Here is a 124,464-nt window from a genome sequence, read left to right as displayed (position 1 = left end):
GCATTTCTGAAAAGCGTATATACAAGTTTCTTATCGCTCCAGTAGATCTGCAGGTGTTTGCTTTCAGGGCGTGAGCAGGTTGGCGTGGAAAGGCAAGGCTTTCTTCAATCCCTGCCCTGAGACAAATAACAAAATGGGTCACGGAGCAGTGCTTTCCCCCGGGGATGGATACCTGGCTCGCTATCAGGTCCGCCCGAGTCATTTCCCCAACCATGAAGGGTGGAAACAACACGATACAGTGACGTGTCTGCCTTCCCTAAAGGCCTTTGGCCTCACACGCTGATGGCGGTGATGGTGATGTGTGTGTAGGGGTCTGAGGGACCCTTTCAAGGAGCACAGTCCGTGCTCATCATCCTCATCCCGATCTCGCTGCCCTGCCGTGCGCTGCTGATAACTCCTCAGGATGAAAGCTGGCTCCATCTGTCTCTTCCATTTCACAGGGCTCAGCGCTAACTCTCCTGACGTGCAGACCATCTTTGGTATGAATCTCTCTCTCTTATCACAGCCTGAGGAGACACAGCCACGGGCTCTCCTTAGAGTGGGGGGTTATTTTTACCTCTCCTCAGAGTCCCCTGGACTCCAAGTAAAGTGTCCGAACTATAAAAGGACGGAGTGTTGACTGTTGTCCTGGGACTTCTCGATTTATAGAGATTCCTCCAGTCCTGAAGTGCAGGTCTGCGTGTGGGGGTCACTCGCGGGTGTCCACAGATGCTTTTTACAAATGTGCGTACGACTAAAACTGTCTCCTCCCTGGGATCCTCAGCTTTTCCAGAGGAGGAGGGGCACTAAGGCCATGTATAGAGGTATATAGCTATATAGAGATATACTGCGCCTGTTCACGTGCATCATTCCAACTTGCTTTGGTACAAATCAGCTCCGCTTTATCCTAAGGAGACAGAACAGGTCCCCACAGGGAAGCGTGGCTGGCTGCTACCCCGAGGGTGCTTCAAAGGCTGGATTTCACAGCCCTCACGTTTTTCTCTAGTTCTCTCCATCACTTTCCACTGCTCTCTTTCTGTCTGTCTCTTTGCAAGAGTTTCTTTGGTTTTAATTTACAGTGTCATTCCTGTCTGCCCAGAAGCTGGCGGCTCAAATACAAGGCTTGTACTCTGCGTATAGGAGCGAGAGTGCAGCCTCTTGGCTTGCCAGAGCAGGAATATCACAGCTAGCAGGGCCCCCAGACTCTGCTGTGGATTTCCTCTGCAAGCTCGGGCAGGTCCCCTGCCTCTCCTCTGCTCGGTGTTCCTCTCTGCAACAGCACGTTCCTCTGCAGGAGCCAACGCCGCGGTGGTGGCAAGGGCAAACGTGACCCCGGAGTGAGCGTGCAGCAAGCAGCGTCCTTTCTCACCCTGTCACCGTGGTCCTTTAACAGCTTAAAACACAGATAGTACATTAAAAGCACGAGCTGCCCAGATTCTCCCTAATGGAAGCTGTAGAAATACCACAGACAGAAGCTAAAATCTAATCTTGCATCTATAAACAGCTTATGTTGCTTTTTATGAGCATTTGAATCAAGCAGTGGGAATTGGAAGCAGCTGTTACTCAGTCGCTGCACAGAAACCAGCGAGTGGCAGCTGAAGTCAACCACATCGGAGCAAAACGCCTTCAATTTCTACTCAAAGTCATGGAGCGAGAACATTGGAATAAGGAACAAATCAAAGAAAAGCGTTTTCTGCTCCCAGGTGTTCTGCTGATGGGAGGGCTGAGTTTTCTGTCATGAATTATTCACTTCTAATGATGCTATGATGATTTTTTTTGCAGGTAGGAAGAGGGAGAGAGCCACCAGCTTGCATCGCACAGCCCCCAGAGAGCTCCGGGCTGTGAACGCGCCGTCTGCCTGGAGAGGCACCGTCCAGGGAGCCCTGTCCTGGCTGGGCTCCGTCCCAGGCGGGACGCTACCTGCACCCCAGGGCCCCGCCATCCCGTGCCGTGAGGGTGGAGGTGCGCCCTGGCCCAGAAATACCCATCGCTTCCCCGTTTGCCTTCCCCCTGGAAACCACCCTTCAAAACTAGACTTTTGGATCTGTCAATGATATAGAAAAAAGAACGTTTTTAATGTTTTCTCTGACGTTTTTGGTTTTTTAAAGGGCCTCTGGCCTTTTTTGGCTGGGACAGGCAGCGCGTTGATGAAGGAGAGGTGCCTGCTGGTCTCTCCCGTGACGGGAACAGTGGCAGGGCCAAGCAGGTCCCTCTTTGCTCCATGGTGCAGTTCAGCCTGGACCTGGAGGGAATGCTCCTGGGGCAGCATGTTGTAGGGTGGGTGGGCTACAGGTGCAGAAAAGGGCTGGCTTTAGGGCAGAGAGGAGGTGAAGAACCTCCCAAGAACAGGGGGATCTGTTGGATGCAACCTGTCCCTCCTGCTCACTTTGCTCCAGGCCTACCTACCTCCATCAGCAAGGCATGGCCAGACTGCAGCCCTGGCCCACGCTGAGGGTGGGGTGATGAACAAAGACCCTCACCCCCAAGTCTGAACTCCTCCCTCACATCTAGCAGTCATAAAACCTGCCTTTTTCCCCTCTCTGTCAGATCGTCCTGCCATCTCCAATTGCTGGTGGAGACCGAGGGGTCTCCTCCATCCACCGCTTCAGTGAGTAGTCCAAAGCCAAAGCAGAGATACCATTTAAGGGAGGAAGAAACCAAATTTAATGAGCCAAATGTCACAGGAAAAACCTGAAAAGAATAACTTCAGGTTTAAAACCAAGTTGCAGATGTCTCATTGTATACCGAGGCTTAGGCACACGTGTGGAGGCCAACTCTTCATGTGAAAAATCTCTGCAGATGTGCGACATCCAGGGAGGAAGGGACATGGATGGAGGAATCTCGCTGTTCGTGGTGCTCGGGTGGGTTCAAACATTTCCGAGAGCCTGGGAGACAAGCAGGAGGGGGCTTAACGCAAGGAATCTTTAAGACGAGAGTGCTCCTTCTCAGATGAACCCAAAATGTCAGTAGCTGCAATTCCACACCATCCAAAAAAAAGTGTTTCATGCAAATAATTTTGTGTAAAATTAAATCTCCCCGGCAGTTTGCCACCTAACCACCTATATTGCTGAGCTGATGAACAGGAACTGGAGAGAAATGGATTAAAAACAAGATTAAAAGGGTGCTGAACATTCAAAGTTCAGACTTCTGTTTGCCTCCATTTTAACCTTCTGATGTTTAAAGAGATTTGTAGAGGGCAAAAAAAGGAGATTTTTAAATGTTTAATTTGTGTATTTAGCAGTATCTGAAGGTCATTTTTCTTTTTTTTTTTCTTTCCCTGTTGCCTTTCACACAGCTACAGAGAGGAAAAATGTTTAAGAAAAGCGAGATAACAAAACCATACGAAGCTGGCAGAGGAGAGTCAGGCCAGCTCTTAGTAATTTGGATTTTCTTTTAAATTGAATAGATTTCCGAGGGATAGCTCACCCTAAAAGAAACCTGTTTCTCTTTTCATCAGACAGACTTAGAGGAACACAAAAAGCTTAACACGCATCAATGGTACATTTTCCATATTCTTTCTAATGTTAATGGGAATGTTGATATTTCTTAAGTATTAACACAGTGGTATAGAAATTTCCTCGCTAGGCACTTAGCATTTTCTTAGCGCCAAGTAATTCACTGCTGCAAGTTTTTAAATATGTATTTCCACCAGCCGCTGTTTGATGACCACCTGAGCTCCTGGTGGGTTAGAAAATGTACCGCCATAAACCACACCAACCTCTTTCTTTCCGAGCAGAGAATCGACACAATTAACCAGACCACGACTGACAGCTGTCCCGATAAATTTTAAATGGCACAAGTTATAAATGAGGTTCGTTATCATGAACGCAGCTTTTTGTGCTTTCAGAGCTGGGATTATTCCTGTGGCATTAGTCCACTGCAGGGCTGCTTGTGGGGTTTGGGTTTTGGTTCCTCTGCCCCTGGCTGTTATATGCAAGATTTCCAATTTCAGAGTAAGCAGCAGGAGACCCCGATAAACTCACCTGAAGTTTCTTCTTTCAGCCAGACATGATGTGCTTGACAAAAGCTGAGGAGAAAATGAGAAATGAAAGCGTGAGAGGTCAAAGCATGCTGTGAGCTGTGGCGGGGCGGGCAGAGAGGCAGCGGGGGTACCCCCAGCCCGGGGCCCCCCAGGAATGAAGGGGACGTGCTCTGCCAGGACGGGGATTTCTCCTTCTGTTCCCACCTTTCTCATGCCATCCCAAACCTGGTTAGAGTGATACCAAACCCCTCTTGGAGACGAACCGGTACCACTATCCCCAGTTTTCTGAGGCCAAGGGAAATGGGTACCCTCGTTTCCTCAATGAGCTCCAATTTTAGAGGTTCCCGGATTTAACCACTCCCTATGCCAGATTTTCACCCTCTTGGAGCCGTGAGCGATCTGGGTCTCCAAATGTTCCCAACCAGCCTCTGCTGTGAAAGATGCTGGCTTTGTTTATTTTTGATAGCTTACAACAAAACAGTGCCAAAACTGGGGATAAAACAGTCCTGAAACCCTCGGAAACGTGCTGTCTTCAGCTGCTTTTACTGGAAATCACTGACACAACCGCCTTGTTCCCACCCCAGCTAACATGTCTCGCAGCTCTCCTAGGAGAGGCTTTGGAGGGTGGTCCATATCTCTCTCTCAGTGATCACCAATGTCCTCACAGAGGACACATTTTGCACCCTAAGACAAGATGACCATGTCTGGGACAGCCCCAACGGGCATCTCTTGCTCCTACCTTCATAGTTGATACAGCCATTGGCATCTTCTTGCCCTGCCATGAGCTGCTCCACCTCGCTTTCTGTCATCTTCTCCCCTGGAGGAGGAGGATGGAGAGGTGAGGGGAAGGGTTCTCAGCCCACCAGGACCCTCCTGTCCTTCTTCCAGAGAGCCAAAGCCACCAGAAGAAGGAGAAGGGGATTAAAAAGGAGCTGTGCACCCCTACAGACTGGGGAACGCTGCTGGGAGATTGTGTGGAGAGGACCAAGCTGCATGGGTTGTCTGGTAATTGAGGATTTTATGGACTCTCCATCTCACCTGAATCACTCATGAAGCTGTGGCATAAGATGGAAAAGGCCACATATTCAGGAGCCATTCACTCCTGCAAAAGCCTACGAGCAGCAGAATAAAAAGGATCTCTCCAACGTGTGAGACCAGCAAACTAACCCAAGGCATTTGCCCAGAAAGAGCTTGGGGGTGGCCTGTGTCCTGCTCCCCGCCCAGGGCCAGCCCGTACCCAGCGTGACCAGCACATGGCGCAGCTCAGCCCCCATCACCATGCCGTTGCCCTCCTTGTCGAAGACACGCAGCCCTTCCACAAAGTCCTCGAAGGTGCCCTGCTCCTTGTTGCGGGTGAAGTGCTGCAGGATGGGGAGGAAGGTCTCGAAGTCCAGCATCTTTGTGTTCATTTCTGGAAGGGGAGGAGGAGATGGGGCCAGAGATTAACTTCATTGAGTTGAAGTCAGCCTCTGAGGACCTCCTGCTTAACCTTCCTGGTCTCATTTCCATCTGAGTACAGGGGAGAAACCCCACAAAGTGGTGGGACTATCAGTATATTATACTTGAGATGGGAAGATCCGATCCATATGAGGAATAAAGTATTATCTGGGGACTGCACACGGCCTGCCGATATCAACCAAAAATTAAAACCAGCAGGTAGGTCCTCTGCCACCAAGGCAACGTGGCTGCACTGGGACTGGTCAGGTTACACCAGTTTGCACCAGCTCAGGATATGGTCTGCTAAGCATCAATTGCCACCATCCCCAGCTGAGGGCAACCTATCCCTTACATCAGCCATGGCACGGGGAGGGGGAGTGAAGGAATTTGGGGGGAATGAAGCCTCTCTGCGCCATTTCCTTCCCAATTCCTTCATCTTGCAGGGCTGTTCCTACAGGGGACGTAATACTTCATTTGCTGCCAGGGAGCACAGGGATTGCTTGTCCCACCCTGTCCCTGCTGCCCTTTTTTGTTTGCTGTCACCTTCTGGCTTGGGCTTGCCCAGCACCTTCAGGACCTCCGCGTTGGTGGGGTTGTGACCGAGCGCCCGCAGGACATCCCCGCACTGCGCGTAGGTGATCTGCATGGCTCCCGTCGGCGTCCGGTCAAACAGGCCGAAAGCTTCTTTGAACTCTGCGGGGAAGAAGAGCTTGGATGTCCTCTGCCATGCTGGCCCCATTTCGCACCCCGCTGGGAGCGAGTCCTGCCTGGCAGGCAGGGAAGGGATGGACACGTGTGGTGGGTGCCCTCTGCACCCGTCGCCGCTGCCCAGGGCAGGCAGACCTGCACTAGCCTAAGCAACGAGCCGCTGAAGCTTGCCAGACTCCTTCAACGAGTCGCTCAGCTTCTCGAGCAGGTTTTGCCACCTATGCGGAGCTGGCTGGCTGAATCCTGCTGGGATTCCTGCACCACCTTGTGCTGGCAGCACCGGCTGCAGGTGCGGGCTGCTGTTTCGGCTGCAGAACATCCCCTTTGCTCTTCCCCTTTTCGACTCGGGCCTCCTGAGGACCCCACAACTGTCCCACTGCCCTCCCATGACACCTGCAACACCCCGTCCGCTCTGCTGGCATCCCCCCAGCCCCAGCCAGGCAGACACAGCGCAGCATTGCTGTGGAGGGGTGGCACTGGGGAAGGGCGACCACGTCCACCCCAGCCTTGCAGACCACATGTCATGCCAAGCCCACTTGGAAGGACATGGGAGATTCGTTTCCAAGCTTGCTCCCGTAAATTATCATGCCATTAAGCATTACATTTTACCTGGAGGAAGGAGGCCTAAATTAGGAACAATTAAGGATCTCTTTCCTTCTGTGTGTGATGCTTTTCAGCTTCCTGACCTGCTGCTGGATTCTCTCTTTAATCCCGATGTTGGCTATATGGACAACCATACTCCTGTGGCTGCTCAGAGCCTGGTCTCTGCCTCTTGTTTCAACCCAGAAGATCTTCTCCACTACAACGGGCTCCTCACTGGTGTCAAGGTGCAAAATGTGGGAAACCAGTCCTCCAGGAACCCCCCCAAGTCCTTACCCTCTTCCTCCACAGGCGAGCCAAGGACCCTGAGGCCGGCGGCTGGCACCTGCCTCTCCAGCTGCTCCACGCAGGCAGCGAGATGGTGGTTTTCCTGCAGCGGATGCTCCACACACTTCTGGATTTCATCCTGCTGCCTCCAGGCCAGCAAGTCCACCTGAGCAGTTGACTGGCCCAAGTGGGTAATCAGCCTTTCCAGCCTGTCCATGTGAAGGATCAGAGCTGTGAGTTTCTTGTCCATGGCGCTAATGAATTCCAGGTTCTGGTCCATCTTCTTCATGATGTCCAGCAATAGCTCGCTCAAAGCAGAGCTGCTGCTCTTCCTACTGTTGGGTGGGATGAAACGATCGCAGTCGCCATGCGGAGATGGAGATGTCATGGTCTGGTAGGCATTGCCTTGGGTTTGGTGGGAATCCTTGCCCAGGGCTTTGGGTTTGATCCATTTTCTACTTGGCATCTTTATAGCTTCCGCTGAGCCTCACCATCCCCTGGACCTGTGCCTGTGATCTCCATGCCGTGTCCCTGTAGTCCTGTCCACGGTCGCCCCAGCACCTCAGGGTGAACTCACAATGGCTCCCTCTCGCAGGTGAGGTCCCTCCGCCTGGTTCCGGGGGGATCCAGGGAGCGACAGCACCGCCTGCGAGTCCCTGGGCCAAGAGGCACCGCTACGAGGGACCTCAGCGATGTCCGCTCCTGGCTCCCTGGAGCCGCGGGAGCACGTCGCGTGCTCTGGGATGTCGCTGCAGGTTAAATCCAAATATCTTCGCATTTTAACTTGCTCACATTTCCACTGGCTCTCTTTTTGCCTTTCACAAGCTGGTTTGGGGGCCGAGTCTGCAGGATACTGGGTCTCCTCCTCCCAGTATTCCCACCAGGATCTGCACTCGGATCTTATCCCTTCCCTAGTCTGTACAGAGGCATTAAAACTGCCCATGGAGAGATGAGAAATCCCAATCCCAGCTCAGCCCCTCGGCATGGGGCTGTCCCTGCACTGCCAGAGGCTGCTCCTCCCATGCGAATCCCAGACTTTGAACCAGGCTGCATCTCTCACCATGAATGGAAAAATACCTTTTCCCTGCCAGGCTCTGAAGCTGGGATTATCCTCTTTGACTGGGGCACCCTCAGGGCAGAGCAAGAAGCCAGGATCCATTCATTGCTCCCGACAGCCCGGCATTGCAGTCCCAGCTAAATCCCTGCTCCTACTCCCCTCCGGCATTGCTCCCATCTCCATCTTTTCTCCTGCCTCCTCCCTTCCCACCAGCACTCTTTCCCATCTCCTTACCAGCCCGATACTGGTCAGAGACACGACTTTCTGATTTCTTATGTCCCTTCTACCTGCTAAGAAACCTCACGAGCCCGTCCTGAAGAACGAGCAGCATGTTGGGGGGGAATGGGGTACCTGGATCCTGCTGGGCTTTCCCCCAGGAGGGGGTTTGATGTGCGGGGCCTCGGCTCTCACGTCTGTTGCGAAAAACTACCTGGAAAAAGGACTCCCCATTTCTAATGCAATCTCTGGGAGAAGGTGAATCTGCACTTACCTTCGATCTGCTCTGCGGTGAATTCAATCTGTTGGGAGAAGAGAACAGAGCCGGGCATGAGGGCTGAGGTACTGCCGGGGGTAACGAAGGGGCTCTCCCCGGTGTTTGAACATCTCCCTCCCCAGGCTCCACGGCCTGCTCGGGGCGGGGACCATGTCCATGCTGTGTCCAGCCGTGCCGGGCCTGGGAGCGGTCCTGCCCTCGCTGCAGAGCCGAGATCCCTGCAGAAAGCGCGGCCGGCAGCAGCGCAGCGGGCAAGGGGTGGGCAGGCAGCGGGGATGCTCGGACCACAGTCAGGGCTGGTTTGCGTGGAAAGGATGTTATTTCAGGGCTTCGTCCCTAGTTCAAGTGATTAAACAGCCTCTGTGCTGAGCCTATTAACAACTCTCCTGCCACAGCTCTGGCTTAAAAATGTAACTATATCCTGGGGAATCACGGAAAAAGTGAGGTCCTGATGTAGAGACTTGGATAAAAGATGCTCTCACATGGAGGAGACAACACAGGGAGCAAAATACTTTAGGATGGAGACAGTGGGTGGTAGAAAAGCTTTTCAAAGCCGCTGAGGCCCCAGCACGGCGTCTCAGCCAGGAGCTGTGGGGCATTTGGCTCCACAGCCGGAGCTCGGGGCAGCAGCGTCCCAGCGCGAGGGCGAAGCAGGTTCCTCGGGTGAGCGCTGTGCAGGGCTGGAGGGGGGAAGGCTGAAACATCCCCCCAGCGAGGAGAGCATCACTCCCAGCCCGCTGCATCAATGCAATCTGATCATTTTCCCCTCCCAACCCTGGCGCTCAGCCTGGCAAATGCCATTTGCGCGGCGCGTTGCATCGCCCGTGCCTGGCAGATGACAGGCACAAAGAAAGACCGTGACGTCTTCATTCCTCACTCACCTTCACACTCTTGGGATCGAAGGCAGGCTCTCTGGGTGGCTCCGGGGCTGGAGCTGGTTTGCCTGCTTCCTTCTTCGGGTCGGGTTTCTTGAGCGGCATCGCGCTGGGTCTTTGCAAAGGTGCAGGGATGAGTCCTGCTGCCCAGCGAAGCAACCGAACGGAGGGATGAAAGGCAAAGCCTGCTCCTTCCCTTATATACGGAGCCCTGTCCGCACCCCGGAGGCGCAGGCCAGCTGCTGGAGCAACTGCTACTTACTATAAAAGGAAGAAAACTCAAACGAGAGGGGCCCCAACTTGACAATTGCCCATTGTCATCGGCTCCCGGAGCGGCGAAGCCACCAACCGCCCCCCCCCCCCCCCAGGCCACAAGAGGGGGGACATCTCCCCCTCCAGCACCTGCACCGGGTGGGCTGCATGGGGGCCGCTTGCTAAATGATCACTGAAAACCTAAACGCGAACGGCCCCGGGTGCCTGGCAAGAAAATAGCAACATGACGGCTGATAAACCTGACGCGATACCCACGGGAAAAGCGCGTCTGTTTTTAGGCAGGCCTGCAAGGGTGGATGCTGCAGAGCCCTTTTTAAGACTGGGATTTATGAAATGCTGGTTCAAAGGAGCTCAGTCCTCTCTGAACGATCCCCCCGGCCTCGTGCTCAGGGTCTGGTTTGCCCCAGTCTCTCCCCAGGGCTGAGCCCTGGAAAAGGCCGCACTGCAGGCGAGAAGCCGTGCTCACCTCCATCGGGATGGCTGATGCGGGTAATGCGAAGGAGGGCTAAAGCCAGGCATTTAATTCATCGGCTCAGGGTCTTTCACAGCCCCGCACCACTCGTCCCGTGCATCCCCAAAGCCTGCGGGGCAGAGCGGGCGATAGGGTCTCCGTTCGGCTCCTCCCCAGGCGCTGGGCAGGCTCCACTGCGGGCTGCTCCTCCTCTCACCCTCCTCTCCCAACTGTTTGAAGACGCACAGGAGGCAGAAGAAGTCATCAAGGTTCAGCATCCCAGAAAATGGGGCTTGAAGATTACACCGAGACATCCTAAACCATCAACTTAAATATAGCCAGATTGCAACAGGGCACAGGAGAAGGAAAACCCATCCCCAGTTTGCACTGGGGTCCCAGAGCTGGTATTTTGGTAACAGAAATAAATGGGCAAGAATGAATTACAACACACGAGAGCATCTTCTCTGCTGTGGAGATGCTGCCCAGCCTCATTTCTCCGGCCAGCGCTTGCTTCAGTTGGGCTGCAGGGACGGTTGCGAGCCGCTGGGTGGAACAGGATCCTCTGAGATGCTGTTAGTCCCGGTGCGAGAGCTACGAGGTCCTGGTGCTGGCCAGAGTCTGAGCCATTCTATTTGTATATTATAGATGTATGTATTTAAGTTTTGTTTATATATAGGCGTAGAAAATGCAGTTATATTTGTGTTTTCAGGTGGTTGAGTCAGGCCAGTTGAGGTCATGGTGTATCACAGCAACTCAGGCTTGGCATGACCGGGTAGGTCTAATCCTGCCGTTTCGGAGCTGCTGCAGGGCTAGGAGTGATGGGAACAGGGGCTGGCACCAGCTCAGCCCTGTGCCCAGAGCCCCCCCAGCCTCTTCCCTGCCGAAACGCCGCGGGAGCTGGAGGCTGAGCCGTCGCCAGCTGGGTTATGGGGGTCTTTGGGGAGGAGGCAGCAGCCGCAAACTGCTGGGAAATTTGCTGTCTGCCATCATCTCATGATTGCTAGCATGGATTCAGGGAGCTGAGGGGGCTGGGTGGGTGTCGTTTGCAATGATCGCTTTCCAGATCTCTCTATAATATAGCAAGTAATTTAGCAGAAAAAAACCTCACATCGTGTTTTGCTAACTGCAAACCCGGAGCTTGGGTCAGATTTCGCCTGCAGTGGAATCAAATTGCCCCTGCGCGTTGCTGCCTCCCCCTCAGCCAGCATCCATCCATCCAGGCATCCACCCGACTCCAAAATAACCTCACCTTAACTCCGTCCTCACTCCCGGCAGCTTCTGGGTCAGAAATCAGTACCCAGAAGAGCCTTCAGAAAACATTAATCCTGCAATTTAACTGCTTAGCCCTTCTCCTGTCCTACGTGCCCGTGCAGCACCCTGATGAGCAAGCGCGGGAGCTGCGGTGCTGCTCGGCAGAGTGATGCTGCCGGGCTGCTGCCGGCACCCACGCGATGGGCCGGGGTGGTGGCTAAATTGGGCCGGGGAGACGGGCAGCTGCCCAAGATGCCCCTAATCCCTTCTTGATTTACAGCTGATTGCCATGGCAGGGAAAGCAACCACGACGCTTGTTTTCCTGTCCGATTTAATCAGAGGGAGTAGCAGCACCTCCTGAACGCTGTCATTTGGATTCGCTTTGCTCTCTCAGCCGGCTGATATGCCTTCCCTTGCCGCAGGAGCCAAGCAAAAGTCTGACCTGCCTCCAAGCAGCCACAGGGGCTTGTGGTTGGGACGAGGACAAGCCGCTCTGCCAGGAAAACCCCGAGGGAGGCTCCGGGGGCTCTGCCCTGCGCAGGATTTTGCCCTCATGGAGGCAGCAATAGCTGCGCCCGGCCATGGATTACATGGGCTAGGGGGGAGGCCCGGGTTGGGAGACTGCTGTTCCCAAAGTTTGGCACTGGGCTTTTGAATTTCAGCCTCATCCGACTAATGACGACCTGCTCGGGGAACAAGGACTCCCCACTCTGTGCCCCTGTTTCTCCGGGGGGACGCCGGGGCTGCTGCGGGGACACAAGGTGTTCGAGCTGGCCGATTCAAGCCGGGCATCCGCACGATCCCGAAACACAGGGGCCAGCCCCGGGGCCTCCCTGCGGGGATGCGGGTGACAAGGGACCACTCTGATGGGGATGGTGGCAGCTGCGGTGGGACCAGCTCTGACCCGCCAGCCCTGCCGGTCCAGTTTTTCTCATTCACGGGCTGCATGAGGCACCCATCAGGGTGGAAACTCCCTACTGCCAGGGCTGTCCGTCTGTCCTGCCTGCTCCCTGCTGCCAGGACTGTCCGTCTGTCCAGCCTCCCTCCGCAGAAGGCTAAATGCAGTTGTGCAGCGAGGTCCTTTTGCAAAGCAAATGCATGAAGGCAGCAAGGTGCTCGTCCTAGTGGGGAGCAGGACCGATCCCGGCACATCTCCCCAAAACACGCCCCAGCCCCGAGAGAAGGAAAAGGGTTAAACTGGCATCTGCCTGAAAGACATCCCATCTCGGGAGCATCAGTGCCGAGGTGCTGCTCACGTGCGAGGTGATGCTCACGTGCTTGCACCCTCTGCCTCCCTACCTCCAGCCACCTCGCTGGGATTTTCCCCAGGGTCCTTCGGCTCCTTGGGACCGGTCAGGCTGGAGGGGACTGAGTAGCGCGGGGGCAGTGGGAGGATGCTCTGACAGCTGAAAAATGAGCCACCAGGCAGTGAGAGAAGTTTCTGAAAAGAGAAGAGGAATTTGCCTTGAATGAAGAGGATTTTAGCACCTAGGGCTAAGCCAATAAACCTCTGCCATCCCCATCCAAACGGGAATTGTTTGCATACGCTCCAGGAGCTGCTAAAAGCAGGCGAGACACGGAGACTGAATAGCAGCAAGGATGGTGGGGGGAGACCCCCCCCTGCCTAGTAAGCCTGCGAGCGGCTCCGTGTAGCACTGGGGGCAGTGCCCGCCGGGAGAGGGGACTCACCTCTGGGTGCTCCCCCAGCCCTGAGCACCCAGGGACGGGCTGTGCCCCTGCCGCCACCTCGCCTCGACAGGGACCGCAGCCGGGAAGGTGCTCACAGAAGATGCTCTGTCCTGCTGAACGCGCCAGCCCTCTCCATCACCTGCGGCCCGGGGCCGCCAGCAATTCGGCTGTCCCCAGGTGAAGGCTCTGCTTTCTCCAGCTCGTCGTCCCTGAGGTCCCCATCTGCGCGGCGCGGTGGGACCATGGAGGCATCCGTCCCCATGGGAGGCATCACGGCGGCTCTCCTCTGCTGCTGCCTCCTGAGCTCTGCAGGGGCTCTGGTAAGTCTGCGTGGCTGCGTGGGCTCCTCCAGTCCCTCTCCTGGCTTTAAATATTGCTAATTGTGCAACCTGCTCCGGCTGGGGGCCGCGTGCCCCCCGGCTGCACATCCCGCTCCGCAGAGCTGCCGGGTGGGAGAGGTTCTCCGCTCCCGCTAAAAGCTTTCCAGCAGCCACGGAGACACCGCGACATGATGGTTCTTCCATTTCTTGGACACGTCCAGGGCAGAGTTCGCTGCCTCAGAGGCACCGGGGGAACAGAAAGAGCGGGGCGATTTACGGTCAGTTCAGGCGAGGCTGGAGGGACGCGGCGAGGGCAGAGCTGGGCGCACCCAGCGCGTTTCCCAAAGCCGGGCCCCCACCCTGCTGAGGCACCCTAGGACCCCCACTCCTGCCCTACACCCGTCGCCAGCCCCCTGCCGCCCCCCCAGACCACTGCTCTTGGGAAGAGCGTGAATGGGAGTCCAGGGTCTCCTCCCTGGGGCAGGATTTGGCTGCGCTCACCTGTGGGCAGTCCAGGAGCCAACGCGAACCCCCCGCATCCCGGCTTCTTTTCACTTCCAAAGCTGTTTCCTCATCCCGGCTCCAAACTCCCTCGAGCATCTCGGCTCAAAATGTTCCAAAAGCTGTTTGCCCATGCGGTGCGACCGGGAGGCTACAGACGCCGCAGGCTGCACCCGTCTGCATCGCGCTGCTCCCGGTGCCGGGCGCCCGCTTGTTTGCAGAGCCCCGGCCGGCCACTCTAACCAGGGGCTGCCGGAGCTGGCTCTGAAGGGCTCGGTGTGGGCAACGGGGACATCCAGCACCGTTGGGGGGGTGGGCGAGGAGGAGCCAGGGCAGGAGCCTGACATGGCACTGATTTCTAGCACAGAAACGTTTCTCAATGGACCCTGGACGGGGGGGAAGCAGGGCTCGTGGTCAGCCTCAGCCTTGCAAGAGGGAAAAACGAGAGCAGGAAGGCGGGCAGCGCTTTTCTCTTCCCCACGTCGTTTGAATCTACCCAAAGCCGCACAAACCTGACTCGCCTGGGGAAGGCTGGGGGACCCCGTCCACGCCATCGCTGCTCCGTTAGCTTTGCACATCCATTCTCCATGCGTGCTCCTGTCTTCTCTGCCTGTCTCTTGCCTCAGCTTTGACTCTCATTTCTTGCCCCAAGGATGGTCCTGCTTGATGCTACGAGTCTGCGGGCGAGACCACCACGCTAGCAGGTTCAGCAAAGCGTTGGTTCCATGTCAGGAGATGATGTTCCCATAACAGCCCTTGAGCCTCTTGTGATTTTGGACTTGGTGTTAATGAGCTGGTTGGATTCAGGGCTTGGTGGCAGGGAGCAATGGGGTGTTCTGTGGCAGCAGAAGCGACGCGGGTCCTGCCCCGAGTGGGGAAGCGTTTGTGGGTGTCTCACCAACCGCCTTCAGGGTGCTGCTGGGACAGAGCAGCTTCGCTCCCAGCTCCTGGATCCCAGATCCCGGCTGCGGGGGGCTCGTATCACTGAGCAGGCGGTGGCGGCCCCCTGGGGACATGGAGATCACCAGGGTGGGTCGAGCTCTCCCAGGGAGGATTAATCTCTAAATTGTGAGCATGAAGAGGAGACCTGATCCGAGCTGCCGTCGGACACTGCTGGCCCAAGCCAAGCCACGTGGACGTGGGGGTTGCCACTTTGGCTTTTTCTTGGCAGGTGGACCCCGATGATGTTCTCACAAAAGAAGAGCAGATCTATCTCCTGGTGGAAGCTAAGGAGAAATGTCAGAGAGACATAAAAGCCCAACTGGAGAAGATCAAAGGTAGCGTCCCTCCCTTGGGTCAGCCAGCCCCGGGGGAGCTGGTTACGTTGTGGGAAATGCTTTCCCCTCCGATGGGAACGGGATGGGGCCAGGGAAACGTGCAGCTCCTGGCACCCTGGCTGCTCTGGGCGCAATTAGGCGCTAATTAAATCATCACCCTGATTAGCCAGCGCTGGCTGCCCTGTGCACGCTGCAAATGAGAGCAGGTGGAGGAGGTGGGACGCGATGGGACGTGTCCCTCCCCGGCCCCCCCGCTCTGCAGGCCAGCAGCGCGTGCGTGGCAGCGCGGTTTCCTTGCCCTGGGCCCGCGCACGCCTGGGGAAGCCGCAGGTTCCGACGTGGCCCTGTTTGGAGCCAAAGTGAGATGTCTTTGCTCGTTGGCCAGACACCAGCTGCCTTCCCGAGTGGGACGGGATTATCTGCTGGCCGAAGGGCTCCCCCAGCCAGGAGGTGTCGGTGCCCTGCCCCGACTACATCTACGACTTCAACCACAAAGGTAAGCGCTTGCACCCGGGCAGGGAGCGACCTCACCTCGGTGAAAATCCTCCAGCGAGCAGGGACGTGTCCAGGCTTCCCGCGGGTCCTGCCGCTGTCACAGCGCCTGTCGCCGTTCCCAGGTCATGCCTACAGGTACTGCAGCGCCTACGGGACCTGGGCCATGGCTCTCAGCATCAACAAGACCTGGGCCAATTACACCGAATGTGCTCTGCTCTTCTCCTCGGAGAGCCGGAGCCGCGAGAAGGTGACCTTGCTCACTGGAGGTGCTGGGAAAAGGGGTCAGGATGGGGACCGGGGAAGCGTGCAGCGAAGGCCAGGGGAATTGCCGGGAGCAGGGGGCTCTTCCCCCCCGCTCCCCAAACAAGCCCTGCTCCTCCCGTGCTCTCAGCCCAGAGGCCGGGGGCAGAGGGGGGAGGCCTGGGCTGCAGAGGGGTCGTGGAGCACAGCCCTTCTCTTCCAGGAGGTGTTTGACCGCCTGCACGTGATGTACACTGTCGGATACTCCATCTCCCTGGCCTCCCTCATCGTTGCCATCTGCATCCTCTCATACTTCAAGTAAGGAGGAGCTGAACCCCCATCCCTGGGTGGGGGAGAACCATCTTCTCCCCACCATCTGCTCGCACGACCCCCCTGAGGGGGAGCAGCCCCTTAGGGAACGGGAACCAGCCCCAAGCCCCAGCACAAACAGCAGTCCATTTCCCAAAGCCCCAAAACACCCCCAGTATGACCAGCTCCCCATCCACTCCACTCTGCTCTTGAAGGGGTTGATGCCCCACTTGCCCCCAGATCTGGCTTCTGTGCCCGCGGGAGGGCTGACATCTCGGAGCACACCTTCTCTGGCCCCCGCCCCGTTGCCTGAGCCCACGTGTGAGGAGCTTGCTGGGCAGCCGGGGCTGGGCTCCTGTCGCACCCCTTCTCCCTAGGCGCCTGCACTGCACACGCAACTACATCCACGTCCACCTCTTCACCTCCTTCATCTGCCGGGCGGTGAGCATCTTCGTGAAGGACATGGTGCTCTACTCGGGCACGCTGGCCAACGAGATGGAGAAGATGCGGGAGGACGACTTCAAGGCAGAAATGGGTCCCTCACCGGAACAACGGAGCCACCTGGCAAGTGGCGCGCTGAGACCGAAGGCAGGATCGGGGGAAAAGGGGATTTAGGAGCCCTGGTGCAAGAGGACGCGCTTGGGAGCCTCCCCGATCGGGGCTCTGCTGCTCAGGGGCGATGCAGCTGGGGAGGGAGGAAGGGCCACCTACAGCTCTGCCCAGCTTCTCCCCGTCCTGGTGCCACAGTAGAGATCAGAGGACATGGGCCTCGCAGTCTGCGCTCCGAGTGCCGGGCTACGGGAAATACCTCTCCTACGGGAAATACCGAGAGTATCTGCGCTGTGCCTGACACTGGAACATCCCAGGGGAGATGCAGCTCCCTGCAAGAGGAGGAACGCGAGCCATGCGTGGGGCACAGCCTGGGCTTTGCTGGCCAGAGAGCAAAAGCCACCAGGTTTTGCTTTCGGGGGACAGCCTGACACAGGCACCTCTCGGACTGTATATCCGCAGGTTGGCTGCAAGGTGGTGGTGACCCTCTTCCTCTATTTTCTGGCCACCAACCACTACTGGATCCTGGTGGAAGGCCTCTACCTGCACAGCCTGATCTTCATGGCCTTCCTCTCCAACAAGAGCTACCTGTGGGTCCTCATCATCATCGGCTGGGGTAAGCATGGACCCCAACCCAATGCTGTGGCCGCTGAGACCAGCTGGGAGCTGGGGCATCAGCCGTGGCTGAGCGGCACTGGGTGCCCAGATGAGGGCGGTGGGATGCAGACCAGCTGCCAGGAACTGATTTGGTCTGCCAACGTGATGCTTCATCCATGCTCCTCACCCTGGTTCCTGCCCCTCCAGGTCTCCCCGCTGTGTTTGTGTCTGTCTGGGCCAGCGTCAGGGCCTCCCTGGCGGATACAGAGTACGTAGGTCCACCTTCTCCGACAGTCCTTTGGGGAGGGAAAGACTGGTTGCAAATGTTAGCAAAGTATCTGTGGGCACCAGAACTTTTGTAAATGAAAATTTTTCAAAAAGAACAAGAGGATTGAACACACGTACAAGGCTTGTTCATAAAATTGCCAGTAATCCAAATCGATAGTGGTTTTGTTCTGCATTTGGGAGGAAGACAGATGCAGGTTTACACCATAAATTGATCAAAAACCAGTGCAAAGATGAATGCTAAAGGACACGTTCTAAAGTTAAGCATTTTAAAAGGAGAAAGGCAACCGAACGCACAGCAGGAGTTTTAGATGAGCCGGCCAAAGAGCCCTCAGGAGTATTGTTGCTAATTTAAAACTGATTTGCAACACCATGATGGTTATGAGTGCTTGTAGCATGGCTGCTGTTGGGTCAAGATTTACACGAGCTCCACAAAGGGATCTTGGTTGGGGGGTACGGGGAGCCATCGGCTGGCAATTTTCCTTACCAGTGATTCCAGGTTTCTCCAAGGTATTTCTTTACTGGTCTCTTCAGGTGCTGGGACCTCAGCGCAGGGAACATGAAATGGATTTATCAGGTCCCCATCTTGGCCGCCATCGTGGTAAGAAGCCCGTGGCTGAATCTCCCAATCCCTTTTGGGGAAATGGGATCGATAGAGACCCAGAGCCGTTCGCTTGTGGTCACTGGGGTTGTGTCCCCAGCCACCCCGGCACCCAGGGAGGGCCCACGTGATGCAGAGGGATCCAGGGGCACTGGTCCCTCCCCGCTGTGCCCACAGCGTCACCCCCACGTCCCTGCCTGCAGCTCACCCAGGAGTGCCTGTCCCCGTCCCGGGGGGCTGCTCGGGCAGACCCGAGGTCACTGCGGGCAACAAAACTGCAGCGGGTGTCTGTCGGCAGGTGAACTTCTTCCTCTTCCTCAACATCGTCCGGGTGCTGGCCTCCAAGCTCTGGGAGACGAACACGGGGAAGCTGGACCCCCGGCAGCAGTACAGGCAAGTGCCGGCAGCACATAACCATGCCCCGGCCCTGGTCTGGCTCATTTTCTGCCTGTTCAGCTGAGGCGGCTCCCCAGGGGGCTGTGAACAAAGAGCAGAGGCGCGGGAATGGCTGCAGGAGCGAGGGAGGGCAGCAGGACGATGGCAGCCAGCGCAATCCGTTGGATTGAAACAGCAGGCTCAGGAGTTCAAGCTCTGCCTGCTCCCTTCTCCGAGCAGTGCAATAGCTACACACAAACCAGCTGCAGCAGCGGCAGAAGCTGAAGCGACTGCCCTCTTTGCTAGGAGGCTTACCAGCATCTGCAAGGGGGCTGCAGGCTGGCTGGCAGGTCCCGGCTAACGGCTCGGAGCATTTCTCCTCTCAGGAAGCTGCTGAAGTCCACGCTGGTGCTGATGCCGCTTTTTGGAGTCCATTACGTGGTGTTCATGGCCATGCCCTACACCGAAGTCTCCGGGGTCCTGTGGCAGATCCAGATGCATTACGAGATGCTCTTCAACTCCTCTCAGGTACATCGATGCGGGGCCGCGGGCCCTGCACCGAACACCGAGCGATGCTCGTCCGGGGACGGGGGAGGCACACGTACAGCATCCTGCCTCAGGACTCAAACTCCACCTCTGTCTCTTTTGGCAGGGTTTCTTTGTGGCTTTTATCTACTGCTTTTGCAACGGGGAGGTAAGTTACAAGCGTGAGCAGCTGAGCTCCCTGTTCCAGCCCCTTTAGTGTCAGGGAAGTTAACCCGCAGCCCCTGGGCTGGGATAACCAGAGGAAAAAACTCAGATCCATCCCTCTCAGTAGGATTTGGAAAGGGAAAAAACCAGTAGGAGTGACAACCACGAGGAAGGGCAGGGAGCCTGTTTTGCTGTCTCTGGGCACCAGCAGCCAACTCCAATCTCTCCCTCAGGTGCAGGCAGAGATTAAGAAAGCCCATTTTCGGAGAAGCCTGGCGCTGGACTTCAAGCAGAAGGCGCGTACCACCAGCGCGGCGGGGAGCTGCTGCTACGGCGGGCTGGCCTCCCACGCCACCACGAGCTTCAGCGTGAGCCTCGCGGGGCGAGGGGCAGGGAGCACGCAGCAGCGGGGACTGCTGCTCCCTGCCCGCGCCAGCCTGCCGGGCTACGTCCCCAGCTCCTTCGCCTCGGATAACTTTTTGCCCTGTCCAAGCCAGGAGATGAGCCAGAAAGCCTGTGGGGAAAACACGGCGGACTTCACAGACCTGAATCAGCGTCACCCCAACCTAAACAATGAGCTGGAGACGATGCTATGAAGTGAACAGTGTCTCGTCCATCTGGACATCCAGCTGTGCCTGGAAAGACGCTGATCCTCACGCTTTGGGCTCCTTTTATGCTTGCATGGAGAGCCGGGGTGGGGGAGAGCAGCTGGACCACCACCGTTCCCTTTCCCTCACAGCCAGTGTGCAAAGGGACCACGGGCTCTCGCTCCTTCTACCTACCGGGCCCAAAAACGAGCAGCCAGTTCAAAACCTCATTTCCTTCCACACGCAAGCGATTGCTGTAAGCCATGTCTGTGCATGCAAAGCCTTGAATCCTCACCAGGAAACCATCCTCCAGGCTCAGTCCTACCTCGACAGTCTGGAAGGTGACTTCAGCTCCAGCGTGTATAAAGCCAATTCAGTGAGTCCCTAGTCCTGAAGCCTGACTCCTCTATTTAGCACCAATTCCTGCATGAGCGAAGAGCACCCACAGAGCTATTCTGCAGCTCACCCTGCCCTTACTCGCATCCCCGTGCAGCTCACAGGTACTGCGAAGCCCAGCACGCAACGCTCCGCCACAAACAGGGAGCGCGAGTCCCTGGGATCTGATGGGCTCGGGGAGGGAGGCCAAGCTTCGTGGCCTGGGAAGGGCGCAGCGAAGGCCTGGGTCCCCCAGGCTTTACAGCGCGGTTGTCCACGAACACGCAGACCACTGCATGCAAGAGCCTCGGCCCTGTCATCTTTTTGCAGGCTAAAAAGTGAATAAAGAGACAGTCTGTACGGCTTCCTTCTGTCCTCAAACTCCGTTACGGACTCAGTGGCGTTACGTGCAACGATCGGTTACTGGAGGACGGCAGAGGGTGTAAAGGGCTGGGAACCCGGGCTGCCCTCGCTCGCTGTCGGGGACAAGGCAGCCCTGACGCCCCCCTGCCCACTCTGCGACGTGCGCGCTGCCTGGGAAAGCTCATCACCCTGATGGGAAAAGACATTCCCGAGGAGCCCAGAGTTCACCCAAGCCACAGGGAGGGGGGAATCGCAGCGTTGTTGCGAGAGGGGGTACATATGCCACTTAAAATTGAACAGCTGCTTGGTGGTAGCGTGGAGAATTTTTTTCCTACCTGCTCTAATGAGACACATTCCCTCAAGGCAGTAATTTCATGATAAAGACAGTGACAGAGAACATGTAATTAATTCTGTGCATTCCCAGATCTTCCAGTGAAAAGCTAAGATAAAAAGTGAGTCACGAGGATTAGAAAGCACTGGAGGGCCAGGCAGCCAGGAGGCACGGCAGGGAAGGGCTGGGCTCCGGGACTCACAGTCCTTAAATGGTCCAGAAGATGGTGCAGAACCGGGAACATCCACACCATCTCCCATCCAAGAAAGCAAGCGCTGCACGAGGTGGAAGAGGGCTCTCCGCACAGCTGGGCGGTGGCGGAGTTTGCCCCGCTCTGGGGGACGAGGGGCAGGGGGGTGACGGATGTGCAGGCAGAGGCGGGAGCGGAATCCCGGGGTTACACGGTACAAACCAACCTGAGCTTCCTGCAATTGATTTGCTCAGCTGTGAGCTGTGCTCCGGCCTCTTGAGAAGAAAGCAGCACACCCTGCCACTGCAAGGAGAGAGATTCTCTTTCAGGGTAGTTGGCATGCTGCTCACACTGCTGCCTTGCTCTGCGGAGAAGGAATCAACCCTCTTATGTATCTAACACGGACCTGCGAACTGACATTTATAGCGCTCCGTCAGTGATCAATATTTACTCGCTCAAGTCTCAGGAGGCTCCTGGTAGCTGAGAGAGGGGTGAGGAATTTCAATAATCCTATCGAACCGCAGAGGGATGCGTTAAAAAGAAGGGGAGGAACCCAAGCGTAAGCGACATACAGGGCCGGTTCCCAGTGGCAGCGAGCTGAGATCCAGGAAGGGAGGGAGCAGATGGCAGCTTCAGACTATGGAGCTTTTTTTTTAGTTTGTTTTGAAACTCCAATCTTTAATTGTGCAGAGTGATAAACTTGAGGTGTGATAAGGAAAAGGGAACTCAACAGTTGCTCCTAACCCCCCCCCGCCACATCTGCCCTGGAATATCCTTGTCTTAACACTAAATACGCAGAGCTCAAACCAGCGCAGCGAGGTTTCTGCCTAGACCATGATTAGATAATTCAAGTGGAAGCTATTCTTAAAAAAATGCCAACAGATTAAAGCTAGTTAGTGAGGGGTCCCGAATAATCAAGTTGCTGTCTTAACCGAAACCAGTATGCATCCAAGTCAGATCACAAGACTGTTGCCGAGTTCTCTTCCCAGCTCTACCCATGACTCCACGAAAGGCTGGGATGAGCAACGTGCCCTGGGCTGTATCCGTCCCACTTGTAAAACGGATAAAAATCTATTCCCCAGGAGGCTTTGAAGCTAAAATAGGGTTTGCAGAACAGTTTGAGCTGAAAGATACTGAGGAAAACCACAGGAAGTCTTTTATCAACTACATCCACAACTGCTGGTGAGAGAAAGGGACGCAGTCAAATCTCCAGTCAGGCAAATCTCCACCCGAATGCCGGATCAGCCAAAGGAAGCAGTGGAGAATAAAAAGCACATGCTAGATATTTTTGTCCCAGTAATAAAACATTTACTAGAGCAAGCAAAAAGTAAATGCACAGCTGATAAAGAAAACATCACAATGTCACAAAACCCTGACAATTTCTGATACTTCTTTCAGTAGAAACAAGACAGAGGTGGGTGCTGACGTGTTTCAACAAAAGAGTTCTTCCTTACCTTTATGGCGCAAAAAAAAGAAAAAGTTAAAAAACGGGTAATACACACAACAAGTTAAAAACGGTCAAGCAAGATTTTACAGTTTTAACTACACGTGTCAAATATGGGGCGATATTTGAGCTTTTCCACTTCATCAATCGCTTTTCAGGTTCTCCCTAAAGGCTTCTGAGCAGCAGGTCCCTGAATTTCTGAATGAAGCCTCTTCCTTTCGCTACGCTTCGTGGGGCACACCAGCCTTTGATTGTTGTGGCGTATCTACATTTTTTTTCCCTTTTTTGTTTTTAATTTGAAGAAAGCACTCAACCCTCTCATAACAGAGGGTGCATAGGCACAGCAGAGAGACAAGTTTGCTATGCAGGCTTCCACCAAAATGAAGGTTATTAGGAAGGAAGAGGTTCTTTAAAAGAAAAAAAAATACCTGGGCAATGGGATTGGGATTGATGTACTGACCACAAACAAGTCAGGGAGTCCATCCTACACTACATGTGAATTTGTGGTTAGCTGGGCTGGAGAAGGATCTCTTGAACAGCTTAATAAGAAATAAAAAAAAAAAAAAAAGGAAAGAAAAATCAACTTGCTTCATCCCACCTTCAGCAACACAAATTGATACATTCTTAGTTGATGGGGAGAGATGTACGGCCAACCTGGAGGCCAAATAATTTGGGGATAAGAGAATATGTGAAAAGAAGAGATTGGGGAAGAACTCACCATACTGAACAAATTGCTGAAAGATTAATGTTTAACAGGTGGGTCCTGAGCATCTCTAGATGGACTGGTTTTTTTAAATGTGAACGCTGGTTAAGAAAAGACTACTTTATACTTCTATGGACAACAGTTTCTTAACGTTCCAAGGACGTGAAACAGCTTCTTTCTTGTCAAGAAGGTCTGTTTAAATCCAGCAGAGAGTCACTTGAGCACTGAATGTTTAAAAGCAGAACCCAGGGAGCTTTATCAAAATGATTTCTCTTTGACTAAGCATTGTGTGTACACGTCATTAGAGTGAATCTGTCCGCAGATGTACCGGCCCAGACTTGCACAGGGAGTTTTCATGGTCTCCTTCTCCTCCCCCAGCTGCTCAACAACCAGTTACCAAAAACCCCAAGAAATCCTCTGGAAAAAGACAACGCTACCTGTAGAGATTCCAGGCTGTGAAACACCAGCTTTTAACTGTCCCACCGGCTCTTCTTACGTTTTGGGGGCTCTGGGACAGCAAAACCATCTGTCTTGTTGTCTCGGCTGTTGGCATCCTTCCTGTTCTCACCATTCCTGTTCTCGTTGTTCCTACCTTCATTGCTATTCCTGCTATCACCATTATTGCGATTGCCACTGCCCACATCAGCAAAGTGCCGGCTTTCACTGTGGCGATGGTTGTCGCCGTGTCGGCCCTCTCCGTGGCGGTAAGCGTCACTGTGGCGACCACCTCCTTCTCCGTGGCGTTGCACATCATTGTAGCGACCACCACCCTCTCCACGGCGCGGGACCTCGTTGTGGCGACTGTTCCGGTTGTCATTGTATCGTTCCCTGACAACGCCGCCACCAACACCACCGCCGCCAACACCGCTGCTGCCACCGCCGCTGCCGCCGCTGCCAGCAGCAGCGGCGATGCCGGTGCTGCTGCTGCTGCCTTCTCGATTGTTGGTGCTGGCATTTGTGGGGTTGAAGCCCTGTACTCCGACACTTGGAAAGGTGGGAACGCTACTCAAATTACCCGTGCTTGTGAAGCCTGGAACACCCTTTGCTGCTGCGGTGGCTGCAATTGGGCTGTCAGGATTTGCAGCATTTTGCTGTGCTGAACTCGTTGGTACTGAGTTCAAGCTCCCGGCGCTGGTCCAGCCACTAGCACCAGCAGCGGAGCTACCAGTCTTTTGATTATTTAAGCTTGCAGCAACAAAGTGGCTCTTATACTGGGACTGCCGGAAAGAGACAAAGAAAAAAGAGAGCATGTTTGCCTCTACACTGCACCACGAAACATGCAGTCATCATGCACACACAACCCTGTCTTGAATTCTGGGGAGCCCCTAGGAAAAAGAGTTCCTATGAAAAGTCAGTCTTGGAGTGATTACATTCCTGCTGTGCTTATGAACACAGAATTAGTAACGGACATCTGCTACCAGACCACAGAAACAAGGGAACTCCTATATTATGGGGTTAATTTTTACACTGAAGAGAAAGGATTTCTCTGTTCCCCATTTCTTTTGATTACAATTACACTATTGCTGCTAAGCAACCTAAATAGGATCAAGCCTCGGAGCAAAATCCAGAAGGGAAAGACAGCAAAGAGGCAGCAGAAAACAAAGTTTGGCAAATTAACTTTGTGCAAACATGTTCAGTCCAGCCTGCATACTAATTCTTCCACTTTGGACTGCAACACTGAGTGTGCGCTCCAAGTGAACGAGACGTGGCCACAGCTACCAAACTCAACTTCCCTGAAGTCAACAGGGTTTCTGCATTCCCAGGGGAGGGGAAAAAAAAAAAAAATTGTCTTGAATCATCAGTAGTAAATTTTTACCATGTTGTGTCCTTTCCTCTTGAGTTAGAACTTGGAGTACAAGTGATCGAACCAACCTGAAAAGCTGCTTTCATTGCCGTAAGCCTGTCTCCCATTGCCCCAGTGGATGGCTTGTACGCCTCGTAGTTACTCATCACGCTGTTGTTGTTTCCATGGTCCTATGCAAAAAGACAAAAGACACTAGAGAGATTTATCCAACACAGACACTTTCAATCCAACTGTTCTCCAAATCTATCTTGACCCTGCACTCAGGAAATACATCTAAGGAGGACAACAAACTTCTGGAGAGCACTGAGCAGAACAGTTTGCCCCACAACCTTGAAGACAACAGAAAAGTAAAGATGCAGTAAGGCTTAATGACTCACATAACCGCATCTCCCAGCTCCTTACAGCACAAGCAAAAGCAAAATGCAATCAAATGGAGATTTTCACAGAGGTCATAGCCAAGACAAAGTGTGAACAAGACTTCAGCTGTGACTTTTGGAAAGATGCTGAACATGACGTGTTTTCAACACGTCTACAGTTAAACTCTGTCCCCATACACACTGGCAATGACCTGCTTTCCTAGCACGGAAATACCTTACTGAGTGTTCCCAACGCTGCAAGATTTTTTGCTGCCAAGAATCAGCCTGGAAATGGCTTTTCAAGTAATTTATATTAGCATTTATTTTGCATTGACAGTCTATTTTGGGAAGAATCTCCAAACCTTCTGGATCACTCTGGCCCTAAAGAAGGCAGCTCTTGACCAGGAGATAAGAGCACAGGACAGTTTCACTTGAGATATTTCTGATACTAACTCTGAAAGACTGTGAGTGATGAAAACCTTTCAAAGCAGAGGCTATACTCCAGTACTAAGAAGATTTTTTCAATTAAAGAGTAGTCAATACTAAATTTAAAAATTCCAAGGATCTGTAAACAACTTCTACTTACAGAATTTTCTGATCCCAGACCAGGACGTTCACGGTATCCTAAGCCACCACCACCAATATTCAGCTTCTTGCCTTTTCCTCCTTTGAAACGTGATTTCCGGAACCACGGATTCTGTAGAAAAGAAGGACAAATGCTTCTCAACACAGGGAATAAGAAGCTTCATAAATGCATGTAATGAGGCTCAGAAAAGAAGGACTTTGAGCATTTCAAAAGAAAAAATATAAATACATTGTTTCCCATTCAACAATACAGCTGTTGCAAGGGGATGGGATGTGACAAACTACAATGCTTTGAAAATAAGCTGTAGACAGTTCTGTCATGTGGGTCGGGAGGTTTTTGTTACAAATGCTTTTTATGAAAACTGATTTTTTGTCCTGAACTTTCATCCATGTTAAAGTCTTGGGGGGTTGCATTCTAATAAACCCAGGAATAAATGCAATCTCTAATGCCATTCACTTGGGAGTTCTGCACTTGCTCATACTTGGGTTTTATTGATTTAATCTACTGCCTGGCTAAGGAGAAATGAGGTTCTGTCACAGCAAAACTTCCTGCAACAAGCAGTGGCCTGGAAAGGGCAGTCCAAGCAGACCTCCTCCTGTTACTGGGCTTTTAAATAATGGTTGGATGCACCTCTTTTTGTGCCCTATAGTTTCTTCAAACCTGAAGAAACCAGTAAGCCAAGCCATTTAGCTTCTATACTCTCCTCTCAAAGGCAGCCTGTGGAGGTCTGCCTCACAAATTCTGTCCCTTCTGAAAATGCTGCCTCTGTACCTTGGAAAAAAATATTCACTTCTGGCAGCTAGTGCCCAAGCTGTTTGGCAACGCAGCCACAAGCATGCTAATCCATCTCTGAATTTGGGAATTACCAAAAAGCCTTTGCTCTCTCGCAGCTACATGGGCAGCAAAAGACAAGAACTTAAAGAGCTGACGAGTACAGTGGCGCAAGTACAATTGCTTCACCTATCCGTCATACCTATATATAGCAAGCCTGCCAGACAGCACTGCCGAGCAGGTATAATGATCAAGCAACAACCGTTTCACAGAGTAAATGTTCTTGTAATTATTTTCTAGTTTAGCTTTCAACTAAGCTCCAGTTCCCAGGTGCCTGCCACAAATGCATATCGAAAATCTGATTGTAATGAGATACTGGAGCTGGAGTGCTCTGCTGGCATCAGCCAGATTACAGCTTTAATTTCCTAGGCAGCGCCTGACCCCAAAATAGATTACATACTGCGTTACAAAATGTTCATGTCTTCATGGACTCTTTCACAGGCCATTAAAAACACTAGAAAGCCTACTTAAAAACAGTAAAGGTTGCCAAAAGGTCACTGCGAACACATGGTGGAGCCAGAAACAAGTCCCTGAGCTCCTGATTTTGTGCTAATCATGGAAGGAACCCTCCTCTACTCAAGGAGTTTTGCTTGTTCGTACCTGCATTGCTAGATCCAACAGCTCTTTGGAAACATGTTGATTAGCGCCTTCCAGATTTCTGACAAGATCACCAGCGAAGTTACTGTCTTTGGGAGTCAGCAGAGTGTAGGCAACTCCCTTCTCGCCTGCTCTGCCAGTACGACCAATTCTATGGGTGTGCGTATCTATGTCCCGAGCCACATCGTAATTGATCACAGTCTTAATGGAAGGAATATCTAACCCACGAGCTGTAAAAAAGAACAATATAGTGGTAAGCGTGATTCTCCTGAATGAACACAAAGGAATCCCATTCATACCAGCATATCACTTCATCGTGCTCCAGCATACGAAAGGAGTTTCCACAGGAACACACCCCAGTTAAGACACCCTTCATAGGCTAAAACTCTCTGTTATCTTAAGTGTAGCAATATCTTCTCCAAGAGTAGTGTAAGTTACACCGATCCCCAGGTTCACAGGACTGGAGATGGAAGAGATCTCTTGAAATGACTGTTATTCCAAGGAAGAGAGAGGGCTGTATTAAAGGACACTGAAATTCACTCTTTGTTCAGCTACACATCTGGGTACAAAAGCTGTTCTAGAGAAGGCTTCAAGTGTGTCCATTTCCTCTTCACTTAAGCATGCATAATGTGTCAGCTGATTAACAAATAGCAACTACTGCCTTAAGAAAGAGCTTATTTTCTTTCTGCATATGAAAAAATATCTGTCACCCTGTAACTTAAACACCATTAGAAGACTAAAAATCAAACCCCTTGCTAACACTGTGTACTTCTGAAAAAACATCTGGAGCACAGTGCCCAGCAGGTGTAGAAGCCAACCTTGTTGCCTTCCACTGACAGGTGTTAGCTGTTCTGCTGATATCCACAACTTCCATGAGCTGCCCTTTCTTAGAACGTCACATACCTGCCACATCAGTAGCTACCAGTATCGGGATCCCCTTTTTCTTAAATTCCGAAATGACTTTATTCCTCTCACTCTGGTCCATGTCACCATGAAGCAGCCCCAGATTATGATCCTCCTGCTTAAGGTTATTGGCCAGCTCTTCTGCATTTGCCTTCTTGGTGACAAACAGGAGAACGCTCCCAGAAGATGTGAACTCCACGAGGCGTCGAGTCAGCCAGTTCCATTTGCTAGGGCCAGAGGGGAAAATCTCCACAATTTGAGTAACGTCTTCATTTGCCTAAGGGGAGAAATAAGACAAACAATAAAGCAGGACAGAAAGGACAGTATAGCAAACACAGATCGCAGAATAAAACCAGGAATTTAAACTAAGCATGAGAATAAAAAGCGTAGAAGCAGGGAACCAAAATTCTCTTTTGAAAGAGGTTTCAGCTCTTGTCTAACTGCTGACCACTTCATCTTCACAGTGCAGAAAAGGATTCAATGAGCTACTCTCGCTAAACCTGAGAGACAAAGTGCAGTCTTTGACATGATGCAGTTTAGCACCTTACTGATCTAAAGATGGGTACCTGCAGTTTAGATGCTCTTGCCACGAATGCTATTAATATCTAAAATAGACTGTGCAAGAGCAGGGTCTGAGATGGAGGGGACGCTCATCAGTAAAAGTTATCCATATGCAGATCAGAGAAAGTACCCCTGTGTGTGTCCTCGGCGTCAGGAAGAGGGGAGGTATAAACAGAGTCCCTGTACACTCCGTACTGCAAGTAATAAAAGTGCACTGGAGCACACAGCCCTATCTGGAAGTTTCTCTGAAAGATTTAGTTTTCACACATTTAAATATTAACGATTTTAAGGATGATGCTCTCATAATAGAGTAATAATTTAGATCAAAGAAAAGAAACCATGTGATTGAGCTAGGAAAGCTGCTTCTTTTCTTAAGCAATGTTTAGGAAAAACATTTTCCCGCAAAGAATGGGCTTCAGGTAGCCATTTTTTTTTTTGTTATAAAAGGATACCTCACATTCCTGATTGAAAAAAATAAAAACTGCAGAGAACTGGTTAAAAGAAGAATGTTCTGAAGGCATCTTGTGAAACTTCTCAACCGTTTTCCTGTACTATAAGCAAAGTTTCTTCACAGCAAGTGTAACCTGCCCACTTCATTGACCAAATCCCTAGTCTGCTAATAGTTCAGCTGCTACTGTCACGCGAGTATAGAATCAACATTCCCACATAAACCATCTGGAACATTACAGTCTAAGTTTCAAATCCTTCATTGCAAAAGCTGTAATTTATTTATAGTTTCGAGACAAAACAAAAGGATATACCCATTGATCCAGCCTAATAATCATAAAAAAACCCCCCAACACCAAAAAACCAATCACTGTGTTAATGTTGTTTCACTCTTTGATGAAACCTTCCATCAGTACAAGAATATTTGTTGGCAGAAAGAAAGCTCAATAAAATTAAAAACCAAAACCTTACTATTTTTTGTTAAGCACAAAGTACTTACTCTTAAATATAAATGATGACTACTACAGTTTAACATAAATTTCAGACAACAGAAACAGAATGGTTCATTTCTCCAACTGTCTCAGAAGTAATGTGGAATTACCTCTCCGATGTCTCCTTGCACAACTCGAATCGGGTCGATCAGAATGTCTCGAGCCAATTTCTCAATCTTCTTACGGAAAGTGGCACTGAACAAAAGCGCTAAAAGAAAAACAGTATTTGCAGTCCTTGAAAAACTCCATTTTCTTTAACACTGCACAGATCTTGCGAATGAGGACCTGTACAACTGTACTAGACGTCAGGGATCTGAAGCTACAGTCTGTTTTACCGGTTCTAATGAAAATTATCAATCACGCTATTAGAATACCTCCAAGTGGAAACACATTTCATAGCATGTGAAACAAGATGTGGAACAGTAACTGGCACTGCTGTGAACGTTCTTTCATGGCAGCTTAGAACACAGGATCTCAAAGGATACGAATATTAATTCAGCTAATCATCTTTTCCCTGAGTAAAGTCTGGGGGGGGATTACAGACTGACGAACGAGTACGGGTATTTATCCACACTCACAAGTGCTCCCTCCCACCAGCCCGCACTGAGAATTAACACCAGTGGACTCTCGTGAAAGTCTCATTGCATGGCTGCGTGAAGAACAGGGAGCCCAAGCTCTGTTCCATGTTGGTAACTGGTAGCCCACCATACAGCCTCCTTCGACTCTCAGGGGTTTAGCTGGAAACGGGCTTATACTTACTCTGTCTGTCAGGACGTACGTGGCTTGCAATTGATCTGACCTGATATTCTGGAAAGGAGAGGGAAAATGTTCTAATCAACACCGTACGCTCATTATTTAGTAGAATAACTCAAAATGCAACTTCGTTGCTTTAGCAAATAACCATAGAATGAATGAGTGCCTCTCATTCAGTATTTAATGTTATACCGTGACTTCCAGGTGCTCTTTGCTGCACAGCAGAAGTTCGTTTGCTCTACAAAGAAACTTTTGGAAGTTCCTGCAGCAAAAACTTCCGCAAGGGAAGATCCTAGCTGAGTCTGCGCATACGCTGTACGTCTCACAAGCGTCTCCCTCCGTTTGCAGTATTATAGTACCGTCAGATCTCTGCTGTGTCCCATGATGCTTGAGCACATATTCAAAATCATCCAGATCGGAATGACCAAACCTCTTCCCATAAAGTAGAAAGTTCTTTTAACACCACTAGGTTGTACATACAGAAGCAAAGCACAGAAGTGACTTGCCCAAAAGTTATTCAGCAACTCTAAGATAAAAATCAGCGTTTTTGGACTTCAACAGGACTTTGCTGATCTCTTTATAGCAACAGATATTAGACCTTGAAATATGACTTTTGTCTATTAAGTATTTCCTTAATATATTTTCAAGTTCCTGAAGCTACAAGGGTTATAAACAGTCCTACTAAGCTGGGAACTAGACACCACTGTTTTCCAAAACAGTGACCTTTGTTCATTACATACCAAAACCCATATCAAACATTCTGTCAGCTTCATCAAACACAAGGTAAGTGACTCTTTGAAGGTTTGTAGCTTTCTTTTTCACATGATCAATTAAACGACCCTATTAAAAAAAAAAAAAAGCCAAGTTTTTAAAGCATATTTAAAAAAATGTCAATATATGCAACCTTCAAGCACTTAACTGCTTTTTATCCTCACTTACCAGAGACTTAGAACAGAAAACATCTCAAGGCTTCACTCTGGAAGTAAGTGTCAGTATTCGAGTCACAGAAACAGACTCCTGAAACTCTCATCAACTATACTTGACTAGCTGAATTTTAGGACTGGATTTTCAAGGTTAACAGTGCTGAGATCCTAAAATTCCCTAGTCTTCATTACAATTAAATGTTAACTGTGAACTGGCTATTTAATCCCATAATATTTCACGCAGGAGTTCTTCATGCTTTGTTTTCTTGCCTAGTACCCCAATAAACAGCCACAATAAAACTTCCTCCAACCATTAGTTGCTCAGTTTTGCCCAAGTTCGTAACTAGTTTTTGCAATAAGCAGTCAGTTGACAATGGTGCTCATTTAAATCACTGGTTCAGCATCAACACCCATCTGATTCGATGTTTCAGCCCTTCAGTATACTGCCCCAGGCTCTACACTGATTCAGTAAGATGGCAATCAAGTTCATGACATTCTGGGAATTTTCTTTATGAATTTAAGGCTCAGCAATCAGAAGCTGGTATTGATTCAAGCAGATCTTGCTTGCTACTCTGTCTTCTATTGGAAGGCATACCTAATCTCTCTCAATTTCTTTTGGGACACAAACAATCCCAGCATATTTGCTCTCAACATCTGATAACCTGTGAAGAACCTGGATTTCAGTGATCAGAGAACAAATTCTGCACCCCCAACGGTATTAAAAATCTGTCTCAGCTTCAGTTAAGCAACAAAAAAATTGTACTGTGTGCATACAGGTACTTACTGGTGTGCAGACAACTATCTCTGCCCCCTCCTGGAGGGCTTTGGCTTGCTCCCACATGCTTCCTCCTCCATACACAGCTACAGAGCGCAGATTATACGCCTTACCAAAGCGCTTACATTCAGAATGGATCTGAGAATTTTAAACAAAGAACATCACAGTTCACGTTAGACAGATCTGAGAAAATATACCTACCTTGGAAATACAGCCCAGCTTCCAAAATCCACTTTTAAGCTAATAACTTGATTAAATTATTCACAAATACTCAGGGCTGAATACTTCCATACTTGTGGATAATTTCCAATAATTTGAGAAACCTATTTAGGCATCCAACCGTAATTTAACTGCAGGCTCTATCCTTTTACACATACAATTTGTGGCAATGCATCCACAGTATTCTTAATACTTAGACATAATATGGGAGCACTGTGCAAAAATGTACAGTTTCAGATTTGTCACGATCCTTGAACACAAAGAGGTGTAAGAGAGAATTGTGAGCTTACATTGGAGGCCCGCTACTAATGCACAGAGTAGTTTTTTCAAATAGTTTACTGAGGTTCTCCGGTAATTTCTGCCCAGAATCTTGTCATCTTCTATAAGAAGACTATATAGCACATATATGCTTACTATATGCCTACCTGTTGGCAAAGCTCTCTGGTCGGGCATACAATCACTGCAATGGGACCATCCCCTGGTTCAAGCTCCTTTTGATCCATGATGTGAATCAACATTGGCCAGATGAAGGCTGCTGTCTTTCCGCTTCCAGTCTTAGCTATCCCAATCATATCTCTGCCACTTAGTGCAACTGGAACACCCTAAAAATAAGGAGATTCTAAACCCATATTATGCCTACCTTAGCATACTCTTGTGCTAGGTGTTACAGGAAAACTCAGAAAAGCACGTTACAGAGGACTCATAGCAACATATGTCAATGCTTACACAGTTTTATTGCCAAGTTCAGATCTGAACTGGTTTGTTTTAAGGGCTGGAAGCAATTATCATGTTATGACTGTTGGTGTCCTATATGAAATCAATATTTGGGCATAGTACAACATCCCAAGGATATATTTACATGTCCACAAACCTATCTTGTCCAGCTGTAAGAATGCTAAAAACAAATTCTCTGAGCCTACTCTTTCTGTAAACATTCCGAGTGCTGAAGTCCTCAGTTCATCTTTACTGTTGCTATAAGGATCTCTCAACCACAGCTTTTTAAAAATAGTATGGACTGAGGTCCTAATATACATCCCTTGGACACAGCACCATGTAATTTTTTATACTTCAAGAAAAGCATCTGAAGTGGTGTAGTTATAATCACATTAATAACCTTAATTACTTATGGTAATCAATCTACATATGCAGTAGAATCCCTTTTGCATACACGGCTCTCCAAGGAATGACCAGTTAAATGGTCCAGCTCATAGGGCATTTATTCCAACTGCCAAAAGAAATTAAAAAAAAATGCCTTGTTGCATAGCTCTTCTAGTTACAAGACATTCAGATATAAGCTGTTTAAAGGAATAAGGTTGTCAACGTATGGCTCTTTACTCAGCTACTGCTATGGTTATTTTTAATACAATTTCTAAAAAAAACAAACCCAACAAAACCCCCAAACTGTCATACATTTCTATAAGCAAGAGATGCCACTTGTATGTTCTTCAGTCTTCACCAAGAGAAAAATGAAGAAAAGAATATGAATATATTTACAGTGAAGAAAAGAATATGAATATATTTACAGTGGTCATTTAACAAGAAAAAAAGTGGGTAAACTTCTATATAAAAAATATCAAAGCTATTTTCCTAGAAAACTACAAATTATTCTTCTCCGTGACAGCTCTGTATAGGAAACTAGAATTGTATACACCCTCAGATGGACTAGGGACCTCCTCATGTGCTCTATTAGTTCTGTTTAGGTGCTAGAGAAGTAACAACACTCACCTGACATTGTATAGGAGTGGGCTGGGTGTACTCAGATTTCCTAATTTGATGCATAAGTTGCTCATCAAACCCAAAATGAGCAAAACTACTGCCAGGCCTTGGAGGAGCAGCACCAGAGACCTTAGAAACAGAAACGTATCTTTGTTCATGAACAGTAAGAGAAAAACAAAGAGCAATCTGTACAAAAATGAAAAAAGTGTCTCCCTCTGAAAACGGCTTTTTATTTTTTCAATAGACCTAAGTTTAACGAGGTGCAAATTCCAGATGCGTTGTGTAAATAGGACTTTCAGGTATAAAAACTTAGATAAACTGCCAATCAACATAAGCTACTAAACATCGTATCTACCTCTTTGTAGAATTGGTCTCCTTCTCCCCCAAATAATTCCCTTCATAGAAAGGCACCACACTAACACGTCACAAATGGCAAAGAACTAATTCTTGCATGTAATATTTCGAGTTTCAATTAGTCAAAGTGCAACCATGCAACTGGCAATCTTGGCTGCCCACTTTGACAAGTCCAGAGAAGACTTTCAAGAACTGCTGAGGAAAACCAAGCTCCCTTAAATCAAAGTCACTGAATGTATCCAAGAGGCTTGGTATTCAAAAGCTGGAGCTTCCTGTGAAAATCTTCATGAAAACTACTAAGACAGTCCAAAAAAATGGGAGTGAGAAGATCCTAGGAGGACAGTTTTGTGACCAGCTTACCCGGAGATTTAGCTTATGCCGTAACTCCACCACTTGCTGCGGGGTGAGACTGGTGATCTCCTCATGCTCATCATAGAAATTTTTCTCAAACGGTGGATATTCAATCTGCAAGGGTAATTATTCAGTTAGTCCAGGACTCAAGATTCTCTCTCTGTACACTTAGTTTTGGAGGGGAAGGGTCCTTTTGAGAACATTATTTTCATATGAAGTCATCTGAAGGATCTTCAGTATGACTCAAGTGGCACAGCACTGAAATATTACCAGCCAACATTGATGTCCAGGGACAGAACCATATTTCAATCTACTTCTTAGCACCTGCCTTCTAGAATGCCTGAGACAGAACAGAATGGAATAAGCTTCCTACCTCTGAATGGTCAATAGGTGGAAGAGGATCAATGATTTTTTTGGACGGTGCAATTGGATTCCCATCACTATCGTACTCCAGGTTATCCTCTTCCTCTTCTTGGACCACACCAGCAGTCGGGTTTTCAGCCATGTAGCGAAAATAAGCTTCCTGCAGCAAAACATATCAGTAAAATCACATACAATAGGATGCAAAAATGCTACTACCTTTGTTTAAATGATGTATATGCTAGACGGCTGTTTGCTTTCACACCCGCCATTGAGGGAAAAAAAAAGTCCACTAGAACTGGTTCTTCTAATAAATACCAACAGTTATGTCCTGAAGGACAATAAGTACAAATGAAGAAAATAACTATAGTGTTGGTTAGACCACAAAATACTTTTAAAAACCAAACTTCTTCTCTTACATGTCTGCTTAACAACTCCTTCTACCAAGACTTGTTCTGCTTTAACAATAGAAGAATCTATGAATCACATGAACAAAGTACAAACGCTGCAGGTTTTTAAACAAAGAACACACTGTTACTAAGCATATGATGTTTACATTTTTTTAAACACGCTATGCCAAAGATAGTTTCTCCACTTCCCCTAACTAGACTCTAAGAAATGAAAATATATCTGTTTTTCATTGAGAGAGTCAACAGCAAACGGGAAAGAAACTATTTCAGAAGAGTCCTTCAACACAAGCCCAAGTTAGAAGTCACTGTCACCACTGTCACATGCCATCCTTACAGCTCTCGAGTATGTACGTGTCTTACAGAACCTCACTGGCACACCAAGACATTCTCATGGAGAAAACACCAGTCTCACTTGACTTTCAAGCAAATATTTAAGATCAGATTTTTAAAGCAAGGTTCAATTACAAAGAAATGTATATACTCATCTGGCTTTTTCATTTGCATGGCCAATTATCACTCAGTCACATAGATATGCATACAATACACCTGAACAACAGCTGTCTACAAGTGTAAGTCACCTTTGCTCAAACTTTAGCACAGCTACACTCACCAAACTGGAAGCAAAGGCCTAGAGGCCAGACAACCCTTCCATGCTCTGCATTACTGCGAGTCACACAATAGTTATTAATTATAACTTAGTGGTAAGGTACATTTTGAAATAAAGTCTTTCCTCTTTGTTTATTGTTTCTGTTATAGCCACGCTTATAATCCTCAATTGGAACTGGAGCTCCTCTGAAAATAAAGAGCAAAAAGCCTGATTCTCGCCCTTAACAGACATGAAATTTCACTGCAAATAGCCTCCACAGTTTAACAGCCTCTCACTGGTGCTCCATGTTAGTTGATGCTGCTAATTTCAAATTTGATGAGACCCTCAAATACTGAAAAACCTGTACAGGAAGTTGAAATTCAAATTGACTGAAAAAAAATCTTCTTAAACAGAGTGAAAAAGAACGGAATTGTCTCCTAACGTTCTTCATTTTTTTAGTGAAACACCTAGAAGGGTAAAGGCAGCAGGGTAACCACTACAGCTTCCCGCTGAATTGTCCGGATACTGCACATGATACTGGAGTTTTGTTTGTACCTAGTAATTATATATTTGGGGAGGGAAGGTAAAAAACAAAAACAAAAAAGAAAATAGAAAGACTGCATAGGAACTCACTTGGTCATCTTCCTCTTCAATGTCATCTCGAATACCCCTGGAAAAACAAGCGGAGAAAAAAAACTTCCCTGCAAGTGTTCCACATACTCAGCTCCATACTTTCATTTGATTAGTGCTGAGCTCCATATTTCGTGGAAGACACAACACTAACAACTCAGTAACATTTATAATCCCAACCCATGGAGTTTTCATATTTGGTGCCAACCATTACAGCAACCCTGCAAAGACTTCTGTTTCCTTCTATTAATGAGACTGAAAGGTTAGGACTCCGTCTTCCCAGTAGAAGCCACATCAAAGATCATCCTGGTCTAAGCTCTCGATGCTACAGAAGTCCCACAACTGAAGAGGAATATGAGCCAGGAAGTGCAAATCCAGTTCAGACCTTCCCCAGGTGGTGATTTGGATCCGGTGTTCTGTTTCAGGACCATGTATAATCTGATCAACCCCATGCAATGCAAGTTCTACCAATGTATCTGACATTAATGTCAAGAATCAACAGCATAATTATTTTCCTTGGTCAAAACAGATACAATAAGTTGCAAAAACATAAAGTGTTTTTAAACTCCAAATTTAGTATCCCAATTGTCACATGCTACCTAATATTTCAGCTTTACGGGGAATGTCTTAAAACCTAGTTCAAGTTTGGAAGAATCTCCAGTACTACACGTACAGCAGCACTGAGTTATTTTGCTCACATAAATGCAATTTTAAACCAAACCACCCTGATCACTGCAGGGATGGGGAAAGACAAAAAACGAATCAGGCTGATCTGGAAGGTGGTAACAGTACAATGTGCTGCCCCAATTTGCGTGGCCTAGAAAGGCTTCTCACATGAGAGAACTCTCGGCGTTGTTACATTTTACTGTAGGATGCCGCCATGGATTTTTCCCTCCTATTACTCAATTTTCATCGCACAGAACTTTACCCGTGGGGAATATCACGCGCTGGTTAATGCTGTTTACTAGATATATTGTCTGCAGAACAATCATCATCAACAAAATGCATTGCAATCCTCTTAGCACCATACAAGACACAGGCAGGCATGGGAATTATAAAAGAGAACTTACTTAACGTTCTTTTTTTCTTTGTCTTTATCTTCAAGTCTCTTCATGTCTCGAGCAGCTTGATCCTAATAGGTCATAAAATTATGATGTTAAAAAAACCCAAGATGATAAAACATGGAAGGGAAAAACATTCCTACGTAACTAGACCATCATGCCACAGAGACAATACTTTTTGGACTGAACTTTCTCTTGTTCCATATCCTATTATGCTAAATAAATTCTCCTACTAATACCTTTGAAATTGATATATCGTAACTTTGTGGCAATGTTGTTGAAAAAATACATTCTCTACATTCCTCCTGAAAACACCGTGATAGAATCCAGCTAATAACAGAACTGTATCTAAGGAACAGCTCATGATAAATACAAATCATTTCAATTCAGGTAGTGAAAAATGCACAAAACCTTAATTACATATTCAGAGACACACAAAGCTCTTCGTTCTATTGCCTTAATATGCTCAAAACAGTTAAATAGTTAAGCTACTGTACATCATATCCACCCTCTCCCTATCTAATCCACCTTTGAGTTCTAATTAACACAGCATCTTATATAAAAAACAAAAGGTAAGGGACATTCTGAAGACAGCTGCCAAAGCCATGAGTGACATCTGCTGCTCCTGACTGGAGAGAAGTACAGCCACATAAATTAATAAACATTTCACGAGCTGGGTCTTGCCTCCACTTCAGCCATGAATGCTTCCAGAGGATCATCATCGCTGTCAGAGTCTGCTGATTTGGAATGAAACTGCTGGCGAGTGGGGGAATTCTCTGCGGGAATGTACGGCAATTCGACATTGCTGGAATCTTCCTCTTCATCCTCAAAGTACCTGAAAAGAAACAAACAACGGCCCAGTCAGCACATAGTCTACAGCAGCATAATTTCTTTCACGGTTTCTGAGTCAAGTTTCTCACACAGAGATGGATAATAAAAGTCAATATGTACACAGCAGAAAGATGTTGAGATTCATTTATTTGCAATTATTCATGTTGTAAGCTAAAAGTGGTGGTAGGGCAAACAGATGTTATGAAGCTGATCTTCTTGAGTGGTTCTCCCAAGCTGGCGAATATAGGGTGCTTTTCTGACCTCCCTCCTATTCCACACATTTATGTAGGGAATAGAAGGCTTAGTCAAGAAATGTGGAGTTGAATGTTTCCCTGTGCAAAAGGCATCCAAATTTATCCTGCTTGGCTCCAATTCTGAACACACCAGAGTGTGAATAAGATGGAGCTGACGGAGGCTCAGCTGAGATATGTTCTTAGGGAGGGGAAAGCTAGAGAAGGAGACTTCTCCATGGGCTACTGTAGTATCACACAGTTTTAAAAATATATTTAAAGGCAAGGATGTATTATTATTCTCATTTTACAGACGATGGGCTGACACCTAGAGAAAGGGTAAATAATCGGTCCAGGGTGACACCAAAAGTCTGCTGCAGAGCAGGGACTGGAGTTCCTGCAGGTGACTAGCTCAGTTTTTCTTGATACTATTGCCATAAAGCTACCAGGGTTCTGTTACACCGTAATGCAGTGTTAGGGTATTTATCCTTGAGCAGGCGTTTCTAAATAACTAAACCTCATAAATGTCACAGGTACTTTCCCTGACCCTGGAAACTTTAAAACGATAAAATCTAGAGCTAGATAAACACAAGGAATAACCCTACTTACGCATTCTCTTCGTCAAAATTTGCTCGCTTTGACCCAATTTTGTAGAAAGAAGGCAGCTGAGGAGGTCCTGATTTCGCAAATGCAGAAGAACCGGCTGTTCCAAAAGCACTATGCGACTGCTGAGAGAGCTTAGGCTCCTCTTTCTTTCCAGGTGTTATGGCAAATCCACCAAACCCAAAGCCTCTCTTAGTACCAGGTCCACCTTTATTCCAATTCATGATGTCCTCAATATATCTGTTAAAATCAGAAAAGACAAATCAATGCCCTTTCTGCTTTAGGCAGTTTTATATAATTGTCATGATTTTTCTTGTAAGTGGATTACTTCAGTCATGATAAAGAGATTTGTGGAAATGTGACTGACGAGTTTGATCTGTTTCCCAAAAAGGACTGGGCTTTGTTCTTTTCTTGTAAGTATGAATGTATCCACAATTCAAAAACAAGAATAAAACAAAGAGGTTGTCTTCCAATACAGATCATGTCCCTCAATGATTACTTAAGCGTATTTCAGATATTGCCTGTCTTGTCTGTTTTGCAATCTAAGACAAACAAACCCAAGACCAGAACTTTGAACATCAGGAGGAACGAGATGAACAGTCAACTCAGTACATATTTTGCATGTCCCTACAGTCCCATCCTCGAGTGTTTCATGGCTTTGTAAATACCACGCTACTGCAATCCAGACATCTCCAGAACAGCAGGCCCAAAGCAGCACACCGCTCCGAGACACAGCACACTTCTGCCAAAAAGCCAACTCCCTCTTCTTCTTAAGAAAGCATCTTTAGCCATATACATGCTCCCCAGCCTACATTTTTCAAACCACATTTTAAATACTCCACATAACACACCTGCCCAGAACTCGGTTTTTTAAGTGAGATGAAGAGAAGACTGAACTGATATACTAAGATGTACACTTTCCATTCCAAGTAATTTAATTATTTCATCTGCATGGTCAAGTCGGTCGTACCTTTAAGGCAGCCAAGAGTATGACACCCACTGCTTTCAAGAGCATTATAATTAGACGGCCCAAAGGCTACAAGTCTTATTAAACAAATCCTCACTTCAGTGAGAATCCTCCAATGAGATCAGAATTCACTGGCAAGAGAAACAACTTTAAAATAATCTGAGAGTTAATCCTGCTACTGCTCCCTGTGCAGAATATTTCCCAGCTTGGGACTTGCTCAATAAATCGCAAGTCTAGACCAGAGCTCACTAGCAGACTTTGGGGAAAACTCTGCTGTCCAGTTCTCCATGGTAGCAGCTGCCTCCGGTGTCCTGTTCTCCCATTTGCACTGACACACCTCGCAGCTTTCACACCTGCAGATGCGTGGCAGATAAGAGATCAAAATGTACAACAAATGGATGAAAGGCGTAACTTTGCACTTCTGCTACTGACAGCACAGCGGGCAATCTTTTAAGTTATCCTATCTGATTTTAAGGATTCTTCCTCACTGTACTTATCGACTTCTTTTTTTTTTCCACCACCCCAGAAAATAAAAAGAATCATTCTTTTATTCTGTCATACAGCTGCAAAAGTACAAAATTTGGTCTGTTTGCCCACGGAGCCCAGAAGTGAGCGAACACCGAAGGGGGTTCCTACAGGACAGCGATGAAACGCAGAGACCGCAGGCTGACCGCCGAGGCTTTGCTTCCCTGCCAACACCGTTCCGAGGGAGGAAACGGGAAGGCGCGGACCCTTTCTATGGATCCCCTGGATCTGAAGGAAACGCAGCAATATGTTTTAGCCGCTCCCGTTTCTGGCGGTTGCTGAAGAGAGGAGGGACCCGCCGCCCGCCGAGGCGGCCCTTCCCTGGGCACAGCAGGGAAGGAGACAGACGCCGCGGAGAGCCCCCTGCCCCGGGGCAGGCGCAGCGCAGGGAGCCGCAGCTCGCCCTCGGCGCGGCGAGCCCTCCCGGCACACCGGGCCCTGCGGGGGGCCGGCAGCGGGGCCCCTCACCGCCCTTCCCGCCCGCGGGGCCCCGGCACGGGGGCGGGCCCTTTGTGTGGGCCAGGCCGAGGCTGCCCGAGCCCGCACTAGGCCGCGGTCCCGCCAGCTCCCGCCCGCGGGGGGCGCCGCTGGCCGGCGGGGGAGGAGCCGGCGCTCCGCCCCGCGCCGCCCCGCCCGGCCCGGCCCCGCAGCCCCTCACTCACCCCTCGGGCACCGCAGCCGCCGGCCGCCGCTTCCCCGGTTACCGGGGCGGGGGGCGGGGGGTGGAGACGCGACGTACATACGCACCAACGTGCGTACGCGCGTGACGCGCTGAGGTCAGCGCGCCCCGCGGAGCATGCGCGCTAGCGGCGGGTGAAGCCGCGGGAGGAGGGCGGCGGAACCGGGCAAGGCGTCAGCGTCCCGGGCCGCCCTCGCCAGCAGCCCCGGGGCCGCGCAGGCGGTGCCGGGGCCCGGCTGCTTCCTCAGGCGGGCGGCCGGGGGTTCCCCTGCCCACGCGTGTACGCGTACGCGCAGCCCCGCGCACAGGCGGCCGGGCGGCCCGCAGTGCGCATGCCCCCCGCTACGCAAAGCACGCAGGCTGCGCCGCTTGCGGCCGCGGCGGCGGGCGCCGAGCGGAGGGCGAGGGCCGGGCCTAAGCGGCGGCGGCGCCGCGTGACTCAGGTAACGCGGCCCCGGGCCGGGCCCCGCGGCCCCGCGGCGGCAGCTCCGCGCCCTCCCGGGATGGGGCACCCCGCTCCCGCCTCACGGGCCGGCCTCACCCCGTCCCCTTTCCCACTGCCCGTTACCGGCCGCCCTCCGCCCCGCAGTGCCCCCGAGAGGGGCGGCCTGGCTCCGGGGGCACCGGGCGTGCGGGGCCTGTGCTGCGCCCCGCGGGGGCAGGAGGGGCCGGCAGCGGGGCCGGGGCCCCCAGCACCCCTCTGGGGCCGGGAGTGGGGCGGTGGGGGAGCAGGGAGCTGATTTTATCCCCGCTCACCTTGACTCGTGTCCCTGGAAGGGGCTGGGAGCGGAGGCGTGGGCCTGGAGCGGCGCCTGCGGGGGGTGTCCCGGCTTCGGGCTGGTGGGCCAGGGTGGGGGCCGGGCCCCCCGGCGCCTCTCCCTTCCCTCTCGCCCCTCTGGAGATGGGAGGATGAATCGGCTCCTCTTGCAGGGAACGTCGGTGCCATGTGGGTCGCGCAGGGCCTGCCCCAGCGCCTTCTGCTTCGTGCAGTTTGTACTCGGCACCCGCTCTGCCCTGTGGCAGACAGCCGCGGTAGCAGTGCGTTCTAGTTTTCACCCATCTCTAGTTCAGCCGTCTTTTGGAATCAGCTGCAGAAGTTTATTTTGCATAAGGCTTTATGGAGTTGTAGGGTCTTTTGAAAGTGGATATACTCCAATAGTCTCGAAATTCTTATTGTGAAACTGCTGGGGTTTGGTTGAGCAGGTGGCTCTCTTGTCCTGGCATTTTTAACCTCTGAATGCAAATTATGTCATATGTAAATAGTGTTTTGTTTTTCTGTTTAAACTCACATAAAATTGTGACATACCCAGACGATGTGCTAGATTCCTGGGCTCTGCCTTGCTGTACTTCCCATCTTGTTTAATGTTCTTGTGAAAATGTTCTGTTCAGGTTTTTGCTAGAGTGAGAAGTCTTTGACAGAGGCGTTTATTTTAGCTGTTCTTGTCATTCCTAGCAGTGGGTTCCCTGCATGTAGTGCTCAGAGGAGTGCTGGTCTAATTTAGAAACAAATTGTTTCTATTTCAAGTTTTTAACAGAACAATCTCATTAACATTCAAGTTCCCACTCAGATCTGGTTGCGGGAGGGAGTAAAATGAGCCTTACTGCCAAGGCTGATGCAGCTGATCCTCCGTAGCTATTTGTGAAATGCAGTAGTAGGGTTACTACTGCCTCTTGAGGCTCTTAGTTCGGACCTTGGCAGCCTATAATTCTCTGCGATGTACAGTCTGAGCGGGAGACTGGGACTGTTTTGGGATCAAGCAGAAAAGACAGAGGAAGCCGAGGGCAAAAAAAGGTGAACTGACAAACTGTCTCTGCACGTTTCTGGCAGATCTGTGGATTTTAGTCTCACGAGCCCCAGTTTGCTCTGTTGTTTTGGGGGCCAGTGCAGTATCCGTCCTCTTCATGCTTTTTTTTTTTTTTTTTTTTTTTGTAGACCTTGCAACAAAAGGTCTCTAAACAGAAATAGCACTGGGACGCTGTGGGACCTGATTTTGAGCACGCAGTGCAGAAAATCAAAGATGAGCAGTTTTAAACTAGCAGAGGCTATCGGAGCGTTGCTGTTTAAAGTAAATGAATTAAGTTTATTTTGAGATTGACTGCTGTTGTTACACATTCACTGATCTGTGTCTAATTGCTAATTACTAACAACTGTAGGCACAGTGTGTGGTCTTTGAAATGAGCTGGCAATGCTGACTGACTGAGAGATGCTATTGGAGAGTCAGTTTTATAGCGGAACGTCTCTGCTTCCAGAACTTGCTCATCTGAACAGCTCGGCCAGATGCGCACTTGCTGCTGCCTCAGCTGCTCCGGCTACAAGCAAGAGTCTAGAACCTCACCTTCAAAGTTATTTTTTCTTGTAAGAGTATTCACCTTCTTTAGGCAGAAGATGACAAGAGCAGGCAGGGGTTTATTTCTCTGGTCTGACCCCTGGTAGTATTTTTAAATTGTTCGTGGAAGTTGGGCATTACTGGAGGTGTGATGTAACAGAATTGATAAGGATTTTTTGCAATGTTTGATTTTTTTTGCAGCGAAAATGAAGAAGTTATATATTTTTATTGCTGTCCTGTTCATCCCATGGAGTTTTTCTTTGGCAAAATATGATGAATTTGAGGATGGAGATGACATTATGGAATATGATGATAATGACTTTGCTGAATTTGAAGATGTTAATGAAGATGCAGTCACAGAGTCTCCTCAGCGGATCATCACTACAGAAGACGATGAAGAAGAAGCCACTGTAGAGCTGGAAGGTCAGGATGAGAATCAGGAAGACTTTGATGATGCAGATGCACAGGTAATGCCTCATCTCCTTCCTTATGTGTTTCCTTACAGTATCTCTACACCTTTCTTTCTCACCTTATCTTTTTGGATTTTGCTTACCGGGCTGTGGATTTTCACACTGTTGATGATTTTGTCCTTTAGGAAGGTGATACCGAGAGTGAACCGTATGATGATGAGGAGTTTGAAGGCTATGAAGAGAAGCCAGATGCATCTCCTAGCAAAAATAAAGACCCCATAACAATAGTTAATGTAGGTATAGATGTTGATCTGCTTTCTATTTGGTGTTCCATCACTTATTTTTTTAAGACAGTATGCCAATAATGTCACTGGTGTACAAACGTACACATAAGAGAGAATTTGTCTTAAAGAATTTGCTATTTGAATTAACAAGGGACAGTGCAGAAATGGGAAGACGTGTGGAGACAAGAAATACCTGAAATATTGCAGCAGGATAGCAGCAGAATATGATCCGGGTGTGCCAGCTCTGAACGCCATGCTCTTCTGCATTGGTTTACGCTACTTCAAATAGCAACTGTTGAAGTAAAACTTCCAGGGCAGGTGCCTTTGGTCTGTTGATCTCTCTCTTAAGCTGCTAGAATTGCCATCCTTGGATCAATGCTCTATTTTGTGCTCAAACTGAGAATTGTAATTGGAATATAGATCAGGACATTCTTCATTGAAATAGACCTTTTGAAACAGAGTTTGGACCAAAGCATTTTATGACTTAGTCATAAAAGAAGTAAAAGGGTAAAAGGGTAAAAGAAGCTATGAGGAACTATAGTGGAGGAGCTACAGTGAAGAGCTTCATTTAATCCAGAGGAAAACCATACATCCCAGAATGTCTGAGTGCTTCGTCAACACTTAAAGAAGAGGTTGCAGTGATGATATGCTTTCAGTAAACACTGTATTTTTAGTTTGTCTATGGCTAAAGTTTCAGAATAGAAATTGACTCCTCTGATGGTTTTGAAGCCAATCTCTCTGTCCACTGTGCATGGCTCTCTTGTTGCCTCCCAAGAGAGTCTTTTACAGAATGATCAGGTGCTTGAGGCCTGCATTTTTATTATCCCTAAGATCTCTTTTTTTTTTTTTTTTTTTTTTAAAGTATTATGTCTGACCTTGGTAGTGAAAATTTAAGGTTTGGGTACTTTTATGACTGGAGGGTGATACAGTGCTAGCAGAACGGCTCATTATTCTCTGAAGATGGCGAGGTCGGGCAGGCTTCCCTGCTCCCCCACGCAGTCTGTGGCTCTTGGTGGCAGCCTGAAAACACTCCTGGACGTTGGGTATTACTGTAGATTTCAACAGAAGTTACATGATGATCAGCTAATGCTGTGATGGGCAGGGCATCAAGCTCGAATGATCAGTGGGTTGAAATGCTGGGCTGTTGACTGCTCTGAGGGGCACATGCTAGCACAGGCTCACTTGGAAGAGAGAAGTATTTTGTTTATATTAGCCAATTTTTTGGGGAATGCTATTATCAGTTGTTTCCTGTATGGTTACTGTGTCCCAGTAGAGCCAAATTCATTACGTAGGCTTAGCTCTGTCCTGTCGCCCTTGTCAAGCTCATTGCTGTGTTTGAGATGAAGCTTCTCCAGTACTCTGCGTTTTCTGAATTGTTTGTCTATATGGAATCCACTCATTCAATACATAAAACCCAGTCTCCATTCACTCACTATAGGTCCCTGCTCACCTTCAGAACAGCTGGGAGAGTTATTACATGGAGATCCTGATGGTAACAGGTCTTCTTGCTTACATCATGAATTACATCATTGGGAAGAACAAAAACAACCGTCTGGCTCATGCATGGTTTAATACTCACAGGGAGCTGCTGGAAAGTAACTTTGCTCTTGTTGGTGAGTTCCATAGTGACTCTGGATCCATTTTTAGTTTATTTGAATAAAGCTGGCTTTAGACCTGGATGTAGGCTATAGAGAAGAGTAACCTTTTCTATGCAGATGCATGATAGCACTAATGACAGCTCCGTGTGTAGACAAATAGCGTGCCAGTCTTCCAGACCTGAAATTAGATTATGGTGTTGTAGTATGAATTATTCAGGAATGTCACGGTGATGCTGAAGTAATCCAGCAACAACTGAGCTCTAAGCCTACTGGTGAAGTTCAGTGTTTAAATTTGTGATTTTTAGACTGCAGTTCTCTTTCACTGTTGTTTTCTTCAGGGGATGATGGCACTAATAAAGAAGCTACAAGCACTGGGAAACTAAATCAAGAAAATGAACACATATATAACTTGTGGTGCTCTGGAAGGGTGTGCTGTGAAGGAATGCTCATCCAGCTAAAGGTAAGGATGAGTGAGTTTGTAACACTGTTTACCTGTCACCAGTTTTCAGGTTCTAGAGGCTTTTCCATTCCTGTGTGAGCAACAAGGAGTCCTAGCTCGACTCTCACTCACATTCAGAGACAGGATTCTGAATATGCACACGTGAAGGGAAGACTGGTCAGACTAAAGTACAGGCCTGTATTCTGCCCATCAAAGTGGGTAAGAGTGAATGCTTACAGAAGGAGTATAGAAAACAGAAGTATAGTGTAAACAGAGGTAACTGGATGCTGAATAGCCCAGCAGCTGCCATTTAGAGGGACTTTAGCATGTTGGAGGAATGGGCCAGGAGGAATTCCAATGAAGTACAACAGACAAAGTCCTGCTGCACCTGGGATGAACAGCCCCACACATTGGTTCAGCTCATAACTTGAGGGTACAAGGCCCTGAGAAACTCATCTAATGCAGAAAGTAGGCCTGCTTTTGAGCAGGGTAGGCGACTTCTAAAGGACCCTTCAAAGCTAAATTACTCTACGAAAAACATCTACTTATAACTGTCCTCTTTTTCCTTGAGCCCCATTGCTCTCCGCCAATGAAGTGCTGCACTTGAGGTATATTTAGTTTTCTTCTTCTGTGTTTACAAACTTGTGTTTTTAGTTTCTCAAGAGACAAGACCTGCTGAACGTTCTCGCGCGCATGATGAGGCCAGCTTCTGACCAAGTGGTATGTACTCAGCCCTTTAGATTAGCTGTGATAAATTGTTGCATTCCTTGGGTTCTGCTCTGCTGCTTTTGGTTGTTCTCATGACACACAAGTAAACTGCTAGGTGTCTTTGTATAGTATTCCCTATCTTCCAGAAAGAATAATTCGTATAATTTGTATTTCTTTTCTGCCTGTGAAATGCAAACTGCTGATGACTGGAAGTTTTATCTATGGCTTTTATTGTTTGAGTGGTTTTGTGAACAGTCTATCATGCTTCAAGACCTCATCTTGATAAAAAGGGGTTTTACAATCTGAAGTACTTAATGATTGTTCTTCTGTCTGTTCAGTCTGCCTGAACAGAGCTGCTTAACGCATATGCTGGCCTGGATATTATATCCTGTAATGTTACTTTTTGCCTGGCCCTTGCTCTTGGAGATGAGGGGAATCTCTAACCGCATAAATGCCAAGAGAGGTTACATTTTGGAAGAACAGTGGCCGTGTGCACTGTGAATACTCTTTCCATGTATCTATAATTAATTTACTTATATCTATTAACGTATTTTAATTTTGATGTGGGCAGTTGCTTATAAGCAATAGATATCTGCACCACAAAGAAGTCTTACAACTCTGCTGTTCCAGTCACTGTCATTACACTGTAGCGTTATACCAGAATACTGAACTGAGTACTCAATAAAATTAAAAAGCTACCTTACTTTAGGACACACTGAGAAGCTTTAAATCAACAACCTTTATCTTAGCTGTGTATGGCCTCACTTAGTCTTTGTTCTTACGAATCAAAGTGTCAGACAAACATTGAAGTCATAGAAGACATAGGCCTCCATTTGGCCAGTAGTCTGAAGGCAGAGTACATCATATAAATCTGATCAAGGCTAATAACGTTCTGTCCCACAGCAAATAAAAGTAACAATGAATGATGAAGATATGGACACCTACGTGTTTGCTGTTGGAACGAGAAAAGCACTGGTGCGACTTCAGAAAGAAATGCAGGACCTGGTACGTATGGTCATGCTGGGCACACTAACGTGATAAATAATGGGATATAAGAACCTGTGACCTGTAGATCGCTTATTTTCTTGGGAACAGCAGAAAACTTGTGACTGACCTGTTGGAATTAGTGTGTGGGGAAAAGACGTTTTCATCTAATGAGTGAAAGTCTAATGCCATCAAACATCTGAAGTGCTAGCCAGCTGCTGTCAGAACTGCGGGGAAAGAGGCAATCGAAAGCAGCTTACATCTTCCTTTTGGTGTATAGTTCATTTAGGAGGAGGCTGAAGTATATTGTCAGGATACACACGAGTGTCACTTCACCTCATTTAATTTGCACAAATTACTTTTCCAAGGATTGAAAAGTAAACTTAATAAGTGATATGTGATGTGGAAAGTTTGGGTCTAAGTCATCTGCTTTTATGGGATCTGAAATTAAAACTTCCCATGTGTTCAATCCCTGAAGCTTGCAAGAATCCAGTGATAACAAGCAGTCGTCTGCAAATCTTTTCTCTCACAACTTGTTTCAAGTAACAGCACTCGGCAATATAAGCAAAATGCCTTAATCCACTCTGAGCATTCCAGCATGGATGTATTACAATTGTTTTATCTTTTTCCTTAAAGCACTCACTATTGAAGGGAAATACGAACTTAAAGACTATTGCTACTGCATGCTTTACTTTATGCTTGAAATGTCCCCAGCCAGAGTGAGTGACTGAGTTAGTGTATCGTTATTGTTTCTTATCTGGTACTTTTAGGGGTCCCACTGTGCTGGAACAGTTCAGTCTGATAAGATACTTACAAGCTTGTGTTTATTTTTCTTTCTTTCCCCTTGTTTTCTTTGAAACAGAGCGAGTTCTGCAGTGATAAGCCTAAGTCTGGTGCAAAATACGGGCTTCCAGATTCGCTGGCTATCTTGTCGGAGATGGGGGAGGTCACAGAGGGAATGATGGACGCTAAGGTAATCTTGAATGAATTAGTACAAATCTTCCTTGATAACCCTGGCACTTACAGCCTATGCAAAGAAGTTCTAATCTTTATCTCCTGTAAACATCACAACAGGAGAGCCAAAGGGCCCCTGTGAGATCTAGAGAAATCAAGACCCTAAGGAAGCTTAAGGGCTGGAAGAAGGATGTAATTTTCACGTCTTTATTCCTTTTACATAGCAACTGTTAGTCTAATGTGAACTGCAGACTTAAAACTGCCTTTCAAAACCTGGGAGTTGGCTTCAACAGCCAGTTTGAAGGAGGGTGTTGATGGTGTGTCTGCAGGTCCTCAAAGCTGACATCTGTTATCAAATGAATTGGAAAATCCCAATTAGGAGTTCTATATCTAATATCTGAGTTGCTCACGTTAATTCCATGTATTGAGGCCCCTTCTAGCAAAAGCTAAAAAAAATTGACAGTTTAAATTTCAGTGTCATTGTGGGAAGCTGAGCAGAGCACTTTTCTGAGTGATATATGGACACTTTGGCAAACCCATATGGAGTGGGTAGGCTGCAGATGGATTGGTGTTGGGAAAAACTAATCCCAGTTTCTCTTTTAGATGATACATTTCCTCACGCACTATGCTGACAAGATTGAGTCCGTCCAATTCTCGGACCAGTTCTCCGGTCCAAAACTTATGCAAGAGTACGTATAAAGCTAGATCTCTCCTCCTGGTAGCTATTGTAACACTAAGCAAAATAGAGGTTGACAAACTTGTTTGCAGTGTGAAGCCTGCTGGAATGCACACAAAGAGAAATTGGGAGCAAAGGTGAAACAGGTGAATAAATACACACCCGATGCTTCCAAATGCTGTGTTAGTTTAGAAGGTCAAGGTGCTGTATTACCTTAATACTTATTTTTCTGTGCTGGTTATGCTGTAGTTTGGGCAGCTACAAATTTCAGATAACACCTGGCAGCGACAGTGTACACAGCTGCATGGAAAACAACTGAGTAATCCCACTAAAAGTATACGGCATGTCAGAGTCTAAGGGCCGAGAAATAACACTGCAGGAGGAGAACTCAGCACTAACTCGGATGCTATTTGAATGCACTGAGAACTAGGTGTAAGTGAAGTCTGCAGTGTTAAAACAAAAACCATCAAGGCTGCTTGCCCTTCCCTAGCTGATAGGGGTAAACATGCTGCTGTTGAATCCATCGCTTGGGTACTTTTGCTCAGGTTGGTTCTGAGCCGTGCTTCAGAAATACACAGATGCAGTATCTCTTCTGTTTCTCTAAGCCTCCTAGTCTTGAGGTGCTTCTAGCTGCTGCTTCAGAATTGCCAAGTGGTGGGTGATTTATCTTATCCGAATTACCGTGTAGGCTTTTGCAAGGGTGTATTATGCTCACAGGCATATAAATAAATGATCCATATCAAAACTTGAAACTGCCCTCCAAAAAAAGGAACATACTTTGATTTAATTATAAGACAGCAGTATGTGTACCTTGTACTGAAATTGCTAAGCTTTGGAGGATCTGTGAAATGTAGGTCTGACTTTCTTACATTAGAATACTGTGGGGCTTTGGGCAGTGAAGACTTGAATTATTTAGAAAATGTTTTGCTTTTTTTTCCTAACTGATCTTTATATAAGATCTGTAGTAGTATAAACAACAGGGCATATATAAAACTGAATGTCATTAAAAATATACAGGCCCTCTTAGGACTCACGTGACCTCTGACAATCACATTGGATGGTGCTGTTACTATGTTTTTACATTAATGCCTTCTCACTGCATGCTTTGGAGTAAAACACTTCAGGAATCCAAATAGTTTTGAAACTTACATTTGGGTTACAGCCAGGCTTTTAATCTTGTTTATTTTATTTGAGTAGTTTGCAAGTGTGTCTTGGTTCTTGACCAGGTTTTCCCTAACAATGTTAGGTATTTTGTATGCCTGTATTTTTCTTCACTCATTCCAGCCACTTTTTTCTTTTCTAACAGGGAGGGTCAGCTTACAAAACTGCCCGAAACTAAAAAGACACTTTTGTTTACATTTAATGGTAAGAGAACTGGTGTACATGTGTGTATGTGTATCTGGGGGGGTGTTGTGCTTTATTTGTGCAAGTCACATGCTCAAGTTCTGTCATCTATGGAAGACAATATATGATGAATGACTTCAGTGCATGTAACAGGATCATTGATTGATTAACAAGGCAGTAATAACCCTGGGGACCGAGCAGCATATCGTTACAAGATACTCAATCTTGCTAGTGTTGATCTTAGTTCATACTCAATCCCTACTGGTGGTTGTATTAGGTCACCAGTGGAAGACGGCTGGTTTTTAAGCCACATGCCTTGCAGTTTGAGCTTGCACAGTTACTTGGTTAACCCTGGTTTGAAATAAAAACAGCCTGTTGGGAGTCTCTTCTAGAAAAGGCCCATAGTTCTCTTCAAAATTCAAGGCCATAGCTCCAAGTGAAGCTAATGTCAGAGCCTGAATTCAACCCTTATGTTTGTATCCCGTACTAATAAAACTAAGGATTGTGTGGGGGAAATGTGCCTGTCACTGTGTGAGGAATCTAAATGTGATCTCCAAAGCTAAACGCCTCTTTTAGTTAGTTATGTCCTTCCTAAAGAGGAGGATAAGAACGTCTTTCTTTCATGAATGGTGTGAGCAATAAGGAAAGAGCGTTACAGCAAGTAGAAAAATCCTGCCAACCTCTCTGAATTGACAAGAAACTCTTTATTTCAGTGCCTGGTTCAGGCAACACTTCCCCAAAGGACATGGAGTCTTTGCTGCCTCTGATGAGCATGGTTATCTACTCTATTGACAAAGCAAAGAAGTTCCGTCTGAACAGAGAAGTAAGTAGTGTATATGTTTCTGTCTTCCGATATTGTATGGAATTGCAACCATCACCACTGGATTCTTAAGACTGGGAGCCTTATGTTTCTAATATGACTAGCAGAGATACTGCATCCTGCTCATGGGAGAATCCATATTAACTGCATTTGCTTTTCTCTGTGAAAAGGGTAAACAAAAAGCTGATAAGAACAGGGCTCGCGTGGAAGAGAACTTCCTTAAACTGACTCACGTCCAAAGACAGGAGGCTGCCCAGTCCCGTCGAGAAGAGAAAAAACGGGCAGAAAAGGAGCGAATCATGAATGAAGAGGATCCTGAAAAACAGCGTCGGCTGGAGGTGAGATGGATTTTCAGATTGTTACAAGCTATTGGCAGATTTCTCCTACGATATCTCCAGGGCTGCCTGTAGGTATACCAGCAACGGCCAACTTTGATTTCTTATTTGCTGGAAGGCAGACAACTTTCAGGGTATACGCTGTTGCTTTCTGAAACGTGCGAAGGCTCCCAGTGAGGAGCCAGCTCACGTGGTTAGAGATGTGCGCCCAAGTACTGGAGGTCTTTTTTGTTTGGCTCTTCTGAAATGATCAGCTTGCTCTTTGAAGAGATCACCGATGTTCCTTCAGATCTCTGTGTCCTTGCCTACAGGAGGCTGCTTTGCGGCGTGAGCAGAAGAAACTTGAGAAGAAGCAGATGAAGATGAAGCAAATCAAAGTGAAAGCTATGTGACTCCACTGTGAGGAGCGTCTCAGTGCCACCTGCAGAATTTTAATTCACAGGGTACAAAGACCTACTGAACTCCATAATCCTACACTTCTTTGAACACTAGTAGCCATCAAGAGAAATGTTCCTTGCATTGGTGTAACTTATTTAAGTATTACAGCAACATGCAGGTGTATGTAGAGAGCTTTGTCTCAGCAGTTTTATGCCAGGTGGTATAAATTTTTGCTACTTGTCTGTTTTAAAAAAAAAAAAATCGCAATATTCTTGAATGCTCTTTGTCATTTGTTCTTTAAAAACAGAAGATTGTAAACCTGTCCACGTGTGCTGGTAACATATTCATGCTTTGGTTTTAAACTTTGGTTTTAGTTATTGGGAGGGAAGGGGATAAAACTTAAGGGGAAGAAAACTGCACAATAAACATTTACTGTGCATTTATTTGCATCAAGCTTGTAAAGGCACAAAACTTAGAGCCTTCCATACGCAGTATGGATTCTTCAGGGATTTAAGCCCAGTAGAATAGAAGTGATTTTTATTTTCTTTTTTTTTTTTTACAAACAAGGGACTGAAACAGTGTTAAGTCACCTGTGGGCATGATTGGCATATGTGTAAAACATATAGAGGGGTTAGATACAAGGGAATGGAATACATGAACAGTTTCCTACTTGTGGTTTTGAATGCTGCAAGCTTAATACAATGTGAAGTCTGTAATGTCAGCCTGGTGTTTCTTCAGGAGCGAGTGCATGGTGAGTTAGCAGCTTCAACTAGCTTTCCTTGAATATTTTGAACTGTGCGAGTTTGCCTCAAAAACTTTTCTCCTGCTCTCAGCAGCTGCTGCCTAGTTCGCTTCAGCCAGAAGCTAGACTCCGTGAGGTATCTGCAATTGCCAATTTCCCCAAGCAAGTAAAAGCGTTTCAGAGGACGTGTATCCTCTTCGCCTGGTAAATGATCACTTCGGGTTTTTGAATATAAATGGGGAGAATGAAGTGAGTGACCCTGTGCAAGCACTTCGCTAACTGAGAGAGCGCTCTGCATTTTATAAATGCTTCCTGTCTAGAAGGCATTTTATTGTTGCTTGTAACAGACTTTTAAGTTTTGTGGGGAAACAATGTCTTGCATTTTCTTGTTCAGTACTTTCTGCAGACTTGGCTCTGAGGCAATAAGAATGAGCTGCTGTTGAAACAGCAATTGCTTAAACTTCTTGTTCCAGCATGGGATACTTCAACACTGATTTAAATGCAAATGTCTGTAACCTGATACATGCAAATACATTAATTTTGTAATGGTTGGTAAAATTATTTAAAACCAAAACTAATGTAGATGATGTGAAATTTTAGCACTACTTAGCTTTAAAGATTAATGCGGTTCTTCAAAAGGAAATACTAGTTTGTGCTCTTTTGAGTAAGTGGACAGCTTTCCTGAAGTCCCATACGTTTGTGGGCCATGGCAGCTAATTTTGTAATATGAATATTCAAATGAACAATCTAATGAAGAGTAAAATATAACTGAAACACTCCACCTGCCTACTTTACTTGGCTGGACTCTGTGTTCCTTTCATCTAGTAGAATCTCGAAGCCTTCTTCGTCCTGGGTCGGTGTTAGCGTAGGTTTTAAACACGGAGCAGCTGGCGTTCCCTGCTGCAGTGCTGGTGGAAGGGATTCTTCCCCAGCGGGAGCTGCTCCCCGTGAGGGCGGTGGTTGCTGGGGGAGAGGGCGTCCTTCCCCTCCTGTGGGCTAGGGCGGGTGGAGACGGAGACTTTGCCCCCTGAGGTCGTAGGAGGGGGCCGCAGCAGCGCCGCGGGCGGGCAGGGCGCCTGCCCCCGTGCCGGAGGAAGCCGCGGCGGCCGAGCCTCGGCCGCTTTGGGAGGGAGCCAAGATGGCGCCGGCTGCTTCCCCTGCCTCCAACGCGCGGGAACTTCGGGGACGACGTCACGCACGCGCCGCGGCCTGCGAGCGCCGGCATCACGTGGCGGCGTGCTGGCGTCACACGCGCAGCGTCTCCTGCCGGTAAGCGGCGGCCGCAGCCTGAGGAGCGGGTGAGGGGCCGCGGGGCCCGGGGGGAGGTCGGGGCCTGCGCGGGGCCTGCGCGGGGCCTGCCGCGGCCTGCCGCGCTCCGGTAGGGCCCTCCCGGCCCGGGGTTGCCGGGCCCGGGGCGAGGCGGGAGGGGGTGACCCGCTCTTGTGCCTGCAGGTTGCCCGTCCTTTCACGAGCTGCGTGTGGTAACGCAAACGCGGATTCCATGTCTTTTCTTGTAAGTAAACCCGAACGGATTAGGGTGAGTGTTGAACACCTTCCAGTTCCCTCAGACGCCGGCCTGTCGGTAGAGCCTGCCTTGCGCTTGTGCGGAGCAGCCGCGGCGGGGCCGGCCTCCTGGAAAGCACCTTAAAGTCACATTAAAACGTGCTAATTATCGGCAGGGCATCGACGTGCAAGCTAGGTGCTAGTTAAAACAAACAAAAAGAAATCTGTGCTGAAGTATTTATTGCTTGCACACCTGTATCTCCTTTGTGTGCGGCACAAGGGGTTTGTAATGAGCATTGTAATTAAGAAAAAGTGGGGTAACGCTGATTATTTCTTTAAGAACTCACTGCTTCACCTGTGTCGCACCACTGACAGTTTCTGTTTGTGGTTTGGTTTTTTTTTTCCCCCTAAACTTAGCTTAGCTTGGAAAGCTAAGTACAACAGCCTTGTTTAAGTCTGCATTTTTAAGTGAGGAAGTTTCATGCGAGAAAACCACTTTTAACGCCTTAAAATGGTATTGTTATATACGAGCTTTGAGTCATTGTCGCCTGAAGACTCTGGTGCTTTCTAGGACTGGCTTCCTTGCCCTAAACAACATAAGCTATTTTTTCAGTTATTTTACCAAGTAGACAAATTCTAACGTGGGAGTGTTTGTGATTGATCATGAAGCTAGCATTAAATAAACAACACTCTGCAAGCCTAAAATTGCATATTCTATCGTGTGTTATATGTGCATGTATATATATTTTTCCTTGAATCACAGAGTTGAATAGCATGGTAGAAATATTTCTCTGTACAACCTAATGCTTGCTGTGAATTTTAAGCATGAATTCTGGAAGAGAGCAACAGCTTTGAAATATTTATGTTCTAATTTTGCATTCAGTCAATAGATATGTAGCCAAAATATATAAGTTCTCAAAGACTTCACTGCATTGTAAATAGCTCAAGCTTTTTTTACACCTATTATACCCGAACAAACAACTTTTATTTGCCTATATAAGGGGGTTGTAGCATGCTTATTATTTTTGCTGTATGTGCATGTATAAAGGTTCTTGTTTGAATGATCTAAAATTATATTAACTTTATGGCAAGTGCATGCTGGTCAGGAGAAGCAGTAGCACCTGTGTGGTTGCTGGGTGCACGCCATCGTAGTGGCACGAGAATATCCTTGTCCAAAGTAAGGAGGTAACTCCGATGTTGCAGCTAATCAGTGTCAGACCACAGTAGAATCCTTGAAGTGTTATGATTCTCTTATGTTTTTTGTGGGGGAGAGGGAAAAGAAACTTGTCTCTAGATGGAATAACTAATTATCTGGGGGATTTTTTTTTTTTTTCTTTCAGCGGTGGGTGTCTGAGAAGTTCATTGTTGAGGGCTTAAGAGAGTTTGAACTGTTTGGAGGTAAGTTTTCCTCTCATTAGATGACATTGTTAGAAATGTTTTATTTTAGCCCCGAGGTCTATTAATTTGGTTGTAAATATGTATCTTAACAGTAAAAGAGATGAATAAATCTGGTTGTAGTACCAGATCTGGTTATTCAAGCTGGCTAACCATATAAATTTAATATGGAGTGTCCAAGATCTAGCAAGTTACTTGGAAATCAATTTCATGTTGGTGGCAGTACTATTTTCAGGCCCTGCATTCTGTATATCTTAGCATAACCACTTTTTTCCTATGCAAAAGATAGATTTGGGATTTGGGAAGGTTAATTATAATTTTCTGAGTAAAAATGGATTTTAAAATCATAGAATCGTTAAGGTTGGAAAAGACCCTTAAGATCATAGAGTCCAACTGTTAACCTCTCACTGCCAAGTCCACCACTAAACCATGTCCTTAAGCACCACGTCCACCCGGCTTTTAAATCCCTCCAGGGATGGGGACACAGCCCCTGCCCTGGGCAGCCTGGGCCAGGGCCTGACAACCCTTTCGGTGAAGAAGTTTTTCCTAATATCAAACCTAAACCTGCCCTGGTGCAGCTTGAGGCCGTTTCCTCTTGTCCTTTCGCTTGTTACTGGGGAGAAGAGACCGACCCCCTCCTCGCCACAACCTCCTTTCAGGCAGTTGTAGAGAGCAATGAGGGCTCTTCTCAGCCTCCTCCAGACTAAACAACCCCAGCTCCCTCAGCCGCTCCTCGTAAGACTTGTGCTCTAGATCCTTCACCAGCTTCGTTGCCCTTCTCTGGCCACGCTCCAGCCCCTCCATGTCCTTCTTGTAGTGAGGGGCCAAAACTGAACGCAGTACTTGAGGTGCAGCCTCACCAGTGCCGAATACAGGAGCACTATCACCTCCCTGGTCCTGCTGGCCACACTATTCCTGATACAAGCCAGGATGCCGTTGGCCCGCTTGGCCACCTGGGCACACTGCTGGCTCATGTTCAGGCGGCTGTCAACCAACACCCCCAGGTCCTTTTCCGCCAGACAGCTCTCCAGCCGCTCCTCCCCACGCCTGCAGCATTGCCTGGGGTTGTTGGGACCCAGGTGCAGGACCCGGCACTGAGCCTTGTTGAATCTCATACAGCTGGCCCCGGCCCAACGACCCAGCCTGGCCAGGGCCCTCTGCAGGGCCTTCCTGCCCTCCAGCAGAGCGACACTTCCACCCAACCTGGTGTCGTCTGCAAACTTAACTGAGGGTGCACTCAATCCCCTCAGCTTCTCCAGGAGAATGCTGTGGGAGACAGCGTCAAGGCCTTACTAAAGTCCAAGTAGACAACATCCACAGCCTTCCCCTCATCCACTAAGCGGGTCACCTTGTCATAGAAGGAGACCAGGTCAGTGAAGCGGGACCTCCCTTTCATAAACCCATGCTGGCTGAGCCTCATCCCCCAGTTGTCCCGCACGTGCCGCGTAATGGCACTCAAGATGATCTGCTTGATCTGATGATCTGCAAAATCTGATGATTTTGAAACTCTGATGATAGCTCCCCGGTGTGCCTGCAGGAGAGCTGATTGGTTTCTCTTCTGCTCTATGCATAATGAGCAAAATGGCCCACTAGGATGCAGAATTCTGGATCAGTGACATAGAAGGTGCTCGGAGCATAGGGAAGATGTCTAGATCTTGAGCTTCCAGGTGGAGTAGAAGAATTTTCACTACTTTAAATAGCCTTTAGATAGTTTCTTCTGTATTGAAGCAAAGTAGACATGTCATTTTTGAATGTGTTGAGAGGTATAATAAAAAAAATGGTTACCTTACATTTATCCTGAATATATTAACAGTAGCGCTACTTGAATCTCTCTAATTCCCATACTTGTACTACAGTTGATTATTTTTAGTGCTGCAACCTTATGTGTAAATTATATGTCTTTGTCTAAAAAAAAAATTGTATATATTTGGTATCAAAAAGTATCATGCAGGGTTATTTATTCAGTTTTCCAACTATATTTTTAATGGGTATCTGTTGAACACAACATGGTGAACAATTAATTTCTTTACTCCAGAGCAGCCTCCGGGTGACTCTCGGAGAAAAGTAAGTGACTTTTGCAGGCTGTGGTGCTGTGGTTCATTGCATGGAGATTATTCCTTGTGGAAGTTTGATTTTTTCTTTTTATCTTACTTATATACTTCATCTCTATATTTAGCTCTACAAGCCTGGAAATAGGTTTCACCCTGGAGTGGAGATTTTGGTGTGTGGTTTTCAAACCATATGTGACAAGTCAAAACTTCAAACTTAATCTTTTGGATTTGTATTTGTGTCATCATCCCCACTCCCCCCAGGCCCCCAAGGGTCTCCTGTTTGAGATGATTTAGATCTGACTCTTCAGAGATGCTAATCTCTTGTAACTCTCTTTTAGAATAAAAGGAAGAGGTTAGTTTATGGGACTTCTGAAAACTAGGCCCAAAAAATTTTATGTTGGCCATTCAAAACCAGTGTTCCCTTCTGAACACATTGATTCTGTTTTCCTTTCTCTCCCCTGTAGAGCAGCCACAACAGAGGCTCAAACATCAAAACCAAACATCGTTCAATTTTTTTTTGGGGGGTAACTTTACCTCCTGTTTGGTTGTCTTCAGAGCCAATTCTGTGCATGCTTGGAGAGCTTTGCCTCTTAAGAACTAAAATCACTTGCAGACATGGAATGTCTGTTCAAAAACATACAGCCAGTGTGGCAGGTGAAAACTTTACCTCGATGCTTTTTGTTCTGCAGGCCCCGATTGCACACAATCTGGTTCATAATGAACAATGCTCATAGAATAACACAACTTACAATACAATATATTTGTCTAAATGATTTCCCACCTACCCACACCATATTGAAGCGTTTCTGTGTGCAGGTGTTGCTCTAGTTTAAGCTAATTACAAACATGAATTAAGTGTGATTTGATTGTAACTGTGTCAGTTCAAGCTGCTTATAATTGATTTTTGTGCCAGTGTCTGTAATTTACTGGCACAAACAAAGCTGAAAATATGAGATGTATATTGAATGTTTCGTATAAAGTCAAGTAAATTCACAACTTTTTTTAAATTGCTGAGTGTTACACATATGCTGGACTGGAGGCAAATTGAGATTAGCATCTGTTTTGTTTTGTTAAAGTATTCACTTGGGGTTTGGTCACCTCTGCAGTGGTATTGCTGACTCTTATTTTGATTTTTACATCTTAAATAAAAGCTTACTTTTTCCAGCAGGGCTATAGAAAAAGGTAAATAATTTGGGGAGAGGGATGGGAGGAAAACTTTTGTTGCTCATGCTGAAAGTGAGCGAGGGAATGGGGAGGTGAAGGCAGCAGAACAAAAACGACATTCCCTCTTCCTAATTCAGATAAACGCAGACCCTTGGTAGCATCCCAGAACTGATTTTCTTATGGCATTTATAACAGGAGTTGCCTCTCAAAGATTAATTTCCTTAAATGTATCTCAAATTAAAATCAGATCAACAAGCCAGAAAGCTAGCTCTTAATGAATGTCATGCCATAAAGCTAGTCATATGTGACTTCATTTTGCAGCTGCTTTTGCTTTTGACCATACACCAAAAGTTGTCCTGTGTGAAACCACTGAGGAGCTTTTTTGCAGTATTTCATAAATGACATTTCAGTTTAACTTTTTTTTTTTTTAAAAACTCTTGTATGATGTTGATAAATTTCTGGTAGAGCTCCTTTTGCATTAACTCTGTTATTGGTCACTGCTAACATGGAGAGAGGTGAGCGAATACCTCTGATGTACTGGAAGACTTTTAAAAAGGGAATTTACAGTATTTTTCCATTACTGTTGAAACAGCCTACACCATTAATAAGATTAAATTTATTTAATTTTTTTGCATCTGTTTTGTTGGCTTATGCTATATCTGGAGTGGACTTTAATAAAGCAAACCACTTACATATTGCTCAGTGTTTCACCAGCTGTCATTGCTCCATAACGCTGCTTATCAGAGCCTCCTGCTTTCATTTCCTTGGTGGTGCCTTTCTGCTTCAGAGGTTTCCATCTGCCTGTGTGTCTCTCCTGGCAATCTTGCTGTTGACAGGACTGTGTGAAATTGCTGGAAGAAGTAATGAATGATACAGTTGAGATCAGAATTGACAGGCATCTTTAACAGAAGTTTGAAATGTGAATGGAAAGTTGCTGCTTATTCTGAGCCAAGGAACAGCACTGTGTAGTGTTACGACTGGAATAAAGGATTTGGGACTGCTGAGATCTCAGGGGTTAGTTATCCTGAAACAGGAGTGAGTTGCTGTGCTAGAGTTGTTTGACCTGTTCACAAATCTTAAGTTTTGCCTTTTCCCTTAACTGAAAACTACCTATTTTAAAGGTAAAATTTTTAGAGGTAAAAATTTTTAGAGGTAAAATGTGCGCTGTTCAAAGTCAGTTGAAAAGGTGGAACTTGGGAAGCGTGACTGTTAGTTTACTCCCAAAGTATACTTAAGGACCCAAGGATGATTTACGGCAAATTCACATCTGTGCTCATTGCGCTACGTTTACCCTGGACTGAGTGTAGAACAGCAGGTTCCTTGTTTTTCAGCTGTCACTGTGTTGTTTCCATCTTTCAGTGAGGACAAAAAAGAGTATTTGCTGTCACTCTAGGAAAGCGCACAAGCCTCTTCCGCTTCAGGTACCATGAGTAAAGGTCTGATAAAGGGCATTTGTAGTTGATGAAGAATGAGGTGGAAAAAATGAGCTGGAGTTCCAAATGTCAGGAGGAGTTAATGTGCTGGAAATTTGAGATAACTAAATCTGATCTTAGACACCAAATAAATTTGGTTCCCCATTAGGATGCTGTCCTTGTGACTTTGGAAATTTGAGGGAGTTGGAAGGTATAATGGAACTTGCCAGAATATTGAAGTTTGTCTTGTGCAAAATCCTGCTTGGAAAGATTTATGTGTATGTAAATAAAGCAGATAGCTTTATGTCAGATGTAGAGAAGAAAAGCTGACAGGCTTGGGAGTGCTGCTTCCCCGTGTGGTGTGGGGTCTTTTCTTTTCTTTTTTTCTGTAAGCACTAATGCTTTGCAGTTAAGTTTTTGCTTTCATTTGGAGCTTCTCTTTTCATGTGTGTCTGATCCTCATATCTTGAGCTAAGTTGGTTCATCGCTGCTGCCATTCAGCTAAGCAGCTTCAGCTGCGCTGGTCTTATCACAGATGAGCAGCTGAAAACCAGCAGCCCCAGCATCAGACAGGAATGCTGACTGCCACAGTGCAGAGAAGTGCCATAAACAAGCTTTCCTTTGGCCTTTGCTCGGGCAAGAGTTAGTGGGAGAAAGGTAGTTACTATAAAGCAGTGCTTAAGCTGTCCTGGGGAATAGTAATTGGCTTTATCCAAATATTCCTAAAGAAAATTTAGATTATCATAATTAAGAACCTACCTGTTACGGTTACATGTTTTGAAACACAGATATCTGGATCTTCTGAAATGAGGCATCTCCTGGATTTCAATTGATAAATAACTATTTAAAATTATTTTAACAGCAATTAAATTCTCTCTTCTATATTCAGAACTGTCTTATTATTTTGAGGTGTATGATAATAGAAGGAGCAGATGATTTTTGTAGCATGTGATCTTTATTTCTTTTGACCTGACTTTATTTTCCCCCCCCAGACAAATGAGGCGAGCTCCGAGTCGATAGCTTCTTCCCCTAAAAGGGACACCATGAGCAACTTCCTACCAGACAGCAGCTGTTATGAGTTGCTCACTATCATAGGTAATACTGCTAGTGGGCTGGAGGATCGGAAGTCTGCTTTGCAAAGAAGATAACTTCTGCAGATTTGTTGGCCTTTTCTTGATTGATTGCTTATTTTTGACATTAGATGCCTGTCCTCTTTGATTTTAAAAATCACTTTAATAAAAAATGAGATGCCAATCCTAAAAGCTTTCAACTGGAAGAGGTACGTGGTGGGTTAGCGATACTGAGTGAAGTACAAAGTCAGCAGAAGCAGCCTGAAACCTGTCCCTGTCCTTGGCGGGGCTGTGAAAAATCATTTTATTTCTTCCTTGGTTCTGAACTTGAAAGACAGGATAATATTACTGGCTAGGAGGATTTCTCTCGATGGGATATGTGCCAAGGAAGGTGGCATCTGATGAACGATTAGTCTTTTTCACAAAGCCAAAAATAGTTTCAGTAAATGAGTGTAAAGATTATTTAAGAGTCAAGGACTGGAGGAGTTCTCCTGAAGTGCGTGGTTCCAGAAATATCGCTGAAGCTTTAATGCCTTTTCTTTCAGGCAGAGGCTTTGAAGACTTGATGGTTGTGAACCTGGCCAGGTATAAACCCACAGGAGAGTATGTCACAGTCAGAAGAGTGAACTTGGAGGCCTGCACAAATGAAATGGTCACGTTCTTGCAGGTAACGTGAATCCACTTAGGCCATAATGCAAGTTTAGGAGAGGCCAGACAGCAAGAGCAGTGCTTACCAATACTGTATTCATATTTCTGCGTTTACTAAATTGAATCAAAATATCTTTTTTTATTTTAGGGGGAACTTCATGTTTCCAAGCTCTTCAACCACCCTAACATCGTGCCATACAAAGCAACTTTCATAGCTGACAATGAGCTATGGGTAGTGACGTCTTTCATGGCCTATGGTAGGTGCAGAGGGAATACCTTTGTCTTACCGTCATATTCTGTGAAATGAAATTTAAGAGGTGAAGTATCCTTGGGGTTTTTTTTACTGACCAATTAAGAGGTGTTTTATTTCTTTTTAGGTTCTGCAAAAGATTTAATCTGTACCCATTTTATGGATGGGATGAGTGAACTGGCTATTGCGTATATCCTCCAAGGCGTATTGAAAGCACTTGACTACATCCACCATATGGGCTATGTACATAGGTATTTAAAAAAAACCCCACAATCTATTTTCCTTCTGTTGGAAGTTCTCAGGAACAGAACTCCTCATTAGAGCAGAGTGGATAGCTCAAGAGAGGCGGAATGCATTGTCAAGTTTTGTATTACTTTGCTGTTAGAGCAAGCCAGTTTGATACCTGTGGGAAATTATATCATTGATCTTCCTAAACTGCGTGAAGGTGTCCCAAAGATCACTGTATCTAAAATCACAACCGCAGCTCGCGTTGACAGCCTGACTTGTTAAGGCTCTGTTCAGATACTGTTGATAGTCTCCAAATTGAGACTGACAGTGGTGGTGGTGGGGGATTGACCCAGTTACTGTTGAAGGTCCTGGGTCCATAACCTTTAGTCCTGCCTTTCTCCTTGCCACAGAAACATTCTTTGGGAACCTGCAAAGCGGGTGAAGAGAGTCCTGTTAATGTTTGTAGAAGTGGTTTTGCACAGCATTCAGGATGATCGTTAGGAGTCTCAAGTCATCAAGTATTGCCCTGCGCATTGAGCTGTCTGGTCGAGTAGGCTTTTATCCTTTCCATAGGTGCTCACTAAGGATGAATTTCTCTTTAGTACTACCACTTCTCTTAATCTCTTTCTAAATCACTGTCTCCATCCCTTAGCATATTTTTCCTCTTCTCTGATACATCCTTCTGTTGCGAGAGTAAATTTCAAATGCTGAAAGTTCTAGGTTATTAATGGTTACTACTTTTATTGTATGTACTGTAAAAGAAATTCAGCTTACCTATGCCTGCCTTAAATTCTTTGCAGTGCCCCTCCACACTAAGCCTTCCTGGGAAGGCTGTAAGGAACATAACTCCTTTGAGGCCAGAGAACCTGACTATTTCTGCTTTTTTTCAGGAGTGTTAAAGCCAGCCATATCCTGATCTCTGTAGACGGGAAGGTGTACCTCTCTGGCCTGCGAAGTAATCTCAGTATGATCAACCATGGGCAGCGCCTCAAAGTTGTTCATGACTTTCCCAAATACAGCATCAAAGTCCTGCCTTGGCTCAGTCCAGAAGTCTTACAGCAGGTGTGTTTTAAAAAAAAAAACCTGCTAGTTTTTAGTGATATATGGTATCTCTATATAATTTTCTGAGTTCTTATGGCATGTTCGGGGGGTGGGAGGGACACGACAAAAGCCACAGGGTTCCTTTTTCTCATGATGAGCTCTATCCTTTTTTTCCTACCCTTTTTACCTTAAAACCAATGACCCCGAGCAAGGGGAAGCCTGTATTCCTGTCAAAAGGGGCAATTGCTGAGAAGCCCATGTTACAACATTGTCTTTTCTTTCCCTCCAGAGGAAGGTGCGCGAATGCAAGGAAAGGGAAGGGGAGAGGCTAGAGGAAACGGATTTGGGGTGGGTGCAGGGTGGGAAGGTAGAATTTGATCTGATCTATTTGACTAAATAGGTTTTTTGTAGGTACCTCTACAGATACCTCCGTTAGCAAAGTGTTATATTAGATGCCAGTTACCCTATGGTGGATGCCATCCCTCCTAGCTAGCTGATTTCAGTTAAATAAATGTTGCCCTTAACTGTGTGTTTTTACAAACAAAAAACCCACCACTGCAATAAACCACCCTATATGTGGCTTGTACTATTTCTGCTCTAATCATTAGGCCTTGCTGTCCTGCATATCGAATAGTGGGTATTGCCCATGCAGTCACACGTATGTCCGCAAGGCTAATTTTTCTTTTCCTTTTCATCTAGAATCTCCAGGGTTACGATGCAAAATCTGACATTTACAGCATAGGGATAACAGCCTGCGAGCTGGCAAATGGACACGTACCATTTAAAGACATGCCTTCTACTCAGGTAAGGTTTAAAAGCTGTTCCTTTCTCATCCTTCATCCTGGCACATGGAACTGCTTTGCTGCACTGAGATGTGAGCACAGAAAGGTGCTGTGCCTACCTGAATGAGAAATCTTAACTGTCTAGTCTTTCTGTGTGCGATGTTGCTTATGCCCCTTCTCTTCCAGATGCTCTTGGAGAAGCTGAATGGAACTGTTCCCTGCCTGCTAGACACCACCACAATTCCTGCTGATGAGCTGACTATGAAAACCTCCCATTCGAGCGCTAACTACGGGATGGGGGAGAGCATGGCTATTAGCAACGTCAGAGCGGCCAACGGAGAGCCAACCCTGCACCCTTATCTTCGGACCTTCTCCACCTACTTCCATAACTTTGTAGAGCAGTGCCTCCAGCGGAACCCCGATTTCAGGTAAAGCCGGGTGAAAGCTGCTCTTCGCAGACCTGCGCTGTTCTAGGGCAAATTAAACCGAGAGCCAGCAGAGGTTTTTCAAAGTTTTCTTTCCAAAGGTGTAGTGGAGTGACATTGAGAAGAGCAGTCGAAGTATGTCAAATGAGCAGTGTTAGTGTTAACACTTGGAGCGCTTTCTATAAGAGAGCCTGTGGAATTACTCTGCAGCCTTCTTTGGGGGGCAGAGGGGTGCTACACGTCAGGAAAATAAACTGAACGACTTGAATTTCTGTGAGACTGTGTTTACCCAGTTCCCATCACTGCGAATGTCTGCTGTGCAGCCAGCAGAGAATAACGATGGGAAGCGGTCAAGAACTATATTTTCCTCTGTAGTGAGCGCAAGGTCATCTTTAGCCATGACAAGGTTCTCTAGCGTACTGCGCTGGTCAGAAACTTTCCCTTCACCAAATGTTGCGGTGCGCAAGTAGGTGACTTGCACAGAAGGTTGAACTGCTTGCATAAAACATCGCGTGAACATAACAGTGCTACTGGTTCAAAAGGGAGATATCCTATAGCTGAGAAATGAGAGGCAGGAAGGACCCTGGTCTTTTCTTTCTTCTCCACTACCTGACTTTAAACACTGAGGCATTTTCTTGTGTGCTTACTTTATTCTAACTCCCTTCTACAGGCCAAGCGCAGGCACTCTGCTTAATCATCCCTTTTTCAAGCAGGTAAGGAACTCATTTAATCTGCAGATAAAGAACAGTGGCTTTTCTGTAGTTGTCTTGCTGTGCCACTGAACCTGGGGGTGGGAATGTTGAGTTGCTGAATTTTCTGTGATCTGAAAGGATTAAGTTAGGTTGGTGACTAGTTGTTGTGCAGCTTGGTGATCCTCGCGTTGTCCTCGCAGGTGGATGGACTGTTCTCAGAGCATCTCTTCCTTACCTAAACAGAGGATGTAAATCCTGTCCTGTATGCCAGAGCAGTTTTTCACCCACAGGCTATTGAGTACTGGGGCAAGGCAGTCCTAACCTGGTCCTTAATGAGACCAAGCTGAGGTGACCTGTGCGCTGCTTACAGCTGTGTGGCAGGCTGGTGAGCTCAGCCCTGGGGTGGGAAGAGGCAGAGGCTCTCCTCCCCCTGAAATGATTTGCCTGGCTTGCTCTGAGCTGAGGGTTAGGGTGGTGCTTCACCGAGGGGAGCATCAGGACCACAGCACCCAAGTGCTGCTGAAAAGGCTGCATGCAAAGCACTTTCCCGTTACAAGATGCAGTGCGAAAGCCCTGCACGTCTCTCGGTCCAGGCAGGAGGATGATGCCGTGTTCTTACCTTCTGCCTATAACCACGCATTGTTGCTGCTTGACTGTGACGCGCGAGGGTGGGGAAGCGTTTCAGCAGCCGAGTTCTCTCCTTCCTGTGCAGATCAAGCGCCGTGCTTCTGAAGCACTCCCTGAACTTCTGCGCCCCGTCACCCCAATCACCAATTTTGAAGGAACGCGGCCCCAGGATCCCAGTGGCATTTTTGGGCTGGTATCAAACCTGGAGCAGCTGGATGTGGATGACTGGGAATTCTAGAAAAACAGGGACTATACCTGGTTCTGGCGGAGCTTTCTGGACATTGTAATTTATTGGTCCTGTTCATAACAGGTGATGAATGTTACACATAGAAGAGTTTACAGGTCCTTGGGAAGGAATTTCAACTGCCTGTTTACTTAGGAAGTAGCCTGGAAACAAATGGACAGACCTGAGCTGGAAAAGGATCAACCCCCAGGAGCTGTGGAGTATTCCAGATGGTGCAGTGCCTAGAGCCCTGGTTCTTGCAGCTGAGCACTGGTAGATCACTCAAAGGGGTTGAGTGAGTCTGTTCAGTCTCTATGTGTTTCTAAAAATCACTGGCTTTGACGTATCACAGTTGGAGGCTGTGTGTCCCTACCCTCTGTGGTTCTTTCTCTTTTAAGGGTGCCTTAGAGTTAAGGGGAGGCAGGCAGCTTAGTTTTGGGCATTCTCTTAGAGCTAGTCAGATTACTGTTACAGTGTTGTCCCAGGGTAACTTCTGAGGGTGGGGATAAAAGGGATTCTGTTCTTAAGTCCCGTCACTGCTTTGTGATGGAAAACGGGAGAGCAAAGACAACCTGATTCCATTCCAGGCACACTCGCTGCATCGGGCATTCCTGTGCAGCACTGGATTCTTCTCTTCCAGTTCCGGAGAGAGCTTTTGAAGAGACTCCTCTCACTCAATGCTGAGCACCCCAAACTCCAGGTCAGACAGGGCACCCCAGCCTCTCCTCCCGTGGCTGCCTGGCTCACCAAAGCGAGTGCGTATGCCTGGGCAATCTACCAGCCTTTTTATCCCCACAGCACCTCGAGTTGAGCCTGCTGTTAGCTGGGCTGGTTTCGCAGCATGTAACACTCCGACCAGCTTGTTCTCAGTGATTTACCCTGGCACAGAGGAAAACTTGACTTTCATGCTAAATCCTCTTGCTCACAACTCCTCTTTGGACATCACGTACAGAATTGATCGTAAGCCTTCCATTACCATTGCTGTTCTGCCTTCCCTGACTGAATGACAGGCAAAAGCTTCCTTCTCCCGTGATTCATGGCTGTGTGACTCTGACCTCTGCTGCTGTGGCAGCTCCCCCCCTGTTCCATGGTATTTGGATTTTGGAGATGTATTTAAGCCTTTTAGTTTGACCTTTCCAAGGACTATGGGTGCTGGAGGTCTTTCTACTCTTTAATGAAGCACTGAGAATCCAGTCCTGTAGGTGTGGTCGATGGGAGTAGTGGTGCTGGCAACAGGTCCTTCTTGTGTTTATAAACTGTACTTGAACCCAGAAGAAGTTTGTTACTCTAGTTTTTTGCCAAAACAAATAAAATATTTCTGAAGTTTTTTTTTTTGTCTGCTGTTTCTGCAAGATGATGGAGTGGCTCACAAATGATGACGTTGTCTGGCTGCGCATGCTTACTTTTCTCATTTCCTTACTCTCATACAGCTCGCCACAGTTAGCTGCAACTGCCTTTGTGTTTCAAAAACATATTTCAGCTAAAGCAAGAAGCTGCCAACAACTGCTCTTGCAGAAACTCTGAAAGTTTCAGGAGAATGCATTCTCCCACAGCGGGGGCGTTTGTAAGGGCAGGCTCCACCAGAGAGGACAGGCCCCTTCTACTCCCTCCCTAGGATCAGGGTTGGCTCCTGCTTTCATTTTATTATAGTAAGTAGATCTTAATATCCTAGCTTGTTATGAAGTCTGCAGCTTGCAAAAATCCTTATCCCTCTCCCCCAAGCCTGGACAGGGACTAAATCGCTGGTACTTAGAGCAACAAAAAGCACAGTGCTGCTCAGCATAAAACCTTTGGCACTGAGTTAGCGATGCTTTGGAGGAGATGGGTTTCCTCACAGAAGAGGGATGATTCAGGAGCTGTATTGCCCCCTGAAGTTCTAAGCCTCTCTCGAATTCTCCTAGGAACCCAGAGGCAGGCAGAAAGATGGGAGGGAATACACTGAGCTGTAATAAATCACAAGTAACTGCAGCGCTCCAGCCTGCTTTCCCACGAGTTAGCGTTTTTAGGGTGAAGGATGAACTTGATGCAGGCTAATATTTCTCATCTGCTTCCATGCTTTCACCTTGCTACATGCTCAAAGATTATGGACTTAATTTAAACTTAGAGATGATAGTTTTATGCTTACACAGCAGCAGGAAGCGAGCAGGATCAGCGCAAAGTTAGGAGTGAAACAGCAGCACCTTTGTCAAAAAAGAAGTTATGAAGTAACTGAGTGTCGTCTTCAACCCCTCCTTCCCCAGGGGCCCTCCTGCACTCGGAGGCAACTGGTCAGGGCCCTGCCGGCAGCATGGCGGTAGCAGACAGCTCCACTCAGCCACGACTCTCGAGTCTGACCTTACCTCTTCTGTCTTGTGCCTTCACAGAGCAGCAAACGAGGAGTCCGGCACAGTCAGGACACTTTTAGTAGCTGCTGGTTGGATACACAAGCACTGGCTACAGCTGCTGGCCCCAAGGCAACTGCTGCGAGCTTTTTTCTTTCCCCCCATGAAAGCTTTATTCAGCTAGATACAAAACAGGGTGCTCTGCTATTGTGGATCCTCTCCATGGTCTGAATGCTGCTGGTCTTCCTCTTCTTCTTCCTCCCCTTTGTGTTTTTCCAGTTTTGCCATGAGCTCTGAAAAACAGGAATGTGCAGGATGAGACTGCAGGCGCAGGGGCTGTCCCACACCAGAGCCAGGTGCCGGGGTCCTGTAAACACCCATCTCCACAAGAACCAGGGCAGCTACCGAAAACCACGTGCCTACGCAAAGGCTCAGCTGGGAGCTACCGCCATTCACTGAGTCCAGGGCATCAGATGTTACAGTCAGAGTCCACCAGTGCGTCCCTGACCTGCCGACTGTCATCAGCCCAGCCGCTGCCTCCGCTCCGCAGCACGTCCCCCTCCCCTCACCAGAAGCCACGCTCCCCGAGCTCCCCATCCGGGCAAGCGCAGATGCTCATTTTGCACCTACAGAGCCACCCAGGCCGTGATGTAGCGTCTCCTGGCACTAAAGAGAGCTCTGCTGGCAGCCAAGAGCTGCAAGCTCCAGCTTCGGGGCAGGCCCGACACCCAGAAGACACCTCAGGAGCTGGTGCCTCTGCTGCTCCAGATGCTGCCCCTGAAAGCCCTCTCCCACGGGTGCCCGTTACCTTTTGCTGGGTTGAAGACTCCATTGGTTTGCTTGTCACAGACGTAGCAGCGCTGGGATTTGCGATAGTGCTGGAGGGCACAACCCTCACAGAAGTAGTGCCTACACCTGTAGAGACACAGACACCACTGCAAGTCACAATCCCTGTGTCCAGGAGTTAGAAATTACTGACTACCGGTCCCTGGGGGACGCAAAAAATGAGCTGCGTGCAGAGCTTCCTCTGCAGCACTGTCCCCATGGAAGGCGTTTCAGCATTGCTTCGCTGACGCGGAGTGATGGCACAGAGCCACCAGTGAGCTCTTCCAGACACCAGGTACCCAGCAAGTCAGCCAGCAGCGTGGGAGAGGGCTGGCTGCCCCCAGTCTGCTCCTCAGCTTTGGCAAGCTCTGGGCTTCCCCATGCTTGTGTCTGCCTACAGAATGCAGCGCCATTCAGCATCCAGGAGGAATGAAGGCATGAAAACAAAATCTCAGGGTTAAGGGGGAAGATGATGTAATGAGGCAGCATTTATGGAAATCGAAAAGGTGCTTGGACAGCAAAGGCTTGAGATCCCTTCCAAGGAGATGCTCCAGCTGCAGTTATGAGACTCCCTGGTTATCAGAGGATTTCCCCACCCACCAGAAAGCCACGGCAGCCAGGCAGGTTCCACCCACCAGCCTGTGGGCAGTGTTTGTATTTGCCTCGACAGTGAATGACTTGTGAACTGCATCGACAGCAGACACTTGGCTCCTCATGCCAAAACAACCACTTACTTGGTGACCACGGGGTTCTTGAAGGAACTTCTGCAGATGAAGCATTTGAAAGGCATATCCTCCTCATCGCTGCTCACCTCATAGTTTTCCTCATCTGCAGGAGAGAAAGTTAACCAGACTGGAGCAAGAGCAGAGGCGGCCAGCCCAGCCCATGCATGGGGCATGAAATATTAACCATGGAGCGAGCACAGCAGGTGGGATTCCATCTCTGTTGGAAACAATAGAGCTCTGGCATCTGGGTGGTGCTGATGTCAGTAACACATGTGGGACTGAGATATAATTAGGTCTAATGAGCCAGTGTGCTTGTTGCTCATCTCACAAGAGCAAATTCTTTCCTACCTCGCCCACTCACTGCTATAAAGAGACATAGCCTCCAGCCCCCTCCTATTTTTCAGATTTTCTTCCAAACCAGCTGCCACCAAACTCTTTGGCTCCAACTGAACAGAGAACACCCTCTTCCCCCCAGCTGCACAGTGCTTCAGGAGCAACGCTCATGAGCCTTGGGCCGCAGCGACGGACGCTGTGAGTAAGAAATAATGCTGTGACGTAGCATGAAAGCAGCGCACCTCCGGGGCATCTGGGGGGCAGGAGCTGGTCGCATCTCCCCAGCTCCACACAGCTCGCTGCTGGGACCCGTACAACAGCAGTGCAACAGAGAGGAAATCATTCCCTCTGGTGGCAGTTGGTGGTTATCTGAAAGCAGCAGCTTTGCTCAGCACTGTCAGTGGTTACTGGCCCTAGGGTTATCCTGCAGCAGGGAGTTCCACAGCTTTGGAAGAAAGAGTCCTTTCTGTCCAATATTAATTCAACCCATGACCAGTTTCAGACAGCAAAGGACCCATTTCGTTCTTAGTGATGCAATATCCCTAAGTCACACCCTAGGGCATGAGAGAGGGCAGGACCTGGTAGCCTCATCCACCATCAGCTTAGGGAGAGGGAGAGCAGAGGGGTGGTGCCGTACCATTGACTCCGTATCGGCCTTCATCCAGTTCCCGTTCAATCTGCCAGCCGTGCTTGTAGTCCGAGCGGTCGTGGAGGAATTTGCAGCTATCTAAGCGGCACAAAGAAAGAGGAATTAACGCTAGGCTGTGCAGGCAGAGTGTTAAAGGGACACCTCATTCAGGGGCAGCTTAAGCTTTGCCCAGCAGAAGGTGAAACCTGATTGCCTCCCCACACGCCTGTGCTCCAGGACAGCACCAAGCTCCTGGAGCAGGCACAGGATCCCCCTCAGGGTTGACAGGCCGTGAGGATCACGCTCTGGGTGCCACAGCGACAGTTCCAGCATTTACACACTTGGGAAGTGGGATAAGGAACAGGAAATCCCATCCCTCACATGGCCTCAGCGGCCAGAATGCCTGGGGGAACGTGGGTCACTGGTGCCCCGCCCAGGGCTCTTACAACGACTGATTAGAGGCCATCAGCTTTCGGAAGGGCCGACACAAATGACAAGAACGTTACATAAACCAACTTTGCAACAGCATCACACACCAGCTCTGCAAACAAGTGCCTGTAAATCAGTAAGCGCACATCTTAGCGCCACAAACACGGGATCATAAGCTGGACTGAATCCCTTCGCAGATCTGGCGCAGCACGTGTTCAGCCGCAGGCAAGATCCGCTCACCTCCAAAGCCGCAGAACCCAGTTTCTTTGTAGTCCTTGCAGATGTCGGGCTGGTAGTCCCATCGCACCGTGGCCCGCAAGTGCTCTGGAGCACGGATGGGTCCTTTTCTGAAAGGGTGGGAGAAGGCTCAGGCCGGCTGCGCAGCTGCAGTGGAGAAGGCCCCTCGGGGCCTGGTCAGAACCAGACACCGGACTCGTTAGACAGAAAGAAGCTGGCAGTAACAGCAAAGTTCAAGCCCCAAACAGGTGCCTTTGGGGATGGTGCCTGAGCTCCTCTGTGGTCCCAGTCCTCTGAGGCTCATCCCGACCTACCTGACCATTCCTGAAGAGGCATTTCCCATTGATGTGTCCTTGGGCTTCACATACTTCTGGTAGTTGTTAATACCACGGTAAATTTTATCATCTTCCTTTCCTCTCAGCTCCTAGGAAAGCAAAAAGAAAGGCCATTAAGGATCAGGAAAGCTTCAAGACACAGATTAGCTTTCACCACTCTGACACCAGTCTCCCTTCCCAGCCCTGCCTTCCTTACCACCAAGATGCCAATAAAGCCAGAAAATTCCCCTATTTGCAAGGGTTACACTCTTGGCTTCTCAAATTTCCAGGGAGGAAGAGACACTCTTCTTGGTGTGCAAAAAGGGATGAGTAAAGCACATGTACTCCTGCTGCAGAGCACTAGCTCTTACAGAGCAAGGCTGACTCACCTCCTGGATTTTCTGGCTGCGCTCGAAGATGGCCTGGGCATCTTTCTCCTTCTCCGTGTCCAGTTCATACACTGCTGTCGCTCCCATGTCTTCTGGGCCAACAGGTTTCTGAAAAGCAAGAAGAACTTGTGACAACTTGTGAAGAGAAAACCTGTACAAGACAGAGAGCTCCCAGGCTACCTGGAGGGTTGGTCACAGAGCAAGTACTGGCCGTGGCCTGCTTTGCCTTCCTTCCCTTAGCACCTGCCAAGGAAAATCCCCCATGGGCTGGATCCAGCCTAGCGCTTGCAGGGAACACTTGTCTTTACTTTACTCCTTCATGCTCAGCCTCGGCTTAGCTGGAAGCTGAACTCAGGTCTCCCATGTCCAACACTTCAATCATGAGACCATCCTGCCTACACACAGGATGTTAGGTCTGAACTTTTAATCCAGTTGTGGGTGGCTTACATTCAGTTTTAACACAGGGGTCTGGTTTAGATTCCTCTTTAATGGACTGAACAGAAACCTATTCCTAGGTTTTATCAGATCTTCAGGAACAGCTGCACAGAAACCAAAGAATAATTACAGCCAACCTCAATTAAAACCAAATCCAACTTACATGCTGAAAGCTTCTGGAGCTGTCATCTCCTCCTGCTCCCTTCCCATTCTCCTACAGCAAGCAGGGCTAACAATATGCTGCCCCCCTTGGCAGCAGCCAAAGTGGTAAATAATTACAGCACGAGGTTATATTCATATTAATCTCTAACGTGACAAGGAGACCTCGATCTGACCCTGCAGCTTTGACTGGGGACAGTTAGGCATTATTCCAATCTTATACAGAGGCACAGGCAATAAGGAAATAGGTCTGAAGAGAACATGTGTTGATACCTGCTTTTAATCCTACTTATATCCTGCCCAGGCTCATACTGATGGGCAAAACTTCACTGGATCAAGAGGAGAGTTAAGAGAAAATCCAGTGGGAAGAGCAATTTGAGCTGTGCCCAAATCTTCGCAGCTGATTTCTCTCCACTCCAGATGTTAACAGGACACCCAGGACACCCCACCCATCAATCCCAAGAAAAACAATGACACCTCTCTCTGTAGCTCTTACCCCATCGCTAGTCACAAGGATAAAGACGGGAGCACCTTCTAAGTCACCTTGAATTCTTTGTGGAGGAAGATGGTCTAAAACTGAAAACACGAACCCAACAGGAGGGCAAAACTGATTCAAGTGCTCCCTCTCCTGAAAATTTTGTGCGATGTTGGGCAAGTCCAGTGGCATCTTGGGGTTTTAATTCCCAACTCTAAGAGGGAAAGGCCAACCTTAAATGGCCTCCTGAGGATACAGGGGGTATCAGGAGAACAAACCTAGCACAAGGCGCTTGTCTATTAAGAGGGAAGAGACAGGGAGGTGCATCTATAGATAAAATAGAAGGAATGGCTGATCCCGCATTCTCAGAGGCAAATTCTCTCTGTCAAGGGCAGGGTCTGCCAGTCCCACCTGAGCTCACACCCCAGAACCACATTCTTGCCCAGTCCTTACCGCCGACCTTGTCGATTTGTAAGTGACTCCGATCTCCTTTGATGGATCCTCGTCATCACTGCTGCTCAGCGCGTATGCGGGCTTCTCCTTCATGCATCTCCTGGTCTGAGGGGCAAGAAGACAGCACGCATGAAGGCGCCAAGACTGCACCTAGCTTGAGATTAGCAGGCCACTGCAGATGCACCTCGGATGGAGCAGTGCCCTGCTGTAGCCCCCTTACCTTCTGGATCATGGGGTTGGGGGTCTCCCGCCGCCGCTCCTTCCGCACCACCGTGCTGCCCTCTTCACCGCTGCTCTCTGAGAGGTAAAGCCCAGGGTAAGGGCACGCCCGGCGGCAGGACCCCGGCCCAAGTGCAGGACCCCGGCCCAAGTGCAGGCTCTGCTGGCAGCCTCCCCCCTCCCGCGGGCTGGAGACGCCCACGAGAAGGTGCGGGAGGCCGGCGGAACCCCCGAGGGCGATGGCACAGCCGGGGAGGAGCCCCTCACGCCCTCCACCGCACGACATCGGTGCGGCTCGGGAGGGCAGCGAGGCCCCTCCGTGTGGGGGCTGCGCCCCAGGGTAGCACCAGGCCCTCCTTCGCCTCCCCAGCGTATCGTAACGGCCCGGCTCCGAGCGCCCTCCCGGGGCCCTCCGCGAGCCCCCGCCAATCCCTCACCCTGCTCCTGGTCGCTGCTGGGCCGCTTGCGCCGGCCCCTGCCCGCCGCCAGGCCCCGCTTCTTGAAAACGAAGCTGCAAACAGAACCCTCCTCCGCCATCTTGCGCCGCCGACGCTGCCGTCGGCGGCTAGAGCGGCGCCGGAGGCGGCCTCGCGCGGCGCAGCGCCCCCTGCAGGAGAGGAGGACTGGGGGTGGGGGGGTGGGTGAGAGGAGAGCCCCGGAGCGGAGGGGCGTGGCCCCGGGAGAGCGGCGCCGCCGCGGGAGGGCGCCCCCTGCCGGCGGGGGGAGGGAGCGGGGTCCCGGGGGTCCCGGGCCGCTGAAGCCCCTCGGGGCAGCTCCGGGCCGCTCCCCGCTCCCCTCTGCGCTCCCCGGGCCCCCGGCGCCGGGCCCGGCCCCTCCGGCACCCCGGCTCCTGCCCCCGCCCCTGAGCCCGGCAGCGGGGCGGGTGCAGCGAGGGGCGAGGCCGCGGCCCGCCCCCGTCCCCATCCCCGTTCCCCCTCCGTCTCCTCCGGGCCTGGCGGGCTGCTGGGGGGGGGGGGGGGGGCCTCCGCGTCGCCATGGCAACGGGAAAAGGAGCTGAGCCCCGGCACCCCCAGCCGGGCCCACCCCGGGGTGGGCGCAGGCCGGCGGACCCCAGCCCCCGCACAGCCTGCGCCGCCCCGGCATCGCCCGCGTGTGCATGAGCGTGCACGCGTGTGAGAGCGCGTGAGCGTGTGCTCGTGTGCGTGCATGCGTGGGTGTGTACGTACGCACGTGGGCTTGCACGCACGTGTGCACGTATGTGCACGTATGTGCATGTATGTGCATGTACGTGCATGCCCATAACAAGAGGCAGGACACGAGGAAGCGGCCTAGGGCAGGTTTAGGTTGGGTATTAGGAAAAACTTCTTCCCCAAAGGGCTGCCAGGGCCTGGCCCAGGCTGCCCAGGGCAGGGGCTGAGTCCCCATCCCTGGGGGGATTTAAAAGCCGTGTAGCTGTGGTGCTGAGGGACACGGGTTAGTGGTGGACTTGGCCGTGCTGGGTTATGGTTGGACTTGAGGATCTGAAAGGTCTTTTCCCACCCAAACGATGCTATGGCTCTGTGTGCGTATGCCCGCATACATACACGGGTGTGCATGCACGTGCCTGTGCGTGCACGGCGAGCGGACCGGCAGCGTTTCTTGCAGCGGCGGCAGGAAGGACTCTGATGCCAGGGGAGCCCCTGTGGGACATGGGCTCAGCCCCAGCTCTGCACCCACCCTGCGTCCCCCATGGGTGGGTGCCAGGATGAGCCCCCAGCCCTCTCCTCCTCCAGACCCCGTCCCCGCAGGGCGATGCCGTGGGAAAGGGGGGCAGACCGAGCCTGAAGACCGGACCCATTTGCCAGTGCATTCATGCCCAGAGCCCAGGGCAGCACGCAGGTGCCGTGCCCTCAGCGGGGCTCGTTCACTGCAGGCTCCCATACGCCTGCCCTCGTTTCGGGGCGGCATGGCAATGCCTTGGACACTCTTCTGCTCTTCCCCATCCCCAGATGGACACTGGCTTTTGCAGCCCTGCCAGCCTCCTGCTGCGTGATGCGTATGACCATCCCCGTCGCTGGGTCTGGATCTGCTCAGCAACAGCTAATTTTACTATCGAGTCAAATTACTCTTTTATTTGCTCTCGGTGGCAGCAAGCCTTTTCATCACAGATGCTATTTGGGCAATGCAGAGTGACAGAGGTGATAAATCATATCACTGCTGTCTCCTCATCCAGTAAACACCGCCATAAATTCCTTAATCATATTTTTTGTATGGGGAATTACAGACAAACTCTGCACACGAAGATCACCTGCCTCGGCCGCTGGGCTCAGCGCTGGGCTCGGACTCGGGGCCATCTCCAGCCAGTGTTCAGCTCTTGCCAGCGGCACCACGCTGTGTTGAGGAGCCCAAACAAGAGTATTTGTTCCTGCATCATCATTATCAAAGCTCTTCGCACCACTCCATTGCATATTTTGCCTTCATTTATCCCCCATTTATTGGGAGGTTAAGGCAAAGTCCGCAGAGCCACAGGGTCCCTCTGCCTTTCTGCTGGCTCTCAGCCATCCTGGCTTGTCTCAGACCGCTTCCGAGTTCCCTTCAGGTTTTAACTATTAACATTTAACCTATTTATTCCTAACATTTTGCCCTGTTCCTGGGGAAATCCCAGCCCTCCAAACTTCAGCTACCTGGTCCCAAACCCCAGGAGTGGCGTGGGGGAAGCTGGCTTTATCGTCCAGGCAGCGATATTGCTCGCCCTACGAGAACCTGCCCTGGCAGATCTACCGACCCCCTTACACTGCACTGCTCCTACGCACGGCTCATCAGCTCTCCGTGGAGTAAAACCTGGATTTCTGAAACCATCAGGTCTCAGTTTTGCCCCTCTGGAGGGGTGAGGAGCCGGGGGCATTGGGACTCCCCTTTCCTGCTGCTGCCTGATATGACCCTTCCTCTGCAAACAGTTTGCTGAGGCTGGGGGGGGCAAGTTTGGCTTTTGCAGAACCTGGAGGGACGGGATCCTCCAGGATGCTTGCAGGAAATCTTACACGAGTGGGTTAGTGCCACATGGAGAGAGCCCAAGGCCATGTCCAAAGTCTCGCGCGAAGCCCATCTGCACACACAGAACAGGGCAAGGAGTGGGGGGAGAGGCTGGCCAAAAGCTAATTACACTGGGGGGGGGCACGCTGCCGGCAGGGAGGAAAGCGGAGGCAAGTTCTTGGGGTTGGCGGCTGGGTCGAGAAGGCTGCGGGGGTCCGGGGGCGGCTGGGGAGAGGGAGCCCGGGAAAAGAGGGGCTGGGGAAGGTTTGGGGTTAGAGGTTGGCTTCACACAAAGGAGCAAGCGGCTGGAAGACGGTACAACGGCGAGAGCCAATCATCGCGGCAGCCCGGCGATAAAAGGGCTCGCGAGGCGGCCGTGGGAGCTCGCAGGAAACGGCTCTCGCTCCCACAGCCCCGGCCTCTGCAACGGGGAGAAAGGGAGCGAGAACACCCTGCCAACAGGGACGGACGGACGGACCCACCGCCAGACAGACCCACCCTACCGGGGTGAAACCCTCCCGCTCGGCATCACCGTGAGGAGCCCAGGCATATGGTGAGCATTCACTCGTCGAGAACAACAGGGCTGAGAGGCAGCGGGCGGCTCGGCGGGAGACAATGATGGTCCCCGAGATGTGGGGAGCGAGGGGGTTCATCCCTCCCGGGGATGCCGCCAATTGCGGCCCTGCTCAGCGCTGGGAAGAGAGAGGGGTGCTGGGGGGCAGAAAGCAAGACCGAGCAGTGGGGAGGGAGAGAGAGGCGAGCACCCAGGGAGAAAGGGATGGAGAGGAGGGAGGAATGCAAAGACAGGGAGAGCGCCGGGAAGCAGCACCGCTGGCCAGGAGCCACCCAGCAGATGGGGGGTTCATCCTCCCCCTGCACAGCCCGCCGGGAGGAGGTCCCACCCAGATGCACCGGGAACTTTTTTGCTTTGGGAGGAGGCTCGGCTGAGGTCGTCGCGGGAAGCAGATTCAGGGTGGGGGGGAAACACAAGGGGGTCTGTTCTCGGCCGAGGTGGCCTCGCCGGGGTCAGGCAGGGGCAAGGAGACGCTGTCTGAGCTCCAGGAGCCTGTTGGGGAGCGATGCTGCTGAAGGGGGGGGCGAGCACCCCGTGCCCTGGGTGGGCTGAGGGGCCGAGGGGCTTGCACCCAGCGCCTCATGGGGACAAGAGTGAGCGGAGGCCTGTGTACACTGGATCTGCTGCAGCGGGCATCTTGGGGTGCAGCGTTTTGGGGCTCACGCTCCCCGTTTGGGCTGTAATTCCCCCTTTGTTGTGTGCTGCAGTACATGCCGGAGGGGGGCTGGACAGATCCATTTTATTAAGCTGATCAGAAAGAAGAGAGATGGAAGAAAACCTGTTAGATCCCAACTCCCTTATCCCCCTTCATTAATGCCTGCTAATTCTCGATGGTGTGTCTCCTGCCGCCTCATCCAGCCTATCTTTAAACCTTTCCAGAGACAGGTCTTTCATCATTTCCCTGGGGAGGCTGTTGCATGACTGTGAGATTTAATAACAATAAAAATACCCTGAGCTCTGGCATAACCCTTATACAGCCAGGGATCTCCCAGGGCTTCACAAAGGAGAGCCGCTCTGTTTTCATTTGGGGGGGGGGAAGAGAACAGAAAAAAATGAAATTATTTGTCCGCCGTCACCCAAATATTAGCAGCAGAGCTGTGAATCAATCCCAGGTCTCCCGAGTCCCAGTCCGGTGCTGTAACTACCACATTTTGAGGCGGTCTGACTGTCTAATCCCCTTGGATCACTTGAGACCAGCTAAGCTACCTTGTAAATCATATTTTTGATCAATTTTCCACTGATTTTTGTTCATGGGGTGGGCATCAGTTTTGAAAGAACATGATAATTCAGCAGCCTGGATCATGCCTTGGAAACTGGGCTTTGTCCACCAAAGACATCGTGTGAGGGCTCTCGCAGGGAAGACATCTGGTGCCCCAGCTGAGCTGTCGTGTATTTAAGGCCAGGAGTCGCACATCTGCAGCATCATTAACGTAGATTACAAAATAATTGCAGGGCCACTGATCAAGCCTAGTCCGAAATGGCTCCAGCGTTAACGTCCTTTTTAAATGGGAGCCCTGCAAGAAGCGATTTCCCAGTTAAGAAGTGAGGGTCTGTCAGAACCAGCCTCTTGGGCTTTGCAAAGCGACTGGATGCATCTTCTTTTTCATACAGCTCAAAATTAGGTTCCTGACCTTTTTTGGTCAACAAAAATCCCACGAGACTTCTCATTAGGGAAGGGAGTTCCTCTTCTGGTTTCCTTCATCGAGTCAGTCCTGTGAGCCTACGACTACCCCCTCCGGTCCTACACGGCGATGGAGTTTTTCTTTTCCTTTTCGCTCACCCTCAGCTTTTGCAGGGTTGTTGTCCATTGGCAGGCAGCTGCCATGTTGCCCCAGAGGTGTCTGCCTTTCACTTTCCAGTTAAGTAATTTTTGTCTGCCATCTGGGGGTGTTGCAGAGCTTACCTAGCTGGTAGCAAAAGCTCTGCGATGGAAAACATTAAATCTGGGTGAAGGGATTATTGCAGTCAATATTAAGCACACTTTAGACATATTTCTCACTCCTCTGGTGTGCCCGTAACCCTCTCCATATGGCCAGCTCGAGGGTTTTCAGACACAAGGAGCCTCAGCAACCTCTGATGTGCCTCTCCAGGGTTTGCTTTTCCCAGCACACTCGTCGCTCCCCCGAAATCCCGTGGCCTTGCAGAGCAGCAGATCCTATACTGGGCTGTATGGCATCTTGGATCCTAAAAGGGAGGATGGAGGTGAAAGCTGAAAATAGACAGAGCAGCTCAAAAAGAATGGCCTTTTGAGAGATTTAACCTATGAATATGATTTTGGTGGCTTTTTTTTTTTTTTGGACACAGTCTGCATTTGGACAGCAAATGCAGGAGGACACAGCAGCTCTCGCAGGGCTGGTGTGGAGGCAGGGACCATGGGAAGGGGTTGTGCTGTGTTTTGGGGTGCCTGGAACAGGACTTGCTGCATCTGCAGATGGTGAAACAGCAGAAGCTCTCGGGAGGGACTGGCAGCCCGCTCTCAGGGCTTTGCTGAAGATACGGGCTAACCCACATAGGAAATGCCAGTCCAGTCTGGTGTTTTACAGGTGATATTCCACGAGAGGAGATTAGCCAACATAACATTTACAGGTTATGTTTGGGGAAAGAGGAAATTACAGGCAATTATAGGTCCATTAATTGGAGTACAATAAAAAATGAGTTTCTAGAATAGGTTTTGGAAGAGCAATCAAAGACGTGATGTTGGGAAGCAGAACAAAATGCAGTGTGGTTTTAACACAGATCATGTCAAGTTGTCTCAGTATCTTCCCTAGATATGATAACTGACTTCTGAAACAACAGGGCCTTGTGAATCTGGATTTAAGGAAAGCACTTGATAAAGTGTCCCAAGGAAATGATTATTTTAGGTGGAGACAGGAAAGAGGATAGGGAAGAGACAGTAAAATGGAAGGAGGACACTTGGATCCTTCCACAAGGAGAGATCTAGGCACTGAACTTGTTAACAGCCCCTTTAGAAGTCAGGAGATCTGCCCACAGTGAGAACAAACGGATCAGCAAACGGGAAGATGAGACTGGAGTCCTAGAAATGGCTGAAGTAGAGCTGTGCCGGAGCAGGCACTTCGGGAGCTGCAACACAAAGCTGCCGTAGCCTGGAGGGACCTCAACAAGCGGAGGGCGCTGAAGAAGAAAGAGCATCTAGGATTTCTGGCAGAGGTGACAAAGGAAGAGCACATCAGGCCAGATGTTTTCAGGGGTGCCAGAAGTATTTGTACCAGAATACAAAGGTCTGAGATCTCCTTTAGTGTGGTGCATCCAGGTCAGCTCACCTACTTGCAGCGGGCCGCCAAAGTGGCTGTAGGAATGGAGAACCCACCTTATGAGAACAGCGTAAAAGGAATTGGCTTCTCCTTCTAAAAAACGACTGATAAGGAATGTGATTACTCTTTATGAACCCTTTTGGGAGGAAAATATTATAGTGGGAGAAGAACTAGGAACATAATGCCAGTATAACGGTGAATGGATATACATTTACGTAAGAAACCAGAAGGTGAGGTTTCCAGGTGGAGCGTGGTTTATGGAAGAGACTACGGAAAAACTGAAAAGGGGAGGGAGGGAGCATGAACTGCTATTTGCCTATCGTGCTTGTTTGCACCAGGTTTATATTACACTTAACTAGTACCATGCTGCAGAGCCTCAGAGCCTCCAAGTCTTTCCCCTGGTGAAGCGGTTTTGCCTAATGTCCAACCTGAACCTCCCAGCCTGCAATTTTTGGCTGTTGCTGTTTGCTCTGTCATCTGGCACTGCTGAGAAGGATTTGTCTCTGCCTGGAAAAGAGGCTCTTCTCATCCTCCCAGCAGGCTTTCTGCTGTATTTGCTGTATCTGAGCTCCTAGCAAGGTAGGAGATCCCAGGGAGCAGAGAATCCCTTCAGACCATGATTTTTAATGGATGCCATTAAACATGGCCACGGTCCCAGGAATGGGCTGCTCCGTGCTTCACTTTCCGCTTCTGGAAAACAGATGAATCCCAGCAGCATCCTCCTGCCCCATCTGCCTCCTTGCTGAGAGGCAGGGGCTGGGAACCAGCCTGGTCCCCCTCGCCCTGGTCCTTCCAGGGCCGTGCTCCTCCTCCTCAGGGGAGGCGAGCCAAGGCAGGGACGAAGGTGGGAGAGCAGAGCGGGCGGGCAGGGGCTTCCCTCGGGCTCCCTCCTCGCTCATGCGGGTCCTCCATTGTTGCCCTGACAAAGGCAGCCCTGTTCCTCCCCACAACTATTCCTTGTCAGCATCCCTCAGGATTTCGGCTGCAGATTTTCTGCCCACTGGCAGCCTTTCAAGAGGCAGCCCGGGCGCAGAACGTGGATGGAAAGCGGATTAGTGGGGCAGGCTGGTGGAAGGTAGCTCCGTGCTGTGGGCTGTGGGCAGGGGCAGGTCCGTGTGGTGGGGCTGCTCTCCAGAAACCTGATGAGCAGGGTAGTGGTGTCCACAGCGGTGGCCCGGGGCTGCTCCCTGGAGCCCTCCACCCTGCGTCAAGCCAGCAGGGACCTGCCCTGGGTCCCAAATACCGGTGAGGTCGAGTGGTTGGCTTGAAGCCACACAAGGAGCCAAGATCTGAAGCTGAATTAGGGTCTTCCATGGCTAAAGCTGGAGCCATGACCACCAGGCTTGCTCCATCATCCCCCCCAAACTGCGGCTCGCTGTTTCTTTCCACGCTGGAGAAGCTGAAGCAGCACTGGGGTCACTGTCCCCCCTTCCCCGGCAGTGCTGTGCCCGGTTCTGGCGCTGGCCTGTTTGATGCCGACTCTGCACCATGCTTTGTTTCGTGCTGTGGATTGGCCGCGAGGCCCCAGGGCTGCAGAAGCAGGGGCCAGCTGGGCAGTGAGCTGGGCGATTCCCGGGCTCGGCAGACAGGCTCTTCCCGCCCCTCTTCACCTCCTCCCCACGCAATCCTGCTGAGAGAGACCATGGGCTGAGCTGGCCACGGAGCTGGAGGGTCAGCGGCTGTCCCGGGTGTGTAGGCTGCACTAATCCTGCACGTGATCTTGGGGACATCAGTCCCCACAGCAATCAGCTTCTGATTTCCTGGGGAAGAGGCCTGACAGCCTCTCCAAGGTGCTGAGCCCCTGCCCATGCCTCGCTGTGCTGCTGGGGATACTCCGCGTCCTCCCGGGATGGAGGAGGAAGGGGCCCGGATCCCCCATGCCGTGCTTTGCCTTTGGGAAAGCCCCTTGCAATGGTACAGTGATCCCAGCAGTAAACATACACTTCACAGGGCTGCTAATGGGAACCATATGGCAGAGAGGGGCCTCTCGCCCTCCGCAGTCACGCTGCTTTCCTGTGCTGGAAACCCATCGGCTTTCAGAGAGGCCATTAGCCAGCGCCGGGCTGCGCCGGGCCGGGGGCCCGCTGGGAGCAGGCTGGCTCGGCAGCGAGGGCAGCCCCGCTGGTGAGGGGAAGGGGGGAAAGGCTCCCCGCACCCCTCCTGGCTGCGGGAAATGTGATGCTTCAGAGGCAGGGCAGGGGGATTGGGGATTGTCCTTGAGGGGCCACCCCAGATGCTTCCCTCTCCCTACGTCTGCCCCCAGGGTCAGGCAGGAAGGCGAGAGGGGACGGGAGAGGCTGCTAGGCAAAAGCCCTGCGACCGAGCAGCTTCTGGGATGAATGTTGCCTTCCTCACTCCGAACTGCTCCCCATTCGATGCTAGAAGACAGAGCCGTAGCACCTCTCCAGCTGCTCTTACACAGCAGCAAGCACACGTCCCCTGCGGATGCCAGACAAGCTCCAACCCCAAGGTCCTCAGTCAAACACCAGCTTGCCGAGATCACCAAAAAAGCCCCCAGAGCAGGACTGGCAGCTGCCTGCGATGACCTGTGGGCAGGGAGAGCCGGCAGCTCGGGCACCAAGTGCATCCTGCTGGCTGTGGTGCCATGTCTCTGGAGCACACTGAGATCCACCTCCCTCTGTGTCTGCCATGCCGTGGCCACCAGTGCTGCCATCAGAAGCTGCTCTGTCTCCCTGGGTAGACGGCACAAGCCCGGATCCCTTGGAGAAAGGCGTTTTTGTCTACACTGGCCATCGGATGCTCTGAGCAGGGGCAGGAAGAGTAGAGGCTGTAGAAGCAAAGGGGTTCTCACCTTGTCCTGAGCCAGGCGCCTGAAATTGCTGGCTGCATGACTAGGAGAGGGACAGTCCTCAGCCCTGCTCTTCCCAGGCTGTGTAGATGGCCAAGAGCCTTAGGGAACAGAGGTTTGGAGAAGTCAGGTCTAGCAGTTACGGTGCCAGCCTCCACGGTGGCAACCTGGACTTGGCTTTCTTGCTTTGTCGCAGATGCCCTCTGCGCTCCTCAGAAAATCAGCGAGCCCCCGCTGCATGCTGGAGGGTTGCCCTAGCCGTTGCGAAGGCTTCACAACATCAATGTGACAGCATGTCCTTAAGCAAAGCCTGTGCCACTGGTGTTCCTCCGCTCATGGAGGCTTGTGTTGACTGCCTTGGCCTCAAATCCCATCCTGCGCAGACTAATGCCTCCTTGGAAGAGCAATGACAGCAGCTGAGAGCCTCCTAGAAACCCTCCTGCAGTTTCTAACTTGTTCTGTTTCCCTTATCACTTCAGCACACCCTTCCCCTTTGAGATTTCTACTCTTCCCTCCTGTCCTTTGGCAGGAAGGACATTTAGCAACTTCTACTCACATGCCTGTAGGGCAGCTACACCGAGGGGACCTCTCATTTGGAAGGAAGGCTGGGAGAGCGTGGGCACGAGGCTGCAAGCAGGGTATGTGCATGGAGGGGGAGAGGGATGTTAGGAGGAAGGAGAGACCTGGAGGATGGGGCTGGATGGAGAACATCAAGCCATGGGGTAGGATAAGTGGGCTGGCGTTGAAGGGAACGGGGTTTGGGGGCAAGAGAAGCAAAGGAACAAATAGTAGGTGGAAGGAGCCAGGGAGCGTGTGCGTATGGGGAAGGGCAAGAGGGGGATGACGGAGAGACTGGGGAAACTGAGGGAAAGAAGGTGGCTGGGGTAGGGGAGGAAGAAGAGGTGTGAGAGAACAAGAAGGGAAGCTGGGGGTGGAGAGATGCTTGTGGGAAAGGCAGGGGAGAGGGTGAAAGGCAGGTGAAAAGGGGGAGGGTTGTGCATCCGCACCAGAGGCGTGCGTGGGGTAGGGACGAGAGAGGGGCCCCTCGGGGTCTGCGCTGGGCTCCAGGCACCGTACAGACCCCGGAGACGTGAGAGGGAAGGCCCTGTCCCAGGGAATGGGGGGCAGAGAGGGGCTGCGGGCTCGGGCCCCCGGCACATGCCGGTACGCAGCAGCTGCCTGCGTGCTGCCATCCGCCCCGCTCGGCGGGCAGGAAATAACAAGCAAACCGCAGAGGAGACGGGAAATGATTTAGGTAAAATCGGAGCTGTATTCTCAGACAAGGCTGTGAAATGTTTGCAGCGAGGGCCGTCCAGCCCCCCAGGCCTGCGAGGGGGAGCCCAGCTCACCCGCTGCTGCTCAGGACCGGGAGCAAAGACCTCTCAGTTCTGAAAGCAGTCACTAATTTTGGGTGCTCGGCTGGGCACAACACAAGCCTGGTGTCAGCTGCTGGGTGCTGGGACTTTTTAGGCAGCCAAAGAGCCCCTAAAACCGAGGGCAGGTTTGCAAATGTCACTGTGAGATTGGCATTGCGGAGACATCCCCTGGCCCAAGCCCTCCACCCGGGCACATCTCCTGCCCTGGGGCTTTCTCAGCGTCTACCCTCGCCCTCGTGCAGCAGGAAAGTTTTTGGGGTGACAATATGAGAATGAGAGGTTTCAGGAGGAGAGGACAAAAACCCTAGACAGGAGTGGGGGGGTGTGCTGGTTTGCCCATCCCCATCATGGCAGGGCTGCACAGCCACCCCTTCGCCCTCCTGCTCCCTGCTCTGCTCCTCCCTCTGCATCATTTGCTCAACCCCACATCTCTGTCTTGCATATGCAAAAGAGGGCTCATCAAGCCTGACCTTTTATGGGTGTTTTGAAGGCAAGGTGCAATGGGGAAAAACCCCTGAGGATCTGTCAGTGCCTTTTCAGCTACTTTTTACCAAAAGGGGTGATTTGCAATGCTTTTTTTTTTTTTTTTCTATGCTGCATTAGAATTGGTCCGAGACCTGTCAAACTCATCCTCCTGGGCAGTCAGCACATCACGCAGAGGCCACAGATTACGGGTCTCAGTTAAAGGCAACGTGGGCTCCCCAGAGAAGACAAAATCCCCATCACTTGCTCTGCTGAGCTGTGATCCGCTCTGTTCAGCAAGGCTTTTCTGGGCTAAAATTAGACTAAAATCACAGTCCTTGCTCCAGCAACACCAGCCCTTTAGTGGCTACATTAGTGAAACACTGGGTGCTGGTTTCACTGCCTTGGCAAGACAGCGGCTCTGGCTGGGAGTCGTAGCCTTGCTGCTAACAGCTTGGCCCTTGCCTGGCAATTGCCTTCCACACCTGGGTCTGGAGCAGAAGCCACCACATCACCTTCTGCTCATGTTTCCAGCAGCCCTCTCCCATCCTAGCCCAGTATCTTTATATGGGAAAGGGGACTAAAGCTACCGAGCTGCACGCTAGCCTCACCTCAGTGCCCTTGGTCACCTGCCAGCTTCCTAAAACCGAGCAGTATTCCAGACCTGCACCTCCTGTCTGCCAGTCCAGTCTGGTGTGCCTAAATCTCTTGGATCCCTCAAGAAATCCCTAAGCCAAAGAGGCTGCACGGACCCCACGGAGAAAGCGTTGAGCTTGCGGCTGTCACGCACCAGCTCCTGCAGAGCTGCGCAGCTGCCGGCGTTGGGGTGATGAAACCAGCCACACTCCTGTTGACATTTCCTTTCCAGGTGTTGCAAGAGGTCTGTCTTAGACATCTCCCCAGGGAACATCGGCCCACAGACTTCAAGCTCAGGATTAAATAGACGGAGGAGGGGAAGGAACCATGTTCCAGGCCACGGGACCTGCCAGCCCACCCCCAACTCATGTACGTAGCATTCCCTGCGGTTTGTATGAGGATTTCAAACCGGGTTTTGGTTCTCAGGGATGGGGGGGTTGTGTACAGAAGCTGTATTCCAGATTTGACATTTTGGGGTGATCAAAGGCACAGTCACTGCTACTCAAACAACAAAACTGGGGACAGGAATGTCCCAGCAGAAGGTGCTGTTTGCTGAGCACATTGCAACGCCAGCGTCTAGGCTCTGGCCTGAACAGAGCTGCTCGCCCTGCTCCCGTCTCGAGTCGCTGACTGTTTGTTTGTGTTTCCATGGCTTTCTGTGATCACATCTGAGAGCGTGCAAGCCGCTTAGGATTGGAGTGATTGGAGATGGAAAAACATAAAGGCTCAAGAACATCTCCTGCTGGGACAGGATATGGCCCTTCCCCGAGGGAGGATATATCAGATACGAAATAGATAGTGTGCCTGATCGGAGCCAGAAGGCTGCCGAGAAGTGACGAGCAACGGTGGATTGCCTGTAGCCTTGGGAATGGATGTATTCCAGCTCCAAAGAGGCAACATTTTCCTTAGCTCTGTTCAGCTGAGCCTGGAAACAGTATATTAAATCCGAATCCCAGGAGAGCACCTGCGGTTGTTTTACCAGTGCCGAGGGATGCAACTGGTTTTACACAGCCTGAGTCTCCTCGCTGCCCATGTCCCGCTGTTGACTTTGGCTTACTCTTCCAGCCTTGTGGGAGTGAGAGGAAAATCACGTCCCTGACCTCAGTCAATGACAGCAGCTGCGAATCGTCTGAAGAGGCAGCTCAGCTAAGTGAGAGTTTCCTGTGCATCTCTTAGACAAACTGTTTCCAAAAATACAAAGGAGAAACGATGGGGAAGGATAAAGCAGGAGGGACGGGGGATGGATGATCGGCCTGGGGGCAGAGAGAAGGGGCAGTACTGGCCAAGCAGAGCCAAACCAGCAGCAAGAGGAAGGATAAGGAGGCAGTGGGGTGATGTCCTGGGGTCACACTGCCCCGACCCTGGGAACAAACAGTGCAGAGGGTGAGCCAGTGGTCCGGGCTGGTCCACCTTGCTAAAAGTGTGTTTACCCTGTTGATCCTGACTGTTTGAAAGAAGAAGGGAGCGTTTTCATCAGTGCAAAGGCAAGCTAAAATACTTGCAGGTGGCTGACTGGGACGCCGTGGGTGCCTGCGCAGTCGGCTTGGGGAGGGTGCGGGACTGTGGGACCGCACAGTGGGGCAAGCGAGGGGGAGGAGCGGGACGGGATTTGGGAGGAGATGAGTTGTTGCAGCTGCAGCGGGGAGAGCACGCACTGAGACCCTGCTCTGAAATCCTGGGGGCAGAGGTACAGGCGCCTCAGTGTTGGGATCTCTCTGCCCTGTTGCTCCTCCCGCAGCTGCAGGGTCCGGGTAACATCTACCCTGAGCAAGCCGCGGAACGCCACCGAGCGCGTCTTCAACCCTGACCGTTCCCGCTGCCCCTCCTGCCCTCCGCACGCACAGGGCCCGCGGGGACCCGGGCAGGCTCTGCGCTCTCGCTTACGGCGCAGGCGTTTCCTGTGCGGCGCAGCAGCGTGACAGGCTGGTAACCGGGCTGTGAGGAACTCAGACACAAAACATCCGCTGAGGGGGAACCCGCACCACGTGCTCCATGAGAGCGAGGGGCACCCCGGTTATGCCCCGGAGGAACTGGCAGCCTACCACCCCCTGACTGCAGGCAAAGACCCACACTGGCAGCATTGCTAGAGCCCTGTGCACCTCCAGCAAGAGAAGGGTTAATTATCGCCCTCCAGCCCTGTGGGGTAAATGACTGTTGGCCAGAAGGAGCATGAGCAGCATCTCGCACCAAAGCAGAGCTGCTGTTAGTAGATGCATAAGCCAACAGGCGAGGATTTGCCGGTGCAGGTCAGAGAGGGGTTTTGCCAGGGGCTTGTGCTGCAGCAGCTCAGCAAGCCCTTTCCCCCTCCCTGCCTGCCACAGGCCCAAACTGGCCCCAGGGACCCCCCAGGGGTCCTCTGCTTTGCTGTTGTTGTTCCTGAGGGGTAATGCCGGTGCTGTGGGTCCCAAGACATGCATGGTGGTTGCACTTGGTAGCCAAGGATAATAAGTGATGCCTGCAGATGGTGAGAGCTGCTCATCAGTGGCAGAGCTGTTACCCTGGGGTTGTGCTCTGCAATGCCTATGCTGTGACATCTCCTGGATCTGTGCTGGGGTGCTACCACCACGAAAGAGGTCTGCTATACCTTGGCCGTGGAAGAAACAAAGCCGTGCTGTGCTCCTATGCCTGAGACAGAGGCCTCAGTGGGCAGCGCTGGATGAGAGAGCTGGTTGCTCTGCCCCCACAGCCCCGGGCACGTAACACGGCCTCCTGGTGCCCAGAGTTCCTTCTCTGCAATACGTACACATTTTTTCCTCTTTTTCTATTTTCCTCTCTTCCTTCTCCTCTCTTTGGGAAAAGCACCACAGCGCAGGAAGTAACTCGCACACGAGACCTGATGGAGGTCACAGCCCCTGGGCAAGTGAGTTCAGAGACGGTCACCGCGTGCCCGTGGCAGCCAGGCAGAGGCTGCTGGCGTGCCCCAAAGTCCTGCAGCTCAGCTGCCTGTGCCGATCCTCTGCTGCTCCTCCTTAAGCACAACTCAGCGCCAGGCTTGTCAGTCCAGGCTCTCATTTTGATTTCTTCCCTTCTTAGGAGGCAAAGAACAACTCAGGAGGCAGCACGGTGCAGCGCTCCAAGGTACCTGCAGTTTTACCACATCCTACTGATTCACGGCAAGGGGGGAAGGACCGCAAGCCTAAGGTCCAAGCACCAATCCAGCCCAGCATCAGTGGAGCGGTACAGGGAGGGCGAGGGGAGATGGGGCTGCTTCACGCTAACCAATGCTCCAGCAAATGGCAGCATGGATATTAGGGAAGAGGGCTGTGGTGGGAGCCAGGCACAGAAGATCCCAAACCCCTTCCTCATTCTCTCTCCCTTTGGTCTCCCCTTGCCCAGTCCTTCAGCCTGAAGGCGCAAGTGAAGGAGACGTGCACTGCCTGCCAGAAAACCGTCTATCCCATGGAGCGGCTGGTGGCGGATAAATTCATCTTCCACAACGCCTGCTTCTGCTGCAAGCACTGCCACGCCAAGCTCAGGTGAGCCGGGCTGGGAGGCTGCCGCGGCGCTTGCTGACGGCGAGGTGGATGGGTGTCACCGCGGCTCTGCCTAGCCTGGGTGGGGGAGGCCCTTCCAAACAGTGCACCCACCCACCCATCACAGCCCTTCCTCCTCTTGTGGGGTAGCTAAAGACCCCCAGCCCACTCATCACAGAAAAAAAGGGCTTACCTGCCCACCCAGTCCCAAGTCTCAGCTAAATCCCACCTGGTATGGAAAAATAGTTTTATCCCTCAAGAGCAGGAAGAGAGCTCCAAGGTAACGCAGAGCTGAGCCACGGCTTCCTCCTAGATGACACAGAGCCAAGGCTGAGCTGCCCTGCGGGACCCCCCTCTTTGCAGACCTTTAATGCTGCTCACAGCAGCGCCTAACATCCTGAGCTGGCTGGAGGGGGCAGCTGGCCCTCTCTAAGGTCCCCTCCTGCATGTTCCCTCCTTCCCTGTCCCGGTGCCCCCAAACCTCACGCGCTCCCCGCCAGCCTGCAGCTGAGTCCCCGCGCCCAGCTAACCCTGCCCTCCTTCCCCAGCCTGGGCAGCTACGCGGCGCTCCACGGGGAGTTCTACTGCAAGCCCCACTTCCAGCAGCTCTTCAAGAGTAAAGGCAACTACGACGAGGGCTTCGGGCGCAAGCAGCACAAGGAGCTGTGGGTGCACAAGGAGGTGGAGAGCGGGACCAAGTCGGCGTGAGCGGGGCCAGCCTACCCTTCCCTGGAGCCAGGCAGAGACGGCACGGAGCAGTGCTGAGCCAGCGGCTAACTGAGCTGATGTAAAGCAAAGGGGACCCAAGGGCCTGTGGGCGGTAAGGGAAGGGAGGCAGCCCAGCCCTCTTCGGAGGATGCTTTGAGGGGTCCTACGGGCCGTAAGGACAGGGCAGAGGTGACTGGGGTAGAGCCCCCAGACCTGAAGGTCTCTCTCTGCAGGCCCCTCTCCCTGGTGAGATCAGATCAGAAGCACTTGCCCCCATGGGAAGCCCAGCCCCGTTCATACGTTTCAGGCCTGCCACCATGGAAAAGGAGATGATCTGGGGGCTTTACCTAGCCTATAAGTCACAGCAGAGCTCCCAGCTCCTGCCACACCAATCCTGCCTTGCTGGGGCTCCGAATAAGGAGAATCCTTGGTTTACATCAGCTCAGTTCAGCTGGGATTGTTCAGCCTTAAGGATGTTGCCCTGCGACTGTTTAACAGTGTTTGTCTTTTTTATATTTGCCTTTGATTGGTACGTTCCGCACTGGAGCCTGGCACGGCAGCTTCATGCGTGACACTGTGCCACGTGCTCTTTTATTTTTGTAATACAAGGTTTCCGAGCCTTCCCTGTCTTGTCCTGTGTCCTCTTACTGCCCAGTTACTGTGGAAAGAGCCTCTGCCCATGCAAGAAAGTATTTCTGGATACGTGTGTAGACTGGGGCAGACTGGGGATGCCCTCTGGGGATCGAGCCCAGGATTTCAAACTGCACGCCAGCATTACCACCCTGTGAGCTACACACCCTGGCTGTAACCGCACGCCCAGCTTCCGCATGGAGCCCAGGCCACCCTCGAAGGGAATTCGCCGTCCTGCGAATTAGATCCACCCCTTTGCCCTGCATACATTTTGTGGCTTACTCGCCTCCCCCTCTGTATCAATAAACATTGTGCCCTGCCTCTGCAAGCTAGATGCTGGCTCAATTCACTCTGCAGCCGGCGCGACGGGCAGGACAGGCATCAGAGCCGGGCTGGCTGGTGCAATGCAAGGTCTGGTTTGGATCAACCCCATCTGCTGAGCTGTGGTGTTTGGACAGCATAGTCCATACAAATGAATGAGCCCAACAAGACCTGCCAGGCTGGAGACCCTAATGCAGTGAAACCAGGGAAAACAGGTGAGTCTGCTTTTAATTATTATTTACCTCCTTCTTCCACACATGATTTGTAAGACTAGCTTGAAAGAGTAAGCATTCAGGAACCCCACGTCTTTCAAATGCTATGGGAATTAGGCTTTTCAGAGCCCACACAGCACAGAAACCAGCAGAGCCCACACAGCAGAGCAACAGCCTTTGATATCAACAGCAAGAGCCCCTATTCCATCACTGACTGATAACCTCAGCTCCCGCTGAGCACGTCCTGTCTGGGAGAATCCAGACACGGCCATGGAAACGGGAGCGAAGGGTTGAAGAGGGAAAAAGATGGGTATGGGTAGTCCGTAGGGGTCCCAGGAGGACCAGCTGGTATGTACAGAGATGTCTTCTTAACGCGGGTCACCGTGGTGCTCCTCCCTCACTACCAGTCCTTCTGGGGCTCCGGGCGCGCACCGGCGGCCAGGCAGCAGCTCGGCGGCTCTCCTTCGCCGGCAAAGCTGGCTGCGGTCACACCTGATCTCGGGGAAGACACGTGTTGGATGACCCCAGGACCCTGACGTCCCTCCTGTTGGACAAGTTATTTCTCCTTTTTCGTTAAGGGCTTTTTAAAGGGCAGGACTGTCAGCTCTTCTGGGTGGGGGCTGCCTGGGGGCTTACGCTGCCACCACAGCAGGGACTGCATACAGAGACCCCGGCAAGGCTCCAAGTGAGTTTCAGCCTCACCAAGGGCTTTGGCTGTCCCCATCATGCAGGTGCTGCCGGCTCCCCCTCACACCGGCACGCAGGCAGCAGGTTTCCACCATGACAGAAGCCGCTTCCTGAGCAGCCCTGCGGCATTCATCGTCACAAACCAGCAACCGAGCGGTGGCTGCTCTGCGGCGAGGGTCTCGCAATGCTGTTTGGGCTGCGGCCCCTTCCTGCCTAGGGCTGGCTTAGAAAATGACAGCAGACTCCTCGGTTTCGCTTCCCGTTCCTTGCTGGCCTCGCTTCCCGATTCCCTCACCTCGCCGGGCCGCTGCTCTTTTCTGCACACCAGGGCAATCAGATACAAAGCGTTTTTCACTATACCAGCTGATTTTGGGGTAGGGGAGGGAGAAAAAAGCCCAGCTTTTAGATGTTGGGCTTTCAGTTAGAAAGAGAACATTAAGCAAGAAGAACAATGATGTTCCATTTCTCTCCTTCCCTCCCAAAAATTGAAATTTGACATTTTGTCTAAAGACAGTAGCACTCACCTACCCCCTTTTCACATGGGCACAGAAAACTCTCGTCGATGTAGCAGAAATGGAGAGAGCATCTGCAAGCTCCAGAGGTGTGAGATCTCCAGCCTGCTACGTGATCGCGTTCTGCACAGTCCCTTTTTCTGATTTTGAGAGCAGGGACCAACGACCAGGCTATATATTACCGAAACGGGCTGCAGCAACCTGACACAGGCACCGCAGTTCAGGGGAGGGAGACGAATCTGATGAGCATCAGATTCACGTGGGGGAAAGAGACGGTCGATACAGCGACGTTTCACGGAATGGCTGCTGCACACAAAGCAGGGAACGGCAAACTCCCGCTTCCCTGATTAACATGCCAGGCTCTGCCTGCAGGGAAACCCTAGTGGTAACACATGTGGGAGATATGTTAAATGCTTTGAGCTTAGCTTATCTGCCTGATACATTTCAACCGTGGTGCACCGCACAAATGACAGTGCACACTTTCCCAGGGTGTACCAGAAGAAGCAGCACTACAGAAACCCCAGGTTAAAATGTCTCTGACTGTGAGGTTTTTGTAAAATAGATTAAGCCCCAAACCTTGTCTTTGTCCCTAAGGTTTAGCTAAAATCCAGCTGATTTTACGATGAGAGCTAGTCTCACTCCACTGGGACTGGAAACCTCCTTTCTGAATCACCCACACCCTTAGCATACCTTTGGGGCAACACAGGCAAAAATCCTGTTTCTGAGCAGACACAGTGACTTCTTACTGCAACACCCTCGCTTCAGATCTCCATCTTTAAGCACAAGGGCTGTCTTTTCTCATTCCAGCTGCCAGCAGCCTCCCTGGACCGGCAGCCTAAACCAGCAATCTGCGTGTATGGAGCCACCAGGATTCAGGATGTTCAGACCCCACGGTTGGCGGTAAGATTTTACGGTGTAAATACCCATGAAGAGAAGAAGGATCACAGGTTCCCAGCATATATAGCTGCCAATCATTATAACAGCTTTTTATTTGAAATTTCTGAGTGGTTGTTATCTAAAAACATACAAAAGCTTTAGTGGCCTGTATCAACAACTCTACCAAAGATGATGCAAAATACTTTTTCCTCCACTCAGTTGTAGTCTTCACAAACCTTCACAAAAAAAGGAAGCTTTAGATTCCTCCCCAGCTTTATGCTAAAGGCTTTTTTCCTCTCTCAGCAGAGTGTCAGCTGCCACCATTTCACCGTGGTCGCCCTTTCTTCTGCCATGAAAGTGCAAGACAGATGGAAAGGATCCATAGCAGTCTGCAAGTACAAGGTACGTCTACGATGTGTGTCCGCATTTTTCCTAAGGTACTTGTAGTATGGACTTTAAAGTTAACATTAAGAATGTGCCAGCTCTCCTTCTATAGTTTTTCTATGAAATATTCTAACACAAATACTAAAAATAAAATAAGGCCTGTGCTGGAGCACGTTACGCCTATGCAAAGCTTACTTCCCTCTCTTTATTTTCTCTTCCTGAAAGCACAATCTTCTGTTTCTGTGCGCTTACTATGAAATGATACTGTGAAAATAATTTTGTACTAAAAGAGGGAAGAAACTGTTCCTAAGAGTTCAGATGTTCAGAAGAAACAGACTTTGTTTTCATGACAAAAGCTTTATGCTTTTTCAGTCAATAAATTTTTAAAATATTTTATAGCAGTACTCAAAAACCTTTCTGAGATACTGGTGTCTGTACTAAAAGCAATCAAGGTCAAAGAAGAGATGTGGACAAATCGGCGTCGCTTCCGTGTGTTTTCCCGGCTTTCCCAAGAAGCATTACCAGCCTTGTAACCAGTGACAGGGAGTCCTGATGTGCTTTTGGTGAGCTATTGCTTCAATAATGTCCTTTTTCCTTAACCTACGGTGTGTAAGTTTTGACTTCAGTTGGAAAGAGGTTTTTCCAGAATGGAAATCTTTCTCATTCAAAGAAGTTGCATCTTATGAACTCCCCATCAGAGCGGATCTTCAGAGATGGTGTACTTGGCAGTAGAAGTCATCAGCAACAAGACTCTTCACTCTCTTTAAAAAACAAAACAAAACAAAAGAAAAAAAAATCCATTTCCTTCCAAAGACCCGAGCACAGCACGTCTTCCAAAAGTTGATGGCATCGCTGGTCTTTGGTCCTCAGTTGTAACAGTCGAGATATCATAAAAACGTGTTCCTCTGCACGCTTCAGTGCAGCCAAAAGCATTAGCAAATCCGCCAGTCTTTTTTGGTAGCCTTACGTATTGCAGCACTGGGGATTTGGTTCCCTGCCCCCCCGCCGGAAAGTAAAAGCATATGGGGGATCTCTTATCTCACTGAATTTTCTATCATATATGAAACTTCTTTAAAAAAAAGTTAAAATTGTATAATTTACAAACTGACTTGCATTGTTTAAACTGTAACTGCCAAATAGCTGTAGCATCCAATTTATTCGGTGTATTTAAGTAGTTAGGTATTTGTTCTAAATGTTTAAAAAGAGAGGCAACTGATCTTTTAAAATTGCAGTTGCCCAAATACCCCCAAAACCATGATTCTGGGTCTGCAATGGGAAAAAAAAACAATTTGGAGGAAAAAAATCCCCCAATTTGGGGCTCCTGGGAAAGCCAAATCTGCCTGGAATTGTGCAGTGGGAAAGCAAAAAATGCGCAAAACCAAAAGCAAAAATCACCAATTTTTATATTGTGGAAAAGCGCCAAAAGTCCCCGGAATTGAATATTTTGCAAAAAACCCCCAATTTTTATATTATGGAGAAGAAAAAGAAAAACCACAATTTGGGGAGAATTTGGGATGAAACGCTGGCAGTCTGAGGGGCATTGCTGGGGATTGTCTGGCGTGGGTTAGGTATCCGGAGTGGATTATCTGTTGCTGGTTATCCCAGGTGAGTTACCAGCTGTGGATTATCCCGGGTGGACCCCTTGCGTAGGTCATCCCCACACATGTCCCGCCGTGCACCTTTCTACCCACACGTACCCCCGTCCATCCATGTCCGTCTCCCCCCATCCCCCTCTGTGTGTCTCTCCGACCTCCCGATTCCACCGAAACGTGGAAGGGTTTTCCCCCATGTGAGTTTTTTCCCCATGACATGCCCCCCGCATCCCCTGCCCTCCTATCTCATGCCCCCACTCCCCTTTTCCCTCCTCTCCCCCCTCCCCCCCTGCTCCAGCCCCCCAAATTCAGCACCGTTCCCCCATAACCCCTCTGCTTCTGGACCCCCAGGGCGCTGCCTGCACCCCCCACCTTCCCATTGCCCCCCCCACCTCCCTGCACCCCACTCCCACCTCCCGATCCCTCCTTCTACATTTTGGATTTCTGCTGGAAACAGTGTTGGTAATACGGAGATGTTTTAGTTATTGCTGAGCCGTGCTTGCACGGAGTCAAGGCCTTTTCTGCTCCTCACACCGCCCCGCCAGCGAGGAGGCTGGGGGGGGCACGGAAAGCCGGGAGGGGACACGGCTGGGACAGCTGACCCCGACTGACCCCAGGGATATCCCACACCATATGATGTGTCCACACCATTATGATGCCATGTTCATTAATAAAACGAGAGGGGAGGTTGGCGGGGGAGCTGCTGCTCAGGGACTGGCTGGGCGTTGGTTGGTTGGTTGTGAGCAATTATTTTCATTTGTATCACTTGTCTTTCTTGGGTTTTATTTTTCTTTCTTTGTTTTTTTTTTTTTTTTGTTTGTTTGTTTTCTTCTTTTCCTTACTGGTGGTGGTTGTTTGTTGTTATTGAACTGTTCTTATCTCAACCCACGAGTTTCCTCACTTTTACCCTTCCGATTCTCTCCCCAGTCCCACGGGGGGAGCGAGCGAGCAGCTGGGTGGGGCTGAGCTGCCGCCTGGGGTTAAACCACGACATGAGGTCAGTCGCAAGCCCTGCCTGGCCAATGCTTTAGTCTCTCCTTGATATTCCTACCATCTTGATAGGTCATCCTTGTTCTTCATTGCTGCTTTATAGTACCTTTTGCTCCATAAGTAGCATTTCTCATGCCGTCCAAACATACCTGTCTCTCAACCTCTGGGAAGTAATTGCCAAAGACAAAGAGCGAAACAGCCACCGCACAATCTACAGCACTTCTGCCTCTCAAGGCACCCAGCAGGCCCCTTTCTCTTGCCTCTTACTCTGTCCAGCTAGGCTGGAAAGTGCGGTTGTTGCAGAAACTGCTGCACCCTGTGACTCCTTCCCAGGCTGTTAGCTTGGCCCTGTGTACAGGCTGCCGAGGCCATCGACTCCGCACGGGACACAGGCAGCCTGGGAAGCTTTGCCCCGAGCCATGCCTTTCCCGCTGGGCAGCAGCGGTCCTGCCGCTGCTACGGGCAGCCGCTTTCTCAACGGGCGCGGGGCTGGGACGACCGGAGGCTGCCGCACGCTCCAGTCCGACCGAGACGCTGTTCCCGGGGGACCCGGCGCAGGGAAAGGCGAGGGACTCTCTGCACTGCCAGTGGCTCTTCACAAGGGAACCGCGCTCTGGTTTTAGCACAAAAAGGTGTCACAGGCAGCCACGTACCACTGTGCACAGCTACTTGCAGATGTCTTGCTTGGTCAAATAGAGGCGTATTTCTTGTCTTGCAGTCTTGATGCCAAAATCAGCGGTTCAGGTTACAAAAGCCTTTTGACATCAAAGCAAGATGACAGCTAGATTTCTATCAGTGCTGTATTTCAGCTGTGTTACTTGCTGAAAATGGCTTGCAGGCCAGGAGATACGTAGAGGGATCTGAAACAAAGAAACTGAGTGTTGAAGTGATTGTTTTAAGGAGGCAAATTAGGCAGCCAAAGGCACTGAGCTGCTCACCCGACACATTGGCGGAGCAGCCCACCCAGCCTACCAAGCATTGCCTGTTCCAGGCAGCAAAGCGCAACTGCAATGCTTGCTGGCGGGAGTGGCAGGGAGTGCAGAGCTACGCTCCTGTACGGAGCAAAGATGGGCTTTATGGTCATCTGCTGAGGACATCTAATATACCAACACGCCTCTTTGCTTTCCGTGTTTCACCTCTAGTTACTTTGCACGCTGGAGGGCAGGGTGGTAAGCAACATCGTGCAGTGTCTAAGTGACAGGCCCTGCACGGGAAGCCTGGTGCGTGGGCAGGATGAGGAGAGCGGAGTACCGATAGCACGGAGGTGAGGGAGAGTGCGAACACCACAACAAAGCCCAAGGATCACAGCGTATCGCTTAGTTGCAGATCAGCCAGTTGCATCTGGTCCGCTCGGACGCGCTGGTTCCGGACAAACCTCGCTGCCCCTCTCACACAAAGCCGCTTTCAGTCTCTTCTCGCCTGCCTTCAGGATGGCGTTTGTGTTACCTTATTTTTTTCTTAAATCTCTCTCCAGCATCTGTTGCCTGGCTGCTGTCACTCTCACGACCCTGATGCCGCATGCAGACCAACGCAGCAATTCCTGGCCTTACTCTGGGGGAAAACCCCTGTTCCCCAGGTCCCTGTGCTGCTTCCCCTCCCTAGGGAATGGGGTGGGGGCCCGGACAGAAACAACCACCAAACTTTTCGAGCAGTCGAATGCGAAGGACTGAAATGCTCGAGGCGCTTGGATGCTTTTCGGTACAGAGGCAATGGATATTGCTGCCTGGGCTGCGGGGGGAAAGTGCAGAGAAATGTAAGCCCTGGACCCCCAGTAAGCATCTGTGGGTGGTATAAACGGGGCGGAGGCAGCAGCCATCGCCGATCCCACCGATTACTCAGCGCACGATCGTTGGGGGATGCTGCCGCCCGGCGGCCAAAATCAGCGTTGCAGGTTGGGGGCCGCGCTCGCTGCTGCCGCCCGGCGGCCGGAGGTGGGCACTGCCGCGGGCTGCCGCGGGCTGCCGGCGGTGCGGGGCGGTGCGGGGCGGTGCCGTGCGGTGCCGCGGGGCGATGCCGCCGCGCCCGGCGCTGCCTCCCGGTAAGGAAACGCCGCTCCCGCCCCGGGGCCGCCCCTGGGCCTGCTGCCGCTGCGTGGCGGCGTTGCCGGGCGCGGTTGCCGGGGGTGGGCGAGGGCCGGGACCACCGGGGAGGCGAGCGAGCCGCTCGCCCGGTGCAGGGCTGTCTCCTGCCCGCCCGGGCGCGGCGGGACGGGAAGCCTCAGCCCGCCCGCCGCCGCCGGCTCCCGGGCCGCTGGGGGCGAGCGCGGCCGGGGCAGCCCGGGGAGCGACCCGGGAGCTGGCGGGAGGAGGAGGGGGAGGAGGCGGGCACCCCCCGGGCGCCTCCCCAGAGCCCCCCCGGAGCCTGCCCGGCCCCGCAGCACCCCCGAGCCCCGCGGTGACGGCCGCAAGCCGGCCCTGGGATGGGCTGGGGCCGTCAGCAGCAGCGCGGGGGAAGAGCGGCGTCTCCAGGAGCCCCGCGGAGGGAGAGGCTGTGGCCAGGGGCGCCTACGGTGATAACGGCCGCTGCTTCTCCCTCCCCCCTCGCAGAGGCCGCGCTGGGGCCGCCGTTGTCCCTTCCTCCCCTGGGGATGCCGTTGGGGAAGCCGCCGCGGGTGTGCGTGGGCTGCCGCTGCCCGCGGCGGAGCCGAGGAGCGAGAGGGGAAGGAGCAGCAGAGGCGTGTGATGAACGGGCTGCGACCCCCGCTCCCTGTCCCCTGCGTGGCTTGGGGGTGGGACGGGCTGCGACCCCCGCTCCCTGTCCCCTGCGTGGCTTGGGGGTGGGACGGGCTGCGACCCCCGCTCCCTGTCCCCTGCGTGGCTTGGGGGTGGGACGGGCTGCGACCCCCGCTCCCTGTCCCCCTGCGTGGCTTGGGGGTGGGACGGGCTGCGACCCCCGCTCCCTGTCCCCCTGCGTGGCTTGGGGGTGGGACGGGCTGCGACCCCCGCTCCCTGTCCCCCTGCGTGGCTTGGGGGCGGGACGGGCTGCGACCCCCGCTCCCTGTCCCCTGCGTGGCTTGGGGGTGGGACGTAGAGAAGTCAGGAGTGAAGATGAGCTCGGGAAAAAAGAGCGGGGCGTTTTTCAGATTTGTTCTTATTATCCTACTCTTGATTTTGATTGGCAATAAATTAATTTCCCCAAGTTGAGGCTGTTTTGCCTGTGACAGTAACTGGTGAGCGATCTCTTTGTCCTTATCTCAACCTGCAGGCTTTTTTGTTGTATTTTCTCCCCGTCTTGTTGAGGAGGTGGAGTGATAGAGCGGCTCGGTGGGCACCCGGCAGCCAGCCAAGGTCAACCCACCACAGTTGCCTTCTCTCAGGCTCCCTGTCCCTATTTTTTAACTCTTGCCTGTGTTTCTTGTACCCCATCGCTTTTGAAACTTACTTTCTACCTCTCCATCCCTATTTTTAAAATTCTTGCATATGTTTCTCAAACCCAGTCGCTTTTTAAATTTTCTCGCTACCTTTCCCTCTCTCTGTCTCCCTGACCTAATTTTAATTTCTTGCTGGTGTTTCTTGTTGCTTTTCAAATTTTCTTCCTACGTCTCCCTCTATGCAGCTGCGTGTACCTATTTTTTAATTCTCGTGTATGATTCTTGTATCCCGTCGCTTGCAAAATTTTCTATGTCTCCCTCTATCCACCTCCCTGTCTCTAATTTTTAATTCTTCCCTCTCTGCCTACTCTGTCACTTTTTACACTTTCTTTCTGCACCTCTCTTTCTATCTCCCTGTCCCTATTTATTAGTTCTTGCCTATGTTTCTTGTACCCTGTTGCTTTTTGAAAATTTTCTTTCTACACCTACCTCTATCCGGCTCCCTGGTTCTATTTTTTTAGTTCTTGCCTATGTTTCTTTCCTCTATCACTTCAGAATTTTCCCTCATCCCTTGTCTTGTCTCTGTCTTCTTGGCTTGCTGGTCCCTTCCGCCGCTCTCTCCTGCTCCCCATCTCTCTTATTTATTCCTTTTAGATATTCTTTCTACATCTCCGTTTTAGTTCGCTGTCCCTATTTTTATTTTTCCCTTTGCTTCCCTAATCCTTGTTGGTTTTTAAATTTTCTACTTTTATCCCATTGGCTGTCTTTATTTTGCTGTATTTTATCTAGTTCCTGCCCCTATTTTTTAGTTCTATCATCTTGTCTGTTGGGTACTCTCTCAATTTTTCTATTTTCTTTCTATGTCTCAGTTTAGTTTGCTGTTCCTATATTTTAATTTTTTTCTCCTTTAATGCCTTTGTTTTTCAATTTTTTTGTCTAGTTTTATCTAGTTTTCTGTCCCTATTTTTAATTCTTTTTTCTCCTCTGCCTTGTACCCTCTTGCTTTTAAAATTTTCTTTCTATGTCTACTTTTATCAAGCTGTCTATCCCTGTTTTTTAATTCCTTCTTGCTTATCACATACCCTGTTGCTATTTAAATTTTCTTTGTGTCTTTTATTTTTTTTCCTCTTCTCTCAGTTCATCCCGAGGCTTTAGAGCATCTCTTTGGCACGCTGTTATCTCGGGAGTGTAATTTGTACCCTGTTGGGGTTTAACCCCAGCCGGCGGCTCAGCGCCACGCAGCCGCCTGCTCGCTCCCCCCGGTGGGATGGGGGAGAGAATCGGAAGGGTAAAAGGGAGAAAACTCGTGGGTTGAGATAAAGACAGTTTAATAGGGAAAGCAAAAACTGTGCACGCAAGAAAAGCAAAGCAAGGAATTCATTCCCTCCTTCCCATCGCAGGCAGGTGCTCAGCCATCCCCAGGAAAGCAGGGCTCCATCACCTGTAACGGTTGCTTGGGAAGACAAACGCCATCGCTCCAAACGCCCCCTCTTCCTTCTTCCTCCCCCAGTTTCTATACTGGGCATGAGGCCATAGGGTATGGAATAGCCCCGGGGCCAGGCTGGGTCAGCCCCCCTGGCTGTGCCCCCTCCCAGCTTCTTGTGCACGGGCAGAGCATGGGGAGCTGAAAAGTCCTTGGCCAGTGTAAGCACGGCTGAGCAACAACTAAACCATCAGTGCGTTATCAACATTGTTCTCATCCTAAATCCAAAACCCAGCACTATTCCAGCTGCTATGAAGAAAATCAACTCTATCCCAACTGAAAGCAGGACACCCCTCCTGCCCAGACTGTTCTGTGCCGGAGCGGTGCCCCCCGCGCTGCATTGCTGCCGTCTCCTGGACTCCAACAGCCGCTGGGCTCAGGAAAGTTTCAGCTACAGATGCTAATCTCTTCTTTGAGGCCATGAAGGCGGGAATCCTTCCCAAAGGCCTGTGGCAAGGCCTGGCTCTGAAAATGAACAGATTTGAGGCTGAGCTTTCTCCTACCCCGTCCTATCTAACCTTGCCCCCAGCAAATGCTCTGGCTTAAGCTCTTCCCAGGGGCTGCTTTTTCAGTGGTGTATAAAAAGGCGGTATAGGGAGGAAACTGAGTCATTCCTTAGCGCAAAACTGACTGGGAACGATGCCTTCCACAACTAAAGACAAACACTTGGTTCAGCCTGTGTGCTAGGTGCCCTCCTTGTAACCCCCAAGTCCCGCTGTGTCTGGATCATCCAGTGTTGCAGAGAGATGCAAATAGAAGCCAATCTTTATTAGCAAAAGAAGTGGTTGTAGTCAAAGCTATTTGGGAATCAAAATTCAGAGGAGAAGGGTATCCCTCTTCTCTGTTGCTGGATATTTCAGACAGCGTGAGGTGGTTGGGGATGCAAACAAAATGGACAGCAGTGGCTGGAGAGATGCTGTCCCTCAGTGTTGTTGTGCACATGGAGGGAATCTCAAAAAGGGTCCTTTCTGTCCTCCAGTGTCAGCACAGGCATTGTCTCATCAGTCACAGTAGCGAGGTTCAAGGCCATGGCAGGGGATGGTGCTCCATGTGTGTGCTCCTCATGAGTCCCCTGAGATGTGCCGGTGTCCAGATGACTGGTGTCACTGGCAGGTCCAGCATCAGGGCCAGCCGGGGGGCCCTGCCTGGGGATCCTGAAGAAACTGGTCACCGTCTCCATCCTCGTGGTGCTTCCTGTCATCTTGGAAGCCGTTGAAGATGACACCTGGTACTCTTGATAGAACCAGTAACAAGAGCTCCTACAGAGAGACAGAAGCCGATAGTGAAAAATGGGAACTTAGTGCCAGGAACCAGCACCAGCACCCTGCAGCCACCCAGCACCAGCCCTCAGGGCCAGGATTCCCCAGGGCTGTGTAAGCTATTGCCAAGGATTATCCCAGCTGTTGGTGTCCTGCACCCTCATTCTGGCATGCCACCTTCTGCTGGTGTCACAGTGGTGGGCTCAGGTTTTCCTTCATCTCCTGATCCAAGGAGGAATGTAGGGGGACTCAACACCGACAATCTGGCCCCAGAATGGCCCATGTTGAGAGAAGGAGCTCAGACTTACAGGATGAAGAGAAGATTGATGGCTAGTAATGCTGGCAAGATGATAAGAAGCAAGACTGGGATCCTGTGCACGATGGAGACGGCTGAGGGGAGAGAAATGGATAGGACTGACTCAAAGGGAGAAGTCCCACTGGTAAAGGCCCTAGAGATAATCCTGATGCTAATTCTCCCCAGCCCCAGAGACAGGCAGGGATGTTGTGACCTACATCATTACTCCTAACAGTGAGGCTGTCAGAGCTCAAGGCAAGTTGGGGACACCAAGGTGGAAAAAGAATCAGATTTTTCAGCATTGGCCTGGTGTGAGGAGCAGAGAGGGAGCTGTGATCTCTTCAGGGATGGTGATGGAAGAAACAAGAGCTACCTGTCTCCAAAGGGACCTCCAAGGGCTGTAGAAATTGCCATGGCCAACATATTTGGGGCAGCTGCTCTGGGGTCCCACTGTAGTGCCTGCCCTCAGTTCAGAGTCCCCCAGTCCCCTCTGTGCCCTGCTTCAGTAGCAGATGATCCGTGTACCCTGCTTGGTCCTTTCCTTCTTGACACAGTCCGTCATGGAGCTGGCCCCTGGCACCTTGGTGATCATGCCGTCCTTGCAGGTAGTGCACAATGCCACCCCGTAGGTCAGGCTGTAGGTCCCAAGAGGGCACGGGGAGCACTGGCTGTTCTTAGGAGGGCTGAACATCCCTGGTGCGCACACAACTGAGGAGAGGACATGTAGAAAGGCCTTTCTGAGCAATGGCATGGCTGCTTGATAAAGTTCTATTCAACAAAGAGTCAGGGCAACTGAGCCCTGATGCTTAAGGGCTCAGAATTACCCTGTCCACTACCTTCCCTGGGCTGGGTGTGCATGGGGAGAGCAGCAAGGGCCTGGAAACGCGGAGCTGTGCATGGGGAGGGCAAGAGACAAGGAGGGGGAAAGCAGAGGGGGGACCAAAGGGCTGTGGACTCTTGGCTCACTGCAACAGTCGAGACATCTTTGCAGCTGCTTGGTCTGCCCATAGCCACCGCTGCACTGCTCGGTCTTTAAGAAGCCGACAAACTCGTTGGTGAAGTTGATGCTGGGGATATCAGCCCCAGTGACGTGAAAGGACTTGTGCTCCTTGAAGAACCTGGTAAGGGCGAGCTGGACCTGGGGAGGGCAGAGCAGGCAATGTTGGGGTCCAAGAGGGAAGCTGAGACCTTGTTGCACAGAAAACGTCCTCCCAGCGTCACAGCGTGGGAGCTGTGGTGTGTGAGCCAAGGGGGACAGGCACTGCACACCAGCCTGAGTGGGAGCGCTAGCTGGGCCCCAGGGAGACCGGGCAAACCCGCAGGGGTGCTCCTCTTCATTCCAGCACTGCTGAAGATACCTGGGCCTGGAGAGAGTGTCCCGGTTCCACACACCCCCGCTGCCATGCTCCCTCCTTTGCCGGTACGCTGGCCCCTTACCTGCCCGAGGTTGTGCCGGACTGTTTTGCGGTAGCAGTCGGTGACCGTCTCCATGTCCTGGGAGTTGCAGTGTTCGTCCCAGTGGGGCCCAAAGAGGGACACTAGAGTACAGAGTCACCGGTGCAGCTCAGGCATCCCCAGCTCCAGCAGGAGATGGGCAAAGCCCTGAGCAAATCTAGCCATTAGACACCTCTGTCTTCCGAGAGCCCCTAATCTCACTGCAGCCCCTTCAGCCCTGTGCTGCCTCCCTCTTCCCCCTGCAAGCACAAACTGCGATGCCTGAACTCCTCTCACTCCACCCCACAGCCTCCGTTGTCCCCTGGGGACTCTGCTGTGGTGCTTCTGCTTGGGGCTGTACCTTCTAGCTGTACTTGGATGATGGACTCATCCGAAGGGTTGTTGAGTGAGGGGAAGCAGAAGGTGGCAGTGAGCTGGAATTTGCAGTGTTGCTCGATCTCCAACAGCCTCAGCTTATCCTGTAGACCCCACAGGAATCTTTTGGTCCACTCATCCTCACAGAACTTGCTGTGGAAGAGCAGCACAGTGTCCAGGCCTCCGAGCACATGGTAGCCTGTGGGAGAAAACCCTGAAAGGTGCCTGGTTCTGCCCCCTTGCCAAGAGACAGCTCCCTCATCCAGAGAGCTGAGTATGGTCCCACCCCTCCTCTTACCCCATGGTCTCTCCACCCTTCCTGCCCTTGTTGGGTTGGCCTCCCGCTTGTTAGCATGGCGCTGGACTCACCAAAGATGCTGTAGTGAAATGTTTGGGACACAGGGATCCCGTGCTTCATGTAGGAGATGGTGCAGGAGTACCTCCCACTGTCGCCTGCTTGGAAGTGTTGGAAGAGGAGATGTCCCTCTTTGGTGACTGAGAACAACTTGGGGGCTAGTGCAGGAGACAGAAGGGTTGATGGTGATCGCCAGGAGCTGGCTGTCCTGTGCTGAGCTGGCCCAGTTCCTGGGTGGCTGTGTCATGCTCTCCTGGACTGCCCCAGATTTGGTCTCCTTAAACCATTGCTGAGACTCTACAAGGACTCCCAAAGCTGCTCTTCCCCTTCCATCTCTGATAAGTTATTGAGGGAGAAGAAAGAAGAAATCAAGAAACCCAGTGCCCTCTTCTCTACCAGAAATGTTGCTATCTGCAAAAGAACCATCTGAATGCCTGAAAACTTGCTTAACAAAACCTCTCAGACCTTATTAGGACAGAGAAAGAGGTAAGTATTACCCCATACAGAATTACCCCATAACCTCAGGTCCTTTTTGCAGTTCAGCACCTCCCAACACATGCAATCTCATGAGATCCCAGTCTTCATGTGCCCTTCACCTGGTCCACAGACCTGCTCCTTCCTTGGGTGGCTGTTTCCCCTCCTACCCCTCTCTTGCCTCGTGGTGACAGAGCCCATCGCAACCGCTTGCTCCTGACTGTGCAGCTGAGAGGAGCCGGGACCTTACCTGCCCTGTCCTGCACCCAGCGGTAGGTGGGATCAGCCACCTCCATCTCAATAGGGCTGCAGGGCAGTGAATACAGGCTGCTCTCCATGTGGATGAAGACAAGGCCTAGGCCAGAGAAAGAGAGACAAAAGCTGGGGACACATCTGAGGAATTTCATGGCATTGCAAAAAACAGCCCTGGAGCCGAGGAGAGAGGAAGGTTGGGAAGCCACCGGAGCAGGCTGGGAACCTGTGTGACATGTGGAGGGACCCAGCCCCACTGGGGACCATCCTACAGGGAAATCTGAGGTTGTTTATGTGCTTAGAGGAGAGAAAATGCCAGGAGCTGTAGGAATAAGTGGCAGGAAGTTAATTTGTGGTGAGCAGAGCTGATGGAGACCACAGAATCAGACTGGGCCATCTCTGCTCGTGTTGGCTGTGACTGGAATGACTGGGAAGCCACATCCTCTGCCCAGGTCCTTGGCAGAGTGGGCAGAGAGGAGAGGCTGCTCTCACCGACACCTGGACGCAGGCTGGATGGGGAGACTACTTCACCCAGGAAAGAGGAGCGCAGGGGTCAGGGAGGTCCAGCAGGAGAGCTTTGCAGATCTCACCCCCTTGGTGTTCCCAGCTGGAGCTTGCTGGCAGGTCCCAAGGCCGGGACGCTGGCTGTCCTAGGAGGAAAGCAGAGGGGCAGAACTCAGGCTCAGCTTGGAGGGTGCTCACCTCACTCTCGTCTCCTCTCCAAGGCTCCTGCTGGCTCTCCAAGGAGTCAGAGCAGAATATGTCCACCTCCACACTGGTCTTTTACCTAAGCAGCTACAAAGCACCAAAGCCAGGATCCCCACAGTGTCCAACACCCCGGGTCCCCCAAGGTCTGGCCAGACGCGTGGAGCACAGAGCATCCTGCCCCGCTACGCATTGTGGAACATCTTGTTACCATGGCAATGAGGAATCTGCTGCTTCTCCCTGTCACCTTAGTGACGGCTCACAGGCTGGGCAGCGTCATGTCTCCTGCCCACCTTGGTCACACTCACCAGGCCTGGGCTTTGTGGAAAACATGGCCCTTCTTCTGGGGACCATCCGGGCAGGATGCACTAGAGGGAAAACAGCTGGAGCCATCCTAGTAGAAGAGACATAGTAGGAGTGATGATCAGAGGGAAGGAGGAGGACATAGACGATGAGAGTGCTATGCAAGGCTTTTTTGGTGGAAATCCTAGCAAACCAAGAGGCAGGAAAACCCAGAAAGCCTAGATTGAGGATGAGTTTGCCCCATAACTCAAGAGAGAGACTCCAGGGTCTCCAGCTATGAAGGGTACCTGGAACTGGCTGTGGAGGCTATCTGAAAAAAATAAGAACATGTTGAAGAAAAAAGAAAATTGTGGTTTTGAGGGGAAATTTCATGTACCAAAGGTCTCAGAGGAAGAAATGACAGAAGTTGCTGGGCAAAGGAGAGCAAGATGTGGCCACGTACCGAAGGGACTTTCTTTCTGCCAGCTTGGGTGCATCCTAAGCAAGAGGTTAGCACACAGCTTCCAGCAGGAGATTTGGATTCAAGCCTGGGACACTTCAAGCAATCTCTTGGTTCAGATTGGAATCTCTTAAAAAGAGTGCGTTTTCTTAATGTTCTGTTTGACCTGGAAATGAGATTTAGGTTCCTATGATTGTCCATTGAGAACTGAAAGTGAGCAGTGAAAATATAGGGACAGCCAGAAACCTGGAAGGAGTAAAGCTAAAAACTCCTTCTCACTTGTACCAGGGTTTCTGGAGGCGAGGTGTAGGGGGAGGGAGAAGTCCTTTTAGGGTAAATATGTTCAAATCATCCTACTGGCTTGTGAAAAAAAATGTGTGCATGAGAAAACAGCACAAGTTAAAAAAAAAAAAAACCAAGAGAAATCAGAAAACACCCACCACTTTATTTAAGATACAACAGAAATACAGAGCACACAACAACTTAGAGACAGTCGAAAGCACCAGCAATTATTCTTGGGGAAAATCATGTCAGACGAAGGCGGCCCTCCCTCCCTGTCCTCCAGAATGACGAAATAATAGGCAAATCCGTGAAAAACCTTACGCTTGCCAGCCCCGTGGCCGGGAGAGGTGGGGGCCAGATCCAGTGCGGGAGCCTCACCCCTCCGTCCCGGCGAGAGCCGAGGGAAAGGGCAGGGCTGAGCAGGCGTCTCCGGAGGCTGTTTGTTTTCAGGCTGTGCCTACGGAGAAAGCTTCGCCCTGGTGAGTAACGGGATGAATGAATCCTGAGTGGTTCTTTAAAAAGAAAGAAAATAATCCCCCTACACCCCAGCTCTCAAGTTTCTCTGACAGTTTTAGCATAAATAAACCAAGTCTGGCCTGAAATCACTTAGGATAAAAACACAGACTTGTGTGAGCAGCGGAATGAATGAAGGTTTCCTTTCGATTTATGGTACGGGGCTGTGCGTTGCCTCCTGCCCGGTGCAGACTGAGTCATGGCATGGCTGTGGCTTTTCTCCCTGATCACCTCTTTTTCCTAAATGTGTAGGAGCTTGACAGTACCTCTGAGATCTCCACTCTGTCAAATTTGAGTGAAACTCGTGTTCAAACATTATTACGAAGAGGGCAGCCAGCCAGGCCAGACTCTGAGTGACTCCATGGATCTCATTTCCTGAGGGAACCAGGTGAAAAATATATATGAGCTGAGGCAGGTGTGACATTTCTGAAATTTCCTATTTTTGCATGCATTTTAACTCATCAGCTCATGAAGGGATTTGTTTGTGAGTTCTCAGAAAATGTGTTTAGCAGTCACCAAACGTGTGCTGCGGCATCGGGAGAAGGGATACCCTTCTTACACAGCAAAGAGCTTGGAGCCCTGCTTGAAATGCAAAATCCAGGCTCATGTATGGAGCTGAACTTGGGTCTTCTGTAGTAAAATGCCAAGAATACAGATTCACTTTCTTACCATCTTATAGCATTTGCTACTCATTTGCTTATCTTGGAGAGAGCACAACCACTTACTAAGTACATAGAAAGATCATTCCCTGTATTGTTTTGACTAGGAATTAACCTTCCTCCCTCCCTCCAAAAGAGCAATGGGACTCAGATGCAAGCTCCATTTATAAATAAGAGTTGATACCGGAGCGTCTCAGTAGTTTCTGCATCCCTACATGGCTGGAAGGGACGGACACTGGATTCGAGGGTGTTTTGCACCAAGGAAGTTTCCTTTTCCCTTGGCCTATACGAGCTGCAGCAGTGCCCAGGGATGGTGGAGCATCCTATTGTGCTGCACAAACACAGACCCACTTGCTGCCTCTGGCACCGTTCCTGCTGTCCCTCCCTGTGCCCTGCTGGCAGAGCTCACAGGATCTCACGGTCTGTACGTCGCCACATCAGTCCCCTAAAATTGGCTTTGTTTGACTGGGGAGACCTGGACTGCCAGAAATTAAGTTAAATCTGGCTGCGGCTGGGGTACATCTAAGTCCAGCTTCACAAGGAGACAGAGGTGTGCAAGTTTGATCTCTGGTGGAGATTAAACTTGTCAAAGAAAACAGTCACCAGCTTCAGCACTGAATGAGAAGGTGCCCCGGTCCCTTGGGGACTCCCCAGGTGCATCCAGGAAAATACTGCAGGGCTACAGAGGAACAAGTGCTTTATGGCCGTGGCTGGCTCCTAGCCACGAGGTCCTGTCCCTTTCTGCAGCCCTTGAGGGCTCACGGAAGCCAGAGCTGGATCTCTTGAGATCGTGATGCCTCCTAAAGAGATCCTTTGGGCTCCCACTGTTCCGGAGCAACATGTAGACTAGATCCAAGGAGCACCACCTAGGAACGGCACCATAGCTGCTAGGTCTCTTGGTTTCAGACTGGGACTGATGATTTAGTGACTAGATTCTGCTCCAGGAGCACTCTCTGCCAAAGACAGCAACACTGGTTATCAGAAGCAATTAACAAGTTGTGTTAGCAGTGCAGGGTCAACATTTATCTCCCTGTGAAACCCCCAGCCCTTGGGACAGGCAGCGGCGTGGGGCTTCCCGGGGGAGAACGGCACAGCTCGGCAGCCGTGGAAAACAACCCATTTCAGAAAAGGGGACTCACCCTTCAGATCCTATCAGGAGTCGGCTGAACATGGCTCATTAGGAAGGCATTTTGCCCTGATCTCTCTTCCTGTGATAAATAATTTTTGTGGTGATAAATATTCAACATAGGCACCAAAGCAACAAGGCTGGCATTTATCTCTTGGCTAGTTTTCCTCTGTGAAGGGTCAAGGGTTGTTAATAAAGGCAGGAGCTGCACTGATAGTGCCTCAGAATTAACCCTGGTGATGCCAGGCTGTTCTCTGAGACCTGCAGAAGGGCTTTCAGTCCTCGGCAGGTCAGAGTCCAGCTCTCCCGTGAGCCGTTTCATATTTGTGAGCGATGCAGAGGGAGGAGCGGCACAAGGGTAGGGTTAGGGGCAGGGGGACCGGCTGGGAAGCAGAAAGGACAGGGTGAAAAAGCAGGCTGGGGGATGGAGGGAAGCAGAGCTACTCTGCGTGTGGAGACGATACTGTTTGGGAGATGGGTCTGAGTGGTCTGGGGGAGCAGATGGGTGGGGGGGCAGCAGCCTTAGCCCAAAGGCACCTGCAAAGGCTCAGTGTCTGCTGATGGGAAGGATGATGATGCCTCTGTGGCAGGTGACATAGGGACATAAAGGAGAGCGGCAAATAGCAGTGGCTTATGCTAGAGGGAGGTGAAATAGCGGGAGGAGGACAGCAGAGGGTAGCAAACGCCTGAATTCCTCTCCTGGCCTCGCAGGGCTGGCGTAAGCCACAAGCACGGCTGGGCGATGCAGCCTGGTACAGATTCACAGCGCACATCTGGGCAGATTTTGTTTAAAAATAAATCAGAGAACAAGGCGTTTTGATAAGATGGATATGTTCTTACCGCAAAGGCTTGTTTTGAAAGACATTTCCTTTAGAAATTTCCTGCTGAGATATCCCCAGTGACCCCATCACCGCCAGGGAGAAGGCGAGGCAGAATGTGATGCTTTGATTATAATCAGAGTGGAAGCTTTTGACCAAATGAAAAGAAACTTCTCTGTGTGGGGATTTCATTTCCCAGGAACAGTAGCAACATTGCATCTCGGTTGCTATTTGAGCAGATTCTTCCTAACTTTTAAGGTCTGAGCTTTGCCCAGCTCTGCTGTGGTGGTGTGCCTGTGGATTGCAAGGATGGAGATGCCCCGTTCCCGTCCCTGGGTATCCTCCAAAGGCCGCACCTGGTCTCACTGGTTCAGAGGGGAAGCAGGTTTCCTTCATGCTTACAGACACAGCCAGCCAACTACAACTCAAAAGCGCAGCAGTACTTTGCACCCGTATTGGAGGTCCTAAAGCCATCCCCTGGGCCTAAATCCCACTCACCATCTTGCCACTGCAAACCAGGACAACTGGTCCTGCTGAGACTTCACCTCCAGCACGTCGAGGTCTCCTGCTGCCCTTTGCATGCTGCGGCTTCCCCATTTAATGCAGGGGACTGGGCAGGGGGATGATTATAAATGCTGTAAGTGTCATTAGCACCCCAGGGCTAATTATTGGGCAATCTGTCTCCCTCCTTCCCTGCAGACGCAGATGATCCATGTCAGACTCAATGCTTTGCTTTGCCCTTAAAGCGGCTGGGAGATGGCCCCAGCTACTGGCTCATGTCATCACATCAAATAGGATCATTCATCTTCATGAGAGAGCTGGCCAAGCGGGGCCGTGTGTGCCAGGCCATTCCCAGGCTCTGGCTGGGGCGGGTGTTATGATTTTTAGGTGGTGGAGAAGGGCACAGAGCCCTGGGTGCTGGGGAGGAACAGCTGCAGAGGCCGGTCCTGGTGTGGTGGCACCTGGGGTATCCCAGGGCAGAGTTAACGCTGTTCCCTGCTCTTCACAGAAAATCTTTTAAATCCTCACAGAGTTATTTTTATGATGACTGTAGATGGCTCTGCCAAGTATGAAGGAGTGGAGATTTCTCACTGAGGCATGTTTAGTTTGGTGAAACCAGTTTTCAGGCTCGTGTCATCTGCCAAAGAGGCTCTTGCAGAGCCACAAGAGCAGCATCTTCAGTGTTCATAGGTGGCACGTAATGAGATCCCCATTGCTTATTGCTATGATGAGTCTTTAACACAGTAAGTGGGTTACAGACGGGAGAGGAGCAATTGGGAGGAAACCTCTTACATGCTGCTTGCACGACTACAAGGCTCTGCTTAAATTTTGGCCTATGGCCATGGGGTCTGGTGTGCGTGCTGGTTTTTGCTGGGATAGAGTTAATTTTCTTCACAGTAGCTAGGATGGGGCTATGGTTTGGATTTGTGCTGGAAACAGTGCTGATAACACAGGGATGTTTCCGTTATTGCTGAGCAGGGCTTACACAGAGTCAAGGGCCTTTTCTGCTTCCCACACTGCCCCACCAGCGAGCAGGGACGGGGCACAAGGGGCTGGGAGGGGACACGGCTGCGACAGCTGACCCCAGCTGGCCAAAGGGCCATCCCACACCATATGGCGTCATGCTCAGCGTATAAATTGGGGGAAGAAGAAGGAAGGGGAGGACGTTCGGAGTGATGGCGTTTGCCTTCCCAAGCAACTGTTATGTGTGATGGAGCCCTGCCTTCCTGGGGATGGCTGAGCACCTGCCTGCTGATGGGAAGGAGGGAATGAATTCCTTGTTTTGCTTTGCTTGCATGTGCAGCTTTTGTTTTACCTGTTATCTTTATCTTTACCTATTGTCTTTATCTCAACCCACAAGTTTTCTCACTTTCACCTTTCTGATTCTCTCCCCATCCCACTGTGAGGGGAGCGAACGAGCAGCTGGGTGGTGTTTAGTTGCTGGCTGGGGTTAAACCATAACAGCAGTCACACGGAGCAGGCGAGACATCACAAACCAGAGAGCAACTGGGAGATGCATTTTTGGGCTTATAGGGTCCATATTCCCCATTTAGGCTCAAGACTTACCAGCCTGCCCTCCCTGCACAGGAGCCCACAAGCCAAACACATTCCCCTGGCCTTGGGATACAGCGCTTTCTGCCCAAGTAGAAAAGTGGCAGCTTGAAACATCACTTGATGCAGGAAAATAACAGTGTGCAGGTGATTTTCAGAGCTGATTTATCTGGCTCTTTACTGATTTACACACCACATTTTACACCCCTCTGTTGTGAATAACAGGACCGAGTATTAACAGTTAGAGGGAGACAGTGATAGGATTGGGACTAGGTACTCAGTAGTATTTTCTCTGCAGTTTTTGCTCTGAATTCAACCTGATATTGCAGAGCTTTCACTTCTGTTTTAAAGTAGGGTACATCTCTTTTTCCCCTTGAACAGAGGACAAGATTTTCCCCTTGGTTTTGTATTTCTGAGTCATTCCACATTATAGCAAATTGCTGGCAAAGTTGCAGTTATGGCTAAATGGTCACTTCAAATTTAAGTATCTTTTCCAGCAGCTTTATACCTTTTTAAAGCAAACAATTGCTCTTCTGGGATGAAAATTTCTCCTCACTTGGTCTCACTCTGATGTCAAAATATTCTGGAACATGGGGAGAAAATCAGTCTGAATCCCTGGACATAGCTGATAGCACCTTTTCCTTTCCAGCTGATTTTCCCCATGCTAATGGCTGAAGAAGCCATAGTTCTTCCAATTTGAATTGTAATTAGGGGTAATTTAGCCTTTCTCTGAAAGTGAGAGGACACAAAAATATAGTGGTTGGCAAACAGGGTGGGATGTTGGATCTGTGACCTGGGTTATTTGCTCAGAGCTGGAAAGCGTGGTTTTCCATCTCTGCTCTGCTTGAGATGATCTGCATGAGACCAGTGAAGTCACTTCTCTTGCATCTCAATTTTTCCCTCTATAAGATGGGGATAAGGATCCTATCTTCTGCCAAGGTCAGGTACCGAATACTGGCCTCGATGCCAGTACACTGTGTAGCAATCCCTAGGGAGCACGGAGAGAGGAAGACTTTGGCCCCAGGAGACCGGACGGTGCAGATGGCTGCGGCATTGATGCGCTCGGTTCTCTTAACAGAAAGTGTTGAGTGTCCTCCCACGTTACCAGCCACCAGGCAGCACCCAAAACACTGGGCCCAGCTACAGCAGGGAGATCACGCAGCCGTCCCAGCTGCAGGAGAGCATCTGGAAGGTGCGGAGAATGTGGTGCAGCCCAGGGACATCAAGTTAGAGGTGGGCAGGAGCCACATCAAAGTGGCAGCAGGCTTTTATAGCACAGGGATGGCGAAGAGTCGCTGTTTTTCATAGGAGGGAGCTGCTGGGTAGATCTGGGTGCAGTCTGACCTCTGTCCATCCCAGCAGTGTTGCAGCGAAGCTTTCTTCTTTCTGTTGCTTTTTCTGGAGGAAAGCTGGCAGCGAAAGCAAAAGGCACCTTCTCCTCTGCTGCTCACTGCAGACACATCAGTCAAGAGCTGAGGCTCTTATTTCCCTCTCTCTGGATGGTGAGGCTTTTCCTCTACAGAGATTTTTCACATCTGGCAGTGCCCAACCTTTGCCAGCCTTCCTGCCCCAGGACAGATGATTTAATTCAGGGAAAGCCTTTGGATTTATTTTCTGGCTCCTGATGGGCATCTTGCTAAGCTCCTCTGGGAACCTCTGGCTCTCCCTTTCCTTTCCTGCTCTTTTTTATCCATTCCCCTGACAACGCAGTGCAGAGACTGGTGGTGCCAGGCCAAGAGTGGTGCCAAACCGCTTCACTTGTCCTCAAAGCGTTGGTTGTGGAGGTGGTTGCAGTCATTGGCAGTGTTGTGATAACTGTGCCCCAGGGACGTGACGTGGGGCAGCCTGCGTGCTGCGAGCCTGGCGAGGGATGCAGAGGCTGTGCATCCAATTTCCCTTCTTGCAGAGGTCAAACAGCCCTGGGGAAACAAATCCCACCTGTCTGGCAGGGCCATCTCACAGCCTGTTGGCAGGAGGGTGTAGGAGCTTGTAGGTCTGATTGAGACCGCTGGGGACACGGATCTAATAATTTCCTTACTGTAGTTATATGAGAAAATGTAGTAAAATGCAGAGGTGGGGAGGCAGGAGAGATCTGTCTCAGCTGGTGCATGATTGCTCCCTGGAGGGAACTTGCTCAGATGTTGTTCGGTGTAATTTTGAGCATCCCAGATGATGGAGTTCCTAACTCTTCCACACTCAGGAGGCTAATTTCACAGGCTAATACTTTTCCTTACTGCTCAGCCTGGATCATCCCACCTCTGTTTTCACACACGCAGCTCAGCCATGCTGCCTTTGAACTCTCTTCCACCATAAATATTTCCTTTCCTTCCTTGGCAGTAATATCCCTTGATATTTGGAGATTGCAATTATCTCCCTGAAGCTGAGTCATCACAAAGGCAGCTGGATCTGCCTCGCTGCGGCTCGACGTGGCTCCCTCCTAGAGATATTCCCTGCTCTCAATTTTAAGCTTTAAGCTCCCTCCACTGTGTCAGTAACTGAGACTAAAACTCTCGCAGTCCTGCAGCAGCACTGCTGGTGTCCATTCATTGCCCCCTGGGATGGAGGAGTTAAGTTACCTAACTCTTGTTCCTCCTCTATGTAACGGTTGAGTAAGACACTGTAGCTGTAGTAGAAATCACAGCGCATTACAGCAATGGACTAATTCCAAGGCTGGATGGAAAATAGTAGACCAGTTTGGATGTTTAAAGTGTGTTAATGCTCCAAATCGGGATGGGAAGGCAGAACTTTTCTCAAACTGGGAAGAAAAAAAAGAAAATTAAATCAGGCCAAACAGTTCAGTGATTCATGATGTCTCATTTTGCCTTGGACCATTTGCATCTAAATATTTATTTTATTTTACCATCATTAGCCATTAGCACCGAAACACCTTTTGAACCAGAAAGCTAGCTTTTCACTCCAAAGCAGCCGACACCAAATACTTGGATGATTTTAAAGCTTTGCCAAATGTCTCCTTGAGGTGAGAAATACATGGAGGAGCCATCCGCTCCTGTGAAAAGCTTCAATTTAGAGGGAGAAACATCACTCACTGGAAGAACAGGAAATAATAGATTTCCTGTGGAGCCACTGGTCTGAAATGAATCACGTTCATCCTGGCAGGGAGGGCTGGGGACACGAACCGCTGCTGCTGGGCCACTTGAGAAGGGTTTTGCTGCAGCTCCGGTATTACAACGGGGACATCCTTCAGCATCACAGGAAGAAGAATAGCTACAGGTAAAGAGATAAAGATGAAGAAGGGAGAGGCGGGGATCAGTCCCAGCAGGCGTCTGAACCCAATGTGAGTGCCATGGCATTTCTCTGGGATTTACTGGCTCTGAGCTCATCGCAGAAGTGCTACTAATTTTCCTTGCTATTTCATTATCGACTGAAGGGATGTTTATTACTGATCCCTAGGAAAGCATAAAGTGCAAGGTAAGTAACACTGCTGTTCAGAAAAGCCAGATGGGATTGTTCAGTGAGTCAAAGCAAAGCAGAGAAGAAAAACAAGCCAAGATACCCAGTCCAGAGTGTTTTGGTTTCCAGCCTCTCCCTACTCATCTCAGCGACTATGATGTCCATCTCAAGGGGTGGGCCGAGAACGGGACAAGCAGGTGATGGTGGGAGTCTGGACCTTGGGGCTTTTCTTACAGGCTCCGCTGTGACGTTTGGAACCAGGTAAGCTCACAGCAGATGTCAGGCATCTTGCTTCTGTTGCAGCTTCCCTCTGGCGGAGGTTATCTTATAATTTTTGGCAAGAGTTTTCAGATGACCAACTCCAAAGCTGTTCAACCCACAGAGGTACTCCTACATGTTACACCTTACAAGAGCGCATTGGTTCTTTTAATTGACTTTGTGATGAACACAGAGCAGCGAATGGCAGCTTGTCCCCTGATACAAGCCCGTGGTGTACTGCATGAAACCATCACCGCCAGGACCACTGCTGGCTTCCATCTGACAACAGCAAAAAGGGATAAGTCCGGCACTGCTCCAGTTAACGAGTCCCTGGAGGGCAGTGGGGCCCCGTTTGGGCCCCTGCGGACCCCAGCCAGGCCCCTGGGGCTCTCTGCAGGGCAGCAGGTCTCTTTACAGGTCGCTGCCAGGCCTGGCAAAGCCCCTGATGGGAACCTCTTCAAACTCCTGCCTGGTTTCTAATGTCGGGGTGTCTGCCTACCTTCCAGCCATGTGACATCTTGCTATGCCTTTTCCCTGCTGGATGGAAAAGCTTTTCAGAATCTGGTATTTTCACCTTTGAAGATGCTCATCCACTGTATGCAAATCACTTCTTTATCTTCTGTGACAACTAAATTGTCTAAATCGCAATGCCTTGAACCAAAGCACTTCTGTTCACAACAACATAGAATCATAGAATCGTTAAGGTTGGAAAAGACCTTTAAGATCATCAAGTCCAACCGTTAACCCAGCACTGCCAAGTCCACCACTAACCCATGTCCCTAAGCACCACATCTACACATCTTTTAAACACCCCCAGGGATGGGGACTCAGCCCCTGCCCTGGGCAGCCTGGGCCAGGCCCTGACAGCCCTTTGGGGGAAGAAGTTTTTCCCAATACCCAACCCAAACCTGCCCTGGCGCAGCTTGAGGCCGTTCCCTCTCGTCCCATCGCTTGTTCCTGGGGAGCAGAGACCGACCCCCCCGGCTCCAGCCTCCTTTCAGGCCGTTGCAGAGGGTGATGAGGGCTCCCCTCAGCCTCCTCTTCTCCAGGCTGAGCCCCCCCAGCTCCCCCAGCCGCTCCTCCCCAGCCTTGTGCTCCAGCCCCTGCCCCAGCCTCGCTGCCCTGCTCTGGCCACGCTCCAGCCCCTCCATGGCCGCCTTGGGGTGCGGGGCCCAGCGCTGAGCACAGCATTCGAGGGGCGGCCTCACCAGTGCCCAGCACAGGGGGACGATCCCTGCCCTGCTCCTGCTGGCCACACTATTCCTGGTACAAGCCAGGATGCTGTTGTCCTTCTTGGCCACCTGGGCACACTGCTGGCTCGTGTTCAGGCGGCTGTCAACCAATACCCCCAGGTCCTTTTCCGCCAGACAGCTCTCCAGCCGCTCCTCCCCACGCCTGCAGCGGTGCCTGGGGTTGTTGTGAGCCAGGTGCAGGACCCGGCACTGAGCCTTGTTGAAACTCATACAACCCATCAATCCAGCCTGCCCAGATCCCTCTGCGGAGCCTTCCTACCCTCCAGCAGATCAACACCCCCGCCCAACTTGGTGTCATCTACAAACTTGGTGTCATCTACCAAGGGTGCCCTCGATCCCCTCATCCAGATCATTGATAAAGATATTCAACAGAACTGGCCCCACCTACAGACCCATTGCTCTCCCATACTGACAGACTCTCAGGGGCAATTGTGTGACAACAGATTCATGATGTGCTGGGTCTCATCTGTAGCTTATTCCACAGCCCTGGTTTGATGATCTTCCTTGGCTGCCTCCCCGCTGGGGTCCGGGAGGTTTGTCAGCCCAGGCAGAGCTGGCAAGAGTTGGGGCAGATGGACCCCTGGGGGTTTGCAGATATTCTGGGCAGTTTGTAAGACACTTGTCTGCTAATAAAGTAAAAGCCAGGCAAAATACAGTATTTTATGAACTTTGATCATCTCTTGTTGTCAGTAGTTGTTACTGTTTTAAGTGGGTGACAACAGGAGTGACTGTGATGTGGGAAGTGGTGCCAGGCCATCACTACGCAGTGAGCAGTGCTGCTTTTGCTGGCTGCTGCCATCAGCTCCTCTGTCCAGCAGCATGGATTTAAAAGACTCCTTTTTTTTTCCCCTGGAAAAGGAAAAATCCCAATGAGTGACTGCTGGTACTCTGGGTGGGATGGGATTCATCTGACCCATGCTGGCAGCCACAGACAACCTGGTATCCCCAAACCTCTCTGCTGTCAGAGCAGATCCAGTTAATGGAGCACTCTCATTCCCCTGAGATTTTACCTCCACCCCAAAAGCCACCTAAAATAGGTCAGAGGAGCACAGAAGTGCTATGGACCTGTTGTAAAGGGATCCTCAGAATGTGGGGACCCTGCAGTTGCCTTCAGTGCTCATAACTTGGAGGATCAGGGTCATGGTATCTCCCTGAATCACCCTCATTTTGTTACAAGAAGTGTTATATGCAAAAAGCTGGGCTCACCATGATCGTCCATGAACTCCTGTGCACAGAACAGAGCCAGCCCTCAGGGCCAAGCAGGACAAATAAATCCAAGTCCTGCAGCGGAGAAGAGCCCAGCACCAGCCGTCTACCAGCACACTCCACTCTGCGTGACATTTGTTTGCTTGGCATTAACTTGCCAGGTGCTTTGAAAGCCCTTTCCTGCCCATCGCGGAGGGATTTCGCAGTGCAGCACAGCAAGACATCTGAAATCTCACTCATTTTTGTTTGTGGAGCTCTCATTTAAATTGCTGCAGCTCGTGAGCACCTGTCAGTCCCATCGCCGGGGGCTAGTGGGTGGCAGGTTGGTTGTACACACGGTATTTTTAGCTTGTAGACACCCAGAGGATGGCAAAACTGGCAGCTGAGCCAGCTTCCAGTGGGATGGGGAGGCAAACTCCCCTAGGGATATTTTCTCCCTGCAGAACAGTGGCAGAAAAAAAAAATCCCCTCCTTGGAGGATTTGTTTGCTAAAAAAAAGTTTAAATAACCTTCAGCTGAAAGTTTGCACTGAAAATCACATCCTCGAGCTGCCATCACTGGTGGTGGACCAGCAGGACTCCTGCGTTCTCTGCAGGGCTCCTGGTCCAATGACCAGCTAGTCTCCAATGCCAGGAGTCAGTATATGAAAAAAACCCCTCTAAGATCTTCCTTCTCGTGTCTGTTGTCGGTGAGATGAGCCACAGAGCAACACCACCCCCTCCACAAGGGCTGCTCCAAGTCAGTGTCCTGGTTTAGCCCAGCCAAGCGGCTGTTGCTTGCCAAGGGTGGCCAGGCAGTGTAACACCTCCCGCATGGCTGGGAGGTTGTGGCTGAGCAGCCGCTGGAAGGGCAAAGAGTTGCCACGTGGGGCCGCGGGGCATCGTTCCGCAGCTTTGCCAAGACCCATACTCACACCTGTCAGCCCCATTTGCTTTTCAAGCTATGGCTCACATCTCTTCCTCCCTGGAGCTGAAGTTCTCAGAAGCTTGAGAAAAAAACAGGTGAAAACTTTTTGTAAACTTTGTGTTTACTTTTGCACTGCAGAATCAATAGAGGCAGAGAAAGCGAGCCCCTGTTATTGAATAAAGTCTCACCTAATCTCGAGTAATTTTCAGTACATTTTTGTAACCTCTTCCTGTAAATAATTGAATCATCCTCAGTTCAGGAGGTAGAGAAAGGCTATCCTCAGGCAACCTGCTTGTACTGTGCAAAACCTGACTGCATCCTGGGTGATATTAGTGGTGGTGGGGAGGAGAGATGTGCATCCACACTCTGCTGTTGCATACAGCACCGAATCCATGAGAACACCAATTCTGTAACATTATAACGGGAGCAGGGTCTGCCTTAAAATCTATTTTGGAGGTGGGTGAAAAGTGAGGACATGGGGAATTACAAGGATGGATGGCTGGGACCAGCATCTGCTCATTGCAAGCCTCTGAGCCACCTCGAACAGGGAGATGGGGTCTTTGGCCTTCTGTGTCCAAGCTGTGGCACATGGGATAGGGTGGGAGTCCAGATTCAGCCCCATCTAGGCCAACAGTGACAGAAAGTTATTGCCACCTGCAAATGCCTTCTAACCTGCATGAAATGAGTTTGTTGGAGCTCAGTCCCCTTTTAAGTGAGCTCCTGGGCAGTACGCAAAGAGCCGCTGCAGCATTTAGCCTTGCACAGCACAGGGTGATGGCCAGCTCTGGGGGTACCAGGTTGTGCCCCATGTGTCAGGTGCTGCATGCTCAGACCTGCTCCATGGCAGCTGGAAATGGTTCAACAAACCATCACTGAGAGAAAAATATACCCACAAACACCGAAGGAGAGAAACTGAGGACTGGAGGACACAGAAAGCCAAGAAACCCTCATTACACATATGAGTGATCCATCCTTGTGCCTATACATATATGGAGATCCTCCAGTCGTGGTGGTTTTTGTGTTCCTGAACCCTCCTTGGGGAGTGGAGCTGGTGGTTGGAAGCAATTCTCCATCTCTCTCCCTTTACCCCTCTCCATGGCTGCACGGGGTCATGTCAAACTTTTCCTTTTTGCTGCAGCACTTCGAACGCGTGCTGGTTTGCAGGTGCTGTGCATTAGCGTCAGATGCTTGAGAGCATCAAGCCGCAAGCGGTGGTTCTTTGTGCTCTTTGCGCTGGTGGGTGTTTGGCCACTCATCCTAACTGTTGTCTGGTGGCGCAGGAGCGGTGAAATCTAGATGAAGGTTTATGATCACAACATTACTTAGGAGGACTTGATTGCATCAGCGGATTTGTTACTGAAGAGGTACTTCGACTCTCTGTGCGTGTGGTTTTTCTTAATGGAAAGTGATGAACTGAAATGTTCCTGCTCGATGTACGTTCCCTTGCTGCATTCGGCTGCAGAGGCCTCTGCAACCAAACGTGAAGAGGAGAGGTCCCTGATGTGGGTTTGATTTGGTGACCTGGGCAGTGTCCTTGCACTGAGGAAGTTAGAGAGGCCATTCTTCATGTGCATCACAAAAATCCCCTTGTTTCACAACAAATTCTGCCCTCATTCGATAACTGCTTCCTTCAGAAGTTATAAGTCTTACTGTTTTGTGCCAGGAAGCCAAATGCATAGGGCAGGACAGATCGGTAGCTGATGTGAATCAGCCTTGCACCATTGACATCACCTGGGAAACACTGATTTATTGCATCCAAGCTGGTGGCTTTACAGGAGTGCGGGGAGGAAAGCACGCACACAAAAAAATAAAATTAAAGGTGAGTGTGGCAGTTTTAACGAGAAACTGCTGCTGAACTGTTGCTGCTGAACAACCTCCAGGCTTTATTGGCAAGGTAGGTAAATAAAACACAGCCTTATGCCACCAAGAGCCCAGTCGCCATCAACTGTCCGTTGTAAGCAGCTCTGGATGCACAGGAGGGTGTTTACCTCTAAATGACTGTTTGACGGAGATTGAAGATTTTGCAACTGCAAGATTTCTGTGAACTTTGCAGCTTTTTCTCTTGCTAATCAGAAGGAAAATGTTCATTTTGAGTAGAGTCCCAGCAGCAGGACTACAGATGAACAGGAGCGGAGTCAGTTCAGGGCCATGGGTGCCAGTTTTGCCTGATGGAGGGACCCAGAATCGCTTCCCACCAACAGAAGCTCTTATTTCAAATCCCTGTTAATCCACTTGGTTTATTAAGGAGTCGTCACCGGTGCATGCTCTCGTGAAGACTTCTCCACCAGCTCCCGATCCTGCAGTTCCTCTGCAGCTGCACGCGGGAGCAGGCAGAGAGCAGAAAGCACACGGACACGCGGTGATGCCACAACCCATGTGCAAAGTGCTGGCAGAGCTGGAGGGAGAAGCTACGGTGTGAAACTAATGTGAGAGAAGCCAGGGAGAGCATGGAGGTTATGCCTGGCTGCAGATCGATAGGGCCAGAGTGGGAAAGGCTGGAGGGAGTCTTGTCTGTGCTGAGCCGGTTTGCTTGACCACTGTTTTTCTGCCTCAGTTCCCGGTGTCACGCTGGGGCAGCTCCTTGTCACCCGTGCAGAGTGGCCCTGCAAAGCTTGAGGATGAGGATGGTGCTGCCAAGCTCTCCTTGTTCAGAGCCTGCCCAGAGAGTTTCAGGATTAAATCAGGTGCATTTGCTCACTTCAGCCACAGCATCTGCTCACTCCCTTGGCGTGTCCAATGCGGTTCGCTCTTAGCTCAGGCACCACCCGTTAGGCGGCTGGGAAGGGGTGCTCATTCCTGCCCATTTGCATGTTGTCTACCTCCAGGCTTCCCACCCTGCTTCTCACCAGCACTCAGGTTTCGGCTGGCAGGACAAGGCTGGGCAGGACGCATGGACGCTGTGGGCAATAGCCCAGCCCCATGCATGGCTCCAGGGTTGAGCGGGGAGCAGGTTTCAGGCTGCTGCTTTCAGCTGCACAGCCAACTACCCCCCTCGTGCTTGCCTTGTGATTCATGAGCACCTCCCTGCCCTCCTCCTCCCCGCTGCTTTGTTACTGCCACCAAACTATTTCCATGCATATTTGATTGATGTCAAATGCAGGCTCAGGATCTTTCTGTTCCTGCTCCTCACCATTTCCAGCAAGAGAAGAAAGATTGATCCCGTCTGTCTGAGTTATTGCCCTGATGCCTGAAGGCCTATTAACACCAGGATGGGGATGCTGCTGTTATCTGGAAGTCTCTACATTGCTGTCAGAGATGCTCCTGCATCGCCTTCCTCCAGCAAACCCAGGCTACAGCGGCTCCCGCAGCCACACAGGCAGCTCAAGCTTGGCCCTGGGATGGAGCAGGGGGCTGAGCCATGAGCTCAGGTCCCCACGTCACAGTCGTGCTCCTGCCCAGCGTAAGAGCAGCCTCATGGCTTGCAGAAGAGGTCCTGCTCACCACATAGCACATCGCCAGTGGCCAAAAGCAAGTGCTAGGGAAAGAGCAGCAGAAGCACACAGAGATGCGTTCC

At 50.3% G+C, this 124,464-nt stretch overlaps 7 protein-coding genes across 24 annotated transcripts; 4 read left to right on the top strand and 3 right to left on the bottom strand.

Annotated features, from left to right (window-relative positions):
• Nucleotides 1-2,796: 2,796 nt before the first annotated feature.
• On the bottom strand, nucleotides 2,797-11,009 carry LOC309599845 (myosin light chain, embryonic). Its single transcript, XM_082331701.1, has 8 exons — nucleotides 10,138-11,009; nucleotides 9,405-9,659; nucleotides 8,521-8,548; nucleotides 5,942-6,091; nucleotides 5,199-5,372; nucleotides 4,701-4,778; nucleotides 3,963-4,006; nucleotides 2,797-2,864 (listed from the first exon to the last, which is right to left on the bottom strand). Exons 2-7 carry the CDS (start codon nucleotides 9,501-9,503, stop codon nucleotides 3,978-3,980), a joined length of 558 nt encoding a protein of 185 aa, XP_082187827.1. The 5' UTR covers nucleotides 9,504-9,659; nucleotides 10,138-11,009; the 3' UTR covers nucleotides 2,797-2,864; nucleotides 3,963-3,977.
• A 3,006-nt stretch (nucleotides 11,010-14,015) lies between these two features.
• Nucleotides 14,016-19,897, top strand: LOC309600118 (parathyroid hormone/parathyroid hormone-related peptide receptor-like; the record flags this gene model as incomplete). The annotated part of the gene is made up of 12 exons (XM_082332183.1): nucleotides 14,016-14,020; nucleotides 14,964-15,307; nucleotides 15,525-15,656; nucleotides 15,778-16,213; nucleotides 16,582-16,768; nucleotides 16,955-17,369; nucleotides 17,558-17,618; nucleotides 18,170-18,236; nucleotides 18,535-18,633; nucleotides 19,002-19,139; nucleotides 19,264-19,305; nucleotides 19,535-19,897. The coding sequence occupies 12 exons, from the start codon at nucleotides 14,016-14,018 to the stop codon at nucleotides 19,895-19,897; spliced, it is 2,289 nt and encodes a 762-aa protein (XP_082188309.1).
• DDX42 (DEAD-box helicase 42) lies at nucleotides 19,042-41,915 on the bottom strand. Of its 5 annotated transcripts, XM_082331840.1 has the most exons (19): nucleotides 41,827-41,915; nucleotides 39,679-39,912; nucleotides 38,693-38,843; nucleotides 38,018-38,079; nucleotides 36,951-36,987; nucleotides 35,335-35,484; nucleotides 34,971-35,075; nucleotides 34,266-34,385; nucleotides 32,966-33,142; nucleotides 32,331-32,459; nucleotides 31,364-31,463; nucleotides 30,630-30,677; nucleotides 29,981-30,078; nucleotides 28,372-28,648; nucleotides 27,472-27,698; nucleotides 26,041-26,151; nucleotides 25,167-25,268; nucleotides 23,732-24,511; nucleotides 19,042-19,091 (listed from the first exon to the last, which is right to left on the bottom strand). In XM_082331840.1, the coding sequence occupies exons 2-18, from the start codon at nucleotides 39,894-39,896 to the stop codon at nucleotides 23,765-23,767; spliced, it is 2,859 nt and encodes a 952-aa protein (XP_082187966.1). In that variant the 5' UTR covers nucleotides 39,897-39,912; nucleotides 41,827-41,915; the 3' UTR covers nucleotides 19,042-19,091; nucleotides 23,732-23,764. The 5 variants fall into 5 exon arrangements, with proteins under 5 accessions (XP_082187966.1, XP_082187967.1, XP_082187968.1 ...); XM_082331838.1 differs by lacking the exon at nucleotides 19,042-19,091 and having other exon boundaries at nucleotides 22,431-24,511; XM_082331839.1 differs by lacking the exons at nucleotides 19,042-19,091; nucleotides 41,827-41,915 and adding an exon at nucleotides 41,276-41,344 and having other exon boundaries at nucleotides 22,431-24,511.
• Nucleotides 41,916-42,185: 270 nt separating this feature from the next.
• Nucleotides 42,186-53,474, top strand: CCDC47 (coiled-coil domain containing 47). Of its 5 annotated transcripts, none has more exons than XM_082331851.1 (15): nucleotides 42,186-42,286; nucleotides 43,777-43,909; nucleotides 43,998-44,199; nucleotides 44,372-44,637; nucleotides 44,766-44,873; nucleotides 46,303-46,477; nucleotides 46,801-46,922; nucleotides 47,556-47,621; nucleotides 48,513-48,614; nucleotides 49,456-49,566; nucleotides 50,151-50,236; nucleotides 51,530-51,588; nucleotides 52,281-52,390; nucleotides 52,558-52,725; nucleotides 53,034-53,474. In XM_082331851.1, the coding sequence occupies exons 4-15, from the start codon at nucleotides 44,377-44,379 to the stop codon at nucleotides 53,112-53,114; spliced, it is 1,449 nt and encodes a 482-aa protein (XP_082187977.1). In that variant the 5' UTR covers nucleotides 42,186-42,286; nucleotides 43,777-43,909; nucleotides 43,998-44,199; nucleotides 44,372-44,376; the 3' UTR covers nucleotides 53,115-53,474. The 5 variants fall into 5 exon arrangements, with proteins under 5 accessions (XP_082187977.1, XP_082187975.1, XP_082187979.1 ...); XM_082331850.1 differs by lacking the exon at nucleotides 42,186-42,286 and adding an exon at nucleotides 42,375-43,635; XM_082331853.1 differs by lacking the exon at nucleotides 43,777-43,909 and having other exon boundaries at nucleotides 42,245-42,286; nucleotides 44,094-44,199.
• Nucleotides 53,475-54,860: 1,386 nt separating this feature from the next.
• Nucleotides 54,861-67,430, top strand: STRADA (STE20 related adaptor alpha). 7 transcript variants are annotated; one of them, XR_014230381.1, is made up of 13 exons: nucleotides 54,861-55,111; nucleotides 55,295-55,379; nucleotides 56,686-56,743; nucleotides 58,776-58,804; nucleotides 62,360-62,462; nucleotides 62,983-63,104; nucleotides 63,234-63,342; nucleotides 63,463-63,586; nucleotides 64,454-64,625; nucleotides 65,304-65,408; nucleotides 65,573-65,814; nucleotides 66,482-66,851; nucleotides 67,216-67,290. XR_014230381.1 is itself a non-coding variant. In XM_082331844.1 (13 exons), the coding sequence occupies exons 1-13, from the start codon at nucleotides 54,981-54,983 to the stop codon at nucleotides 67,366-67,368; spliced, it is 1,452 nt and encodes a 483-aa protein (XP_082187970.1). In that variant the 5' UTR covers nucleotides 54,861-54,980; the 3' UTR covers nucleotides 67,369-67,430. The 7 variants fall into 7 exon arrangements, 6 of the variants coding, with proteins under 6 accessions (XP_082187970.1, XP_082187969.1, XP_082187971.1 ...); XM_082331844.1 differs by having other exon boundaries at nucleotides 55,295-55,355; nucleotides 66,482-66,524; nucleotides 67,216-67,430; XM_082331843.1 differs by having other exon boundaries at nucleotides 66,482-66,524; nucleotides 67,216-67,430.
• A 2,401-nt stretch (nucleotides 67,431-69,831) lies between these two features.
• LOC309599938 (E3 ubiquitin-protein ligase RNF113A-like) lies at nucleotides 69,832-75,847 on the bottom strand. Its single transcript, XM_082331854.1, has 10 exons — nucleotides 75,733-75,847; nucleotides 75,297-75,373; nucleotides 75,077-75,181; nucleotides 73,555-73,662; nucleotides 73,166-73,275; nucleotides 72,855-72,961; nucleotides 72,195-72,284; nucleotides 71,234-71,327; nucleotides 70,483-70,589; nucleotides 69,832-69,967 (listed from the first exon to the last, which is right to left on the bottom strand). Exons 1-10 carry the CDS (start codon nucleotides 75,830-75,832, stop codon nucleotides 69,879-69,881), a joined length of 987 nt encoding a protein of 328 aa, XP_082187980.1. The 5' UTR covers nucleotides 75,833-75,847; the 3' UTR covers nucleotides 69,832-69,878.
• A 2,810-nt stretch (nucleotides 75,848-78,657) lies between these two features.
• On the top strand, nucleotides 78,658-96,111 carry LIMD2 (LIM domain containing 2). Of its 4 annotated transcripts, none has more exons than XR_014230351.1 (8): nucleotides 78,658-78,821; nucleotides 87,630-87,766; nucleotides 90,431-90,475; nucleotides 90,734-90,873; nucleotides 91,419-92,744; nucleotides 94,748-94,840; nucleotides 95,120-95,218; nucleotides 95,645-96,111. XR_014230351.1 is itself a non-coding variant. In XM_082331601.1 (5 exons), exons 2-5 carry the CDS (start codon nucleotides 87,725-87,727, stop codon nucleotides 91,576-91,578), a joined length of 387 nt encoding a protein of 128 aa, XP_082187727.1. In that variant the 5' UTR covers nucleotides 85,465-85,561; nucleotides 87,630-87,724; the 3' UTR covers nucleotides 91,579-92,785. The 4 variants fall into 4 exon arrangements, 1 of the variants encoding a protein (XP_082187727.1); XR_014230352.1 differs by lacking the exon at nucleotides 78,658-78,821 and adding an exon at nucleotides 85,465-85,561 and having other exon boundaries at nucleotides 95,123-95,218; XR_014230353.1 differs by lacking the exon at nucleotides 78,658-78,821 and adding an exon at nucleotides 85,465-85,561 and having other exon boundaries at nucleotides 95,645-96,110.
• The last annotated feature ends 28,353 nt before the right edge of the window (nucleotides 96,112-124,464 follow it).

Source organism: Platalea leucorodia (assembly GCF_965183815.1).
Source record: "Platalea leucorodia genome assembly, chromosome: 22".
Lineage (NCBI taxonomy): Eukaryota > Metazoa > Chordata > Aves > Pelecaniformes > Threskiornithidae > Platalea > Platalea leucorodia.
This window is presented reverse-complemented; position numbering and strand designations above follow the sequence as displayed.

Excerpts from the sequence above, each read along its gene's own strand:
- LIMD2 (XM_082331601.1), top strand. The coding sequence starts at position 87,725 with ATGTTCCAGGCCACGGGACCTGCCAGCCCACCCCCAACTCAT. Across the intron at positions 87,767-90,430 it reads CCAGCCCACCCCCAACTCAT|GAGGCAAAGAACAACTCAGG; the intron begins GTACGTAGCATT and ends TTCCCTTCTTAG. Across the intron at positions 90,874-91,418 it reads CACTGCCACGCCAAGCTCAG|CCTGGGCAGCTACGCGGCGC; the intron begins GTGAGCCGGGCT and ends CTCCTTCCCCAG.
- STRADA (XM_082331843.1), top strand. The coding sequence starts at position 54,981 with ATGGCGCCGGCTGCTTCCCCTGCCTCCAACGCGCGGGAACTTCGGGGA. Across the intron at positions 63,343-63,462 it reads GACGTCTTTCATGGCCTATG|GTTCTGCAAAAGATTTAATC; the intron begins GTAGGTGCAGAG and ends ATTTCTTTTTAG. Across the intron at positions 66,525-67,215 it reads ATCATCCCTTTTTCAAGCAG|ATCAAGCGCCGTGCTTCTGA; the intron begins GTAAGGAACTCA and ends CTTCCTGTGCAG.
- LOC309599845 (XM_082331701.1), bottom strand. The coding sequence starts at position 9,503 with ATGCCGCTCAAGAAACCCGACCCGAAGAAGGAAGCAGGCAAACCAGCT. Across the intron at positions 6,092-8,520 it reads CACCGCAGAGCAGATCGAAG|AGTTCAAAGAAGCTTTCGGC; the intron begins GTAAGTGCAGAT and ends TCTTCCCCGCAG. Across the intron at positions 4,007-4,700 it reads TGGCTGTATCAACTATGAAG|CTTTTGTCAAGCACATCATG; the intron begins GTAGGAGCAAGA and ends TTTTCTCCTCAG.
- LOC309599938 (XM_082331854.1), bottom strand. The coding sequence starts at position 75,832 with ATGGCGGAGGAGGGTTCTGTTTGCAGCTTCGTTTTCAAGAAGCGGGGC. Across the intron at positions 73,663-75,076 it reads ACAAATCGACAAGGTCGGCG|AAACCTGTTGGCCCAGAAGA; the intron begins GTAAGGACTGGG and ends CTTGCTTTTCAG. Across the intron at positions 72,285-72,854 it reads TGGGTTCTGCGGCTTTGGAG|ATAGCTGCAAATTCCTCCAC; the intron begins GTGAGCGGATCT and ends TGTGCCGCTTAG.
- DDX42 (XM_082331840.1), bottom strand. The coding sequence starts at position 39,896 with ATGAATTGGAATAAAGGTGGACCTGGTACTAAGAGAGGCTTTGGGTTT. Across the intron at positions 38,080-38,692 it reads CATTCATGGCTGAAGTGGAG|GATCAAGCTGCTCGAGACAT; the intron begins GCAAGACCCAGC and ends ATGACCTATTAG. Across the intron at positions 32,460-32,965 it reads CCAGAGAGCTTTGCCAACAG|ATCCATTCTGAATGTAAGCG; the intron begins GTAGGCATATAG and ends TAAAATTCTCAG.
- CCDC47 (XM_082331851.1), top strand. The coding sequence starts at position 44,377 with ATGAAGAAGTTATATATTTTTATTGCTGTCCTGTTCATCCCATGGAGT. Across the intron at positions 49,567-50,150 it reads AGGGAATGATGGACGCTAAG|ATGATACATTTCCTCACGCA; the intron begins GTAATCTTGAAT and ends TTTCTCTTTTAG. Across the intron at positions 51,589-52,280 it reads ACTTTTGTTTACATTTAATG|TGCCTGGTTCAGGCAACACT; the intron begins GTAAGAGAACTG and ends TCTTTATTTCAG.